Source organism: Centruroides vittatus, unplaced genomic scaffold (assembly GCF_030686945.1).
Source record: "Centruroides vittatus isolate TY-2023 unplaced genomic scaffold, ASM3068694v2 contig_150, whole genome shotgun sequence".
NCBI classification, from domain to species: Eukaryota; Metazoa; Arthropoda; class Arachnida; order Scorpiones; family Buthidae; genus Centruroides; species Centruroides vittatus.
In genome coordinates this window covers 642,582-786,760 of record NW_027120928.1, presented here as the reverse complement: position 1 = coordinate 786,760, position 144,179 = coordinate 642,582, and the positions used below count along the sequence as shown (strand labels likewise).

Here is a 144,179-nt window from a genome sequence, read left to right as displayed (position 1 = left end):
TGAATTATTTAATTAATAAAGTGTCGGCGTGTGTTTTGCAAGACTCGAGTAATTCTTAAAAGGAAATTCCGGTTGAATACCGTTGACTTATATTAGTCACACGCCTTCGACTCTTGATTCATAAATTAAAAGAGATTTTTTAAAGTTCCTTCTTGAGAAAAAACACAAAGTTGTTTTTAGCCAACTTAATTTATAATTATTATTAAATCTTCTATAATATTTTCATGCTCTATTAATTAAAGGTGATCTTCATTAAGAAAATTTATGTTTAAAATGTTTCAAACGGTGTCAAATTTAATTGGAATTGTAAAAAAAAATAAATCGCGCGTTGTTTTAATTATATTTATATAAAATTTAAAGAAATATATATGTTTATTTTTGAGATGCTTTTGTAGCCGGCAATGTATATTATACTACATTAATATACATTGCAATAAGGTTAAGTTACTCGCTTTTAAAACATACTTAATCGATTTTGGGCTACCCTAATAATATTTAAGATTACTTTAAGCTAAAATTTAATAAATAATGCCGTGAACGGAGTATTGTAAATAGAATGCGGAAGCTTGGTGTAAACTTTTCCTTACTTTTTAAATGATTAACTGACTTTTATATTAAATAACGTTTTAAAAACTTGTGTAAAATTGTTTTCTGTGCCTAATATTTTAAAATTGAGAAACAATTTCATACATTTTGTAGAATTTAAGCAGTGGATAATTCGATACCTCTGCATAGTTTAAGAAGTGACGAGTGAACGACAGCAGCATTCTCAAATTACTCGGTAACTAAATAATACACTTAAATCCCCGGAAGAGTAATAAAAAAGTGCAACTTCCTTTTATACATATAATATATTAACACTTACTAAAGTTTAATTTACAAGTTATAACCGAGTATAAAAATCATTGAGAAAAATCACGAGAATATTTAACATAATCCTGTAATTATAGGATTTACAACTTGGATGTAAACGAATAGTGCACGATAAGCGATTGAATCTTTCAATAGAATTATCTTAATGCCTTCGATATCGTTGGTTTTTATCAGTCGAGAGGATGGGTAAGATGCCCTACATCACGTTCGTCTCTGGTCTCCCACCCGCTGTGACGTTGGCTTCAACGACCCATCTCTATCTGTTAGTGGGAGTGGAAGGTAGTTTATCTCGATGGTCATTCTCTCGACTAAGAAAATGTGATTGTGTAGGGACAGTACTTTCCACTCAATGTTTACTTGACCTGGGAAATTCGTATTTGTATGCATTACGAATAACTTTAGTACTTATCCTTCGTGGGAAAGAGATAGAAGTGTTTTAGATCGAAATTTTTTCCTCCTCCTCCTTTCCTGTTCTCGACTGATCAACGTCAGCCTAACCCACACCTGCTGTTATAATCTTAGTTTCGAGAGTTATTATAAGTTATTTACTTTAATCTTAAGTGGATAAAATTTATTGTCGAAGGTAAAATTGAATGTAAATCTTTATATTATGTCAGGAAGTAAACCTATATTTGCGCATTTTGTCTGAAAAAATTCAGGATTTCTAATCAAGTTATTTTATTTTTAAATAAAAACTTTGTATATAAATTTAGGCGAATATTTATGAATAAAATCGTTTAAATTCCGAATGTAGAGCTTTATTAACATTTAAAATTGAATTGAAATGTTAAAATATGTGATTTTATGTATTAAAATTCAAGAAGAATTAAAATATATTATTAATAAAAATTGAAATAAAGTTTTAAATAATTTCTTCTAGAACTCGATAAAAATAAAAAATATACAAAACGGATGTTATAAATAGGTCTAATTATAATAAGTCCTTGTCAAGGTTACAAGTAGGGGACATTGTCCTAAATAACAATCGTATCGCATGTCCTCGATGTCTCTCTCCTTTATATATACCAGTTTTTAAACAACCTCTTTTACAGTAATATATCTTCGACTACTTCCAATCTTGTTTTCAAAATTATTATGCAAGAATTTCGGCTTTTCCCCCACTTCCGTCTTATCAATTGATAATCAACTTACTAACCTCTTAATTATTTACCAGATATACGGTTAGCTCTTCGAGTTCCTGTTTCGTAACCTTGTACCATTTACAGGATTTCCGATTTTCCGTCCATCTTGTCGCATATTTCTCTGCGAATCCAACGAAAATCAATTTTCTAACATTTTAACGGAGAGTTTTTAGTAAAATTCCTTAAACTGGATATTTGCATGAAGCCTAAAATTACGTGTATCGGCTTATAAATTGGTAGAAAAATCACCTTAAAAATGTTATTTTTAATTGTTAAAGATTACAACTTTATATCAAAGGATTTAATTTACAAAAAATTCCCCGAGGTGAATGACTTCTCGATTGTAGGCTACTGCATCGCTTAGACGAATATAAGTTTCATTTTTATAATTTAATTGTTATTATTTAATTAAATACACCAACTGATTGTTAAAATGACGATTATTTCGCTTATGGTACTGTACTGTACGTACCTGTACATAAACATCGACGGCCGACGTAACTTCCTCAATAATCCTACTTAATTGATTAAATGGTTACAAATTTTACTCATTTTCTAGTAATGTTATTGAATAAACTGTATGCAAAAATATTATTGCTAAGGCGTGCCATGACCGAAATTGGTTTGCCAATTTCAAACCGCCCACTCGTGTTTATTCTATTCGATGTGACGTCAAGGAATTCTATGACATACGAGGAAAATATTTCCTAATATAAATATGGAAATTTTAATGTTAAAAAATAGTTAAATTGAAACTTTTAGCACGGTGCAGGGTCCACGCAAGCCTTAAAATTAGGTTAAGTTGGACTGAGTAAATCATTCACTATATCGAGAGTTCTCCAAGTGTATAGCGTACGGAATTGTCACCGTATCGAGACTCCTCTGTATTTAATTACGGTGTAGCTACTATAGAAAATTAATTGTTTTCATTTGAATATGTGTATTCGATGACTAAGCACACGCGGGTGTAAGCTCTTGTCACGTAAACAAATGAATCTATTTTATATTATTTGTAAGCATTATTTAATGTATTTTGCAAATTTTTGTACGGTGCAGTCTCAATACCGCCAACTCTCCGAGTAAATCGTTCACTATCGTGGATCAACAAATTATTCACTGTATGAATTTTTATGATACTCCGTAGTATCTTAATTATTAAAATTATCCAACCAATTGAATTTTTTTAAATATTTATTACTATTATCATCATTATTATTATTATTACAAGACGTATATAACAATGTATAAAACACAAAGATTTCACGCTTTGTTAAATATATTCAATTATTTTTATCACAAAGGGATTGAAAACAATAAATAGAAAAATATATTCAAAGATAATATATAATCATCTGTATTCGTATCAGAATGTATTCCTCGGGTGTTATTTTCTTACACAACAATACAAAGCACCTGTTTCTGTCACACAAGTGTCAGCGTGTCCAATCGATTGTTACGCGTGAACTATTGTGTGTGACAAAACACGTGTTATACAAGGGTGCTCCTTGCTGTGAATTGATTGGCTAGTTGAACAGGTTTAACTTTTAACTGTGGGAAAAATCAAGAAGGGATACTTTCGTGAGAAGGGCACATACACACCTACAAACGAGTATCCTGTCAAAGCGGGTATCAAATATTTCATTTTATAACCATTATTTCTAAAGAATATAACTCTTATCGGAATTAAACGTTTGTGTATATCAATATTTTATCAGTAAAAAGTACAATTATTTACAACAGGCGGATTTAAAGATAATACTATTATTAAATATAGAGATAATTGAGAAAAAGATTATGTGTATACAATATTTGTATCCTATAAATATCCTTCTTGTTTGATCCAATTAAAGTCTAGTTTTTAATATTCAAAACACAAGTTAAAATTTCATTAATTATTAATTTATGGCCATTGTTTAAAGAATAGTTTGGATAACGTGACTGATACTATATACATTTTAATTGTTTCTTATGTATCCTCTCCTCGTTATTCTCGTGTATTAGAACGTATCAGTAAAATAATAGTAAAACGTGAGTAAAGTAACGAAATAAGTTGAATCTTTTTTAAAAAAATTGTCAATTGAAAGCTTTATTGTATTGTTTTATTGTGTGATTGTCTTTACTTTCAATGTCCTTTTCATCGTTCCTATTTTTATTCTTTATAAAATGGCTTGTTTATGAATCTAAATGAATAGGTCTGTAAGTTATGGCTTAAAAATAACGTTATAATGTGTTACCTTTTTAATTTTTAGCTTAATAAATCAATAAAAAATAAAAAATGATGAATTTACAAGTTATTTATTTAAAAATTTATTAACGTTCTTTCCATTCGTGTTAATTAAATATTAAAGGATATTAAGGCACGAATTTGCTTTGAAAAACAATAATAATAACTCATCCACCTTCATATTTCTCTATCGAAGGTTTTCGAGAAATCTGTAGGACGAAAGAATTTAATTATAATTTAAATTTAAATAGAATAGACACGTACGTTATAAACGTTTAAGTATGGTAAGGACGGTATATAATCATACCATATGGTATTTTATAATTGATAATAAGCTTCTAAAACGAATAGATGTGGGTTAAATTATAGGAAACGAGATAATGATACATTAGAATGTGCCACATAGGGTCTTAAAATGCAAATAAAAGTACGACATTAATATTTTATGATGTAAATTCTTGGTTTTAAGCGCATTAATTTAATCGTAGATTAAGAAATTCATACGATATTCCGCACCAGTGCTCTTTGCACATTAAAGGCCCATGTTGTAAGATCACGCATCACCGAGGATTGCGGGTGGGCTAAATCACGTGAATCGATCATCCGCACATGACCCCCGCTTTTTTCCTCCGCATCGAATATTTAGCCCGTTTAGTTATTAGGTGATACGATCCCTTTAGGGAGTCGCAGTAACGTTAATAGTAGACTAATTTTCTTTACCCATTACCAATATACCATTAATCATATCGGTAAACCCTTATCTCCATTGACTGCGTGCTTTCTTACGCTACCATTTATCACAAACAGGGGAGTGCGTGGCAACTCGCAACAACGGTATGTGGACACATTAAGGCAGATTCCACGCGTAAGACCTTTACTATAACCACACCTGACTATGATAATAATTGTCAATGCATTTCTCTAGGCAGAAAAAGAATTTCTTTCCACGAACAATCTTAAGAATTGGATTCTTAGAAAAGTTTGAAAATATCAAACTACTTCGATTTGCGAAATTCGTCCATCTTCGTACGTCTTTCTCGCTTTAAAGGATGTTAAAATTTTGTTTTAAGTGTAAAGTACCGTCGCCTTTTATTAATCGATGTAATATAATGTAATTATTTTATCTAAGTGATATCGAACAAATGGCTGTAATTAATCATCCTAGTTTAGTTAATATTTTATGTAGCCTAATTGCCAAGTAAAAGTCAATGCTTTGCGTAAAAATACATAAATAAATAATTAATTTTATGTATTTAAGCATACGAAAGAATGTATAAAGATGTTTAAATATATAATAGAGCCGTAAAAGTATACATCTCGATTAAAAACAGTCACATAATGTTTATTGTAATTATATATTACATTAAATTAACTAATATAATTTTTAAACATATATTAATTACGTAAATTATTGAATTAAAGCGAATACAATGCGTTATACGAGCGATGTAATTATTATATTCGAGTATTATACCATTAATTATAATCGGGTAAATGTTATTATACATAGAATTTCTCTTCCATTTAATTAAATATGTTCAATTTAGAATATTAAAATAGATTTTGAATGTAAAATATTTATAGGAAATTTTCAGAAAGCAGATTACTTTCTGTATAACCGTAGAATTTATTAAGGAATTTAAGACGGCGTAAGAGGAAAAAGTCTATTAAACCTTTTAAGTAATTTTGTAAATAGATGGTTATAGAAAAATGCGCAATGAATATTCGCGAATGGAAAGGTGTGAGAGAAGAGTGGATAAAGTGATTAAAAAAATATTTCCACAACGTTCCTACATCATTTCCGAGCCATTCTCCAAATTTACAGTCGCCATCATTTGTCAAAAGCTACCTGTAATCTAGCTGCAATGATATTTTGTTAATGGCGACTGACAACCAGTTTTCCGCTACCAAACCGGATTAAAATAAATACATTCTTTTCCAAATTTTATAACTAAAAGCATTCAAAAATAATTCGCCAATAATAATAATTTTTAAATTTGCGAAATAAAATTCTAGACTTTTTCGAGATTATAACTTACGCCTGTGGGTATTGATATAATAATCAATCAACGATAACGAAGACTCGTATCCGAGTGTAATTATATATCGCTATCATTAATTGCAATTATTTTTTCCTAGATAACGTATTTTGTATAGTAAATTGATTTTAAAGAAATGTAAAATAAGCCACAATTATCGGCATACGTATCGTACTTTAGGAAATAACCGTTTTTTTCTCTCGATTTGCATTACGTCTTCTTACTCGACTGCAATTTTAACGCTCGATACGTTATATATTTCTCTAAATTAATAAACGTATAAGAACAGAAAATGGTGCCGTATTTAAATATATTATTTTAATTACGATTAGACGTAACATTAAATAAAATTGCGTATACTCTTACGCATTACATAATGTTAATTACAGCGTGTTTACACGATTATTAAGTAAATGCGGTGGTATATTATAATTAGTAATATACGCAACGATAAAACTTTTAAGTTAATTACAAACGATTTAAATAATAATTGATTAATAATTTGAAGAAAAAAGAATTAAAGTTAAAAAAAGCAAAAATGAATGCTTAACTCGCGGCAATAATAAGTTTATTAAAAAATGAAATTTAAATAAATAAACTTGTTATAAAGTTGTAATTAAATACGAAAAGAGAATTTACTTTACGCTTTGACATTTAAACAATTCTTTAAAACGACGATAATGAATAATAATAAAGAGAATCGTTTCTGTCAAGATAAAAAGACGATGATGAATGGCATTAAACGTAAAATAATAAAGAATTTTATTCAATATTTTGTTTTAAACTGGCTGAAAATTTTGTTAAACGGTCAAAATTCTAATGGATTACGTAACCTTTTATCGTTATTATCGCCGGGACGTTAGTTTGAAAGACGTTGATTTATGATACTTCAGTTCATTTTCTATTCTTTTTAAAGCGAGCGTAATGCTTTAAATTTCTTAATTCTTTATTATATATTTAAGTTTTAATAGCAATTACATATTCGATCCATTCCGTGTCAATCGGCAACGACAATCGGCAAATTTTAATATTACAAACATCAATTTTACTGGCAAAGATTCATTTAACGAGTAATTAAAACTGTTTAGAAGTATGTTATATCGTTAACTGTAGAAGAATTTTAAAAACTCACTTTTTTAAACCGTTAGTACATTAAAATTACCTATGTACTAACTAAAATACATTTTTAATGTATTTATATTTAAGAAAATTGTATCTTAAACTAAGTATATATCATCTTCGTCTCGTCACCTTCCTCTTAATCCAGTGACGATGCCTGTGAAAATATACTGGTTGCAACGCATAGGCGTTAGTAACCTCGACGTAATTAACACCTCAAAAACATTTTTAAAAAAGTGTTGCGCTAAGGCCCGGTAAGTGTATTTTTCTTTCTGAAATATCACTTAAGCTACGCGTAGCATTTCCCCATACTTAAGTGTGGGATTTTATATAAAGTACCCGTAGATTCGTGCAAATTTAACGCAGAAAGAAGAAAAATGTAATATTTACAAATTTTTCGAGCCATTTATTTCAGTTTATATCGTCATTTTTAATTAGGTATATTTATATTTAATTACGAAATAATATATTTTCTATGGAGATAATTAGCAGGATAATTTAGAAAGATGACGCTTTTTAATCTAAATATCTAAATTTATGCAAATATTAGGCCTATCGTAAAAATCATAATTATCATCCTGTTATCGTCATACAAAAGGAGGTTATATCGTCTCGTAACAACTGTGAAGTAATGCAGTATACAACTTAATAATTATAATAATTATATTATTATTATTATTATTAAAATAGCCAATTTTTGCAGTTATAAAATTTACCAATTTGGCCCAATTATGAAAATTTTGGACAGAATAGAAAATTTCTAGAAAACTTTTTTACATCTTGGCAGTATTTATTGGCCAATTTTAGCAGTTCGTCGCAAAATTAAGCAATGTTTCTTAATCTAATTTTATCGTTTTGAAAGCACAAAGCATACTTTCGCGCACAGTTTTGAAACCTTTGAAAATAGTAAGACATCGCGCGTAAATTGCTGCTTTTTAACTGCAAAAAGTGGCAAAGTTTTTAAAAGTTCCTAAAATGTCCGACAACTTTTATATAAAGAAAGACTGGAAAACTGTCGAATTTTCTTAAAAAATACTCTGGTTTGTAATTAGAAATGAAGCAAATTCGCAATCATATACGTGGAATACGAAATTCCAAAGAAATTTTGCAATTTTACTCGGTGTTCTTAATAAAATTTGGTAGATATTTGAAAAATTAAGCCTTATTTTTCAATCTAGCCGTATGACTTTTGAAATTTTTTCCTAGAAACTTATTTTGAAATGGTTTGATCGTAGAAAAATTGATAAAGTTGAAAAATTTGCGTAGTGACTTCCTAAGAAGCCCGACAATTGTTTGCAAATAAAAAGATTTAGAAAAAACAACTGTTTTATTTTCCGAGAAACACTTTCCACGTTTTACGTAAAAGGAAGGGGGAAAAACACTAGCGAACTTCACAATTTCGGCATTGTATTATTAAAAACAAAGAAAAAAGGGGGGATTTAGCGGTTCAAAGTACTTAAACTTAGACAAACAAAGAGAGTAACAACTTTTCTTAAAAACTAAGATACTTCTACTAAATACAATCGTGTTTGACCTTATGGAATGCGAAAAACTTAAAAGAAAGAAAGAAAAGACATTTCTCATACAGATAAAGCACGGACTCGATGGTTATTGTAGGTGGTACTTGTGTCACGATTAAGCCATCTTTCGGATCTTAGTAACAATTATATCTGCGCTGCAACTCGGACTATTTCCTGGTCACATAAGAAGTATTTTCACGTTCCTGTCAACATAAAAACACATCTGGTTTATTCGGTAGAAATTAAAATAATAGACAGAATTCGTTTCTATTGTATTTTTTACCATTTAAATTAATAAAATCTCCGATTTTTCGTGTTAAATCCCTCCTCGACTTTCGCACACAAGTTAAGTTAATATAAAAGAATTCCCACGCTCGTTGAAGAAAGTATATTATAAGTTGAATTGTACGACTAAATATATGACAGCTGCTCGTCTTTTTAGGGTGGAAAAAAGTAACTTAAAGTATTCTTATTGCCTAACAACCAAAATTTAAAGTAGCTCTTGGTATAAAAAGATGCTAATTGATAAATTGATCGAATCGTAAACTCGAAAGAAAGAAACTTTTTTGCCTTAGGGGGACTTTAGCCTTAAGCCAGTAGTTTTAGTGCGCTTTTTTATAAGTTTCTTGACGGGAAACGAGTGTGGGAAAAAAGATTACAACCTCCGAACTACGTTTCTCAACCATATTAAAGCATTCCATAGAAAACAATGCTTCAATTTCTACTAGCAAAAATCTGGAGATCAAAAGAACCTATTGTTTATCATTATTGTAATGCTACTATTTTGTAATTGGATAGTCATTATTGCATCGAGAATCACGGCCTAAAGTTACGCCAAATATATAACTATAATGCATAAATTTTGCCATTAGCGCAGTTAACTACGCTTTGGGCGTTGCACATTATCTACTATAATCGTCTTTTATGCCAATGATATTCCAACTTTAATGCTACTTAATATATAAATTATTATAGAAAAATTTATAATCTTTTAAATTTATTTAAATTACGCTTTAATTCTGTAATTTTCCTTTCTTTTGTCCAAGAAAAGTAACAGCATTTCTTCCTTCCGTCTCAATTTTTATTAAAAATAATGAATTAAATTATATATTTTTTAAAACTCGTATGAATAATAATAATAATAATTTGCCGGATGTTATAACCGTGTTTATTTTTATAAATGAAACGACGTAAAAAGTAAAAAATTCGTGTCAAAAAGCATTGCAACCCTCGTAGAAAGAGAAGAAAGTACTAAAATGTAAATGGGAACGGAAGCCAGGTTCATTTCCTTAACAATACTCCCTTTCAAAAGACACTTTCAAAAGACATTTTTGGCCAAAACAATTACTTTATACGAATTGGTCTGTTGATTTTTCCTATTTAACACGAAATCGCCGAAAGGTTAAGACTTTATCATTAATTATAACCCACATCGAAAGCCGACTATAACTTGCCTATTTACTAAATTTGGTAACATCCTTTATAGATTACTCATATTAATGAGTAATCTGCACGTAACAGTAATTTTAACTCCGCTTCTAGTGTATGATAATCTAATAAATAAACACCTTGTTTTCTATATTATGGCACTTAAATTTTAAAATCGATTAATTCAAAATTCATCCGAACACTTTAACTTAATTGTTTAATGGATTTACAACGTTTTAAATGGTAATTTAGAGCATTTCGAAGCACCGTAAATGCCGATTATAGGGAATTTTTCAACTTGTGCACGTCAAATTTCGTGAAATTTCTGGCTCTTACATCACACCGCATCAAATTTTCAAATTTATCACATACTTAAACTGGTTTCTTGATATATATCAAGGCGAGAAGTATAGATTCGAGTTAATCACGATGCGGCAAGATTAGTATATATTATAAAGATTATATCGAGGCGAAATTATTATTATATTACGAGATAAGAAAATACGTAGAAAATTTTCTTTTTCTTTCTACATTTTGGAATGTTATGCATATATATTCTCACTTGTGCCATGCACCTGTACGACGGAACTCTTACAAACCGCGTGTCCCCTGCTGTGTCGAAGGAGTTGACACCCACGTATGTTGGTTTGTAATGTGACCCCGAAGTCGCCGACCCCGACTCTCTGGTGGTCTGCTCCGAGTGCACTCTAACCTGCCGGGACACCGTAAATATTTTTGTTGACAACCCGTTAAATGTCGCTATCAAAGGAGTAGACACGAGCACTTCTTCAAAACGATATCCCACAGTGTTTAAATTTCCTCGAGAACAAATATAAACCTCAAATAAACTTAACAATATGAAGATATATTGGAAGAAAAGATGTTGTTGACTGAAATTATGATTTAAATTTTCTTGTTAAAAATTTATATCCAATGCGAATTACACAATAAAGAAAACGAGAGGGGGTACTTCGGGATCTTAACCAATCCCAGGCGTTTTAAAATTAACAACCGAAACGTCACACGCTCTTCTTTTGAATAAAAATTCAAATTTAATTGATATTTTATGTGTTACATTAAGATAATTACGAAATTATCCCATTGATTACGAAGAAGTTTTGAAAAAAATGGCGCGTTGCAACTAGCTTTTATTTACTTGTTGTTTGCATTATTTGGCATAATAAGGGTCATAATAAAGAGAAGATTAACGAGTCTTAACTTTAAAAATATAAAAAGACTTTTTATAAAAAAGTAATAGTAATTTAGGAGCATTTTATCAGCACACTTAATACATTTCTTTCAATAATAATCGTGTTTGTTTTCACAATGGCTGGCCCGAAAAATAAAATATTCCTATTAGTATAATCAATACCTAAGTAAGAGACTATTGGCCATTTTTCTTTTTCCCCCCTCTTAAATCTATTTGTGAAGTTGTAAGTGCGACGACCTTTATTCGACTACAGGGAAAAAATACATTGTCGACATCATCGCTCGTATCAAGGGTCATAAGATCAAACGGAGCCGACACCTGTACACACAGGTGGTCATCCGAGGTGAGAAAGGTGCATCGACTTTGTGGAAGGAAGACGAAAAAAGAACTTTTCACCACAGGAAGTACAGAACTATAATCTTCAACAGGACATATCCGTTCACACCTTTCTGCATTTTTCCGAGTTGCTGCCATTCAGACGGTATACTGACTAAGATTACCCATTGTGTTTACGTGTTGCCGCAAGACACGCTTCGACCACAAACAAACCACACTGGACAATGACCGAGGATAAAAATGTCTGGACTAAGCTAAATAAAAATCCATCCGTCTTCTACGTTTATTTGCTTATATTTTTTATACAATATAAATTATATAAGTGCGTTATTATCGTACATCAAAAATGCCGAAGATAAAATTGGACTAATCTTTAAGCCATTTTTTAAAATATTCCAAACGCTTCGAGGATTAAAAAACTTCAGTTTCGTGTAATTTAAAAACACTTTTTGGAGTTAGCAAAAGAAATTTTTGACAGTTTCGTAGTTAAATATGATTTTTAAAAATCCAATTCACTGGCAGAAATATTTTTTATTTTTATTATAATAAAATTTAGTAAAAATTGTTTTCAAAAATATATATAATTATCTACTGGAGTAGCGCGAGTATATTGACGAAGGGACGGAAAGAGGACCAGACGTGTCACAAATAATCATTAAGATATTATAATCAAATTGATAAAACTACACCAAATAAATCATTATACGTATCTATTTAGTTTATAAAAATGCCGAAATTACTTTATAATCCATCAGCAATTATTATAAACGTAGATTAATATGATGATTAATAATACACACGAAGCAAAGACGGATGCCAAATTGACAAAAGAGTCACAAATACTTCATCCACGTCACGTTTAATTAACCATTATTGTTTTAAAAAGCGTGTCTAAAGCGACTCATCGATCACTCCGAGTTTATCATGCAAATCACGTGTTACCAATGGCATACCAAAAGTAGCATAACTTACGATTAATCTTCGATACACCGAAGCTACACTTATTATATTGAACGTTAACATTCTTATTAATAAAATGACATAACATGTAACGTTCGTGACATTAAATAATTTACTAATTAAGCAGACAGAATATTTACGAGCGTGGATATAAGGGAAAGGGGAATAGTCCTCTATCACGCATTCTTCTTAACAATTGCGCTTTTTATGTAATTATTTTTGAAGTTAATTGCTGTTTACTTATATAAAAATCTGTATTTGGATTCGTTAATTGTTTTTTCGAGTCGAAAAAGCGTCGTTGTTGATTGAATACGTTATAAACAGACTTAAGTGCAAGATTTACGGCTTGTGTGAGTCATTACGCTTACCTGCGGGGCACAAGTGCTATGCGAGAAAGCCAGAATTACAGAATTTAGAAAGAGGTTTTATATTTTATTTTTTAAATTATATTTTACGCCTTTCTGTGTAAATGTATATTGTTTAATTAAAGCGCATTCAACCCAACAGTCGGGAATTCGATTAATATTTATTTAACTGCTTAATTACGTTTAACTTGTACAAGACGAAAGCGTGTAGCGTTCGGTAAATAAAGTTTTATAATACGTTAGATAAAGATTCATTTTAAACAAAAATTTATATATAAAGAAACTTTTTAAGTAGAATATAACATATAATATCCGGTTTTCTAGCCGATAAGGAAGAAGCATCGAGCGTGTCGAATTTAAATGCATAATTAAAGTCTCACGCAGAATGTAAACTACAAGAAGAAATAAATAATTTTATTCTAAAAGTAATACATTTTACGCTTACATTTCTATTTAAATTTAAAATTTGGAAAGTTATTTATTAACCGACTTTAAAATACACCTTTTTTTCAGTATATAACGTCGCAATCTGTCTATTAAACTACGGTTTATACGATGCACCTCATTAAATACCATTAATTATTTAAATAAATTACTCAAGAATTAATATTCTTGATAGTGAAAAACATTACTTTTATTGTATAGAAGTGACGAGAAGTGAGTAAAATGGGTTTTTTTTTCTTGTTAGAATTGAATAAATGAAGAGGGGAATACTTTATATGTACACAATTGCGAGTGGCTATTGGTGGAACGATTGGTACACCTTTTGGCTACGTGTTCCTACCGTGACCAGCGAGTTAGCGAGTCGAAGAATTAATGAAAAGTGGGGAGAATAAGGGGAGGAGATGATTTCTGTACGTGTTGGAAGAGCCAGTCACGTTCCAACATCTGCAGTAGCTCCACCTAAACATGCCAACTCGTGTGTTAGAGATGGCCCTACGAAAGTCTCTAAGCTTATCTACTTGTCACAATCTAAAATTTAGTTGATTGGCTAAATTAATATGTGCATTTCTCATTTTAAAACCGTAAAGATACACAAAAAATCATGTTTAACTCGTAATTAATTTATTAATCGATAAATTAATACGTTTAATGTTGCGAAGATGCAGACAAAAAATCTCGAATTGTGTCTTGTTAAAGTCATTCAACTTATTCGTTTATATTAGTAAATTATCCACGAGTTATATGGCGGAAAAAAGAGAATCGTGGTAATCATTAAAGCACCATTTGACCAAATACGATTACTTCTCTTTCCCCCTTAAACAGGGGGATAGTAATTGTGTCAAGTTTTCCTTCGTCGATGGCTCCCGGCGTAGAAGAAATATTAAGAACTAACCGAAGCACCCTTATAACGAAAAAACACAACTCAAAAAACACCAACGGACCACTTGTCTTATTGTATTCTTTTCTTTAGTAATTGGATCATTTTACTCGGAACACATTTTGCTCGAAGTTAGAAGGATGTTTAGATAAAAACAAGCACACTTTGATGTCTCAAAACCGACACCTGTGTGTGTGTATGTATGTGTATGTGTGTGTGTGCGCGAGAGAGAGAGAGAGAGAGAGAGAGAGAGAGAATCCTGTTGCAGAGGGCAATGATCCGGTTGGTTATACCAAGCATGGAAGAACTTCTGTTGCCGTTGCTACAAGACAGGGCAAAGAAGTCAAGCTAAATTGCAAATCTTATCTCTGACATTGATCTGGCGCAAGGGAGGGATACGCCAGCCATTTTGACGTATACTCGGCTAGTCTATTCTGTTTGATGTGTTGTAAATGTTGCCACACTTGTCGGCAAAGCAATATGTAATTCGGATGTCATATGCATAAATATAAGCTTCATAAATTGAACATTGTTCGTGTGTTCTGCACGGCTTATTAATTCAAAATTCTCTAATATATTTATATAAATATAAAAGAAGGAAATTTAATTTTCTAGTTTTTTTCCCATATCACGTTTCTTATTAATATTCTGTTATTTTTTTATTATATTAAAATGTGTGATAAACAATTACATAAAAAGTCATTTTTATATAATTTAACGTTAAAAGTAGTTTTTAAACATTATTATAGATTAATAAATGAGTGTACTTAACTGTACTAAGAACATCAAGTGCTCCTTCTCTTAGTACGGCGCTTAATTAAGCGCGTTCGAAGTGCGCTAGCTTTTTCGATCAAGAACAATTTTAATTATTTTCCCCAAATTTTTACCAAAAGATTATTATAGAATTTTAAGCTTTTTAAGGTTAAATTTTTATGCAAGAAAGTTTAAAAAATATATCTTTTTTTATTAAATAAATAAAAGACAATTTTATTTAACTTCACCTCATTAATATATTTAGTAACGTATTAAAGGGTTTAATTCGTAGGTAAGGAAGTTAATCATAAAATTTTATAAACTATTATTATCTTAAACAATAGTTTTAATTGTAATAAAATACGTAAAAAAGTTTATAAGCAATAAAATAAGGAATCGAGAAAGTATATTAATGCTTTAAAGTGGTTTTATTCGATCGACTTTTGTGTCCATCAAAAGAAAAAATTTTACGAGTTTTATTATTATCTATTTAATAACGAGGATATACAATTAATAATTTACTTTAATATTATAATAAATATTAACAATGTAATACATAATTTAACAATAAAGTTAACTAAAAGCAAAAAGAATTAACCCGACAATTACCTTTTTTTGACGATCGAATTGAATTAAATTTATTTATTTGATATTTTTTTTAAATAAATAATTATAATTAAATTCGATAACATCAATTTTAAAGGTACTTTCACCCCTTCGACGTATCGATTAGTAGTAATTTACGTTACTCGAATGCCTAAGTTTAAATAGTTTAGGGCTTTAATTCGCGGGTAAATTTGAATTATTTCTTTCGTTTTCTTAAGGAATGACATCACGAGAACATATTTCAACTTTAATTATTTCTCTAAAACCAAAATTAAAAAGAAGATAAAAGCATTTTTAAAGTAAGAAAAATACAAGGCATTAAGTGTCATTGTCACGAAATTCTAGAAAGGACGAGAAGAAAAATAAAGAAAACGAGCTTTTAATAAATAGCCTATTAAAATGATCTTACAATTTAATTCTTTCTCTACTTTTATTGACTTTTTTAATAGAAACTAATTATTTTAAAGTGCGTTGTGAATAAATCTCGCACACACAAAGTTACAATAGCTAGCGGGGCTCGAGTTTTATTACTTAAGAAAAAAGTGTTTTATTTTTAACTTAAATTTTTTCTACATTTCAAATTAAACACAGATCAAAGAAGAAGAAGTCCACACATAAATCACTTATATAAATTGTGAATTCTTGGCGATAATAATTCTATTAAACAACGTCGATAGGAAGATAATCGCGAACGATAGACCGACATTTCCTCAGAATGGTAAATTAAAACAATTTATGACTCTACTTTTAACTTTACTATCGTGTTATCTAAAGAAGGAGATGTTATTGTTCGTCTCGAGAATAATTTCTCGTGACAGCACCGGAGATGAGCAGATATCTTAACAACAACTGTACAGTACATTACACGTTTTAATTTTAACGATTATCGTTACATCGGTGCGAATTAACTTCCCCGTTAAATGATATATTATATAAGACTACGTAGGTTAAGTAAATTATTTAACGTTTGTTTTTATTTACGGGCGCATCGCGCCGAGGTCATTATCGAAGTCGCGGCCGATGTCGGCTAAACTAAATTCTGTTTGCGTAAGCATCATTTAGTAAAAATTTCGCTGACTCTTACAAGAAAGCGAGACAAACTTTGTGCAGACGGCGCACCGCTTGATAAATGGAAGTCTGTACAGACTGACTGTCTTTGCGGGTGACATCGTACGTCTTTATAGAGATGACATCGCAAAGTGGCTCCCTAAGAAGGTATTTAAGAAGTCTCCGAGATGGTAATCTATTTTAAAAATCCCTCGACATTAATAAGCTCGGAGAAAAAACAAAAATATTATTCATTTATCATCGGTCGACGTACACAACGCGAGCGTAGGTGAGAAGACACGTCGGCCGTCGAAGAATCCGATAAAATCCATCTTTAAATTGATTCTTCTTAATTACCTCTATTATTATTTTTTTATTAATCGATCAACATTTTTGACGCCCGATTCTATTTTCGCCGGTGTCGAAGAGGCGAGGACAGAAACTGTCACGGAGGGGAGGGATATCACGCGTTGATTCTACATGCAATGGGCATAGTCTCTCATTGCAAAACTGCAATTGGGGGACATATAAGCGAGTTAATAACGCGCTTATCCTGTCAGATATAAATGATATATCGTAACACTACGCTATTATATATTTAGTATGATAATTCAACATCCTTTAACATCGTTAATGGAACTAATGGGTTTTGCAGTTACAACGGGATTATATATTTAATATTTTATAAAAAAATTTAATAAAATTAATTGAAATTTATAGCATTTTTTAAACATTTTTCTAAATAAAATATATTTTTTTAAAATAAAGAATGTTACAGCGAATTAATATTAAACTTGTATTAACGAATATTTCTTTACGTTTGGTTTATTTGAATAATTTAACAAAAATAATTCTTCTAAATCAAATACTTTAATATAATTTTAGTTAATTGCGCTTGTAATTCGATCAAAGTTTCTACGGAGAACGAAGCAACAAAAGAAATGAATAAGAAAGCGGGGAAGATAAATGTGACGAAGAAGAAGAAGAAAGAAAGAAAATGGTTTCGACAAAGTTTAAAATCAATTTCGACACCCACGAGTCCGTTTAGTAACCCGTGACCCAAAATACACGCAGAACAACTGCAGATCCAGTCCGTGGCTGGGAAACGAGTCATTTATCAGTCGGATCCACCATAAATCACCCCTCGGCTACAAAGTTACTGCCGCCCAGAGCTTTCCAATCATAGCCGCCGACATTTATACTTCTCCCGGGTTCGGACCAACCTTAAAGTTAACGATTTCCTTCTCCGCGCCGGTAGACTACGTGTTCAAAAAGTACCGAATGCCAACGTGTCCCGTTATACGGTGGACGACTCCCTTCCATTACGATAGCATTATATCGTATCCCACACGGTTCGATATACCATCCTCAAATCCATAAATAAGTTTCCAGGCTCTGTAGAGAGAGAGTCTTTCTAAGAAATCCTACGATTTATTAAAGGAGATTTAATTTTCAGACGATTTTATCGCCAAAATCCGAAGGGAACGGCTAATAAACGATTAATTAGAGGTAGAGACGAGGATTACACAATTTTAAATCGATTGTATGCCAAAACTTTCTAGGCAAAATCGTTTGAAAGTCGCGAATAGCCGGAGACGATTGCCAGGCAGAGTCTACGGGGGTAGATAATGCGTAACATTCGTGTCTTAAATTACAGATAAGTTTCTTATATAGGTCCTACGGACGTGTTCCATTCGCGAATAAATTAGTCGAAGAATTCTTTAAGATATTTAAATATTTAAGAACGTCGTGACATCCGCAATTACTTTAAAAGAAAATTAATCATCGCGTATTCCAGGCATATTATCGATGCTAAACCGAGCCTAGAATTGCGACGATGCTTAGCGACGTTAATTAATTGAAGAATAAATTCTTTTTTCAAATTTAAACCGTATATTTTACATAAATAAATAAATATACAAGGTTTGTTTATTTACGATTTGACGAGATTACCACCGTATTTCATTACATTTATCGGGAAGTTACGTATAAATCTCTATAATTTTCGTGAAAATTTTATGAAAAAGAATGGACTTACAGTCGGACGTACAGAAAATTATTAAGCTCCATTTATTTACAATCGAAACATTTAACAAAAACAAAAAAAAAACAAAAAAAATAGGCTAAAAATATTTAAATTACGCTATAAATGTTTAGTTTATAATTAACGGATAATTATGAAATTTTAATTTTTACGAGCGAGGAGAAAAGCGCGGATTCTAATTTCCCAACCTTTTTTAATTGACAATTCCTTCCCATTATCTAGATATGCGAATTGAGATTTCGTGTAGACGGCGATCGACTGTTTGAATAGTTAATTAGTAACTGGCTTTAATGTTTATTATTATTATTTTTTATATCGAAATTTAATGTAACGCGACATCAAAATGACAAATCGATAAGAAAAAAAATCTGAAGAATTTAAGAATTAATCTTAAGGACAAATGAAATTAACCTTTTGGTACCGAAACGTCCGGCAAGATTACATCGAAACGTAATTGTAATTTGTTGTCTCAAATGTACAGGCCTACAATTAATATAAAATACGATTTAAATAATTCGTTTAAATTTGCGTATTTATAGAAATTTTTATTCTGAAAAATGTTTTAGGGGGTGGTCGAGTGTGTTTGTAGATTTCCGATCCGTCAAAGGAAATGTTTGTACCAATAAATAATAATGTGGCAAAACGATAAAAGTGTACCAAATTATAGCGTAAAACGTACAAATTCTCGTTCCCGCAAATTATTTCGTAAGGTATGCGAACTCTCGTACCGGTAGATTGTGCCACAAATAGCCTATGCAAATTGTATGATAAAATATACAAATTCTTCTACCGTTAACACGTCGGAGTGTGCGAAATCTCGTAAGTTATGCCGTAAAGTGGAGAAATTCTTGTACCGGTAAATTGTATCGCGAAGTGTGTACCGATAAAGTACATTATAAAGCGCACGTAGGAAATTTTTATACGGAATAAAATTATCTTTGCACCGACAAATAATATAGAATTTCCTGCTAACAAACCGTAAACCATTTACTGCCGCATATTTAAGCGCCGGTAAATTAGATCCCGAAAGCGTGCGGCAAATTTTTGTATCTTAAATTTTTGTAGCACGTGCGAACTTTTATACCCGTAAGTTATATTATACCGTAAAGCTTATAAGAAATTTTCATACAAGTATACAATCTGTACTAATAAATAACGACGTAAAGCGCAAATTTCTATACCAAATGTACCAATTCTTACGTAACTTAGCGTATAAATTTTTGTATTAATATGCAAATTTCTGTAGCAGTAATACGAAACGACGAAGGATACGGATCCGTGGCAGCTGGAAGAGACCGAGTGACACAGACAGATAGCGTTAAACCGAGAGCGGACGTAGTACGAAGAGACGACGACCTCGGGTGTTTTGCACTATCGTAAATCAGACAACACCTAGACTAAGATCGCGTCTAGTTAACTCGTTAGCCCGTAACGTGGCCAGACCAACCCTTTCCTCGATTGATTTATGTATATCGAGTCTTTTCCTCGTATCTCCCAGTTATTCGTTAAATCCCGCTCTAATCAACCGCACGGAATTTAATTAGTGGTCGTGCACTACCGATTACTTCACCCCTTCTCGCTCTTATCCGGTCGTCTTCTAGTAGAAGCGACGCGATATAAAGACGGAGGAGAAGAATGCCAAAGTCGTATAATGTTCGTTTATAATTGCCGGAGACCACCGTTAGAGCGAGACTAATTAAAGTTGTTCTAATTATACAACTTCGGTTGCCGAGCGATGCTTGACGAATTTTCTAAAGGCTACGACGATTCGAATTTTTCTTAGGAACCATTTTTGTTGCGCGGATAACAAAGAAAATATATTAGTTACCGAGGTGGCGAGTAGGTCGGGGACGGAAGAGAACACGGGTGGTGACCACACGGAAAGACTTTAGTCATTTAAAAGATGCGAAATGCGATCTCGAGCTTCCCTAGGGGGACACGCCATTTGTACAACACAAAGAATGTCTCCGCGTCTCTTAAAATTAAATGGCTTTTTCTGTTTTTAAAACTTTCTATAAATAAAGTCCCTGGCTTTAAGATAATTTTTCGTTAATTTTACGCGTACGAACTGGATTGAACAGCCCCAAATTATCTCGACTATTCCTTCGCTCGTACGTTGACTATAAGTATACTTACAGACCTATTCTTTAATCCGAAATGCGGGGTGTCCCGAAAGTCAATTAGCCTCCGTAAAGACTAAATTGCCGCGTTATTCAAACACTCAAATACTTCGTAAGCTACAAAAACGCGCCTTCGACAGCGGTGTTCCGGCGGTTAAACGACTTTAGGCCACTTTACTGTTGTTTTCCGTATCGCACCTTCCACATTCTTTTATTTTCTTGTTCGTGAAATTTAATCATCCTTCGGATATTCGTAATTTATTCAAAGTAGTTTTATACCGAGTACGAATTCAGGATTCATTTCTACGCTCGCTAGACGTTTAAACTCTTAAAAAACATATTATAATTAAATTTTAACGATTGGCGCGATGATATTTATGCGACTTACAACTTCAAAGAGCGATGACATTTAGCCTATTCGTTAGTCCCCATTCGAATCATTTTAAAAAATAACTATTAAAATAGAAAATATACGAGAGATAATTGAAATTGTTTTAGAAGTCTTATTTAGATTCTAAAGAGGCGAATTACATAAAAATATGCGCAGAGTGTACAGAGTAATCGCCGTCGAGTTAGTGTTGTGCCATACTGGATTTGTGAAGACCGACGACGGATATTTCCCGAGTGAAAGAGCGCGTCGGTGGACTAATCTCGCTTTATCACGCCAGACGCGCCATTATTTCGCTCATTAGACGAACAAAGTGGCCAGTCTTCCCTCCTAATTTCCCACACGGTCTCGACCGCACTCTTCCCGTCGCGGTTGCCGAGAGCAGCCACGCCGATGTATCGATACTCGGTACCTAGTGTGACGCACCCACTTAATCCGGTTTAATTTTGAATGGAAACTAAATTAATTAACCGTTTATCGGTTTTCCGGTTAGATTACGTCCTCGGAGGATGTGACGTAACCCGACAAATCAGAATTTCAATTGCCGACGAATAACGCGACGTGGTACTCGGGGGATGGGCGATACGGGACGTCAAACGCGTACTTATCCGACTGTACGTAGACTAGACTATTATTAAGGAACCGCCAGAAACGGAAGTAGGCAATGGCGAATTTCTATGCTAATAGAACGAGTGGGAGTCGTTCCGTGAATGAACCGTGTGGACGCACCTTACGCGCTCGAGTAGTGGGTTATTTTCCTAAATAAGGCATTTTGTCGAGTGCGGAATTGGACGGGGCATAAAAATGCACGCTCGGTTAAATCGGAGAGAACGGCGCGGGAATCGTTCGTAAGTGATTATTTCGGTGTGTACGGTCGGTACACCTAACGACGGCGAAGCAGTCAATGAAACGTAAACGATTTTACGCAATTCCCATCAGCGTCGGTCGCGGCTCGGACAGGTTTTGGCTTAGATTGCCGCGACCGGAATTCGAGGGGGGCGAGGTGCAGGTGCCGGGACCTTGCGCGACTGTAGCCCCGGGGTGGTTCCCTGCCGACGTGATGCGAATGCGCCTCACTCGCGACACCTGCACGTCTTCCTCGGGCAGCACGTAGCTCGGGCATTCTCAAAACTTATTCTTAACTGTGGACCAGCCGTTAAAAGGGGACGTATCGATTAGTCGTAAACGGAAATTCCATTCGGGACCGTCGAAACCGCCAGAGTATAAACAAAAGAATTTGTCTTTCTTTTTTTACATATATATATAAACGTATACAAATGGAATAATAAAGAGCTTGGATGATGTCCAAACGAGATCTGGTTAGATGGGTGACCTCGACCAGACACCCGAGAATGTGTCCCGCTGTCGTTTGGCTCCCAAAACCCGACGGGCGAGTTCGGTTCCGATACTTTTTCATCGCCATCTGGCGCGAGAAAACTTCACCAAAATTAAAATATTCTTCGAATTTTAATGTCGGAGGGGGCGAAGATGGACTACCGAAGGTGTAGCGTTGATTGCGACGAAGGCGTATCCCCAGTCGGTCGCTCGGCAACGAGGAGCGGCAGGTTCATCGACCGGATTTGTCTTCAATTCTGGGTGTTCTCCCTCTCACCGGTTAAGAGCGAGGGGCTCCCGTCCCACCCCGAAGTATACGAGTAAATTATCTCCGATAATAAATCAAAAATTAATCGAGGGATCAAAATCTTCATCCATCATCGCTCCGGTACGAGACGTCTAATAAAGAAATCCCTAAAACTCATCCGAGAAATTTACTTCTGATAAAAATTCCCGCTGGAAGGAGCCAAGAAAACAGTTCGATGCCCAAAAATGCTGGCTCGAAGACGACGAGAGACAAGGTGCCGCCATCTGGCGAGTAATTTGGTCTTTTCGCTCGATTTGCCTCGGGGGATCGGTCCGATGCATTCCAGAGATCTCTCTTTCCCATACTTTAGGAAATAACTTTAGGCGATTACGTACGATAAATGCTATTGTCGAGGATTAAAATACGCATTTATATATAAACACTAACCATCTATCTATATATATATAAAACAGAAGATGCGCGTTAATGGTGATACCCCCTCGAATTCTACCGGTATAGAAATATTGGAATGGATCTAGACGGGTAATTAAGGAAATTCCGGCGTCGAAACGGGGTTCACCGACCTTCGCTCCTTGTTCCGCATACCAGGACTAGGCCTAACACCGGTTGTGACCGATATCCCCGGCACAGACGTCGGAAAAACACAAAGAAACGACTGCCGTCCGTCATTGTCTCACGCTCTCGACGTTCCATTTACTTGTACCAGAAGATGCCCAAGATCTGCAATTTTTTACATAACCCTAGTGGCTCACACCCTCCCCATTAAACCGTAGAGGTGCCAAAGAAGGGTCACACTCGTCGTTGCCGGCGGCCGGTAAACACCGTCGATATTAATATTAAAGGGGCTCGATCTCGCATTGCCACGCGGAGAAGATTAATAGAAAAACAAAGCCCGACAAGAATTTAGGTCGTAGAATGATTGTTTCTGCCAAACAATAGAAATCTCGTACGTACGACTCTGGAAATAAATCAAACGATCTTTCTACAACAATAACGACGACAAAACAAAAGGGCTGCGAAAACGACACCCCACCGTCACACCGAATTATTCCCCGATGCAAACTAAAATTTAAAGGGAGGAGTTTCTTTTCCTTTTTTAAATGTTAATTCTAAATCTAGAAATGGGTTGTCGAGTACCGCGCGTGTACGCGTACGCTTCCGAACGTAAACGGAACGGATAACGACGCTCTCCGCACTCGTATCCCATCTATAGTATAGTTTTACGGTCGTTTTTCCACCGTAATTTCGGAATAAGAGCGGGTAACAAAATTCGATAGCGTGTTTAACCTAGAAAGGGGACTCGCGGGGTTTCCCCCCCGAAATACGAGACAAATTACGTATATAATCGACGATTTCGTAGTCACGTTTCGCCACTTTACTGCGACAGAAAGTGTATAGCGGCGACGGCATCTCGGATACAATATAAACGACGACCCCGAAGCGGCTTCCGACGAGGTGTCGACAAACCCCGTTGCTCTAGAATCTAGACATTAGAACGAATTAAATTGGTGTCAAAACATTTCTAAATTATAGGGGAAAAATGCTACTTTTTTAATTCCAAAAGCCGAAAGATTTTCCGGCAAAGACGAAAGGTACCGCTAAGTAGAGGAAGAGGAACTTTCTGGTACGGCATTGGTAACGCTCGTTACATCGACTAAATCGAGGCATTATAATTGACGAAAGAAGCCGATTCCGAAGAATTCCGTTATTGAAATTATTCTAGTTAAGTTAAGTAGTCGATACCTTTCGATGTCCCGATGCGTTTATATATAACCCCGCGTCTGTGGTTGTAACGTTTTAGATTTTCCGAGCTAAATTTAGCCATCGTATCAACACTCGAACCAACTCGAGCTTAGATCGGAAAGTAACCTTTCGACGTTAAAAAGTGTAGAATAAACTTTTAGAGAGAATTTTTCGTACGTGTCGAAGATGTTTACAATTCGAGAACGACACGCCGATTCGACCGACTCCCGCTACAAATTAGCCAAGATACCTTTGGAAACTGTTTAATTACGTCACGTATACTCGTATAAATTAAATAATTATAGACCTCTCGCCTATTATTTATATTAGAGACCGATTCGACGCGTCCTTATCCGGAATCCCACCTCGCCCCGCTACCGGGCGGGATGCCGGGTAAAGACGCCAACCGCTAACGACATTCTTTAAAATCATGGTATCGATTAGCTACCGCTATTAATCGGTTAACCGATTAAAGAAAAGGCCCGCTTCTTACACGATTGGCGTAACGGGCCCAGTAGGGCCAATCGGTCGGAGTTTCGGTGTTTAGTAGGCTTACGTCGACTTCTCCGTCGTCGAGGGTCGTTTTAGACGTTATTAAAAAAATGGCGTCGATTAAGTATAGAATCGGTACTAATTCTAAATTAAATTCGGACGGGCCGGGTGCCAATCTCGGACGGCCGAAGTTTTAAATAAACGGGCGAGATATAAACGTATCCGACTTTCGGGTTCAAAAACATCATTTTCTTCTATCGAGTGACTTTCCCCTTTCTTTTTCGGCTTTGAATCGCGAGACGGGGAAATTAATTTCGCGTAGATATAATTAGAATTACTTTCGCTTCCTTAAAAACGAAGTATAGAAATATTTTGCCACGTAATATTCATTCCGCTCGGTTTAATACTAGTTAGCGTAATAAAAAAATGCACGCAAATAATCATTTTCCAGAGTTTAAAATAGTCGAATAAATATATTTTATGACTATTTCTCGGCATATAAAACGAGGAATACTACACGAAATAATTTTATAAGACTTAAAATAATCGGAAACACTTATAAATCGATTATTATATAGAAAATAATATCCTAATTGTAACGAAACAGAAGTTTGTTTATATCGCATTTTATTTTGTTGTTTCCAACGCTTTCGACACGCCGAAAACTTTCTCGATCTCGTCCCAAAATTTCTGTCCGGTTAATAACAACGTTCTAAATAAAGATCGACGATTTTTTCTGTAGGAAATTCTCTTTACGTCGTTTAATCGAGCGTCGAATTTACATCTCGCTTCCGGTCTTTATTATTTATTTCTACGGACGGGTTGTCGTCGTCGTTACTTTTTCTCCGAATTCCCTCCGCCTCTTAAAAATATGTACTTTTTATATCGAGCAATTTCGCACCGAAAACCGATTTCTCGTTTTTGTAATTGCGACGTATCCGTACGTTAAGCCGGCTTAAAAGTATTTTTTGCGTTAAGTTAGAAAAGAAGAATGGCCCACCCGCGGGCCACGAATTTCTCGCGGTACACCGCGCATTTAAAAAAATGCTCGTTTTTGTCTACATTTTTACGTAAAACCGCAAAACTCGGTCGCTTTGCCGGGCAGTAAGAGCTTTTATTTACAGTTATATTTATTTTCTATTTTGTTTCGGTTATTCCGAATTATGTTAAATCTCGACTGCCATTTCGGTACTTCGTTCGCGCGACGAATCGAGTCGCGTCCCCGTAATTTAGGGTTTAAAAAGCGACTACAATATCGAATAATACTGTACCATATTTTAAATCCGGACGGTAATCGAAGTATTGTCGTTTGTAAGCGTGTTCGATACGCGAATTAAGTGTGGGAGACCGGGGCTAGTTGTCGCGGTGCGAATATCGCCTATATAATCGAAACCGAACGGTCGGGTCATCTAGGAGTAGATTCGTTTACCGCTCGCCTACGTCGTCACAAAATTCGAATAATGTCCGTCGCATCGTTTTCCCTTAATTAGCGGTTAAAAGATTTACGGCCGGTCGCCTAAATTTTGATGCGTCGTGTTTCGTGCCGTTTGAAAACTTGCAATTAGTTAAAGGTGAGTAACCACTGTATTTCCTATTAGATGGGTCCTTAATATATATATATATATATACATACAGTCATACCTCGGTACTCGAACGTTTCGGAGCCCGAACAAATCGGTACTCGACCAAAAATTTCGAAAAAAAAATGCCCCTGTTCCCGAACAAAATTTTGGTACTCGAACGGGAAAGCCCGCCAAGTCGACGTCGACGTCGACGCCACGGCGGCGGCGTCAGTTACGAGACAGTCCAGTTAGGCCTAAATTTATTTAAATTATTTAATTAAAATTCCAATTATTAAATTTAGCGAGAGATGGCGCTTAACGCCTTACTCTAGTACCGAATTATCTTAAATTATTAATATTACTATAGCCATTTGCTAGCCCGATAATACGGCAGTTGTTGGTCTTTACGAGACGGTCATTGTTTGGCACGCGCATTAACTTACGCTGTGCTATATTTTTTGAATTAGCATCCTTTTCTTTTGATTTATTAGCCCTTAAACACGGGTCCCAAGAAGAATAAAAGTGAAAGTGGTCGAGTGAAAAGGAAAACAGTGAGAACAACAATCGAACTGAAAAAAGAAATCATTGCTAAACACGAAAATGGAGGCGTGTTTCGGATCTCGCTGTCAAATATTCTATGGCTAAGTCGACGATATCGACTATTTTAAAGAATAAAGAAACAATAAAAAACATACTAGCGAATCAACTGGGGATTGGAACGCATTAATCTATTTTACATTATTTGTAATGGGAAAAATGATTTGGAGTTCGAACATATTGGTACTCGAACCTCTTTCTGGAACGGATTATGTTCGAATACCAAGGTACCACTGTATATACATTATGAGCAATCGAATTTTCTATTTTGAAATTAGGGTTAATGTTACCTATGGTTCCAAGATGGCGGCTCATCTATGATTCCAGCAAATAGAAGATGGGAAACAGTGGGGACGCACGTTCTAACCTAACCTAACCTATTTTAATAAATGACCATAATGATTACCAACAAAATTATTAGAATAGGTTAGGTTAGGTTAGGTTAGGTTTTTGTTTTTACTCTTTCCGCCCTGTGGTACTAAGAGGGCCTCTTTTAGAAGGCCCATTATGGGTTCGGCCAGGCCCACAATGGGGCGGCCGGGTGGTGAGGGACGGGGACCGACATATCCGGACGGACCACCCCCAAAAAATTCCTGGGGATTTTTCGACCCGTCCGGATTCGATCCCGGGTCCCCCAGGGCGGCAGGCTGCTAACCTTGACCGCTCGGCCATCCGGCCGCTGGTTAGGTTAGGTTAGGTTAGAACGTGCGTCCCCGCTGTTTCCTCGTTGGAATCGCACGAGCCGCCATCTCGGAATCATAGGTAACATTAACCGATACGAGAAACTATGAACCGATTTGTTAAGAAAGTTCATTTGGGGCAAATTGTCACACATCGAACGGGGCAACTCGTCACTGTGACAACTTACCCCGTTTTGTGTACAATCTTTTTATTAAAAGAGAAGGAAAGCGGTTGACGATTTTTTTATCACCGTACATTATAGTCAAGGCCGGATTTACATAAGGGCATTTGGGGCCTGTGCCCGGGGCCACCACAAAACTGAAAAAAAAATTATGTTTAAACATAATTTTTTTTCTATTACCGCGACAGCCTAGTGTGGCCTAATCACGAGGGCAACAGGCAGAGAAAACCAAACCCGGGAAAAAACCTACGAAACATCGGAAAATTTCGGGAAAAATTTCACATAGGTATTTTTCAGTTAAATTAAAATAATTAGTTTTACACAATAAAATATACGTATGTTTACAATAACCTTATTTTTAAATGAAATGTACAACTTCCTAGTTCAAATCTAGTTGAAAGTACAGTATTTTGTGTAAATTTTCTAAATCATCAAATTTGCCTACTCTTAAAGGGGGGACCCCCACCGAATTTGTGCCCAGGGCCCCCGGATTGGTAAATCCGGCCCCGATTATAGTTTTAAAATTGGAAAAGAAAAAACATTACTCCAATTAGTTTGTTCTTCCCTTTATCCAGATGGTACGAAATTATAAAAGGAAAACCGATAGAAATGCCCCGCCCGAAGACGGTTTACTAAGAGCTGCCAAAGCAGATAAAAATGACGTTCGGCCGATTTCCATTAGGAAAGCTGCGGAGGAATACAATATCCATTACAGAACTTTAGCAAGAAAATAACCGACGAAAAACTCGATTGTGGAAGCTGTACGGTTCAAATGGGTTGTAAAAAGAGCAGACGAGTCTTTACCAGTGACGAGGAGTTGGAAAAAGCTTCCGATATTTATTTTGGGGGTTAATGCGAACCTAGGTACACAAAATGGCGGCACTTCCGGTCGCCGTCTCGATTACGAGTCTCGGTGGCAAATATTTATGCGAATTTGGCCCGGCGGAATATTAGTTACTAAATCCCAATTCTAAATTTTTGATATTTAAACAAATAAAAATTATTTTGAAAAAACACCTTTACTTACATTAACACGCTTCTTTTCCCTTTTTTCCGACGCTCGTTTTCTACAATACTCGATTCCGTTTGACCCGTCTGTTTTCGTTTTTTCTTAGTGTTTTTATCGCTCTTCACCGCAACATCGCCTTTCTCGCGTGTTTCTTTTTTTACTTTTTTCTTATTAGTAGAAACAGGAGCGGCAGGAACAGTCTCGGGTTCTTTCCATTCGGGATTTCTTCCAGTTCCAGGAAATATCTTTCTTAAATGTTTTAAGAATATATAAAATCTTTCGCCGGGTTTTTTGGATGGCCAATTTAAAAACTTCTCGTACATAAATGCGTACGTGTAAGAGTCGGAAAGATCTTCAGTATAATGTTTTGGTAAGTTTTTTTTTAATTTGTTAAATAACCCCAGAGTCTTTCAATATTTCGTGCGCGATCGCCAGTTATTGGTTTGACAAAGTTTTCGAGTATAAACGAGTGTATTCGAGTCCTTGAAATTTTGCCGCATTTACCTTTCGAATGTTCCTTCAAATACCGAAGTATTGCTTCTACACGTTTGGCATAGCATCGCGCAAGATTCTCGGTCAATTCGATAGATTATTTTACATAAATTAGAACACTTTTTACACACATCCCGTACACGCTGTATTTCTAAAGTTACCGCTAATTTAAAACCTTTATCAATTCTGGTATCGATATCTAATTCGGAAAAGTCAGATTCGAACAATTGGAAAAATGAACGAGAAGCGCGTTCGGCCCAAAAATCTTCGGAATTAATATTAAAAGATTCCATTTTTAACGAAATAATATTAATAAATACCTATAATGTAACGATACAGTTTTTAAATAACTCAAATCGAGTATTAACACAAAATTTACTATACGCCTACCGTGTCGGTTCACCGGGGACGTGGCTATTATTAATTTGCGTAACGCCACACAATCCTTCGCAGCGCCCTCTACTTCTTACGTCATTTGGTCGTTACGTTGGAAATTGTCGGAAGTGCCGCCATTTTATATACCTAGGTTCGCGTTAACCGTATTGGGTTAACGCCAAAACGAGTACGTAAATTAGCGTACGGCTATGCGACAGCGCTTAACAAACCGTTTCCTTAAATCTGGAACGATACCCTAATGGCAGGCCCCGATGGGTTTACGGGATTCCTAAAGAGATCGATACGATCACCCCGAGCCACCGGTCAATCTAGAGCCACAAGTTTCGACGCGGATGCCGGTGGCGTGCCGCGACATTTGACGATAGGGAAGCCGCGTTTCTGCGAGAAGCCGACTTCCGGGGGCAATCGGTTAATTGCGCGTCGGCGACGATCTGGGTTCCATTCGTATCGTTTGTTCGATAAGCCGGTAAAACCCGTAGACTTCTCTAAATGTATTTTTGATAACACAATTGCATTCCGAATCGCTATAAGGGCTAAAATTAAAAATAAAATATTATTTTATTTCACTAAGTAAGTTTGTGTGGTGGATGTACAGTACACACTCGTACCTGGTACAAAATATTCTTCAATTGTATTAATACACTTTTAAAGAAAATTATAATTAAATATAGTTTTGTAAAGTACACGTTTTTTTACATTTCCTTATAGATGGGACGTACGAAATGGTAATATCGCCGGTTTAACATCGAAATCCGGAAGTAATATAAGATGGGAGAGCGGAATAAATATATCAAATATTTTAATGGATTTTTTAAAACTCCCGTCAACTATACAAAACTATGGTAAAAACATCGTACCAGTAAATTTTTATCGCTGGGTTCAGTTATAAATCTACTGGCGAAGGCGGCTGACAGCCTAGGACCGGTCTCGGATAGAATTGGAAGCGTTAGGGTGTGTCCTATCTGGCAGCTTCCAGCGACTGCGGGCGTGAACGCGCTTCCGAGCGGAGCGGACAAACCGGTTCGAGCAAATGCGCGCGTCCGGAGTAGCGACCACCAGATGACGCTTCTACACGCGCTTCCAGGAAGCGGCTACCGAGCGAGTTTGATCGCCGCTTCCACTGCTTTGTAGACGATTTGCGACTTTGTAGACGAATGAAAACAGAATGACAAATAAATTGTGTATATGTGTTGTTTGTACTTTAATTAATAATCTTTTACGTAATTTAGTAATTTCTGATTTTGTAAATGTAACGTTTTAAAAATAAAACTTTTTTTAACTTATTATTCCGTGAGCATTCTTTATATTTGTTGTGTATCTAGTTAGTGATAACAATTACCTATCAAATTTACCGTTTTAATGCTCGCCATACTTTCCGTAGCGAGCATTCGACCAAGTCGTCTCGCCGCCATTTTGTAAACGACACGCGTCCACTCTGGACAGAAGTCGCTCGCGAGTTGGACGCGCGTACAAAGATTCTTTCCGCCCGCGGTCGCTGGACGTAGCCTTCCTTATATGTGTGTAGCTTCCACCGGCTGAACCGGGTAAGGTTGGTGCTCTGCAAAGCGCATGCGCAATGAGTATAATGTGGCTGTTTGGAAGCTGACAATACGGCGCTTCCATTCGGCCACTAATATTGGAATAGCAATCTTATCAATTTTTTTCCACGTGTAGTATAGAAATTTGTAGTAAGATACGTAATGCGGTTATAATAAAATATTAATTTTAATTATATGAAAATAATCGCAAAATATGTATTTATTTTTTAGAAAATACAAGGAAAGCGGCGCTTCCACCGCTTCCAACGAGGCACGCCACTGGTGGATGCCTTTTTCACAAATTTAGGAAATTTATTTGAGCGCCCCAATGACATTTACAAAGTGGATCAAACTGGAATAACTACGGTGCAACGTCCCGATCGTGTTGCTAGAAGACTTTGGAGACCACTTTCTGCAAAATTCTCCAGGTTCTATTGGAACAGCAAACCCTTCCGGCTGGATGAAAGTAGAGCAATTTCTAATATTTTTGAAGCATCTCGTTGAAACTACTGAATGTACAAAAGAAAGGCCTATACTGTTATTGCTTGATAACCACGAGTCTCACCTCTCAATTCCCGGATTAAATTTCTCAAAAGTTGGTCGTTATTTTATCTTTTTCCAAACACTGCAGCCACAAGCTCCAGCCTCTAGACCGGCCCCTTAAAAAAATTTATTAACTCTGCACGTGCTTCGTGGATGAAGACTAATTCAGGGAAAACTATCACCATTTATGACATTCCCGGTATTGTCTCTTTAGCACTTTCATTAACAGTTGTGCCAAATAATATGCGTAATATCGGGAATTTATCCATTCGACAGAGATATTTTCACCGATCGAGACTTTCTTCCAAGCTAGTCGCAGATCGTCAAGATCCGAACAGCTCTGCATCTGCAGAAGAAAACATTTTCATAGAACGATCAAATAACACAGAAGATTCGGCAACTCGTACAGATTCATTTATAATAAATAAATTACTAACCAATACATGTGCAGAAACTCCAAATCCGAACATACCTTCGATTTTTGGTCTATCTGGTACTCCACCAAATGCGAAAATCTTAGTAGCTGCTAAGCCCCAGTCGTGTTCGGTAATTTCTCCGGAGGTTATTCCGCCACTAACAAAGGCAGGAGGAAGAAAGGGTAACCGTCAAAACAGAAGAAAATGTAAGTCTGCTATATTGACAGACAAGTTGGAGGCAGTGCCGTAACTAGGGCGGTGCCGGCGGTGCCCAGGCACAGGGCGTAGACCTTGGGGGGTGGCAGAAATGACCTGGACCAAGTTTTGGGACGTAGTTACAGATGCTCGCACCGGGCGCATAAAAGGCTAGTTACGGCGCTGGTTGGAGGCACGAAAAAATTCGAAAACCGCAGAGGTTAAAAGAAAAGCGTCTTCGAGACACAAGGCTGCCTCTAGTAAAACAAAGAAAACACCCGCTGCTAAGACTGACTCATCAGAAGAGGAAGAAGAGACCTGTTTGGTTTGTGGTGAGAGTTATAGCCGATCCAAGGAAAAATGGATTCAGTGCACCAGATGTAAAAATTGGTCTCGCGAGCCACGTACGGATGTAAATCCATTGTGTTTGTCACAACTGTGACTCTGAAGACGATATGTAAAGATTTGAGTTAATTGTCTTTCGCAGAATAAATAATAATAAATCAGTAGTCTATTTTCTTTATAGAATTGATACATGTAAATGTCATATTAAGTATAATTTAACATAATCAAACTTAACATAATAAACTCGTGAATTGCGAGACTTAGGCTACCTGTCACCTGTGATAACGTACCCCTACACGGGGTATGTTGTCACGGGTGACAGTTTTATAAAAAAATTAATAACTACGACAAAAAATTATTGAATGTTCATATATTTATTATAAACCAAATCAAAAGTTATGTATACGTATACATTTTCACTTAAACCTAAATAAATTGATATTATAGACCCTAAAACTAGAAATGACTAAAAACTGTGACAACTAGCCCCGGTCTCCCCTATAAAAGACCCTCGTCCGTGGTTGCTAAAATTGGCGCCGATTAAGGTGCCCTAATCGGATTGTCTGAGATTTCGAGTGCAATTGTGTGAATATTAAATTTGTACAGTAATATTTCAGCTTTATACTAATTTTTACTTTTGTAGCCAGTAGGCCTGGTACTGGCATTTAGTTATTTTGTGAATTTTAGCGCGGGATTTCTTTTGACAGTTTGGCCTTGCAAATTTTCATTTATACTTACGAGGGCATCTTCGATGCGACACGACTCGATGGTATACTACCACTACAAAATTGACAACCACTATTCTAAACTATGAATATTCTAATATTTGAAAAATTTTCGATTGCACGAACGAAAATCGAAATTACAATTACATGTAGTTTAAATATAAATGGAATAAAATTACCCGAATACGCAAACAATTGTTTAATAGTCTTCATATTTCACTCATCTTAGAATGTAGGCTAATTTAATATTGTGAGTTCGTCCGTTATATGCGCATCCAATGCCTATATTCCAAGAATGAACGTAGATCATTTCTCCTTTTAGGATTTGCTCTTTAATCCATAAAGTAACTTCTTGCCAAGTACATAACGAAGACTAAATTTTTTGCCTCAAATTTATTCAATAGTTAATCAAATATTTCTTTTAATGATGATCGTCAGTACATCATCTAATATATAAATGAGGATGTTTGTTTGTTTGTTCGCTATATGCTCCTAAGCCGTTTCACCAATTGCTACGAAACTCGGTAGTTACCTTTACATACTTCTAACTTAGATAATGTCGTACACCATAGCAACACCCTAAATATTTATTCGATTTCTGTAAGTCAATTAATTTTTATCTACATTCAATTTGCTTCTTTACACGTAGCGCCACGTATTGGCAAAAAGTTTAACAAAATCATAAACTAAATATAATTCTTACAAAGAAGATATACATGTTTTTTAAAATTATATTACATTCACTTAATTACTGCGACAGGTAGCATTGCCACTCGGATTTTTTCATTTCCGAACTATATTTTCTTAATAAATGCCCTCCAGTAGCCGAATGATAAAACAACAGAACACTGGTAATTAGTTTGTGCATGGCGAACATCCCGGTCACGTGGGGGTTTCCGGGTTTCATTCGCGTTAGTAATGCCTAAATTGAGGCCAGCTTCGCATGTTTTCCCGGGACGCATCCCCTCGGCAGATGGCTCACGTGTTGCGTTGCCATAATCAAATAAACTCAACCAATTGTAACGAATGATTATTTATTGCTACGTCGTCACAATGTCGGGCTACAACTTTTCGTCACAATGTTCTCAATTCTTTTAGTGATGTCTTGCCCCGCAATCATACTTTTCCTGTTAGCAATAGTCTTCTAACTCATCTAACTCCGTTCAGGGGAAACTTTTGAATCGAAGTAACGTAAGCTTTTCATATTTGGTCTCGATTTTCATCTATCTAACTCTTTTCACGAGATTAAGGAAGGACAGACAAGGGACAGTGGAAATTTGTAGGTCTATAGTTTTTCAAACCCCAACTCAATAATTTTTCTATAATTGGCTGTGAATGGCACAATTCCTTAGAGTTAACATTAGGAAAAAATATATCTTAAAACATTTAAAACATCTTATTTTCAATTGGTGTCTGACCAATGAAATCGTGCCATTTTGTACCATCCGAGTATGGCGGTAAACGTCACAATGGTAGGCTAAAATAACTAAATTTTTTACTTTAACAAATATTAAAACGATAACCATATATCGTACTTGATTTATATAACAACAAAGGTTATCTTACTTAAGGGTTTATCACACCGAGTGACCAATCTTACACATTTTAAAAGTTCTTTACTCCTCCATCGACGCAACTTAAATAATTTTTAAATGTGTTAAATTGATCGCGCGGTTCGTTTGAGGCTGTACTATAGATTACCACCTATGGAATTTCGGGACTTCGAGTATATACCTGAACTGAGGGGACCGAGACGAGTTCGACGGTACCCTGCTTTTGGACCGGAGACGAAAAATAAGAAAGTTATGATATTTACGATTTCTTGCCTTTCGCAATGCATTCTACGCCATTTTAGTTTTCCACTAGGTGGCGTTCGACCGTTCGTGCTCGCGACGACTTCCCGGAGGGGAGCCGCCCAGTGTTTAACGTCACTAGTTATTGATTCACTGTAGTTCTGCGGCGAGCGACTCCCGATCATCGCAATCGCCGGAAAAAAGTGTGACGATTTTATTTTTCGTCTCCGGTCCAAGAGTAGGGTATCGTCGAACTCGTCTCGGTCCCCTCGGTTCAGAAATATACGCAAAGTCCCGAAATTCCATAGGTGGTAATCTATATAATCCCCGGTTTGATAAACCCTTAAGAGAACCTTTGTAGTTAGTATATTTATAGTACAGTATTTGATTTATATAATGTAAAAGTGTTAGAATTAGTGATTGCATTACCGATAAATTAAGAAAATTATACCCCGGTAATTAATTTTTTTACTGGTATTTCGGTATAAAAACCTCTTAACCCGATACTAATTTTCCTAAAGTTTCCACGAAAAATACCCGTGGAAAAAAGATTTCCCTTTTCTCTCACCCATATCATAGCGAGAAAACAGTGCGGGTGGTGACGGTTCATTCAATTTGTAATTTAAGGTTACTAAAAGGAATTTTCTTGTCTGTTTATAACTCGATTCCCTGTATTATACTCCAAAAACGGGTCTTGTTTTTGCTTTCGAGATAGCCGAGATGCAAAAAGAAACTTCTTACCAATTCTTGATTTACAAGTTAAAATAGTTCATAAAGGAAAACGCGACTTATATCGTGAGTAATGTTCTTTTCAGTTTCTTTACAAACATGATCAATGTTTTCATAATGGAGCGATAATCGTAATTAAACTGGATGATGCGCAAGACTCTAGAAGCTTGTTTCACCACAGTGTGCTTTATTGACGCTGGAGTCAATTCGTGAAATTCGGGTATCGGAATCTTTATTGCTAGATTAATTGGAACAGAAACAAAACAACGCATTAATAAAAATATAACGATAGTTATAGATAAAAGAAAAATAGAAAATACCATTTTCCCTAATACAGTATGTTTCGCGTTTATTGTAGTAATGGGTAAAAATTCGCCATGGGATTATTTCAATGGCACAAGACAGATGCTGGAGTGTGCAAATTGTGCTTTAAAACAATCAAAGTAGTTGGAGGAAGTACTAGCGGACTGTTTATATAAGTTTATATCGTGACCTCGTGCGACGTCACGATATAAACTTATTGAAAAGAAAATCTGAAGACAGCCGGAAACACTGCACAAAGTAAGTCTAAAAAATAACTGCGTTTTTCAAGGAAGAAAATGACGACAGTATAACCTCGTATGGCTTCGGTTGAAAAACTGCCATTCTCCAAATTATGCACATGGAAAGACCTATGACGACTTTCCTCTGCAAGCGAATATACGAATCTTCCTAAACCTCCCCATTCAATTAAAAAGACGATCACCGAATTCGGAAAAAAAATCTGAATGAGATTATTAAAGACTAGCGGATAAGCCCGGCGTTGCTCGGGCAAAAAGCAACGATAGCGAAGATTATTACATTATAGCCAATCTTACCCGTTTTCACGGAATGCAAGAATTAGGTCCCCGTGTTTCCAGACTAATTACAGAAGTTTTAGATGGGTCTAAAAATATGTTCCATTTCCCGCAAAACGCAAAATACCGCATCCGCGCCTATAAATCTTGCACGCCGCTTTCTCTTAACACTTCCATTGTTAAGGGATACACTTCTTTCGTCCCCACGTGGTACCCTATTAAAACGCAGTTAAAAACAAAATACCGCATCTAAAATAGTACAGTAGAAGCCGAATTCTATCTGTGTACCAAATTTCAACTCCTAACCGTTTGGGCTCTGCGCTTATCATCATCAACCCATCTCGATTATATATCTCGGAGAGAAAAGTTGGAGGAAAATGCTTCAGTATATCTTCTGACAAATGGACATCACTTAACAACCGTCGATATACTGTGTATGAATGTTAATCTCAATGCAAGTAACAAATTTTGGAATCTAGTTTGATTCCCCCCACGTGGATCTGTGTGCGCTGAAAAATGCGTTGAACTTTTAAATGCCAGATTGAAAGAATTCATTGTCGATTGTAACAACCTAATTTCAATTGTCACGGTGGAGCTGCAGTGATAAGGAAAGTGTCAAGATTAGTCAATGTAAACAGCGAGTGCGCATTCCTCACGGCGTACACTTAGCAGTAGCGAAATTTCTTTTAAAAAAAGGCCGTGTTAAAGAAAACAGTACTGAACCCGTACATTCGGAACTGGATAATGAAGATTCCGAAATCTCATTGAATCTGATAATGGCAGATTTGAAGTGATACAGGAAAGTCCTGATGACACCGAGTTTCGCAGGGATGTTTTCCAAGATGAAACTTTGAATCTTTTAATTAAGAAAATACGAAATGGAGTCAAAACGTTTCGAAAACCACCACTCAAAAATGGCATTCTCCAGAAGCAAATTATAGATAAATTAGGAAAAGAATTATCTTTACTATTAGAGCCGCCGCAAACTACAGGAAGCAAGAGCTAGCGTACTATCGGTCGCGCTCCTAAGCCCCGCCTTTTTTCCCACGATGCTACGGGCCATTTTTGCTAGGTAAGCTACTCGAGCACGAAACAGCCGCAAACCACACAACGTTTGCTGGCGTAACTAGCCACGTGACGTGGAATCCAGATGTGGATTGGCTATAGAACAAAGATTTTATTATAACCTATCTGTCAGTTTTCGTTCCGAACTTTGAAACAGAATGGGAAAAATATGCCTATTAGTTAAGCCTAACTAGGCTTAAGCCTATTTATAAATAACTATTTTAATATACAACGTTTATACCATTTTCTTTTCAATACCGAATGTATTAATCGTGTAATTTACGTACATCGATAAAATTCTATTATTTCTTTTTCGACGTGTGGCACGTTTGTGTAGTCATCCATTTTCCGCCGCTCTCTCTTGCTAGCGTAATGCTCTCGTTGTCGAATTCTGTGAACAGCGAGAGTACTCTCGTATCGCCGCTCTAGCGAAGGAAAAACCACGCCAGCGAGAAGAGAGGGGCGGAGCCTTTGACGTCATCGGTTGTGCTAGGGCACGTTTGCTAGCATTTTTCTCTCGCAAAGTGCTAGTTTGCGGCGGCTCTTAGACTGAAAAACACGTGGGAACAGTACGTCGACCATGCTGGAACGTTTTCCGGAAGTCCGAAATTCTGCCAGAAAAAGTCTAATTGATATCGGTCAGATATGACATTTTCCGAAGATGAACTTGAATTGCTGTCTAATATATTACAGTTATTACAACCAATAAAAATAGCAGTCGGGTCATTGTTTGCGAAAACACAAATTTGTACGCTGCAGATCTAACGTTAGAATTTCCGATAGAAGTATCAAAGCGGGATTTCTTTCTGTGTAACGAACTAAACAAAGAAGTTATTTTTCACGTGAAAGAAAGACGAACTATTTACTCCGATATTTTCATGTATCTACATAACCCAGAGAAATTGAACAAATAGAAGTCACACGAAATATCCAATAATGTTAACAAAAATATAATTTTGAACGGGTCGTAGGAGATAATCAAGCACTTATCAGAAAATGAATACAAGACCTGCAAATGTCACCGAAATTAGTTCAGACTCAGATTCTAGTGAGAGGTGTTCATCGCTTACATCGTCACCAACTTGTCACGTGGAGACGAGAACAAAGTGCATAATAGAGAAGTCAAATTTAACAACGAAAGAGAAATTGGACTTATTCATTAAACATAAAACGAGCGTAGACACCGATAACAGTAATATAAGTAAATTTAAGTGTAAAAGATATAGTTAAGAAAGAAATGAATTATCTCGTAGAGCAAAAAATACAAGGAACGTATCACGAAAAGGTTGTCAATGCTCTAATGACAGTACGTCCAACTAATATTGATTCCGAGAGAGCTTTCTCTAATGCAGCTCTTAAAAACATAATTGTATTATGTTTTTAAGAGCCTACTTTCAAACTAAAGAAAGACATAATTTTCAATTGTTTTTTTTTTATAAAAAACCATCAAAAAGCCCATTACTGTCGGGAGCTGGATACTTGTTTATCGTAAGCTTTCTATATTGTATACATTAATTTTAGTAATTTAGTGTTTAAATTTATTGATTATTAATTTATAGTTAAAACTTACAGCCATTGTAACCCTGCCGAAGAGGGGCGTGATAGCCCGAAACACTGTTGTAAATGAAAGTATGTGTACACGAGGTTCAATAAAGAAAGTCTGTTTTCTACAAGAACTTTTACTCAATTTTGCATAAACACCTAACACCAGTTTAACAGTCCTATTAATAATTAATGTCTAAGTTGACAAATATATTAAGAATCGAAACAAGGACAATAAGGCAATAATAATTAACGGAAAAAGGCTTTCTTAAGCTTCGGGTCCATTCGAGAGCTGACAATGATACTAAGTCTTGAAGCCTCTTGGGATTCGTGTCCACTTCGGGATTTTTTACTCATTAGTTCTTCTGAGACTGATTCCACCATTAACTCTGATTGACAATGATAAAATGGACCGACAACATAGTGCAGCTATTATTATTATGCACAGTTTTAAAATGCAAATTCAGTACTCGAGTGTGTTGGATGAGTAATGGATAAATTGTGATAAAAACTGTAGCTTGTCATTCATTAATCAATGCATTGCATATAAAAAATACTCAACGGTTTAGTCGGCGGAGCAAATTGAATTCTTAATACGTTTAACTGGCCTTCAAATAGTTAAGCAAAACACTAGATACAATTCCTATAAAAGACAGTAATGGTGACTAAAATTTTTGGCATCAGACAAGTGAAAGCTTTCAGACACATACTTTCTTAAATATTTATTATTATAGATATGATGTTCTAAAGGAGGTTCGTGTAATAATTTTCATTACATATTTCATACAGCTCCCAATGACAGTGGATAAAACCGTGAAAATTGGTATTAATAACCGGTTACAAGTTTTTACCCGATCGACGTGCCGGGCCCGTGGAATTTTCTCGATTTTCTTCGCGTCTAACGTTCGAATAGAGGCCGGTCTTCCGTGGAAAGTTCTCTCGGGCATCTTCCCTTGGCAGATTGTACGTGTTGCCTTATTCCGTCGATCGATCCAATCGGTTATTATTCTACGTGTGATATATTTGATCGACGTGACAAAGAGAGCTTCAAATTGTAAGAGTTGCTGTCTAAGAGGAAGATCGATACGGATCCATTCGAGCGTCTTCAAATAGCGAGACAAAAGTTCCGAGGGTGCTCTCGGAATCCCGTCCGCCACTCGTTTATTCTCGAGACCCTCTCGGACGAACGTAAGTGTTTAGTAGTCACCACAAGGAGAGTTAAGAAATTAAAATAATAATCAAATTAATTTGAAAGCATTTCAAATATACTTAATTCTTTTTTATGAATGAGAATTGATGTTCATATTTACAATTCATTCGAAAATATTTGAGGATAAAAGGCATTACAAGTCAAATCTAAATAAAACTTTTTATAGTTTAGTAAATAAACTGAGACAATATATTTAATGCTGTCTTTGGAGAAAAAAATCATAATAGTTATAGGTTTAATTTGTTGTTAATTAATGTTTAATTTATATATAATAACTAGAATGAGAACAGAAGAAATTGTCAGAGAAATGAGCAATAATTGAGATTAAAATTAGTTAAAAATCTCGTCGGCTATAATTCATCACTTGTGCAAAATAAAACCGATACATTTTAAATATAGCAAATTTCAAATTTATAAAAATAAAAATTTTTATACTAAAATACAATGAATAAATGTCTCAAAGAAATAACATATAAACATTCCCATAAGTATGATTTGTTCAATACTTCTCATAGCCTAATATATGAGAACAAATTAATGTTAAAATATTTATAACTATTATTGAAAAATTTACCTAATTTCATATTTAACTCTTGAAAATGTAATTGAATGAGTTTGATGAATGTGTTTATAAATAAAAAATTACATCAAGCCATTTTATTTATATAAAAATATAAAGAGGAATGATGAATAATAATTCATATTTATTTCATAAATACTCTGGTGTTGTATGTTATCACCGACTGAACTGTCTTGTATCTTTGTTAATTTGAATGGGTTTGTAAATTACACTTTTATCTACTTTCTTTCTTTTTCCAGGATCAATGTTACCATCTCTCCTATGTTTTCTCTTGGAACTTTTTTGAGCATTGCCTCCTACATCTGATAATATGAATTAAGGAACAGCACAATTTTCAATAATTACTAATTAAACATACTGGAAAAATAAATAAAATTAATCAACAAGTCATTTATCATTCATTTATAATATTTAAAACAAAATAATAATAAATTTTGCCACGTTTTTTTCTGTAAACTATCATCATCAATTTTCAGTTTTTAGAAATGCAACTCTGAAAGGTTTAAAAATTGTTTTGTAAATAAAATATACAGCACATCTGAGAAAGATCTTCATCATTATAAACATTAACAGCAAAAATACTAACAGGTAAAATGAAATGCAGTTTGCTGCAAAAGAATGAAAACATCTAAGAATTTTTTTACAGTAACTTCAATGTAGCTATACGTGAGCTCTGTTAGTAGCACGAAGAATGCCGAGTCTGTACTCGATTTCCCTCCGAGTGTTTTTTAACATTTGCAGTGTAACAGTGAGGATTGTTAATTGTATCCTTTCCTTTAAAACAAATATATCAGAAACAGGTGTTTGATAAACCTTGTCTTTAACATAACTCCAAAAAAAGAAATCCAGTGGAGTTGTGTCGGGCAATCGCAGAGGCCAAGGTATGGATCCTCCACGACCAATCCGTCGTTCGGGAAACACTCCATTAAGTAATTCACATACAGAAAATGTCCAGTGAGGCAGAGCACCATCCTGCTGAAATAAAACATTTGGCTGCAAATGTTCCAATTGTGGAATAACGTAAAACTCAAGAAGATCCTGGTAAATATTAGTTAACAGTCCTCTCCACAAAGAAGAATGGACCGATTACGGCATCAAGTAAAAGTCCACACCAAACATTAAGTTTGGGACTGTCTCGTTCCTGTTCGACTGACGTGCGGGTTTTCGGAGCCCCATATTCTAGCGTTATGGCGACGAACCTTTCCAGACACACGGAATGTGGATTCATCAGAGAAGCACACTCTGTTTAGGTAATTTTCATTTTTTATCTTCTCCAGCAAAGTGCATGCAAAATAAAATCGGCATGGCTTATGTCGTTTCAAAGCATGTAGTAATTGCAGTTTATAAGATCTCGACCTTAATCATTTGTGGAGGACGCCACGAACAATGGATTTCGGTAATGCTAGTTCTCGCGCAGCACGTCTCACCGATTTCCTGGGACTCCAAGAGAATGATTCTCTGATTCGTTCGACACTTTCTTCTGATGTCAATGGTCGGCTATAATTTTTTGCATGCTCAACATTTCCTGTCTCTTTAAACTTCTCCATCCGTGCATAAATTAAAGGCACATTCGATGGATCTTTATGGTACATCCGGCAAAAATTTTTTTGCACGGTTATCAGTGATTTTATTCGGGCTAACCACAATACACACTGCGCTCTCTCCTGTGCAGTCGCCATTTTCTTTCCTCATCACAACTGGCAAGCAACCAGCGCCATCTACCTCAGGCAACTGATACCAGAAAAAACTCTTAAATTTCTTCATTCTTTTGCAGCAAACTGCATTTCATTTCACCCGTTAGTACTTTGTTATTAATGTTTAGAATGATAAAGATCTTTCTCGGACATGCTGATATATATTACTTCTAAATTTATCTATCTATTGCTAGTTCAAAATAAACAACATTCATTAATATAAAATTATGTTAAACATGCATTCTACTTTTAACATGCTACATGAAAACTGCAACTTCTGATTCAAATATAATTTAATTCAATATCATAAGACCAAACTACAAATATTATTATTATTGTAATAGTAATCATTAAATATATGATTGTCCAACTAACCTGACAATTATTTCAAATACCAAACAAACAGTAAAAGTTTTTATCGGGATAGAAGGCTAAATAGGTATTAAGCAAATGCCTCCTGCCAAATCGCTTAGTAATTATTTAGCCTTACAGCCCAATAAGAAATCCAGCTAATTTAAAATTTATTTTTGTATACTAGTACTTTTTTATATATTAACAGGACTTATTATACTGGAAACTATGGATGCCGATATTTAGTCTTACAGATCAGAAATAATGTTTTTTATTTAGTTCACCTGGTTCACAGGCGTTTAGCACATGGTGGCCTGCCGGCGGCTCCCGGAAGGGAGCCGCCGGCAGGCCACTACGTGCTAAACGTCACTAGTTATTGATTAACGGTAGTTCTTGAACAAAGTAAAAAGGGGAGAAACGCCTACTAAAGGCAATTTTAACGGCAAGCGACGCAACTCCCGATCGCGATAATGAGGCCGACTTAGCGGAGAGAGTGACGCGACTCCCTATCATCGCGCGATTGCTGGAAAAAAGTATGATAACTTTTTATTTTTCGTCTCCGGTCCAAAAGTAGGGTACCGTTGAACTTGTCTCAGTCCCCTGAGTTCAAATATATAATCAAAGTCCTGAAATTCCATAGGTGGTAATCTATAGTACACTCAAAAAGTACTAGTATACAAAAATAAATTTTAAATTACGAAAGAAAGGACACAATGGCATAATAATTAAGGAATCCAGCTTTTTGTTTGTCATATGACTTTTCATATATTTTTTTACATTTACCATTTTAAATTAATTCATTAACATAGATATAAACTTCATATTATAAAAAGAAAGTTGTTTCTCAACAGTTTCCATTTCCCAAAATTAACAGAAATCAACACTAATAATTTACTATTAACTTTTCTCCATAAAGACAGGGAAGACCTGCTTTCACTTACATTCCTTCAGGAATGTAAACTCTTCCAGGTCTTTCCCCATCTTCATGGCAGATAAAACTATCTGAAGGATGTGAATCCCTCCTGCCTAATACTATTAAAAATGTTGATTACAAATTAAATTGAAGGTACTTAGACTAACTGGGCAAGGCACCTAGACAACATTTTAACATATAACTATACCTTTTAGTTTTTGTACTTAATTTGTTCTTTAATTACATACTTCAATTATTGAAAAATTATAATGTGAATCCAGTTTTAAATGAATTAATTCTTCTTTTTTTTATTTTAATATAAAAGTAAATCTGCTGATAATTCTGCTTTTACTTTCTACAATAACTAGATGTTAACACAGATGGGTATTTAGTCTTAAGTTATTCATATTGAATGTGTTGAAGACATCACATAGTACAAACTCATTCAGTAAATAGTTTGAAAAAATAAGTTTGTATTACATAATGACCAGAATACATTTGTATTATTTAAATATTGATGATAAAAGATTGAAATACCTTGATACCTTATAGCAGTAGCAGATTCAGAAATTTTTTTGAAGAGTTTGCAGAAAGAAAATAATTTTTACTTACAAAAGTTTTCATTGCCCAAGGCACCTGGATTTACTATGAAAAAAATCCCAGGAGGAGAGTGGCAATCTCATTAATCCAACACTGTTTCAATCCCATATATGTCAGATTACAGAGACTGTACTATAATTACACATTTTCTTTATTATCACTGAATTTTGCATTTTGTTTATATGAGAAAGTACTGAAAATGCAATGAATGCACTATAAACAAATGACTTTTTAATAACTTCTTAAGATCATTATCTAACTAAATATGTATGAACAAAGTATATATATTAGCAATTCCTTGAATTTGTATCATTTAATCATTTAAGAGATTTTAGCCTGATGATAACCACTAAAATTGGTCAAAAATATTTAAAGATGTATATGACTTGGTTAGATATGTAAGAATAATCCTGGACAATAACTGAATTTTTATTTTACCAGAGATTTTTTAAGTGGAAAATTAGATCCAATCTTACAAATGTATGTATGGTATTTGAAATTTACATGATGTAATTACTTTATATTTTTCTATATTATTTTCTTTTAAACTATTCTCTTTTCTTTAAATTAATATCTTAATATTTAAAAAATTAATAAACTTAAAATGATTATGAATTTTAAAATTATCACTATATGCCGAGCTTGGTCTATATATAATTACAAAAATAATAAAGGATACTCAAATCTACACAAGGTGGTACAGTAAATCCAAATGATTTGCATACTGCTTTCAAATCAAGAGTGTTTACATCATAAACAGCTTTCAGTTGATGAGAATCATAAGCACGAACATATGCTTTATATGCTTCTTTAGCAGTCATGTATAGATAATGATTCCTTGATATTAATTTTTCAAGCTGTAAAAATTAAAATATTCTTTAATTAAAAAAAAAAAAAAAAATATAGAGAATAAAAATAATCATTAATACATTATATTAAAAATAATCTTTTTTTGACATTATTAAGAAATGATACTACTAGATTTTAATCAGACTATACTATGGTTAATTAATTATTGGGTTGTTCAGAAAGTAATTTCGTTTTTTTTATTACTAGAGGAATTAGATATATTTTTACAAGCCAATTTTATTTTAAACCGCATTTTCATTATATACTTCGACAGCTGACATTTTAAGGCTTATTTGTAAAAAATTTTGTTTGATTCTGTACAATTGTTTTTTTTCAGTGACCTATCAAATATGGAAAATCGAAAGCATCGTTTTCTGCATATTTTGCTTTTTTATAACTAAAAAATCAAAATGATGTTCAAACAAGAAAAAAATTGTGGTACATGTTTGGAGAAGATGTGTTGAGAGAAAGACAGTGCCAAAACTGGTTTACAAAATTGCGTTCTGGCAATTTTAATATCGAAGATACACTACATTCTGGATGGCCATTTAAAGCCAACGAAAACAAAATAAAGGTACCAATCGAAGCAGTCTGCCGTATAACACGTGAAATCACTAAGAGATTAAATCTGTTAAATTGAACCGTTTATTGTTACTTAAAACGAATTGGTTTCGTTTCAAAGCTCGATATATGGGTTCCCCATGTTATTAACGAGAGATGCTCTCTATAATTGGATTTTAGAAAAATTTTTTTTTGAGCTTTTACCAGACAACGTAACAATTGATTTGAAATTGTACTGCCATGGAGTAAACAAATTGAGTAATATCGTCAAACAGAAAAGGCCAGAACTGATCAACAAACAAAGTGTAGTGTTTTACCATGATAATGCCAAATTTCACACAAGTTTGGTAACTTGTCAGAAACTGTTATAGATTAGATGGGACGTGTTATCACACCAACCATATTTGCCCGATTGGGCACACTCGGATTATTACTTGTTCCGGTCTATACAAATATTTTTTAACTGTAAGACATTTACTTGAAATGACAATGTCAAAAATCACTTGGATCAGTTTTTTGTAAATAACGATCAACATTTTTATGAATGTGAAATCATGCTACTACCAGAAACAATGACAAGAGGCATTTGACCAAAATGGTCAATATATAATTCAATAAAATATTTATTTATTATAAGAATATTGCGTTTATTTTTCTATGGAAAAAATGAAATTACTTTCCGAACAACTCAATATAAAGATATGTAATTTGGACTAAAGATAGAAATTAAGTTTCCTCTTGTATTAAATTTAATACTGTAACCAGAAATAAATAAATATAAAATAGTTTGGAACAGGTGTCTCTAACCTATAGTTTATAGACCAAACATGGCCTCAGATGCGTATCTGCATAGTTTGTTTTCAGTAGCATATTTTATTATGAACATTGAACTACACTGGTGTCCAAAATTAAACAAACAAATTTAGCACAATAAACCGAAACAGTTATCAGTTAAAATTCTGAGAAAAATAATATACAGTTTTGCAAGAACTATCATATCAATTGGAAGTGAAACATGTAATTACAAATCAAAATGAAAAAAGGAGTTCCATAAGCCTGTGATTCAACTGTTTTTCAATAGTGATTGTGGGCAGGGCAATCAAATTTTGATAAAATGGTACTGCATCATTTGTTTAGATGACAAACTTGGTGAAGGGAAATTGGCAGAGTTGAAGCAGGCCAGTCCCAATCGGAGATAACTGGATGGCAAGGTGTCCAGAAAAGTAGTATGCATGCTATGGAAACAATTCCAAGAAAATGGAACCATTACTAGAAGAGCAGGCCAAGGTCAACCAAAATCAACAACCCCCTCATGAAGACAGTCAACTGGCTTTAACTGTCCAATGCCACAAAGAAATGACAGACAGACATTTGCCCATGAGCTTGCTACTGTCACTGGAACATCAGTATTGAGGCAAACTGTAACAGATAGCTAACAGAGAAGGGCTTTATGCTAGATGAACAATGGTGTGGATCCCCTCAACCTTTCCCACAGGAAAACTCATCTTTCCTGGTGCTGTGAGCATTGTCTCTAGACACAGGACCAGTAGCTACTTGTTACATTTTCCAATGAGTTGAGATATAGTTTGAAAACGGATTCTCAATGCATTAACATCTGGAGAGAGTATGGTAGAACACCTATCAATCCTTCAACACTAGGAAAAACAACTGCAGTGGAAGAGAGAAAACTATGGTTGAAGCAGTCTCCTAGTAAGAAGAACATCATGTTGGCTGCATGCCCCCCCTGCACTTTGAGTGCAGTACTTTACTACTCAGGACTATAGAGACAAGGTTCTTGAGCTATATGAGAGTTTTTATTTTGCCCTAGTTCATTTTTATGAATGACAAAACTAGGCCACACATAGCTCAGATAATTATAGATTTTGTTAAAGAGGAAGATATTCACAAGATAAAATAACACATCAAAAGCACACCACGATAAATAAGACTTACGTCCACAACAAACCAAAAACGATGCATAACTCAACTATACAGCTTTTACTAATGTTTTCGAACCAACAGTTCTTCTTCAGGTGAAAAAAGCAGACAAAAGAAATAAAATTCGATGGAACAGTTCTTTTTGAAAGAGTTTCGAAATGGAATTTGGAGGAAACCCATGCAAGCGTCGTCATAGTTTGGGCATGCGCCTTCATCAGAAGTAGAAAATTCTGTCTTGTCATCCATCATATATAAGAGTTTGCCACGCTACTGATAAGGATAGCTCATCTTTACTGTTAATACACTTATTATCCTAGGCTGTTTTGCATATATAAATCGCTTCCATCCAGCACAAACGATGTGGCTGGTGCGTGGTGTGGATGATCTTTGCCTTCTTAAATAATGGAATGAGGCTTAAAGAACAAAGCAGACATCCTTCACAAGAGATTTATAACTGCTTTGGCACGTTACGCCACAAATCCGGGTATACAGCTATTATTTAAGGAGGCCAAGATCATCCACACCATTTGTGCTGGATGGAAGCAATTTATATACACAAAACAGCCTAGGATAATAAGTGTATTAACAGTAAAGATGAGCTATCCTTATCAGTACTGTGGCAAACTCTTATATATGATGGATGACAAGACGGAATTTTCTACTTCTGACGAAGAAGCACGCCCAAACTATGACGACGCTTGCATGGGTTTCCTCCAAATTCTATTTCGAAACTCTTTCAAAAAGAACTGTTCCATAGAGTTTTATTTCTTTTGTCCATTTTTTTCACCTGAAAAAGAACCGTTGGTTCGAAAACATTAGTGAAAGCTGTATAGTTGAGTTACACGCCGTTTTTGGTTTGTTGTGGACGTAAGTCTTATTCACAAGATGAAATTACCAGCTAGGTCTCAGAACCTAAACCTGATTGAACATGACTGGAAGCTTTAGTAAGAGCCGTTACTACACATCATTCCTAATAAGACCCACCACTAACTAAAATCCATACAGAGGAGTGAGATTTATTGTCTTAAAGCCTTTGTAAACAGCATGATAGCTCATTGAGAGTGTTGTATGTTGTCAGAAGTTGTCACACTCTCTATTAGCCTTTTCTTTCTGGAGAAGCTGCTATTTCATATTTGGCAAAACATTTAGCTCCCAAAGTTAATTTTTTGTTTTCATTTTGAACAACTAATTGATCTTGCATGGCTTGCAGTATCTGTGTACCAAAGTTCATCCCTATCCACCAAGTACTTGTACTTTTCCAGATATCCTACAATTTATGTTTGTTATCTTAAATTTGGACCTCAGTGTAATTTCAAAGCATTTAAATTAAAGAAAAATCAACTAGATTTAACAGACCTTTCTGAATTTTTGTAAAACAAAAACTTGTTTAAAGATGGGAGTTTGTTAAAAGTTTACAAATTTCTGCCAGAAGAGAATTTTCAGTCTTAAAAAGTTTTTACAAAGAATATTTTTATGTTTTTGCTTATATATACCTTTGCAAACAACCTTTTTGAAAATGAAATATATAAAGTCATAATGTCAAGTATCACCATATAATGAATATCTAAAGATTTTAATATTGGGTGCCACAGAATTTATCTTGTATTCTGATGACATTGTTTTGAAAAAGCTGTTGCAACTTTCACATTGATTTATGTCCATTGTTATTCAAAAACAAAATTAAAAAAAAAAGAAAAAAAACTTGAAAGTTCCCTGTTCTGAAAAAAAAAAAAATCAATCTAGAGTGAGCCTCAAACCCACAATTCATTTCTATGCAGATGCATTTCCAATCATGTTATCTCTTGTTTAGTTCAATATCACTATTTGGTGTATTCATAGACACTTGGCAGTGATATTGAACTAAACAAGAAAAAGAAGACACTGTTTCAACTCATACAATATGTTATCTCTGTTCAATCTTCACTTCAGACCAATTAATTTAGAAGATATAACCATACAAGTTATGTACCAAGCTGTGTGGTTACATCTAAATTAATTGGTCTAGAACAGCGTTTCTCAACCAGGGGGTCACGGTGATATTAAAGGGGGTTGCGAAACAATAATGAGAAAAAATCATTTATTATAAATTTTGTTATTTTTTCATCCGATGGTTATTTTTAAGTTTGTCAATTTTTCGCATGGGCTTCGTAGCTCGCAGACGAGAGGTCCCAAACCAACACCATATGTTTATAAGTTTAAAATTTATTATAAACTTATAAACATTTTACTTACAATAAGTACACATGTAAAGAAAAGAAATTAATGTGATGGTTGCATTTGTTTACATTTATAATTACAGTCAAAATTCAATTAGTAATAGTAAGGCTTACTGTTATTATTCCTTTGAGTGGGGGGGGTCGTGAAATATTAATTTTATTTATATTTACTATTTGGGTGGTTGTGGAGCTAAGAAGGTTGAGAATCGCTGATCCAGAAATAAAGATTGGACAGAGTTCAAGTAACAAAGTTATTTACATTTTTAGAGAAATTTCTTCACGTCTTGAAATGTAACTATATCAGATTTGTTTTCATTTGGACTGCTAAATATTTCTTTACATAGTGTTGGATAAGAATACTTTATGATCTCTGAGTGTGTATATATTTATATAAGATTATAAGTGTATATTTATATATGATGATATTCAAGACAGTAAAATTTACTAACAAAGAGGGAAAAAATTAAAAACATATACAAATATAGATAAAAGAGAAGTTTTCAACAAGTGTGCTGCTAACTTCTCATGGAGATGCCAAAAAATTTAAAAAATTAATTTTAAAATGTTTAATTATTCCTCTACTTTTTATTATTATTTGTATATTTTTTATATAAAAAAAATACAGATTTTCATTTATATATACAGTGTAAGAATATTTTTGGTGCAATGCTAGCTTGTTGGGTACTAAAAATTGTGTGTGTGTGGCATTAACTCAAAATAATTGAAAACAATTAGGGTAAAATTTACTTACTGAAAGTTGAACATTAGCTAATTTATTCCATGAAATCTCAAACTCTTTCAAAGGTATTTTAGCAAGTTTGAGATAACGAATAAATCCCAGTTCTTCTTCTCTTAAAATCAATAAAGCATTTCCAATGCCTCCTTCACCACGAGCTGTTCTTCCAACTCTATGTATATATTCCTTTAAAACAAAAAGTTACATATAATTTGTAATTTTAGTTAAATTTGCTATATTAATTGTAAATATAGACTGTTATTTTAAATTTATATTAACTACATTTTCATAATTCAAAAGCTTTATATTTACAACTAATGTTAACAAAATTGTCACTAATTTATACATTAACTTACTTTTGGATCATCTGGTGGATCATATTGAATGATCCAGTCTACTTTAGGAATATCAAGACCTCTAGCAGCTACATCAGTACAAAGTAGAATACCACTTTCAGCATTGCAAAATTGAAAGAATGTTGTTGTTCTTTTTGATTGTCCTTGCTTCCCCTACATATTAATAGTAAATAAAAATAATAAAGCAAAATTTTAATTATTAATGTTTTCAACATATATTTTACCAACCTTCCTCAGGTAGAGAAAGGTTGATAATTAAAATCAAAATAAATCTTCTTAAAACCTTATAACCGACGAGGGTATGCTCATAGTTTGTAAGCAAACGTTTTCGGATCCTCTCTGGGTCCATCCTCAAGCTATATTCTTTTTAACGAAGACCAGCTGTGTTCTGGATGAAAATTTGAATTATTGAACGAATCTAACATGAACCACGTGCCAACCAAATTCAAAAAATTCAAAAATTTTTAAAATGATTACGTAACGATTGCTTGTTACGTAGATGGCCAATGCAACATTTGAATAACAATTTTTTGCATGGGCTTCGTAGCTCGCAGACGAGAGGTCCCAAACTAACACCATAGATCACTTTGCCTCTTTACTCTGTCTTCTCCCTGTGTAGGAGGGCTTGCCACGCCAAAGATAATGTTATCTCGTCTCTAGAAATGATTGGTTGAGAGGAGTGGAAGGCCTTGTATATTTCCATATGTTCCATCCATCTAAGGTGGTCTGTGTGCAGCATGGTGACGAGGAGTTTGGCATTCGTAAAGTCCACCATAATTTCCGGATCTGAAGCATATATGGATAGTGAGGTGTTGGCTCTGCCATGCCTAATGTCCTAGAGATGAGGTAATGTTATCCTTTGGCGTGGCAAGCCCTCCTACAGAGGGAGGAGATGGAGTAAAGAGGCAAAGTGATCTATGGTGTTGGTTTGGGACCTCTCGTCTGGGAGCTACGAAGCCCATGCGAAAAATTGTTATTTAAATGTTGCATTGGCCATCTACATAACAAGCAATCGTTATGTAATCGTTTTAAAAATTTTTGAATTTTTTGAATTTGGTTGGCATGCGGTTCAGGTTAGATTTGGAATTCGATAATTCAAATTTTCATCCGGAATGCAGCTGGTCCTCGTTATAACCGTTCGTTAAAAAGAACATAGCTTGAGGATGGACCCAGAGAGGGATCCGAAAACGTTTGCTTACAAACTTTGAGCATACCCTCGCTGGTTATAAGGTTTTAAGATTCATTGGTATTACCTCAGTGTGTGTAGATTGTTTGTTAAAATCAAAATGTTACTGCAACTAATGGTTTTTTGAGTGTTTTAGTGCAATTTGACAATTCAGCATATATAAAAAGCTGGCATTATCCTGATAACCAAAAGATGAAATGTGGACAGTTGCTGCCAAATGTGTTCAGCAGAAATAAATAAATAACTATCTTACAGCATTACACTTAAAAGAATTTTATTAAATTCTTAAACGCTAGCACTTTCAATTAAGCATATTTGTCATCTTCAGGCAAAAGAGTTATGAATGAAACCATTTTAAAAATTTGAATATATAACATATAGAAGAATGAAATTTATAAACTAACATCACTCACTTCCTGGGTATTAATTACTATGTAAATTCTCAGTAGTAGACAGATACCATACATTTCATAAATTAGGAAGCCACACTGGGTGTCTGAATGGCTTTGTTTAAGTTACAATTTACGAAATTCCCTTGAAGTAAATAAAGGCATTCAAACACCCATATGGCTTCCTAATTTACAGAACATATGATATCTGCCTAGTGAAAATTTACACTAAAATTTATATACATGACATTTGAATACATATTTCAAAATTTCTGTATGTAAATTCAGAAATTTGAAACATATAATGAAGATCATATAAAAATTTGAATTAAACTTTGAAAACAGTAAAACTAATCCAGACTAAAATATTATTACTATTATAAAGTTAAATTAGTTTTGGCCAATTTCCATGTTACCCTAGGATTTCCTTTAGCATGATAAAAAGGCCTAGTAAAAGTTCAAAACTATGTTGCAAGATTCTTCTAGATGGGTGTAGTGCATTCACTATACACAAAATCTTCCTGGTATTCAAATAACCTACTAGCAAGTGTAAGTTCGCTGACCTGGTGGAGTTGGGGGACTTAAAATTCCACTTCTTGGATACCAGTGTATGTTCACCGACTTTTAGGGGGAATCGTTAATCCCTTGACAGGATGGTCTAGAGTCGTTCGCATGTGGGTGTGGCAGAGGAGACATAGATGACAAGTATCTCACAAAAACCCGTTTATTCAAACATGAAACAACTTACACTAGGTACAGAGTTCTTTAAACAATTGAAGGTTCAAAGGATCCAAGTCTCGAGGGTGTTTCCTAAAGTTGTTCGAAGGTAAGCCCCGAGGCAGCGCAGGTGAAGAGACTTGTAGGCTGATGTCAACAGACTTCTTGCTGGACACTCATTGGCGCACGCGTCTTGTGTCTTCCGAAGGCTCTCAGAGAGTCCCGTCCTGTCTTTTTTTAATCTGCCTTCTCAATCTCCGTTTTCTCTCCTTTTTCTACCTAATTGGTCCCATGTCTGTTTCTAAGCGAAAAATGACCTTTGTTCAAGTCACGAGAAAGGTTTGCTTTGAAGAATCTACTTGACACCATCTGTTAACTCTGGATGGAAAGTGTTAATGGAACTTTGAAACTTGCGCTCATATTTCCCCCCCATTGTTGTCTAGTCTGTGATGTTTTATAATTTTAACAACCAGACATGATGTTCCTTTTTGTCATTAACCTCTTTCCTTTCCAAAATTTCTATGTTCTAATTATTTGTATACGAGCACCTTGTCAAAGGCCCATCTCTACTGGAGGATGCTCATTTACAATTATTACGTTCTGTTTTACATCAATAGCATTTTTTTTTTGTCGCGGTTTCATACGACTAGCACAACTAATCCAATCTTTGATTGGTTTTTAACAATGACGGTTTTTCTTCCCTAGTTTCGTTTTAACAATTTTCTAATATAAATGTTTAATGTCAACCCGTTTTTGGGATCTCACACAAGTATTCTGGTGTTTCTAGCAAATAACTCCAATGTATGCAAACGTGGATACATTAACCCTAATTTTAAAAGAATTCTATGTATTCTTGAACATTTCTGTAAGGAATAAGTATCCATGTCATTACATAAGTCTTCTAAACGATAATTGGGTTTTTTATCAACAGAATAGCCATGCTTCCTGAATATCATATATATGCAAGGCATCAAGAAACTATGTCCAGATGTAGGATAGTTAGGCTCATGAATTTTGTCTCTTCCTTTGTAAATACAGTTTAAACTGGAAATAGTGACTTAAGACTCTAAAAATTAGATTGTCTAAGTTTAGCTATAGTGTACTCTGCCATTCTTGCCTGAAGATGACAAATAAGCTTCACTAAAAATGCTAGTGTTTAATTTAATAAAATTCTTTGAAATTTAACACCTAAGACGGTTTATTTACTTAATATCTTGATAATGTCAGATATTAAATGCTACTGCAATAAATATTTACAAACATTTATTTCTTTGGTAAGCTATTTTATCTGTTAAAAATAAGGATAATGATATTAAAAATAATTGAAATTATATATTACTGATTAATAAATAAACTTCAATGTCCAAAATGGTGATATGTATCTAGGAAAAATGTTGACACAAATAAAAACCACCTTTGTAATTCTAATAATGTATTTATTAAAATTAAGAATGTTTTTGATCAGTTTGATTGACCTTCAGTTAACAGCAACATTGAATAAAAGAATATAATTTAAAGAATAAAATTTAATGTTTGAAGTAAAATAGGAACAACAAATTTTAATGAATAAAATACATAATTAATTAAACAGAAGTTTCCATAAGAGTGAATACAATTTAACAATAGTACTATACATAAATGTTTGAATTAACATGTGAACAAGAAGTTTAAACAACATAAAATCAATAAGTGTATAAATAAAAATATAATAAAATCGTATTCTTTTACTTGATGTTGCTGTTAAGTGAAGGAGGTCAGTCAAACTGATCAAAAACATTCTTAATTTTAATAAATACATTGCTAAGATTACAAAGTAGTTTTTATTTGTATCAAACTTCAATGTGCATTTGTGTGAACAAGCTACAAGTGGAATAATGCACCGAATAGTTACTGCAGTGTGACCATTAGTATGCAAGCTTCCACAAATATTCCAGCTAGTGTTTTGTAAATTTATTTAACATAGAAGTTAATAGAATAAAAATTCAATATAAATGAACACTACACACTTTTCAACAGCTGAAAAAAAATAAGAATATTAGAAAAGACACATTATAGCATTCTACTATTATGTCATATGTATATCCCTTACACTGGTATTGTGTGTGTAAAATATATTTTATTGGAGATGTTGATTTTAGCTTGAATTTGTTTACTGTTATATCTGATATAAAATACATTCCATAAATTACATAAACAATAAATTTCTTATTAAAAAAACTTAAAAAGGATACTAGGTGTTCTATGTAGAGCCTGTTTCTCAAACTCCTCTTAACACAAGCTTTATAATAACATAATCATATATTTGTTATCTTAACAAAAGTATGAAAGTAGTGGAGCCTTGTTATATACTTTAAACTATAACCATGTTTTACTTCTAGTTTACTAGTAGCCTTCAGTATATTTCAGGATTGACTTATATGACAGGTACAAGTCTAAAGCAAAATTTTCAGATGGAAACCTTGAGAATGATCTATACATACATACAAGAAAGGCTTCAGCCATACACTAGGTGTTTAGCTGGCAGAAAAGAGGGGAAGAAAGAGGGAGAAGAGATAGATAGTGGAGAAAGGTAAGATTCCTCTGAATGGAATACGTATGGCTACAGTACCTTCTATGTTTGATGTTGGTGTGCAGTTTTTTGGCTGCAAGGCTGTAGTCCCCCAACAGGTCTAAAAGAAAACCTGAGTGTAACGAACACCAATGATTCAGTGCTGCCACAAATAGCTAAGTGTAGGAGTTAGTGCCAGGTGGCTGTTAGTAGGAAGACTTATAACTACTTAATACTAATGAAACCGAATGTGAGTGCAAATCTTAATACTATTTAACAGCTAGACAGACAATGTGAAAAATAAACAAACACAGCAAAAAACTAGATGAGACAAACAGACAGACGAAAGACAAACAAGCAAGACTCCAAATTTTTTTATTATTTTTTAATTAATTAATTAATTTATTTATTATTATTATTATTTTTTAAACATTAATTTACTCACTAACTAAACTAACCTACCATAATCTAGGATGAACCTAATCAAACCCTAATCTATTTTAACCTAACCTAGCATAACTAGGGATTGCAATCCAGCAGTGTTTTGAATCCAGCTGGATTTTTGCTGGATTGAAATCATTCCAGCTGGATCCAGCGCGGATCCAGCATGGATGTATTTTTGGTGCAATAAAGTGTTATCTATCTATCTATCATCATCTATCTATCCTGCAATTTATGTTTTTTTAATGAAATAAAACATTTAAAAAAAATACTTTAAAAGCTTTTATTATTTAGACTGGTTACTATAAATCAGTAAAACTTCTTACACATTTAGATAGTAAAATTAACTTTGGTTCGGTTTAACATTTGAGATAGAGATAATTAACTTTAAATGTTTAGTTAGATTATAATTATAATGTAATCTTTAAGTTAAATAATAGCAAAGGTAGTTCTACTGATTAATTTATATTAATATATTATAATAATGTAAGGATGGATAATCAGTGGCTAAGTGGCTATCAGTCTTACCAGTTTTCATATATATAGGCTCTACATATTAGTCTGTAGTTATTTATAGGTATGTAAAACTATGTACTAGAAGTAGAGTAAGTTAAATAAACTACACCTTTACCAATCCAGCAAAATGTAATAAAATAATAAACGTTTTCAATCGTTTTTAACGATCTTCCTCGGTTACAAAAAAAAATAGAACATTAAATGTAAAACATAAAATGTGTTAGGAATAAATATGAAAATTAACGGAAAACGCCGAAACGGACAAAATATAGATAAATAAACAAAATAAATAGCGGAAAAAAATATATACAGGGTGTTTTTTTTAACTGACGGTACTCAGAAACATCTGTAGAGCAATCTAGCAGCCGGACTGTCGCCAAATTTGGGAGAGTGACTAAGGACGACATGGAAAAGAGATTCCGCGAAGAAAAAAAACGTAGTACCAAAATTTGCCGGTAGAGGAGGATTTGGCACTTTGTAGCAAAAAAGCTACCAGCACTTTACTGAAGAAAAGATCATCAATCGCTTTTTTCCACTTGCATGGCCGCCTCGCTGCCCGGATCTAACCCCATGTTACTTTTTCCTGTGGGGTTACTTAAAGTCCAAGGTCTATTTTGGCAGTGTCCCAAACTTGATGACTTTGAAGGACAACATTTCTAGAACTGTGATGAACATTCCTGCAAACATGTTACGCTCAGCCATAGAGAACACGGTGTTCAGGATGCAATGAGTTGTCCAGCAGGACGGTGATCACATTGAAGAAGGGAGAAGGTTATTTGCTGATTAATTAAACTTTCGTTATTACACTGAAATCTCTGTCTGATTATTCATTCGTGTGTTTGTTAATTGCAGCTGGATTTTATGCAGATTCTTAGCTGTTTTGCTACAACAGTGCCAAATCCACCCCTACTGGAAAATTTGGCGACAGTCCGGCTGTTAGATTGCTCTACAGATGTCTCTGAGTACCGTCAGTTTAAAAAAAAATCACCCTGTATATAAGATCCAATGAAACCAGCATTGTCCGTTAATAACATTAATTAATGTAAAAGGATCTCCACATGGTAGACAATAAGTCCGTATCTCTATGGTTTATACAACCAGTTGTCATGTGCGCCTTGCAGATTTCCAATCTCTCAAGATGTTTGACCGTTTGCCTATTCGTCGTCGTTTTTATAATTGCCACTTGATCCCATTGGACGTTAACATCCTTCTGTCTTGCATATGATGCCAGCGCAGTGTTGTCAAGGTTCTTACTGATTGTATATTTGTGCTCTTGAGCCTTTGTTTTAAACTGCGCATCATTGCACCCACATAAACAACCTTGGAATTGAAACGTTGGTTGTGTAAAGGCACCGAATATATACCCGTTGTTGAATTCCGATCCTCTTTCTTTTTATCGCTTCTTAAAAGTTTGAAAACAGTGGGATTACGTCGGTATACAATACGAAAATTATCAGACCTGGCAGTACATCTATGTATCTTGTTTTACAAAAATGGAATGTAATTAAGTACTATTCTTTCTATATTTATTCCAAACACATTTTATGTTCTATAGTTAATGTTGTATTTTTTTGTAACTGAGGAAGATCGTTAAAAGTGATTGAATACATTATTATTTTATTAAATTTTGCTGGATTGATTAAGGTATAGTTTATTTATAAGTAATTTAATTATTAGTGTTAGTAAAGTAGTGAGTATGTAATTAGTAGCAGTCTAGTAGTTAGTAAAGCGGGAACGCGACGACTTAGACTTTTGCGCAATTATTTAGAAAGTTAATTGAGTATTTGTGGATCCGCAGCACTGGATCCAGCAGGCCGAAGAATACGCTGGATCCAGCAATTGCAATCCCTAAGCATAACCTAACCAGAAATCAAGCTGAGTCCCTAATCTAACTTGCAACTAGAACCAACTTATACTAATTAAATTTAGACTAAAAAAGAAGATGGAAAATAAGAATTAAAATACAAAGTTCAACAGCAGCTATATATCGACAGTTGAAACAAAGCAAGGGAAAGCTAATTGCCATCCATGCCCCAGAGTGAGTGCTCTTAAGACCCCCACAATGGGATATGAAAGTGAGTAGATGATGGAACATTGTACACGTGTGAATGAGTTGTTGCAGATTGCAAGGCCAGTTGTACCCTTCAAGAATAGCAGCTCTCATTAAACTATCCCTAATGTGATTGTACCTATTCCAGCAAAAACTAAATAAAGTAATGTTTGGTCCTCCTGAATACCACAATTGCATTGTGGATTGTCCACAAGGTTAAATCTATGCAAGTATTGCTTAAAGTTGCCATGTCCCATAAGTAGCTAAGTGAGGATGTAACTAGGGTAAAAATGGCAAACAGTCGCAGTAGTGTCAACTCAGGGGATGAAAGTGTAGGTGAGCCTACCAGTGGTGTCATGATCCTAGCTGTCTTGCCAGAGAATGAAGTTTTGCTTCTTGACGTGATTGTTGATGTATGAGGTAGAAATGTAACTGAAAGTACTAGTGACTGAAGACTTTGCAGCTTGTTTGGCAAGACAGTCAGCAATCTTGTTACCGAAAACTCCCGCATGACACAAGACCCATTGGAAATCTATTATAATGTTGTTGTCTAAGCGTCTTAAGATGTGGTGTATGAGATGGATGAGTTTAAAGCAGCTATCAGAGTACTCCCATACACACTCGTTCAACCTTTATCTCCAGTACTGCTTAAATTTCGGAAAACAAATGTTTTCAGCCTCACCTGCGGTCTGCTTCAGGTTAAATGAAAACAGGATTCCAATCTTAGAACGATTTTTGAAACAAATTTCAAACATTGAGTTTTAAAATAAATTCGAACATATGCATGTGCTATGGAGCGTCGGTGATTTCTTGCTCTTCGCATATGTAGTGCCAGGCATATGAAAACACATTGCCATCTTTACAGTTTATACATCTCCCTCTCTGGCTGGCCCTGTATATTTTAAGGGCTTTGAGGGCCCTGATGTGGTCAGTGTGAAAGGCTCTTTTTATCAGTCTGGCATTGGATAGGTGTGGTGTACCTCTGGGTCAGTGGTGTAACAAGCATGGTCTACGTCATACTTGTGCTCCCTGACTCTTTGTTGGATGGAACGTTTAGTGGAGCCGATGTACACCATTTCTCACCTAAACCTGTCATCTCTCACCGGGATACTGCATACTCCCAGAGCCCTGAGATTGTCCTGTTTGTCTTTTGTATTGCACAATAACGTACAGTAACACCCCACTTAACGCTGATTCGATATAACGCGGTCTGCTTGAAGCCTAGAAAAAAAGCTCAAAATTTACAGATTTTAATTATCGCGACATTTCATTGATTCGTACATAATACAATTATTTACGAAAACGAACCAATCAGCAAAAGGTGGCAAAAAGGTGTACTTTCTTTAAATCTATGTTTGTGCAATTTTGGAAAAAATATAACATCATGGATGCCATAGGAAATATCGACTTTGTTTGACAAGAATTAACTGATAAATGTGTGAACACAATGTGGAAGAAGTTATGGCCGAAAGTATCCAAGAATTCTCAACAAGGAGAGCCCATTGCTGCATCGTTAAGTCGACCAAATTGTCAACCTAATCGATACAGCAGGACTAGGAGATGTAGACGAGCAGGATATTGAGGAGTTACTGCAGATTTCTGTTGAGAGCCTTACCAACGACGACATTCAAGAACTGGCTGAAGAAGAAATTCATGTAGACCTGGAAAATAGAAATTCCGAAAACGAAGAACCCAAAAAATTTCTCTACAGATTTCTTTATTAAAAGTTTGGTAATGATAACCAAAATTGTTGATCAAATTGTAGCAAATGATCCAGATTTTGAAAGGAGTGCAAAAGCAAAATGAGGAGTTTTGGATGTGATCTTCTGCTACTGACATTTGCTTAAAGAAAGAAAAATGCGACAAATGAAACTTCTCGACTTTATTGCAAAATTAAAAAAAAAAACATCAAATAAAAAAAAACAACGGATTTCAGAAAAGTCAGGACCTTCGTCACAAAAAATAAACTTTACATTTCTGTGTTATTTAACATATATTGTTATGCAAATTAATATTAAAAAAAATTAAAGTAAAATGTTTATTTTTGGTCACGTGTTCACCTATCCCTATTTACTCTATGTTAAAATGACCTCGTTTAACACTGTTTCGCTTAGCACTCTGTTGTCTAGAAACATATCCCCAGCGTTAAGCGAGGTCTTATTGTATATATATAGTAGGGGACCAAGTATGTTAATTTGGTGCCAGTTTTGGTTGCAATTTCTTTATACTAAGTTTGAAATTACTGGTTGTACTCAACTGTAGTGCGTCTTCTGGCAGGGTCTTTATTCTGATCTTCGTTGTGAGCCCTTTGAGTATTGGGGGTACCTTGTGCATCACGTGGTCTTGAATAGGCCTCGTATTAGTTCTTTTTTTGTAACCATGTGCCATCTCGATGCGTGCTAGATTCTGTAGTTCAATTGCTGTGTCCCTCCAACAGGAAGGGTGAGTATAAGCTCGCCTAACTAATGCCCTGAATGCTGCTATTTTATAAGATTAAGGGTCGGTTGAGTTTGCTGGTATAAACCATGGGACATAACCTGGTTTATAATATATATAGGTATTGACCACTCCCCCATGAGCCAGATGTTGATGTCTAGGAAATGGGCATTGGTGGTGGTTAACTGGTCGAGTTTAAGAGTCAGTCCGTATGGATTGTCATTCATGCAACTTAAAAAATCATTGACGTTCAGTTCTGTTTTCCATAGGATAAATACATCGTCTATATATCTCCTATATATAATTATATTGACTTATACTCGAGTATGATTCTTTGTTCTAGTCTGCGTAATACTAACTCACATAAGTTGCCAGACAGTGAGCTGCCTGTGGGTACTCGACATTTTTATAGGTAGGTCCTGTTGTAAAACTGGAATACGGAGTTGTATCACACAAAATGTGCTAGCTCTAAGACCTGTTTGCAATGTGTTGGCATTCTGCATTTGGCTAATAGGAGATCCCTCAGAGTGCAGAAGCATGGTTGTAACTTTATCAAGGGGTATAACGAAATAAAGTCAAAGGGTGCGTTCTTTTATTCCTCCGCGTAACTCCACGCGAGCGACATCCGTTTAAAAATTCCTGTCAAACGAGTTTCTAAATTCTGGTGGGAGTGCGCGCCGTCGAACGGCAAAAACGGCCGTTTGTAGCAGTAGTTTAGGTCGAAAGCAAAATGGCGTCCTCCATGGCTCAGATAGTTTCGTTTCGGGGTCCATTATGTGGTTTTATGAATGAAAATTTAGAAGTTGTGAAAGCGCAAGTTAGTGCACGCGGTGATGTAAGTGTCTTTTCGAATGGTAGCTGGCATTCTAATTTTTTTTCGTGGCTATTTTGAATGCTCTTTCAACAAATAATCCATTTTATGGTTAAATTTTACAACTGGGACCCTTCTTTTGCCTTTAAAAGCTCATATTTTAGAATTATAGATTCCTCCATCACCATACTATCGATAGTGAGAGCGCCGCCATCTTTTTTTCTTTCACCGTCGTTCCTAAATGCCTACAAACAGCAGCGCACTCCTGTAGTAGCGGCGACGCGGAACGACCGCTATTAAAGAACGCACCCAAACACTGTGATATGGGCCCAATCCATTAGCTGCGCTTTCCTTAATAGCTCTAATAGTTCTGCGGGGTTCTTGATGTTTAGATTGTAATCCCTCAGACGGTTTGATGCAATGTTGTGGACCGCTTTTTCAAAGAGTTTTGTCAGAGACCTGGCTTTGTCAAGAATGGGTCTAAGAGAAGGTGGTGGCTTATGTGTTTTTGCAAAGGCGAATAACCTAGGTGTGTCCAGTGAGGCCACCACCACCCCTTTCAATTTTAGATCCCTGGCAAGAAGTGTTTTCGTAAAGCATGTGACCTGAGCCTGTAGTTTGTATATGTATCTTTCGTCAACCAGTTCACAGTCCGTGTTGGTGATGTATTGTTGCATCAGATTTCTGTAGGTGGTTTCTTTCAGGAGTACTAATGCTCTGCTCTTGTCAGCTTTCAATATGATGATGTGTTCCTTCGTCAACCATTTTTTGGTTTTTTGTAAAAGTTGTCAAAAACCTTTATCCTGGGTTTTGTTGTTGGAACAGACTTTGAAAGTGGCTCTCCATCTGTAGTACTCTTTGTGAATGTCATTCATGCCCACAATTAGCCTTTCAACGTGCGGCATGCACTAAGGTGTTAATTAGATAGTGCGGTGGAAAAATGTCATTCCAGCATGCTAATGGGAATATGGGTATATATTCGTTGATCAGTCTGTGCTTTTTTATTTCCTCAAATGCATTGACCTGTTTGTTTGCTTCCTCTAGTGCCAATATGTTCTGTTCAAATAGAACATTTTCCTCGTTAATTAGTTTATTGAGCTTAGAATACACACACTTTCTTATTGCTCTAATTGCTTTTCTCAAACATAATAGGGCCTCACATCCTTTTAGGAGATGAATGCGGTATATTGTCATAGGAAAGACCCTGTTCCATCCATTCGCCATTCTAACAGGAAATCCAATTTCGCTCTAGTCCTAGTTAGGTCTAGCATCAGTTTTTTGTATATTTTAGCTGGCATAGCTTTGTAAATCACAATATCTTATAACTTGAATACTGATGTTATGAACACTCACATACACACTTGTTGAACCTTTATTGGATTTCCTGTTAGAATGGCAGAGGAACAGGGCCTTTCCTATGACAATATACCTTAGTCATCTCCTAAAAGAATGTTAGTCCTAGTTTGACAACAGGACCTACCTACAAAAATGTGGGGCAGCCCTCTGTCTGGCAACTCTATGCCCATTTCCTAGACATCAACATCTGGCTCATGGGGGAGTGGTCAATACCTATATATATTATAAACCAGGTTATGTCCCATGGTTTATACCAGCAAACTCAACCGACCCTTAATCTTATAAAATAGCATCATTCAGGGCATTAGTTAGGCGAGCTTATACTCACCCTTCCTGTTGGAGGGACACAGCAATTGAACTACAGAATCTAGCACGCATCGAGATGGCACATGGTTACAAAAAAAGAACTAATACGAGGCCTATTCAAGACCACGTGATGCACAAGGTACCCCCAATACTCAAAGGGCTCACAACGAAGATCAGAATAAAGACCCTGCCAGAAGACGCACTACAGTTGAGTACAACCAGTAATTTCAAACTTAGTATAAAGAAATTGCAACCAAAACTGGCACCAAATTAACATACTTGGTCCCCTACTATATATATACAATAAGACCTCGCTTAACGCTGGGGATATGTTTCTAGACAACAGAGTGCTAAGCGAAACAGTGTTAAACGAGGTCATTTTAACATAGAGTAAATAGGGATAGGTGAACACGTGACCAAAAATAAACATTTTACTTTAATTTTTTTTAATATTAATTTGCATAACAATATATGTTAAATAACACAGAAATGTAAAGTTTATTTTTTGTGACGAAGGTCCTGACTTTTCTGAAATCCGTTGTTTTTTTTTATTTGATGTTTTTTTTTTTAATTTTGCAATAAAGTCGAGAAGTTTCATTTGTCGCATTTTTCTTTCTTTAAGCAAATGTCAGTAGCAGAAGATCACATCCAAAACTCCTCATTTTGCTTTTGCACTCCTTTCAAAATCTGGATCATTTGCTACAATTTGATCAACAATTTTGGTTATCATTACCAAACTTTTAATAAAGAAATCTGTAGAGAAATTTTTTGGGTTCTTCGTTTTCGGAATTTCTATTTTCCAGGTCTACATGAATTTCTTCTTCAGCCAGTTCTTGAATGTCGTCGTTGGTAAGGCTCTCAACAGAAATCTGCAGTAACTCCTCAATATCCTGCTCGTCTACATCTCCTAGTCCTGCTGTATCGATTAGGTTGACAATTTGGTCGACTTAACGATGCAGCAATGGGCTCTCCTTGTTGAGAATTCTTGGATACTTTCGGCCATAACTTCTTCCACATTGTGTTCACACATTTATCAGTTAATTCTTGTCAAACAAAGTCGATATTTCCTATGGCATCCATGATGTTATATTTTTTCCAAAATTGCACAAACATAGATTTAAAGAAAGTACACCTTTTTGCCACCTTTTGCTGATTGGTTCGTTTTCGTAAATAATTGTATTATGTACGAATCAATGAAATGTCGCGATAATTAAAATCTGTAAATTTTGAGCTTTTTTTCTAGGCTTCAAGCAGACCGCGTTATATCGAATCAGCGTTAAGTGGGGTGTTACTGTACGTTATTGTGCAATACAAAAGACAAACAGGACAATCTCAGGGCTCTGGGAGTATGCAGTATCCCGGTGAGAGATGACAGGTTTAGGTGAGAAATGGTGTACATCGGCTCCACTAAACGTTCCATCCAACAAAGAGTCAGGGAGCACAAGTATGACGTAGACCATGCTTGTTACACCACTGACCCAGAGGTACACCACACCTATCCAATGCCAGACTGATAAAAAGAGCCTTTCACACTGACCACATCAGGGCCCTCAAAGCCCTTAAAATATACAGGGCCAGCCAGAGAGGGAGATGTATAAACTGTAAAGATGGCAATGTGTTTTCATATGCCTGGCACTACATATGCGAAGAGCAAGAAATCACCGACGCTCCATAGCACATGCATATGTTCGAATTTATTTTAAAACTCAATGTTTGAAATTTGTTTCAAAAATCGTTCTAAGATTGGAATCCTGTTTTCATTTAACCTGAAGCAGACCGCAGGTGAGGCTGAAAACATTTGTTTTCCGAAATTTAAGCAGTACTGGAGATAAAGGTTCAACAAGTGTGTGCGGAAGTGTTCATAACACTAGTATTCAGGTTAGAAGATATTGTGACTATCAGATTTTGCAATCCTGTGTAAAGCTACCCTACCGTCAGAACAAATGCAATAGCGTAAGTAGTGTCTTTTGTCCTTCCTATGCTTAATGTGAATTAAGCTCGTATAAATAGCTAAAGTTTCCATCTGTGCTATTGAGCAGAGTAGACGGAAGCAAGCATTGTGAAGCTTGCGGCCTAAGTTGGAGTAAACTAAAAAAGCAGCATCCACCTATCTTGGAACTGTCAATGTAAATCCTAAACATGGGATGATCACCTGGATCTTCAAAGTAAACATCAGGGGTGGTAATCATAAGTTGGGAGGATATTTTTGTTGATGCTGAATTTTTTGATATCATTGAGCAAGGTCAAACTGGGGAGAAATTTACCTATTCTAATCATTTCGTTGACATCCGAGTCGCTATAATCTCACCAGGGTAAGGTAACGAGATTTTCCTGCCAAATAATGCATTTAATTTCTAAGTTGATAGGGGTCAACCCTGACATTACCAAAAGGGCACTAGTGGGTGTGGTCCTATAAGCTTTAGAAATGCAGAAAGCTGCAATCCTTTGAACAAATAATGGTTTTTTTTTTTTTTTATGGTTATGGACTTTGGCAACCACTTGGCCTCAGACCTGTATGGCATAGAGGTGTGAGATTCAGTATTTTAATTGACTTTTTAAGTAATTTTAACTTAATTCCATAACGCAATCGTTAAAATAACATCGCTTGAAAAACAGAGTGAATGACACACTTCCCATTAAAAAAGGTTAGAGAATTCTAACAACAAACTGTAAAATGATAACAACCTGCTGTTAGAGAAGGAGAAAGTTGACTGACAAATGAGTCAATAGCTGCAATTGGTCAACATCATACTGTCATCAACGGTAACCCTTCACCTCACACCTGCAGGTTCAACAGTAAACAATCAATCACATGACTATTTTCCCAGGCGAGATCAGATAAAAGGGAAACTGGAACTCCAGTCAGAGTGGACTTTATCTGACGCCATATACGGCAACCTCTCCCAAGGTTCCCTTCCCTGCATATATAAGGCAAGTAGACATAGCCTCCCCGGACCCGTTTGATGCTGACACCACCATAGAAGAGGACCCAAGGCTTGACATGCCTCCACTCAAGAAGTCTCTCATCTTGGCCCCCTCAACAGACCTTTCTAAGAAGATCCTGCTCTCTATCTCCATATGAAGTCTGACACGACCAGATATGCCCCAAGGTTGACAAATTGGTCATCTATCCGAGGTATTTTGTTAGAACAATTGTAAACTCTCTCTTGTCAAGAAATTAGGCACACACTTGCAGCATAGGAAATAGACTAGTTGCAATCGCCTCTAGTAATATTAGATAATATCTGCCTGTAATCACTATATTTAGTTATGTATGTGTATTCTCTATGTATCCTAGCTTAGATATATGTGGGATTTGGGCAAGAAGTAAAAAGAAGAGAGTTGGAACAGCGCAAGAAAAGAATGAGATGATGGTTAAAGAAGGTGCAAAAAAAGCACAAAAGATGTTACAATTGTAGAACATTTGAGACGATTGGAAGATTATTATTGGTTTTGAGACGATTGAAAGATTATTATTTCTAGTTCTCTAGTTCTGTCAATATTCCTACAAATTTTGGGGTCTTGTTTGGGATTTGAATGAACTTCATACGAGAACTTTTATAAAGGCAATAATGGAAGCCACAACAATATGGCAGAGTTGATGACGCTATGGTGAACGACAAAGGACTACGACTGACTGTCATATCTAAGGACAATACGATGATGGATGTGAAACATTTTGTGTGTGCTGATTTAAAAATTAAACTAGAACAACAAAAATTGAAAACAATGGGTAGCAAGAGAGAGTTGATGCAAAGATTAGAGGCGGAACTTTTGCTTGAGAATGCCAGGGACAATGATGTGAAAAGCGATGACGATGCTGACAAAAGTGAGGTGGAAGATAGTGATAGTATGAGACATAGAAGTGAGTACTCTGAGCCGATGTTTATCTTTAGAGACATTGATGAATCCCTTGAAACGTTCAGTGGTGATGACGGAAAGAATGTCATTAAGTGGATCGCTAATTTTGAAGACATGGTGGAAATGTGTAACTGGAATAACATGCAGAAGATAGTTTATGCAAAATGACTACTCAGAGGGTCAGCAAGAATGTATGTAAACTATTAACAGTGTAATAAATCATGGAGAGCATTAAAAGAAGCACTTTGTGCTGAGTTTTCTCCAAAACTGAACAATAGGAACATTCACAAGCAACTTTCGACGGACGTGAAGTATCAGAGTGAAACCTATCAGAAGTGTACAGTACATGTCAGATGATTGAGGACGAATCAGTGATACAATATATGATTAATGGAATTCAGGATGATGAAGTAAAACAGTGCTTTATGGTGCTACTATCAAAGAATTTCATAAATTCAGCTGTGAATTTATGAAAATATGAAATCAAGTCGTAAGCTAAATGCTAAAATGACAGTGGGATCTAAGAAGAACGTGAGATCAAGCCTAATAATTCTTATAGAGATGAAAAATGTTGTTATAACTGTGGTGGGAAAAACCATGTGAGCAAGAGTTGACTGGAGAAAGAAAAAGGAATGAAATGTTTTAGCTGTAACAATTTTAGCCACATTTCATCCCAATGTCCTCAAAATGTTGAAAAGAGAAGTTATGAAGTAAAGGTAAAAGAATTGAAATGACAGCCCGTAAAAGAAGTCAAAATAGAGGACATGAGCTTCACAGCACTTATAGATTCAGGAAGTGATATAAATTTGATGAGAACTGATGATTATGTAAAGTTGGGCACACCAAAACTAACTCATAATTCATTAGAATTTCATGAAGTAAGTGAGTGAAAGAGTTCTACACTGGTAAGTTTTTGGTCTGTAGTAAGTGTTGACGAAGACCAATTTTCAGTCCCCATACATGTGGTTCCTAGTTCATTCCTTGCTTATTAGTTATCGTTGGGAGCAAACTTTCTGAAACAAGTTCATATCAATTTAAAAGGAGGTTTTGTTGAGAAAATTATTAAACCAAAAGATGCAGAAGTAAACATTTTAGACATTTATGATATTGATGTTGGTAGTGTTGGTTTGTGCCATATCAATGATGCAAAATATAGAAGAGAGCTTCTAAATCTAGTAAATAACTACAAAGCAGCCAGAGAACAAGAAGCAGGAATCAAAATTAACATTATCTCTAAAAATGACACTCCAGTTTGTCAACGTCCAAGACGGCTATCTGCTCTTAAGAAGACTGAAGTTAATAAGGAGATGGAAGAATAGTTACACGAAACATCTGAACAACCCACAGATGATGAAGGAAAAGTAGAAGAAGCACAAGGAATAATGAAACTTTATGACCAGTTAAAAGCAGAAATAACTACACACACGAAACCATTCATGGTGTGATAACAAAACATCGACAAAAAACGGAACCTGATGCAGAGTCCTTCTGGGCTCTGCATCAGGTTCTCAACTGTTCCTAGATGGATATTCGATTAATGAATGCCGTTTAAATAACAGTTCGATCATAAGTTCGAAACAATTTACAAAAACCTAGATCGTGCTGTGAATCAACTCTTGCCAGGCCAATGACAAAACCATCTCCTCTTTAAAATACACACACATGGTTGTGATGGAGGATTTAAAAATGTGCATAGCTGCTAACCATTTGAGGTGTTCACTGGGAAGCACAGCGAGTAGGAGATTGGCCTGGGTAAAGTTGGCTACTATGTCTGGATCTGTTACATAAGTAGCGAGGGCTGTGACGAATATCCACCTAATGTTCTTGTATTCTGATGCCCATGGACTGTTTAGTAGAGCCTATATATATCTCAGGTCCCTATCGCATCTATTATCCTTTAAAGGGACACTATAGACTCTGGGGCATTTGCTGGGGTTAGGAGTGTCCCTCCCATTACATAAGATGTTAAAAATAATAGGGCACCTTCTGAAAGCAATTCATACCTGGCGTTTCCTGGCAACCTTGGTGTATACAGATCTTAGATACGGGTTAAAGGTGATGGAAATGCATTCTATGTCTTCTGGTTGGTTATCAATTGGCTAGTCTACCTCCTGTGCATTTTCCAAATGAATATATTGATAACATTGTTTCAGCTTATGTATATCTTTGTGAAAACCATGTTCTGCAGTTATGTGTTCTATAGACGCTAGTTCGGTATCACAAGCCTGGGTGTTAGAAGAATGTGTAGAGGTTCTTCTGATTAAGGCTTTAAAGGCCACAGTCTTGTATGAAACCGCATCGAAGGACCCTACCAGAATGTATGTATGACAACATAGATCCTGGCTTATAATACACCAAAATGTGGATGCCCGAGCTTTCCACTGTAATATTTACATCTAGGAAGTGAACTTCAGTAGGGTCGAATTGTTCTATTTCCAGTGTCAACCGATAGGGATTATTGTTAAAAGAATTGACCAAGGCAAGGTTATATCCAGTACAGTTTTCCAAAAAAATAATGATATCATCAATATACCTCCTATATAATCAGATGTTGGGAAGGAATTGAGGGAGGACCTTGTTCTCTAACTGTCACACACAGGTCCCCTGAAACTGGGCGGCCCAAGGGGACCCCCTATGTTGTATGTAGATATCGCCATTAAATTGGAACGCCGAGTTATAGCAAATTAAATGTGCAATTTCTAGCACTTGGTTGTGTAATGCGTGATCTCTGACAATACGAAATAAGATGACCCTGAGCACAGAGAAAACAGGAGGGAGCTCAATGGAGGAGTAGAGGGACTTAAATTCCAACACCATGATGTAACGAAGGGAGGTGACTTCTTTCAATTTTGTTATAAGCTCTACCCAGCAGAGCTTATAACACAATTGGATGGTGTAAAAGTATCCCTCCAAGTGAGGAGTGAGAAGGGTGTGCATGGCCTTCTCTAAGCTTGCATGTAGACACTCTTACAAAACCAAGTGCTAGAAGATAGGTAATCACAAAGGGCCGATGCAGACATCTACTTTAGCGGACAACAAGAAAGCGTGGATCCGTTCAACTAATGAAGTGTTCAACCAGTCAGACGAGGACATCAAGGATGATGTCAGCTGTCAGGATGGCTGAATGTGGGATTTAGGCAAGTAAAAAGACAAGTTGGTGAGAGTTGGAACGGAATAAGAAAAGAATGAGATGACGGTTAAAGAAGGTGCAAAAAAGGACAAAAGACATTACGATGACAGAAAATCATTGTTCTATCAATAAGATGGTTTTGAGATGATTGGAAGATTATTGTTATTTTTATTGTTACACATATATATATGTATATATATGTATGTAGGAATATATATATATATATATATATCACTCCACTACTTGCCCTCCTAAGCCATCCAATGACACTGAGATCAGGTTCCACCAACTTGTGCCGATTAAGCGGTATTTAGAGAATTCCCTTTGCCCCCAGCATATCTCAGAGGAGTGCTGGCTGTATTGCACCCCTGTAAATAAGCTTAGTGATGTTAGGGCCAAGGCCCCATGTGTTCCTAGCAATACTAATGAGGGCATTGGCCATCTTTTTAGCTTTGTCTGTGATGTATTTGATGTGGGATGTGAAGTTAAGTCTCTCATCAAGAATAACACCTAAATATTTAATTTCCGTTGTTTGCTTTATTCTGTAAACATCTATTTGAAAGGTAAACTTTCTGATGAGTGGTGCATTCCTACCAACTATCATGCTTTTGAATTTGTCTGTGTTAACGGGTTGCCTATGCTTAATACTCCATTGGTGAATGTTATTGAGAATGTCATTGTATATGACCTGTAAGCATTCACTGTTCCTGTGTGAAGCAAGGATGATTGTGTCATCCACATAGCCCTGTATGCTGCAGCCAGGAGGCAGGGTGTCATTTAAGTGCAGGAGAGTTATAGACTATGTTCCAGAGACCAGGACCAGACCTGTATCCCTGAAAAGAGCCTAGAGTGATAGGTATGACTATGTTATTTTGTGTTATTATAAACACCTGCACTCCTGTTGCTAAGATAGGACTGAAGAAGTTTGTAAAGATTTTGAGGACAATGATGAGCATGTAATGTGTGCAAGATAGAAGGCTACCAGGCATGATCAAAGGCATCTCTAAAGTCAATAGTGATTGTTGCTGTATGCTGATTATTAAGCTTACCCTTGTGGATGTAATTAACAACCTGATAGATGGCATCTACAGTACCTTTGTTTTTAGAGAAGCCGAACTGATTCTGGTGCTGGACTCTACACTTGTGTAGATTTATACACTGACATATACAAGTAAAAACTATGAATTAAAATTTTAAATTTAAATAATTGTGTTCATAATATTTCTATAATTTTTCAACAGACTAATTATACATACATATATGATTTTATTTCATTACATAAAAATTTTTTTTTAGCTATTTTTACTATTACTTACGTGAATAGATGAGACAGGAAGATCAATGTAATTTAAAAGATCATGATGAAATCTCACAGACATACAAGAACTGAAAAATACCATCATCTTTTTTTTCCTATTTTTTCTCAGAAATGTGAAGAGAAGAAGAAATCTCTTATCTGATGGACAAACTACATAACCCTAAAAAATACAGAAGAAATAATTGTTAATGAAAAAATTTCATACTTAAAAAATAAAAATCTAAAATTCAAAACATTTTAGTAATTTTAAATATTTGAAATTAAAATAACTTCAAAATAACTTATTTTAACAAACAGCAAGAAATTTTGTTCTGAAAAATACGAGTATTAATAATGGAATATTATATTAAATTATGAATAAAAATTCTGTTTATTGGTCTAATAGTAAAATATGGTTTAGAGTTTTCTTTTTTAACCTGTGGGTTTCATATTTATTAAGCTCTTGATTATGCTTGTTAGGTATCCATGCTCCCCAGTGATTTATTTTATATAATTTAGCTCATTTATTCTGTCCATTATGTTAGAGGTGTTAAGGTCTTTTTGACTAAGGCTGTAATTTTGAAACTGTACAGGTCCCAAGATTTAGATGGGATGAACACCAAGCAGTAAGTATATTTTCTATAGGTCTTGATGAAGATATGGCCATCCTGTTCAACTCGAAACTGAAGGCCATACTAGCTATTATTGTCGTTTTGTAAAAATCTCTGTATAAGTTTTTTGCACAAATTATAAGTGTATCATTGACTTATTGTGTGTATGATACAATTTGGTTTTCATATGCTAGAAATATGTTGTCTTCTAGGTCACAAATTGCCAGTTCACAGATGCTGCCTGATATGGGGGTGCCTATGGGTACGCCCATCTTGCAGGTAAGACTCTTCTTCAAATAGGAAGAAGGATGAAGGACAAACAAGATGCATTAGATCAAGGATGTGAGAAAGATGTTTTTGAGGATCTTGGATGTGCTGGAACATTGAACAGAAAGTCCCATAGTTTGCAAAAATATGGTTTATACATGATCAATGGTATAGAGACTAGAAGTCACACATTAACCAAAATGATTGTGATGTATTTATTCATCATTAATCAAAAAGATCTTACCAAGTAATACCAACAAGGTTTTAGAATATGTTACACTACACTTTGATGATAGGTGTTAATGTTGCTGGTTATGAATTTTCAAAAGATCTCTATTTTTATTGTAAATGAGTTAGACTTATCCACTACTGGTCAAAGATGTGTTCCAGATTTATGGGTTTTGCAACGACAAAAATTTGAGAGATGGATGGAGAAGGAGATGTTGATCTTGTGAATACATAATTTGTGTTATTGTTCCATACTGTTGCAACATGAAGATATATTTGTAGCAAGAAGTAGTAATCAAGTGTTTTCTATTGAGAGCTTTAAAAATTATGAACAAAATAAAATATTTTTGAAGTTTTTAGGTGTAATAGTATGTGCTAGGAACATCAGAATGAGAAGTGAAATATGAGATATATGGCAACCCTACTGTGGATGTGCAAATCACTGACTGACAACTAAAAATTCAAAAAACATTCTTTTTTGGAAACATATATCATGCTTTTTTCCCTACTTATTTTACGGGTTTTGTAACATATACATCCAGGTGTTAGTTATCACAAATGATAAAAGGAGTATGTATGTACTGAAGAATACATATGATAAAAACATATTAGAACACATCTAACATAAAGCAAATATGAGAGTACTTACAGAACAACCTAATATTTTCTAATATCTATATATAATAGAACAATGAATATAAATAATTTATATCTTCAATTAAAATTTAGAATTGAATCTTATATTAATATTTAGTGTTATATGTTAAGTAAGACATCATGATAAATTTACAGATAACATGATAAGTTAGAAAAATTTATTGTATTGTGAGATTCTGAAGACAGGGAATAAATTTATTAACAGTCATAACATGTAACCCCTGGCTTCTCACAATACTATATAATACTAGCTGACCCGGCCACATGTTGTTGTGGCTCAAAATGTATCTATTATAAATGTATAACACTTCCCCCGTGGGGGGAATTTCAAAAAATCCCTTCTTAGTGTACATTCTCTTGACATACCCTATTAAAACGCAATCAAAAACGCATCTAAAATAGTATAATAAAAGCCGAGTTCTTCACAGTAAGCCTTAATCCTGTCACTTTTCCCGCTGGGGAATATCAAAAAAATCCCTTTTTAGTGTATATTCTGTTGACGCAATTAAAAACGCAAAAAACCGCATGTAAAATAGTATAATAGAAGCCGAGTTCTTCGCGATAAGCTTTAATCCCGTCCATCTCCCCCCAGTATGGAGAATTTCGACATGTATATTATATAGAAACGCGTGCGTATTCGAATGCAACGTTGTGTCAAAATTTCAAAAGAATCGGTAGGAACAAACGAACGTTATATTTTATTTATATAGATAGATAGAAAATGATCTGCTTCAGTCCATTCTCACAGAAAAGCAAACTTAGGTCGTCGGAAGGTAGCGCCATCTGTTGGACATAAAAGCCTTAATTCATATATAAATATATTTTTTGAAAGGGGGAAATGGTGTAGGGGTATGAAAAATAGATAGTAGCCGATTCTCAGACCTACTGAGTATGCATACAAAATTTGGTAAAAATCGGTAAAGCCGTTTCGGAGGAGTACGGTAACAAAAATTGCGACATGACAATTTTATATATAAGATGATCCTTATTATGATTATTTAATATATGGGAATTTAACACAAACTGTTTTTTAATCTCTTTTTCCCATTTATAAGGTGAAATATTTCATGCAATGAGTACCAACCAATATTCACAAAAACAAAATATTCTAATAACAAGTGTGTCAAGACTGAAATTTCCATATGATAATTAGATTATGATTCCACTAATAGGACTTATAATGTAGATATAAAGTTAACTGAACTAAACTAGTTTTGTTTATGTTGTGTTCACTTCTATCAAATCTAGTTAGTTACTTTTACATCATTGAATAAAATAATATAATCAACATTTTCATTTTATTTCACCTAGAACTATTGTTTGAAAGGTAAATAGTATTTTAATGTTATTCATGGAACCTGAAAAGAAAGACTAGTTTATGCTAGGAGGAATTACAAATTTTGATTATAACAGAAAAATCTGTCACTACTTGTAAGATTTTGATTTATCAGAGCTTTTCACTAATAACATACACTAATAAACCAAATAATCAAAATATAGAGCCAAACAAACTTCTTTCTTTTCTTCCAAAACACACTACGTTTAAATTAATAATTTATTTATTTGTGATTATTAAATTTATCAAGAGACAGCAGCCCAACTGCATACTCTAGTTAAATCACTTTATAACTAATTATTAAAATTAGCCTTTAATATAGCCTGATAGTTTGACTTTGAGTGAAAAATCAGATTATAGATTGAATGTTTACATATGTAATCAACATATATTTTGATTATTTATATACCAATTTATTAATAATAATTATAATGATTACTTGTTCTAGGCCTTCAACAGTTGCACTTTCTTTGTTTTCTTCAATACCAACATATAGTGGTTCATTATTCATGGCCACATGAATTAAATCTTCTGTTTTCTTAGTTAGAGTGGCACTGAACAGCATTGTCTGTCTTCGTTCTATGAAATTTTATAAACAGTTATATCAAAAATGCTTAAAGAAGTTTAGTGTGTATTTTTTTTAAAGCTAGTAGTATTAACTATAAACTTGTGAAATAAGTATTAGTATTCAAGTAAACTAACTCAGCAAAATGTAATTCAAAACACAACACCTTATGTTGCTGAGAAAATTTAATAAAAAAAATGCAACAAATGTTTTCAGCCAAATCTACTGGCCATCATCAGGTAAAACAAATTCAAATATAAACAAATAAAACAAAATTTAAATACAAATAAATTAACAAAGAAAATAAGCATATACATGTATAAAAATAAAAACATAAAATAAAAATTATTATAAATAACAAATAATTATAAAGTTATATTTTAATATTGTGTACAAAATACGAAAAGTGAAAAATCAAGGCATAAATTGAGTGCTCTCCAATTTTTTAATTAGGTATTTCCAGGCTGATGGTAATCCTTCAGCATTTGTAGCATTAATGCACGTATCATGCAATCTGCCTTTATAGATTTCTATCTTTTCGGCGCTTATCAACAAAGTGGGGGAATGCACTGGTTTAATAATATTTGCTTCAATCCACTTCACCACCAATCCCTCAGCTTGTGCCAGCTGCGATAGTATTGTGACATTTGATCCTTTACTGACATTGTACGTATGTTCTCTCAATCTGACTCCCAAATTTCTATCAGTGACACCAATATAATTTTTCTTGATGTCTAGTTCTAAGTTTTCATATGGAATCTTTTATACTCCTGCTCTTTTTTCTTTATCAACTTTGTCTTTGTTATTCCTTAATATTTTATACAAATTGGGAGCTCTCTTGAAAATTAACATGGATTTTTTTTGGTCTGAAATTTCTTTCATGATGGGTTTTTTACTTCTATCATAAGTGAATTTTGTGATTTTACAAAGTTCACTTATGATATTATTATTAAACCAGTGCATTCCCCCACTTTGTTGATAAGCGCCGAAAAGATAGAAATCTATAAAGGCAGATTGCATGATACGTGCATTAATGCTAGAGATGCTGAAGGATTATCATCAGCCTGGAAATACCTAATTAAAAAATTGGAGAGCACTCAATTTATGCCTTGATTTTTTACTTTTCGTATTTTGTACACAATATTAAAATATAACTTTATAATTATTTGTTATTTATAATAATTTTTATTTTATGTTTTTATTTTTATACATGTATATGCTTATTTTCTTTGTTAATTTATTTGTATTTAAATTTTGTTCCATTTGTTTATATTCGAATTTGTTTTACCTGATGATGGCCAGTAGATTTGGCTGAAAATGTTTGTTGCCTTTTTTTTATTAAATTTTCTCAGCAACATAAGGTGTTGTGTCTTAAATAAGTATTAGTATGTTATTTTAAAACATTAATATGTAGAGAAATATATATGCTACGTATTTTTAAAAAATTTGAAAATTTTATTTAAAAAAAAAATAATAATAATAATACTTACTAGGTAAAATTTTCACAATTTGTTTCATTTCTTCTTCAAAACCAATATCCAGTATCCTATCAGCTTCATCAATAATTAGACATTGAAGATTTTTATATAAAAACTGAGTATTCTAAAACAATTAATTACTATTAGTAAAGTAAGAAAATCAAATATTTTTTGTTATAAAAACTCTAACATATGTATGTTATTAATCCAGAAATGTCATTTTTCTCTTGATTAAACCCCAAGTTGTAAAGCGTGAGAAACATATTGAAGTACTGCACTATACAGGGTGGTAGTGGTGGTAGTTTAGAGATTTTAGTTAGAGTTTAACTAAAATTCTGTCTTAATTAATGACTTGAAACTGTGTCGCACTTGATTCTTTTTGACTACGAACACAATATAGTGCTTCTCCCTGTTATTTAGTTGATCAACTAAATAACAGGGAGAAGAAAAGCCAAGTGATCGTCGAAAGCACTATATTGTGTTCGTAGTCAACTAAAATTCTATCTCTTCAAACTGTCTAGAGTCAGACAGCACTTTCTATTCCTAGGTTCACAGAAACATTTTTTAAAATAAAATTATAAATATTATTGAATAGTAAGTGTGGAAAAGTGATAATGGAGCTCACAATTCTAGAACTTATCAGCCAAAGGATAATTAGAAAATTTTGAATTGGAGAGATGGTTAGTTTGAACCAAAGATGGTAGTCAAAATTGTTGATTCCTACAATGACATTAAATCAGATGTGAATGGCAATGTAATAACCAAATTGGAAGATACTGAATTGGGTTAACTATGCAAACAATAATTATTTCAAGTGTAGTTATAACCCAAAATATAGTCAATCCGTGATTTTGATAATTTGAAAATGTACAAGTAACTAAGTTATTTCTTTCAATTTTTACCCATTCCTCTTCTGTTGCATGTGATTTCATTTTACATAACCCAGGCCTCAGAATACCATTTTCCCTCCAAAAAAGTGAGAAAAGTGAGTTGAAATACAGAAATAGTGAGTGCAATAGTGTCAAAACAAAGTGAAAACACGGAAGGAAAACTCAGCAAAATAGCAGTAAACGTTTTTTTTTCTTTTTATTCTGTTATGGTTAAATACACTTTAAAAATTTTGGTATATACTATAATACAGTAGCCACTAGTTATATCGTGGATTCGAATAGATCGTGCTGTTTTGGTCCTCCAAATTTTTAAAGCACTCGTGTCAATAAATTTTAAATTACCAATTGCCATTGAATTTCTATTTGCAACGAAATACAGTATTCTATTTCTACCATTGTCCTTGAAACTGCCACTGAAGACGAAACAATAAATTTGTCAAGATCTAAATATGCAAAACAGGTGGCTATATCAATTGTCATTTGTTTCCTTTTGATATTAAATATTGTTTATTTATTAGTTTTAAGTACCGTCTCATTTACAAGTTTCTGTGAAATTTCAAATTCACTCCATAATGTGTAAGGAAAAGATTTCTTTAATTCTGAACGGAAACTTTTTATACAGTAGTAACTTTATTTTGCTTTTTACAGAATTTTTAGTCTGTAATTTTATAAGTTTTGATGGTTCTATTATTTTAGTTCTATTATATGTTCCACATTTATTTTTTAACATTTTCAATTACAGCATTTATAGTTTTATTGAAAAACAAATTACATAAATTTTTAATAAGCAATTTATTGTAATATATAGTACCGTATAAAAAAATCGTAACTATACATATATAGTTATGATCCATATCGCGTTAAAAAAATCCTAACTGATATTTTGCTTTTATATCGACAGTATTTGTTTTTAATGTCATTGTTAAAGAAACAATGCTAAATGGACGTTGGTGGTATCAATGTTTATGTAAACGTCAATTAATACAATATAACCAAGAATAAAGTTCAATATTGAAAAACTAAGCTCATTTTATGCCAAAAACACTTGCTCATGAAAGAATAGAGAATAGAGATTGCATAGCATGTATAATCTGTTTAATATAGGCCCAGAATTTTTAGTACTCGGTTATATCGTGGTATTTTTTTGTTTCCCAACAAGTGTGATATAACAAGGAGCTACTGTATTTCCAATAAACCATGAATACTCAAAAAGTCTTTAACATCTGTAAATAATCAGTAACAAAAAGTGATGTTCTTTCATTCTGATTATTCTGGATGTTTTCAGCTTCCTTGTTTTTTGGTTCATCTTGCTTTTGAACACTTAACACTGACAAGCATTACATGTGCTGCCCGTACGTCTTTCATGTTCTTGCTGTTAATGGCCTTCTCCAGTTTTCTTTGTTTGCTGCTTTTAACAAAACTTGGCCTGTCGCATGTATTTCACTTTCTTCTGGTTTAAGCACTCTTTCCGACATTGATGCTCTATCGGGAGGAAGTGTCCGGCACGAAATTGAAAATTCCCGTTCGACGTCGGCATTGCCACGAGAGAGGGTCAATGCTGATTTCACTAATTTGGCTACACTGGGACATCTACCATGATCAGAAACTGTTCATTTTTTAGTGCTTCGAAACACACAAATATTGATTTCAAAATAAATTAATAAATCTGAAATAAACAGATTTCAAATAGTATACGTAAAATAATGTTTTATTAATGATTTCATAAATAACAAGGAACTTTTTCCTGCAGTTGAATAAAAAGCAACAACCTTACAGCATTGTTAACCTTTTGGGAAGCGTGTGAAAATTTTTCCTGCAAGCAATCACGTGTTTTACTTTTTACAACACTTAAAATTTACCAAAAATAAAAATAAAATTAAAAAATTAGATGTGTAAATATGAATTTACATTTTTGTTTACCTTTTTAGTCTCAATTAATGCACACTTATAATCGGCATAAGAGAAGAGATTAAAAAATGGATATTCCACAAATAAAGTAATCACACCTTTTATTAAAATAATACTTACTACATGGAATAATTATACTTGTAGTCAATTTAAACATACATTTAGGAATATATAGATGTGATTAAACATTAAGAATATGCTATGAAATCATTAAAATAACTTTATTCTATTTAATTCACATTTAAAGATAAATAAAGTAAAAATATTCTTGTAAACAACAACTCCATAACCCAATTGTTAATTAAAACCAAATGATCTGCCAAATTATTGGGCTATAACAAAAATAATTAAATGGTCAGAAAGGAAATAATTTGTCTAGAGGTAAGAGGAAATGTAGATCGAAATGCAACTCTGAAGAACTAGATTTTGGCTAATAATGACAATTTGGAATGAGTACATAACTTTACTCAATATTGGCTTCTGAATTTGTAGTGAGAGGGATTTTTTTAAGTGCACGAAAGACTTTTTACACACACAAAAGGAATTTTTGTTTCCTGTAACCTTACAATACTAAGCAGAAATTGCAATTTAGAGTTCCGCTCAGGGCCGAGTATTTTCTTCCAGAAAATTCTAGTCCGATAGTTCAATAATTTGGCAGATCGTTTGGCTTTAAAATTATTTTTGATTGGTCTCACATCTTAATTAAGCATGTGGAAATGACCAAAAAAGTGAGAAAATGACCCGAAAGGTCAGAAAAGAGAGTACAAGTGAGAAAAGCGAGTGACTCCGAGGCCCGATAACCTTGAAAAACATTTTCAAGATGAACCAAAAGGTCCCACCTAATTCTCTATTCACGACTTCCTATGTAATAACATTAACTAAATTATTATATGTCCAATACTTTTGGAATGAAAAGGGTTCAAAAGACTTTTGACTCATCCTATATTTAAACCTTTTATCCAACAATTCTCTTACATCATAAATTTGCATAATTTTTGTATTATGCTTCACAAGTCTAATTTTTATAATACAGCTCGTACGACAGCTTCATGAATTATTTTAAACTAATTTAAGTATTTTTTGTTCAAAATTTAAATAAATAAATAATAAAAATGCAATAACCTAAAAATGAAATATATGTACATTGTTAATAACATTTTAATATGAAAAAATTACCTGTAAATGATCTAATAATCTGCCAGGAGTTGCAACCAATATATTTACACCTTTTACCAATTTCGTTGCTTCTGATTGTCTGTTAGTGCCACCCATCACAAGGCCATATGTATGCTGATGATATTTAAGAACCTCTTGAAGTACTCCATAGGTCTGCATTGAAAGTTCTCTAGTTGGAGAAATTATTATCACACAAGTTCCATTTCTTGGTTTAAATTTCAATTTATAAACCAATTCAACAGCAGGAATTAAAAATGCAAGTGTTTTTCCACTTCCAGTTTTGGCTGCTGCTACCATATCTCTAATAAGGAAAAGATAAATTAACAATAGTTTAAGATATCAATATTATAATTATTTTATTTAATGCAACATAATACTACTAAATTAAGACTTCAAAAGTTAATAAATTAACTTTTGAAGTCTTTCTTATATTAATCAAAACTAATGATGAATGCACAAAATCAGAAAATGCTTCTTTGGTAATAAAATTAACTTCAATAACCTTAATCAACACATTGACTGCCACATACCTTTGAGAGAAATGCTCTCTAATGCTATTCTCAATTAGCTGTATGCAATACTCAATTTAAAAAATTTATTCTTCAATGAAACTTGTAAAAAAAACAAGCTTATTTTTGTGAAAAGGAACCAATGAAACATAACTCATAGGGTCTAGTTGACACATGAAACAAATAATTCTTTGAATAGACTAAATAATGCTAACTCAATCTACTCAAATAAAACTAAACATATAAATTACACACTTTTAAAACCATAAAATTCCAATAACTTTAATAGACAAACATTTTTGATCCAAGATCATCTTGAGGTCCTGTAAGATTCCAATTATGATATGTGAAAATGAACAATGATATATTACAAAAACAGAGGAAAAAAATTTTAAAATTTTCATGATATTTTACAACTAAAGTATTCTTTTAACATATAAAAGAAGTATTTTAACAGTCCATTTGGCAGAATGTTAAGTAAAGATTAAGTGCAGATAATATAACAACATATTACAAAATGGAAATAATTACAAATAAAGTTTTTGTAGTGTGATGCATTCAAAGTTTTTTATCCTATAAAATTATCTTGTGCACAAACACATTCGTTACATAATGGTTGTCGACCACTGGTATTATTTTATATCCCAGTTGATTATGTGTCATCATAAAAGGCTTGCCAGGTGTATGATATGTTCTTTTCTTCCTTGAAGTTAATACATACAAACGGCTGTGTGTAAAAAGGTGTATAAGAGTCTGTGCTGTAAATTAACGCAGTCTTAGAAGAGTGTTAAGTACATACACATTTTGTTTCAGATTTGAAAATCTCAAGTGTTTCAAGCATTCTAATATGCTCTATTTGATAGGTTTTTCTAATGAGGGTGGCATTTTCGATACTACCATGTACTGTACAGTATATTGTTCTCAGAAGCAAATATGGCAAGGACTGTGGTGTAATTATTGTTATTTATCTCATTATTACATTTTGCTAGTCTCTTATAGAGGGATTGTTTTCTTAATCCTATGTACTCAAAATCTTTATAGAATTTGTCATCCCTCACAAGAACTTTGTATACCCCACAGTAATCTATCTTTGTTGACTGCATCCTTTCAATTCCAAAATAGTTTGTAAACCATGGGATCATGCCTGTATACTTAACTGGCCTCTCGTTTAGTAGCTAATGTTTTGTATAATGTGTTCGTATCCCTGTCATAATCAATTAAGATGCACTTTAAGTTATTGGAGTGTGTTAGTTCCTTTTTTAATTGACATATTAGAGATTATAGTGTGTGTCTTCAATGTGCTTGTTTCTGTAGGCCAGGGCTAATCACAAATTAGTTCTTTTTTGTAACCATGATTCATTGGAATCTATTCTAAGTGTTGAAGTTCTTTTAATGTGTCATCTAAATGTGTGTGACGAATGAATGCTCTAATTGTAAGGGTTCTGAAAGCCACTATTTTAGAAATGAACAAATTAAGAGAGTTTGCTGGAATAAATAACGGCGTGTGACTCAGTTTGTAGTAAATGTTAGTATAGATGTGGTTGTTTTAAAAATGGATGTAGAGATCTAAAATATGACATTCAGTGTTACTTGCCTCATCTAATTAGAGGGTGAGCCCATAAGAGTTATCATTCATATGCTGCAAGAATCTATTAATGGCAGGTTTGTCTTTCCAGATTATCAAAATATCATCTCATATCTTTTGTAAGTGATTATCATCAGAAGGAACATCTGTAAAACTCTCTTTTCTAATAGGTATACAACCATTTTGCAAAGGTCACCAGGAGGAGGCTTCCCATACGAACTCGTCTCTTTTGTATGTATGTGTTGTTGTTAAACTGGAAGAATGAAGAGTAACACAATAAATGTGCCAGTTCTAGAATTTGTTGGTGGTATTTAGGTTCACTATATTTCTGTAATAACCAATTTCTAAGAACACAGAAGCATGATTGTAGTTTAATAGATGTGTATAAAGATGCAAAGTTGAGAAGTGTTATATGAGCATTATTACATAGATTGATGTATTTCAATATTTGAACCAGCTCTATAGAATTAGTCACAGTGAACTTACAATTCTTTAAATGGACAGTGAGATTATTGTTTATTGAATTTTCTAACAGGTGTGTAGGCAATCATGAATTGTCAACTATGGGTCTCAAGTTATAGCTGGCTTATGAATTTCAGCAAATGTGAACAGTTTTGGAATGTCTGGGAATGCGGCCATAGCCCAGACCATATATATTTAACCTCTTAGCAAGAGCTGTCCCTGTAACTCTGATGACTCTTGTTTGTAGCTTGTCCATGTATCCTTCATCTATTGGATCACTTTCTGCATCAATGACATATTGGTCTGGAAGTGTTTTGCAAGTATGCTTTTTTTTAGCACTACCAAAGGTTTGCACTTATCTGCTTTTAAAAGAGTGATGTGATTGTTACTCATCCATTTTTTGCTTTGTTTTAAAATCCCACCAATCCTTTTATGATGACACATTATCAACTAGGATGTAAAGTGATACCAGTGGTCGACAACCATTATGTAACGAACGTGTTTGTGCACAAGATAATTTTATAGGATAAAAAACTTTGCATCACATTACAAAAAATTTTATTTGTAATTATTTCCATTTTGTAATATGCTATTATATTATCTGCACTCAATATTTACTTAACATTCTGCTAAATGGACTGTTGTTAGATATCAACGTTAAAATACTTCTTTTGTATGTTAAAAGAATACTTTAGTTGTAAAATATCACAAAAATTTTAAAATTTTTTTCCTCTGTTTTTGTTATACATTATTGTTCATTTTCTCATTTCACAATTGGAATATTACAGGACCTGATGATGATCTTGGATCAAAAATGTTTATCTATTAAAATTATTTACTGGAATTTTAAGGTTTCAAAAGTGTGTAATTTATTGTTTATACAAACCCAGTTTTGAATAGAATTTAAAAAAAAATTCAACATAATTAGACATTATAACAACAAAATGCATGGCATAGATCAGTGATTCTTAACAAGCGGTCCGTGGCCCCTGGGGTCCGTAAGAAGTTTGCCGGGAGCCTCCAAATTATGCAAAATTTCCTTCAGAATACAATAAAAAGAAAATTGATGTATAACCGAATATCATATTGAAAAGTGAAATAAGAAAGATAAAGTTTTCCTATTTAGTTCTTTTTAATTTATTTATTATTTCTTTCTACATACAGTACAGAAGAAATAAGTGCAAATATGCTACTTATACTGCAGTATTTACTTCTTTTATCCCAAAATAATTCTAAGACACTATTAATGCTTGGAATTTTAAAAATAATTAGGAAAAATAGTAGGCTTTGAAAATTTAAATATTTTTGCAAAAGATATGCAAAATCTTTACCACAAGTTGTGGGTGTTTTAGTTTTAGTTTAGTTTTAGCATCAACTGTGGATCGATTTATTGACATGTTTCTTATTTTATTTTTTGTTAAAAATTAATGAGTTTTCGTGTTTAATTGTGAAGTTTGAATGTTATTTAAATAGATAATGAAATAATAAAGTTATGATTTACATTTATTATATAAAAAATAAAGCAATAATAATAAATCAATTTATTAAAGTAAAACACAAACTTACTGGAACCGGTAAATAAACTGTACAACACCTTTAAAATTTCCAGTATAAAGTTTAATAGTGTAATAATGTTTTCGGCTGCGTTGATCACCTTCGTCAGTTAATCGAATAACAAAATCGAACCAAATTCGAATTTACAAAAAACCGTGAGTGCGCACGGACGGGACTATGCTATATATAATAACGGAAAACTAACAAAAAAACGCCAGAGGTAACAAACAAAGGAACTTAATAAAAACATACAAGGCGTAGTTTTTTTCGTGCCGAAGCGTAAGATCCTGCATTATGTTATTCAACAAGGGACTTCCAGGCCGAAGATAGGCCATCCACATCTCTGTGGTTGATGCAAAGTGTAGATAGTTGTGCCCTATGTATCTCTATTTTCTCTATGTGTTTGACTGTCTGCCTAGATCTAGTGGCTTTTATGATGGCGACCTTATCCCAGTGTATCGTTATATCCTGTTGTCTAGCAAATGCCGCTAAGACTGTGCTGTCAATGCTTCGATTTACCGACTGTTTATGTTCGTTTATTCTCTGTTTCGGGTTACGCAAAGTGGCGCCTACATATACAAGGTCAGAGTTAAAACGATGGTCCTTTATCGGTATCGAGTACACCTTGGTTAATTCATTAGCGTTATCTTTCCTCTTATCGTTTCTCAAAAGCCGGTAAATCGTTGGGTTGCGCTTGTAAATTACACAAAGGTTCCTCTTTCTGGCCACCTTTTTAACAACTTTATTAAGAAAGGGCATATCGTTTATAACAACCGTTTTCTGTAGATCCCTGTTGTTGGGCTGTTGAATACTTTTCTGCACCTTAGTAATTAGTTGATCAATGACACCCCTTTGGTATCCATGCTGTGCAGCCACCTTTCGTATGTACTCCAATTCCTCCATAGTGTTGTGGATATTCGAGCAGTGCGTGTAGGGTCATTTCACCCAAAAATGAAACCCCGCTAATTTAAAATGCCCAGGGTCTATGGAGTTTACTAGAGATGATGATGGGCTGGTACACTGGTTTACGGTAGATGCTCGTCCGTATCTCCCCTTCTTTGCAGATGATCGTCAAGTCCATGAAATTAACATTAAACTCACTATTTTGATCCAATTCTAACGTCAGACCATACGGGTTGCGGTTGACTAAATCCATAAACTGATGGATGTTGTGATCATTATCCCAGAGGATGAAAATGTCATCCACATACCTGGTATATATCAAAATGTCCTTCTGGAATAAGGGTAAGATATCATGTTCTAGTTTGCATAGCACCATCTCACAAAGGGGAGTCATTGATCGACTAATTACTAAGGTGCAGAAAAGTATTCAACAGCCCAACAACAGGGATCTACAGAAAACGGTTGTTATAAACGATATGCCCTTTCTTAATAAAGTTGTTAAAAAGGTGGCCAGAAAGAGGAACCTTTGTGTAATTTACAAGCGCAACCCAACGATTTACCGGCTTTTGAGAAACGATAAGAGGAAAGATAACGCTAATGAATTAACCAAGGTGTACTCGATACCGATAAAGGACCATCGTTTTAACTCTGACCTTGTATATGTAGGCGCCACTTTGCGTAACCCGAAACAGAGAATAAACGAACATAAACAGTCGGTAAATCGAAGCATTGACAGCACAGTCTTAGCGGCATTTGCTAGACAACAGGATATAACGATACACTGGGATAAGGTCGCCATCATAAAAGCCACTAGATCTAGGCAGACAGTCAAACACATAGAGAAAATAGAGATACATAGGGCACAACTATCTACACTTTGCATCAACCACAGAGATGTGGATGGCCTATCCTCGGCCTGGAAGTCCCTTGTTGAATAACATAATGCAGGATCTTACGCTTCGGCACGAAAAAAACTACGCCTTGTATGTTTTTATTAAGTTCCTTTGTTTGTTACCTCTGGCGTTTTTTTGTTAGTTTTCCGTTATTATATATAGCATAGTCCTGTCTGTGCGCACTCACGGTTTTTTGTAAATTCGAATTTGGTTCTATTTTATTATTCGATTAACTGACGAAGGCTGATCAACACAGCCGAAAACATTATTACACTATTAAACTTTATACTGGAAATTTTAAAGGTGTTGTACAGTTTAAAATCAATTTATTATAGATAATTTAACAAATATAAATTATTATTAAAAAACTGGGTTCACAAAAAAAATTATGAAATATTTGGTGGGCTGCAAGTATAAAAAGGTTAAGAACCACTGAACTAGAGAATACTTTATTGCCGAAATTCAAGAAAGAAGTCATTCTTTACTCTAGATACATTGATGACATATTCATTCTATGGAGAAATAATCTCAACGTTCTAGCTTTCTTAAATATCATCAATAATAACTACTATGGTTTAAAGTTGTGACAGGACCAAGAAAGCTTTACTAATGTCCATTTCCTTGACATTAATATCATATGCAAAGGAGGTGAAATATGGACTAACATCTACCAAAAACCAGGCCTAAATAACAACATCATACCAAATAATTCAACAGATCCTAGACACTTTAAATATGCAGCTTTCCGAGTGTGGATCAAACGAGCCTTTACTCATTGTACAAGTATACTTGATACTTACAAGGAATTGGAGTACATTATCCAAATAGCACAACAGAATGGTTACCAAAAGAATCTTATAAAAAACTCATCGCAAATTTTCAAAATAAAACTAACCAGCCTCCCTTAATTAACAATAAACGCATGACGGTAATCAACTATCATCCCTTCTTAAGAAAAATGATGAATGATATTGCGAACATCAATAATTTACGGATCATATATCGTCGTAATCCCACAGTGTACAAGTTACTGAGAAATGATAAAAAGAATGACAACCAGATTGCTACCTTGGGCATTTACTCCATACCTATCAAAGACTGTCGTTTTGATTCAGATAATGTTTATGTAGGTGCTACTTTGAGAAGCTTGGAACAAAAAATCAAAGAACATAAATACTCCATTAGAAAAAACTGTGAGGCTCTGGATAGGTCCGAACCTCACTGAAATTCGCGTTAAAATAATTTATTTTTAAAAAAAAATTATTTTTTTTAGAGGAAAAAAAAAATAGAAGTTAGAAATAGTTTTTCTTAAGGAAAATGACGCGAACTGTTAAACAATAGAACAATGGGGAAACGTAGATCGTCTATCTCCGAGTGGGAATCGAATTAAACTTCGATTTTGACCTCTCCCGCGCCCCCGAAAGGTTTCGAATTGTCACCAGGTGACGAGAAGAGACCAATCGGAAAGCGGAATCGGAGGAAAACAGATAAAACCTGAGAATTCAAGGATGCGAGGGCTTCTTCTCCCGAAAGTTCCAAGTGACGGATCTATTGTTGTGTGTGTGTCTGGTGCCCATCTTCGTCTCCGTCTCCCGACCTCGGATTGACATCTTTCCATCAACGGAAGTCGACCGCATCGTCCTGGAGTCGCGGAGTCGTCGAGGGAACTGGCCATTCGTGACCTAGGGACACTCCTTCAAAATGAGACTATATTCGAAAGGAGAGGAAGACCAGAGGCTGCTGCCGACCTAGAACTTCCAAGATCGCGGAAATCTTGTAAGCTTCTTTCGTGTCAAATAAACGGTTTCTTGTAACCGTAGAGTCTGTCTCAGTGCCGATCGCCCACATACGACCCTTCGCGACCGCTCGACCTTCTTGACATAGTCGGCACCCTGTCGGCAAACTCACAAAACAACAATAGCACCGTTTTAGCATCTTACGCCAACCAACAGGAAGTTAACACGTTGACTGCCACGTGACTTTTCAGGATTCTGTTGTAAAATGCCAACTTAATTTAATTATATTATATTATTAAAAACTCTAATCAGAGTACATAGTAATAATCAAAAAGCATATAGAATGTGTTTTTCTTAAAATAAAGGTATTACGAATTATCTCGTAGTTGGCTTATGTAACAGAAAGCTTTTTGCTAAAGCCAAACTACGAGTTAATTCGTGCACAGACACGATTCGTCCTGTCACTTCGCTACAGCCAATCGGAGATATGCGTCTAAATTCATTAGTAATAAATCGGATATAGAGGCGAGCACATCACATTTACGTCTTTTTTGAGTGTGTTATTTTTTATTTATTTTTATAATCAAATTATAAATATCCCAATATGGATAAGAAAAGACCACTGACTAAAAAACAACTTGATTACTACACTAATCTAAGTGATTCAGAATCTGACAAAATTTTTGGTGAGGATGGTAACGACAGTAGCGATTATGTACCATCTGAGGATTCAAGTGAGGACAGTGATTATGACGTCGTCTCCGAACCTAAAGATGAGACTATTCTCGAACCTGAAGGCAATGACGATGCGTCTCAAGCAACCACATCAAATCCAAACGATAATTTGTGGACAGAAACTCAACAAAATCCTGAACTATTTATTTTCCAAGAAAATGTTGGTTTGAAATTGGATACGACAAACCTTACAGTGCAAATGCTGGTAAATCTATTTTTTTCGGAAGAATTTCTTGCATTACTGGTCGAACAAACCAATTTGTATGCTGCACAAGAAATTGCAAAACATAAAGAAATAAAAAAATCTAAAAGGGTATCACAGTGGAAAGACGTCAGCACTGCAGAAATGAAAGTTTTTATTGGACTTGTATTACAAATGGGTCCTTGTTCTTTTCCTTCAATAGAACATTACTGGAGCACAAACGAATTGTATAATATAATGTTTTGGCGATCACATATGAGTCGAAATAAATTCCAATTGTTACTGCGTTATTTTCATTTAGTTGATAGCTCAATACCATCTTCTGACAGATTATATAAGGTAAGACCTATACTAAACCATTTCAATAATATTATGCACCAAAACTATGTGCCTGATAAAAATATGTGTATCGATGAATCAATGATGTTGTGGCGTGGAAGATTGCATTTTCGCCAGTACATAAAAAATAAAAAACACAAATACGGTGTCAAACTGTATGAACTATGTGAATCCGATGGTATTGTTATGAAAATATCAATTTACAGCGGAAAATCTGAAGGAATTGACAGTAATTTAGGCCACACTACTGATGTTGTCTTACACTTACTTGAAGACTATCTTGATAAGGGATATACCGTATACATGGATAATTTTTATAATTCTGTTGCTCTTACGAAATTACTGACTACACAAAAAACTTGTGTGTGTGGAACTCTGCGAAATAACAGAAAGGGGAATCCCAAAGATGTGGTAAATCGAAAACTGAAAAAGGGGGAGTTTATTTGGCAGCGAAATGGTCCTGTTACTGTATGTAAATGGAAAGATAAACGAGAAGTCCTTACCATTTCAAACATGCATGTTGTTGAAATGGTAGAGGTGTTCAATCGCAATGGAAAATGTTCGATGAAACCGAATATAATTCGAGATTATAATCATGGAATGTCTGGCATTGACCGATCAGATCAAATGCTATCGTACTACACAGCTCTAAGAAAGACTATTAGATGGCCCAAAAAGGTTGCATTACATATTATAGAAATATATATACATAATGCGCACAAACTCTTTCAAAAAGCTACTTCTTCTAAAATAAAACTTATAAAGTTTAGAGAAGCATTTGTCAAAGCGTTGATTGGAGAAGAGGTTCAACCAGTTTCAAAAAAAATTAAATTGCAAGAGCTTCACTATTTAGAGAGTATCCCACCTACTCAGAAAAAACAACATCCGACAAAGCCATGTCGAATTTGTACCAAAGCTAAAAAATGCCGAGAAACGCGTTATTTCTGTCCAATCTGTCTTAGAGAAGCCAGCCCTTTGCATAGAAGATTGTTTTAAAAATTATCACAAACAATAAAAATATCGTTATTTACAGAAAAAATATATTTCCTTTGACCATACATACATAGATGGGTCTAATCTACTTTCTGTCCTTTCACACGCTGTACGAGGCAATAACAAATTCCACACGGCAAAGTCGACCTTTCTTTTGAGGCTCCCATTCGCCGCCAGTATGTAAAACAGTTAACAACGTCCTCCAGTGGTAGCACATCGATTTAATAATTACAATTAATAAAAATATAAAAATTTGCCAGGACAAATAGTATTATTTACAGAAAAAATATATTTCCTTTGACCATACATACATAGATGGGTCTAATCTACTTTCTGTCCTTTCACACGCTGTACGAGGCAATAACAAATTCCACACGGCGAAGTCGACCTTTCTTTTGAGGCTCCCATTCACCACCAATATGTAAAACATTGTACACCCATGCGCACTTATTTTTTTTCGTAATTTTAATTTATTATGTTCTACTTCTGTAATGTTCTTTTTACTTTATCGTTTAACTGACGAAGATCATTAAAGATGATCGAAAACATTTTTACAATATTCACTTATTTGCTGGAGTGTTTAAAAAGGTGGTAATTTGTATAAAATTATATTTTTACTAACAGAAAATAAAATCTTTCAGACTGCTCTTATTAATAAAAAAACAAACATTTTCTATATTAAAAAAAAAAACTAAAGGAACACACTGAGACAAAAGGGGGCTCTGCCTCAGGCCCCATACAAGCTCTCAACAGTCCAGAACATGGATCATTTGTGTGTCCTCATCTCAAGTGAGCAAGAAGTGATTAGCAACCAGGTTTTGGAAACACATGACCTTACTTTATGGCAGCACTGAATTTATTTGTTTCTTATACTAAGCATTCCATTAGAAAACATTCGGAAATTTTGGAACAAAGATGTTCACATCTTTTCAGCTAGACCACCTACTGTATCTTTGGGAAGAAGTGAAAGTAATATGACTAGTATTTACTGATTATTCAATAGAAGAATAAAATTGATGATATAAAAATGGAAGCCAAAATGTACATAAAATAAAATTCTGTAATAATGAATTTTAACTTCCCAAGTAAGCAAGTTACATAGAATTCTTAAGAATTGAATACTATTTAATAACCTGGTTGATCTTGTTACTTTTTTTTTGTGGTTTTAGGCCCTTTTTCACTCAAAGAGAGCATAAAAAGGCCCCAATCTTGTTACTTTGAAAGCATGATGCAGAGATCTTGAAGTGGTATTAGAAAATGTCATAACAACAAATCATTAGAAAGAACAATTAATTAAAAATGCTTGAATGCATTAATAAAAATTGAATATAATTTTTTAAAATAATTTTGTTCCTTGATGACTTCTCATTTTGTACACATAATCTTTTATCATTAGATAACATATACACCTTATTGCTGAAAATCATTTTACTGTTTTAAACAAACATTATCAATTGTATAAATAAATATATAAAAAACAACGTTTAACAAGAATTACTCTGTTTCCGTTTATTCGTCCATCGTTCGCTCCAGATGACAGTCCAATTTCACAATCACGGAGGCGACCTTTCCTTAGAGGCTACTGCCTCCGGAATAAAATGCAAAACAGTCAACTAGCGTCCTCTGGGCTATCACCACTTTCACAAATTACAATTTAAGTAAAAAATATAAAAAACATGGCCGACGGTAATACATTTAATTGTATAAATAAATATATAAAAAACAACGTTTAACAAGAATTACTCTGTTTCCGTTTATTCGTCCGTCGTTCGCTCCAGATGACAGTCCAATTTCACAATCACGGAGGCGACCTTTCCTTAGAGGCTACTGCCTCCGAATAAAATGTATTACCGTCGGCCATGTTTTTTATATTTTTTACTTAAATTGTAATTTGTGAAAGTGGCGATAGCCCAGAGGACACTAGTTGACTGTTTTGCATTTTATTCCGGAGGCAGTAGCCTCTAAGGAAAGGTCGCCTCCGTGATTGTGAAATTGGACTGTCATCTGGAGCGAACGACAGACGAATAAACGGAAACAGAGTAATTCTTGTTAAACGTTGTTTTTTATATATTTATTTATACAATTAAATGTATTACCGTCGGCCATGTTTTTTATATTTTTTACTTAAAAACATTATCAACCTGATCAACAGGCCATTATCAGGTTATCAATTGTTCTATATTCAAACAAATATGCAATAACAAAGTCAAATTTAAAACAGTGCTAACATTTCGTTAAAGAATCAAAATGTATAAAAATATAACTAATCCATTAAATACATAAAACTCAATGAATCAAAATAATAGAGTAGAATAAAATAAAATAAAATAAAATAAAAATACAAATATAATAACAACATAAAATTACATCGACCACGTGCTATGCATCAGATTCTAGGAGCCATTCCTGATCATATATTTCCATGCCGAGGGTAATACTATGGCATCTTTGTAATTTAAACATTTTCCAATGAGGCTGGATCTATAAATTTCACACCTTTCCAAATTCATTACCAGAGTTGGTGAACGCACTGGTGTAACAATCCTAGCCTCAGTCCATTCAACTACCGAACCATCCATTTGCACCACTCTGGATAGTGCTGTAGAATAGTGTCCCTTGCGTATGTCATACATGTGCTCCTTAAACCTTTTGTTGAGGTTTCTGGCAGTGACACCCACATACTCTTTGTTCAATCCTAACTGATCATTTTTATATAATATCTTGTATACTCCAGATTGTTGTTCCTTCTTGATCATTCCCAAGCAAGTTATAAACTGTGGGAGCCCTTTTGTATAGTAATCTTGTGTTCTTGTAATCTGCAATTTCTTTCATAATATTTGACATGTTTCTGTTGTATGTGAACTTAGTCACATTGTTGTTCATAGCTTTCTTTGTTTTCTTTTTGCTAGGATCCATGTAAGAACTTATTAATCCTTCAATGACTTTTGCACCAAAATCCAACATTTTAGCCACGGCCCTAATCCTATCCAACTCTTGCAACCTGTCATACACGTTAAAGCAATAATGGAATACCCTTCTAACTAGAGCTCTAAACACTGAAAATTTACCAGTATGTGAATCTTGGAGGTTGAAGAAATGTATAATGGGTCGTGAGTGGGCTTGATGTACACCTTCATGCTTAAGTAACCATTATTGAATGAAATGTCAATGTCTAAAAAATGCACTTCTGTAGTACTAAGTTGCTCCAATTTAAGTTTTAAATCATTTGTTGAAATTTTATCTCATTCAAAAAATGTTGTACAGTGTGGAACCTCGCTTAATGAGCATAATTCGTTCTTACTCGTAATGCAAAACACTCGTTAAGCAAAACAATTTTTCCCATACAAATTAATGTAAAATACTGTAATGCGTTCCACACCAAAAAAATGCTCAAATGTTTTATGTATAATGTTTATTCAAAAAAATTGTACAATATACATTAAGGAGCATAAATCATCATCATCTTTTCTTCTAGTGCAAAATGAATCATCATGGAATTCAATTTGCAGAAGCAAAAAAAAAATAAATAAATAAAACACAGCTAATATGTTTGATAAACACTCCAAGCGATATGCCAAATTCTTGGGTTATGCAAAGGCTATAATTAAATATTAGAAATTAATTAATTTGACTAGAGATAGGCAGTTATGTTTCCATCTCAAACTGAATTTAATAATTATAAATAGTTAATTTTTAATTCAGACATTTCTAAAATTTAATTTGGAATTAATCATTAAATTTAATGACCCAAAAATCTGGCATATCGTTTGGCATGTTTATTATATAATGGGCTATGGTTGTTCATGTTTATAAGTAATACGTGTGAACGCAAGTTTAGAAAAATATGTGATCGTGAGCGACAGTAAGATGCTAGCGGAACAAGTGCTACACAGACTGATGGAGCATGCCGCGTGCGCACAATTTGGGACTTCCCCTCTCCTCTTCACTCGTTATGCAAAACATCGCTCATTAAGCGAGGCAAATTTTTACAATTTGTTTTGTTCGTTATGCGAAATACTCATTGTGTGAGGTGCTCGTCAAGCGAGGTTCCACTGTATTCTTTTATCATTCCTCCATAAAATGAACACATCATTCATATATCTTTTGTATATGATTATGTCTTCCCTAAAATTCTTAATAGTGGTCTGTTCTAATCTGCATAACACTAATTTGCAGAGTAAGTCGGACATCAGGCTGCCCATCGGAACCCCTTTCCTTTGTTTATAGATTCTGCCCTCAAAGCTGAAGAATGATTGAAAACATATCAGGTTTGCAAGTAGCTCCATGTCTTTAGGAAATGCTGACACACTTAGGTTCAATCTGCACAGGGTGTCAATTAACGTATGATAACAAGAATCCAATTTTATGGATGGATACAGATTTTCAAAGTCCATGACTGATCCAATCTCCTCATCCATTAAAGATAGGGTTTAGAGTTCGTTTATTAAGTTTTCTGGGTTCTTCGTAATAAAACGATCATTCCCAATCTGTTCCGATAAATATCTATGCAGGTGTTTCTCCAGTTTATATGTCAGCCCTTTACATTTCTCAAGTACTGGTCTGATCTTTTTTGCAACTTTTATGTGTTTTTGCAAAGCTGAATAATCTGAGTATACTTGGGCCTGTGATATGCAATCTTTTGAGAAAAGGGAAGAGTGAGGTAATGGGTGATCTCTCCAACTTCCGTGACTTGCATAGTTGATAAAGTGGACAGAAAAGTCACAAAGTTGGAGAGATCACCCATTACCTCACTCTTAGTACATAGTTGATAAAGCACTTAGCACATACAGTAGAGAGTCGTTAATCTGAACCCCGGTAATCCGAATCGCCAGTTATCCAAACGATTTTCAGTCGGACTGTGTCGTGCTGAATCGAACGATTTTGATACTAGATTTACTTCTAAAGTATAATTTTCATGTTTTTATATTCTTCAATATATTTATTTTGTTTGTACAAAATAAAGAAATAATTTTTAACGATACAACAGCTTTGATTATTATAAAAATTTTCGTTAGGCTTAAAATCGACGAAAATTCAACACAAAGCGACACCCAACGGAGAAGAATTTGAACATCGGACAGGTTAATATATTTTTTCGTACATAATCGGTTATCCGAACAAATCACTAATTCGAACAACCCCTGTCCCCAATTGATTCGGATTAACGACTCTCTACTGTATTTGATAAAGTGGACAGGAAAGTCACAATTATCAACTATGTTGTGAGCAACCCTTCCACACTCAGTCTTCTCTATATAATCTTCCAATGCTTATTTTTGTCGGCCCTTGTTAATATTAATTCATTATCTGCTAACCATCGTCTTGTGAGTTTTATACTTTTCATTTCCAATTGATGTGCTCTGTGTCCCCTGTTTTTTAAGGGTTGTTTTCCATCTGAAATAATCTTTGTTTATTTTATCCAAACCAATGAGACCTCTTTCTATTTTGACTATGGTGTTCTGCCAGTCTGCAGTGTTATCAGAGCATAATTAGGGCCTTTCTCCAGAAGTTTTCCAATATCAGGCAGGAGATGGATCTGGTCCCATAATATATATGGTGTTGGCTTTATCCTTCTACCTTTCTTATTTATTTGCTTGGCACATATCCCCTCTAGCTTCCTCTTGTATTTCTTCTTTAAATGCAATTGCACCTGATCCATTAATTTGATCACATTCAAGTTAATATCTACAAGAGTATTCGGGTCTTCTGAAAATATTTCAGTTTTTAGCTTGATGAGCTCAATTAGGGCACTATATTTTAAATCCCTGGTATACTTGAGTGACTTATTTAAACATATTTTTTGAATTCTTCTGGTATCTTGATTCGAAAGATCGACATTGGATAAACCCCATTCGGTCTGCATTCATTCAGGAACTCTAACTTGGAATTAATCTTCACTATCTTAACAGATAGCTTCCTATATTTCTTATAAAACTTGGCCGGCGACACCATTTAGACACTTCAACATGGCCTGTTGATGAAATTGAAAACGTTCATTTAAAACAGTAAAATGATTCTCAGCAATAAGGTGTATGTTATATAATATTGAATGAGTCTGAGTATATGTTGAAGTGTAATCTTTTACCCCTTTTTCCACCAAATATGATCAGTTATCCAGAACTGTCCCATCCTGATTTCAGTAATTGAAACTCTAATGCATTTTGTATTATTTTTCTGTGAATAAATAGTTTGCTCTCTGGCATCATAGTGTCTGAAATAAGACTGAGAAATGAGCTAACTACTTAATATTTACATGTGCAGGTATTTACCATGATTATGATTGTTTCTAATGATAAAAACAAAACCATTGTTTCTATGATTTAAATTATGTGGTAGTTGGCAGTCAATGTGTTAAGTAAATATGTATTTACTCATTTCTTTTTTTTTAAATACCTTCTCTGAACAAATTTTGGCTGTCACAGTACTCCAGTTTCAAGATAATCAATATGAATGTAACTTTAAAGTTATTATAAATATAATTTAAATACTTGTACATGTAAAATAAAAATTAAAATTAATTTGAATCAACAAGAAGTTATGTAATTTAAATTCTAAATCAGCATTTCTCAACCTTTTTTGACTTGCATACCTCCTGGCAGCCCATTTTTTTAAGTTTTATTTTCTATGTTCGTCAAACAGTGACACCTTGGTCAAGTATACAGTGCTGTACAATTACACGTAAAAAAAATTGTTTTTAATTGAAAATTGTGAGGAAGGATAAATATGGCACTTGATGCTTAGTTTTAAATAAAAATATAATTATATATTTTTTCTAAACTAAGCATCAAGTGCCGCAACATCGCCAAAGGCCTCTGTGAGATCTGGAAATCCCCCTGAACGTAAAATTATAATAATTGTTCCCTATATTGAATTGAGAACTTTCCTATTATAAACATCCTCGCTAGAAAAGGTCCTGGCCGTATAACTGTCAACTATCCGTTGTTCTTACGCTGAGTACAGATCATCTTGCAACTTAAGTTTATAGTTAGCACCCGAATTCGCCATATTGTTTCCAATCCCGGGAACACCCGTGACCTAATCACATTCACGTGACCAACTTTCCCAGCAAAAAGCTATATAAGAGGCTTCCTTCCCCCCGAAGGGGAGTCGATCGTCAACCGGTAGATAGAGGGTGTGCCGAAGATAATTAACGTCTCTTGCTTAAAAATAAGTCACGTCTCTGAATCCGAGGGAATTTACATCTCTTGTGCGAAACTGTGGATATCCTACCGATTTGGTATACGGGTACGACGCTATAGAACATTGGATTGTCTAAGAGGTATGGAATCCATCTATGTGAACTCTCTCTCTCTCCTCGAGTGGTAGGAATATATAGCTTTTTATATATGTCACCCCTTTAATGTCAGATTTTTATAACGTATTTTTTTTCATTAAATCGTTGTTATCCTGTTACATGGTGTCTTGTTTGCTCGAATATTTGCTTATTGCCTTACCACGACTCCACCTTCCCTCCTACGCTCGACCGGATGAAAAGTAGTCCCGTCCCTACGGGATCCCTACCGACAAATAAGCCATCTCTGACTCGTGGGCAAGTCCCTCCGACTTGTTAGCTGAAATTAGACAGAGGTCTGACCTCGTCGCCTCGTCGTTCCCACTCGGTACCCACACCTCAATTCAGAACCTGAATATTCTTATAGTATATCCATCATTATTAATTTTTTTCACGTACAGCTAAACTATCACCTGGTTGGAAATCACTGTTCTAAATGATTAAAATGAAAATCATAAATAATACTATTTTTAAATTTTATTATAACAAATATTTTAAGATTTTAGAAGTACTTTGAAAGTATTTATTAAAAAAAAAAGGTTAAAAGAATGTATCAAAAATTCTAAAGTACATAGAAATTTGCCAAAATTTTAGTTTATGTATTAAAAAAATTAAAAGTTATATCATGCATTAGTTATAAAAACTGAAGACAGGCAAAAACAATAATGTCCAAAATACATCTCTAAGTAACAAAGCATGTTATACATGTTTTGTTACTTAAAGAGAAAGAAAAGAAAAAAGGAAAAAAGAAAAAGAAAAGAGAAAGAAAAAGTGAATAAAAGTTCTGCTTTAAAAACTTTATTCTGACAGTCTAACCAAGAAACAGAATGGTCAAAGAAAGTATAAAATACAATAATCGAAGTCCAGTAAGCCAATAATTTTCTTTCATTCTTTATTTTAATTTTCTAATTTCTACTCAAATTTTCTCTTTAAAATTATATATCTATACAATAAACTTCAACAGATTATAGTTTTAAAAATTAACAATAAAACATAATAATAAACAGAACTGTCATCAAGACCATTTTCAAAAATCAATTAATTTAAAATTTTTACATTTGATACCTTCTATCAAAACACTTAATAATTTGGATATTTTCAACTATAAATTATTTTAATTATTTATCTAATTAATCACAGTATCTTATCTATTATAATATGCTATTTATTTTGCAATTATGTATTTTCTGTAAGATTTACATTGTGTTACATTAAAAACTTCAGTGTTCTTTCACTGATGAAATTTGTTCTTCCAATTGCCTTTAAAAATTTCATCTATATTTTTTTCTTACAAAACTTCTAATTTTTGCATTGCATGGCTGATGTGGGGATTCGAATTAATCGGCAAAACAAAAGATTTTAAATTTTCTTATTTTATTCATTTTCTTGGGTTTTGTACAAATTTCGACATCAGAAACCAAATTCAGAATCAAAATTCAAAAGTTCTCTAGAATATGACTATATTTCCTCTCCTCTCGAAACTCAAAACTGAGTCAGGGGGGAACTACGGACAAAATTTGCTAACTGGCGAGAAAAGTGACGTGACAAGGAGAAATAAAAGGAGGGAGTGCGAGGTCAGAGGGGTCGTTCGTGGTTCCCGCTTCTAACCGAACTCGAAAGCCTACGAGTCCCTCCGACGTCACTCCGCCACCAACGAGTCAAATCTCGATGCCGTCCGCCACTCCATCCAATCCACCGACGATCTCTTGACGAGGTATGACGACCAATATTACATAAGCTCTCTCTCGGGTTAGTAAACCCCCGTATTAGTATGTAAGACCTATTGATGTTAGCATTTGTAATTGTTCTCTCTTGTTTAGTAATAAATTTTGTTTGTTGTTTAACGAGTGTCATTTGTTTGAATATCGCCTCTGTCTTATCGACGAGCCCACTCTCCTCCTCCACTCGACCTGACAAGCAATTAACTCCAGACCAGACTGCCATCCTTGACTGTGGGCAGGTTTTACCGACCTGTAAGCCGAATCAAAGGAGGTACGACTCCCGTCTACCTCCCGGTATTCCCACACTAACATCATAGTGAAAGTAATTAGAAATTTCTTTCACTATAATATATTAGGTATTTTTCTCAATACTTTTAATCTTAATCACATGTTACAAGATATAAAGAATATAGTGAACCAGTAATTTTACAGATATATGTATATAATTAATAGTATTAATTTCATACTACACGATCAGAAAGTTTTGAGAAACATTAGCTTTTTAAGCAATCACAATCTGCCAATTACAAATTGCTAAATAATTAGTTCCGTAATAATTATGAAATTGTAAAATTAGAACATTGAATTACTTAAGTAATTGGCTTAGCAAGCTAAAGTTTCCTATATGAATGACTGACAGCAGTGGTTGTAAAATTTATCATTAACAAGTAAAATATTTATGAAACAATTAAAATCAAAATTCAAGCAAACGATCACACTATAAATAGTAATTTTTTTATATTCAAAACTCAAACATTGCTGTTTATGGCGTGATTGTTTGCTTAATAATTAAAATATTTGCATTCAAAGATAAATAAAAGTTTGTTTGAACTTACTTTCCTTCCAATAAATTTGGAATTGTTAGTGCTTGAATTTCTGTCATATTTACAAAACCCATATCTTTAATTCCTTTAAGAGTATTTTCACTGACTTTATCTTTTAAAGATTCAAAAGATGCATCTCCAAGAAATTTCTTAGGTTCTTCTACATTTAAGTTTTCAGTTTCATCTGTAAAATCAATTTTTAAAAAAGAACATTTTTGTAAATAATGTACTATTATGTTTTATACTATTCATGAATCTGTAGTGTATATTTCATTGATATATTCAAAACCCCCATTTCTTAGTATCCAGATAATGCCAGATCACAAGTCTGTCATCAAGCCAGAGATTCAACATGCCTTGACCAGCTAGGTCACTTGATCTGTAGAGGTCATCAAATAGAACATGTGTAAATGGATATTTCATATCAATGAAATGTTGCACATGAGCATCAAGAGAACTAATCTAAAACATTGCTAACTTGTGTGCAAGCATGGATCTTGGTAGAACATTCATTAAGATTGTATGACATTTGTGTAACAGAAGAACCAACATGTTAGTGCCTGTCTTGGAGGGTTTGATCTTTTGATCAATAACCAGTGGTCACATGTTCTTCCAGCATACCAAAAGCCAAATAAATATCTGCAAGTTTAGTGGAGATTGCCTTTTCATGACCATGTGTGTATTTTAAAAATATCTGCTAGTTCTTAGAAGGAAAAACTTCTAAGAACTATTGCATCCTCATATTAACCATCAAATATTTATCACAGTGATTTGTAATAAAATGAAACTTGTGTACACTACCTATAACTAAGGTATACCATAATTTATAAAATCATTGGTGAATCATCTTACTTTTAAAATGATGTAATTAAAAAAAGAATAGAACAAAAGCAAATTTCATTTATACATATGTAATCATTAACTATAGTTTAACTTCTTATTTTTTAAAAAATGAAGTATTTCAAACTTTACAGGCACAACCGCAGATGTGAATGACACTGTTGGGACCTTAACAGAACTGTAAAGCTTGTCCACAGGAGAAAAAAGTCAAAGAAATCATATTTCCACATGCGATCCTTTACGAGATATAGTCCCCCAAAATCAGTCTACTTCTAGGGCATGATTGGGAGTCACACTGCACACTGCTAAGACTATCACATCGAACTATTCAGCCCAGGTGACCGTGCCGGCTTCGAGTAGCCCACTCGACTGTTCGCAGAGTATTTGACGTTATAGTTTTGCGAGGGATGCGGGGGATCTTCTCCAAACAAGCGACGAGGTGCAAGCAACATTCTACGTAGTTTTCCTACATACAATATGCTTGTTATAATAGCTAGCCTATTTTACATGCTCGCCTCGACCGACACAAAGCACGGAGAATATGCCGTAGTATCGGTTCTAGATAAACACTTTTTTGGTCGGTACAAGTTAACACATTTATTATTTACATCAGAAGCTCCGGCAACCAGAGCCGTAACTGGGGTATGGCCAACATGGCCCCCGCCATAGGCGCCGATTTAATAAAGGCGCCAACGAGAAGGTTTTGGAATAATATGTATTCGAAATTAATAACACAAAAAAAACGTCTATATTTTTATTTATATAGTATTTATGATCTGTAATTTCTACAAATATATATTTCAAAAATAAACCACCATTTTTATTTTTATTTAATAACAAAAATTAAAAAGGCGCCATTTTTATTCTTTGCCATAGACGTCCAAAATCCTAGTTACGGCACTGCCGGCGACTATGCCTAAAATATAACTCGCTTGCAAACATGACGTCCACAAGCAAAACGGCAACCAGAACTGTCACCGTCAGGGTTTTACATTTGAAAACGAATATCTCGAAAAGGTCACACATCAGACATTTTATTCTTTACCAATAAATATCATTAGAATGTCTGGCCACCGTGCTAGGCTGTCTGTTAAACATGCAATAGAGCTAGTGGAACTGAGTTGAGTGCCACTTGTACGCAGGCAAAGAAAACTGCTTCGGGAAAACACGCGCGTCTTTGGGTTGGATACGTACCGAAACGCAGTGCTTGTTATCTTCCTGTGATAATGAACCACAGCTTTCTGCCACACAAAACTTCAAAAAATAACTTGTATGGTCGGTTGTAGTGTTACCTATATTACTGCGCCGACAGGTACAAAGTTTTATTCGTTCCCGAATGAACAATACCCTGAGAAGAAAGAGAAATGGCTGGCTGCAATTTAATTCCTGAGGTTAATTATATGATGAAGATGTGTTGCATTCTAACCAATCTCCTGTTATAAAACCTTAGTTGGCTCTATTTTAAAATTAGTTCTCTAATGTAAAGTTTAGTAATTATCTTTTTTCTTTTATATTATTCTGTTAATCTGATAGATATTAATTGGCATATGATGTGATATTTGAATTTAAGAAATCTGTGAAAGAAAGGAGTAAGAAGCAAAATTGGTATTTTGAGGAAATGAAAGTAAAAGTTTTCCCTGTTAATACAATACTATTAGCTACTGCTAAGGTCCTCATTGAAGCTCCTTTACATATATAGTTAGTTACAAATTTCATTATTTACCATGCAATGGATATATATTTTACTTCTTCCACACCATCCTTTAAATTGTACAAAATTAAGAGTATAATAAATATCAGAATATTAATACTACTCAGTCCTAGTGATCTACAGTCACTTCTCGAGTTACGACCACCTCGACTTACGACTATTTGCACTTACGACGAAAAACTTTCATAAAAAAATTTTTAAAATGTATCAATTTTTTATAGTTTTCGTCAAATATATATCATATACATATATATATATCTTGCATGCTTCTGACGATTGATTGCATCATCTTTAGTTTTGTTGTATCCTTCGCATGCACTTGTGTAAGATGGCTAACTGTTTAGTTGTAAGTACAGTCACTTCTCGACTTATGTCCAAAGTTGCAGAACCGAACCCCGTCGTAAGTCTAGAAGCGACTGTATCGACTACTTGCAGGCAGAACTTTGACCGTAAACTGCCGAATGTACGTATATGTTATGGACAGTGATTAATCGGGCATTATGAATAATGACCAAAAAGGGCGCGCAGTGTGATAAATATTGATTCATTTATCAAATTGACCGGTCATTATGAATATTGTTACCATCTAGTCGGGCAAAGTGATAATAATACATTGAGGAGTGATCATCCGACATAAGCTAGCCAATCGGCACTCAGTCGCGTGTGTGTATCGTTTTTAGTATGGAATTTTAAATTTGATTAAAAAAACTCCACTTATTTCATTTAGAAATATTTATTTTTTGTGAATTATTTCAAAGTACTATTAACTGATATTCTTCCGGTAACTTAGAAGTAACTTCCATTTTTGACTCTCACTTTTTCTATCATTAACAAATACCGATCTTGTAAAAATTTAATTGGTTTCACCTTTTTCTGCTATTAACTCGTTTAATTGGTTGTTCGTGTCACTTAATGCTTCCTCCACGATCGTTACTTTTGTCAAAGAAAAAAGATTAACTACTGGTCACATAAATTTAAAATTTGGTACTAAATGCAATACGCATATGTCGGATGATCACTCCTCAACGTATTATTATCACTTTACCCGACTAGGTGGTAGCAGTATTCATAATGACTGATCAATTTGATAAATTATTGAAATTTATTACAATGCCCGATTTTGTTGGTCATTCTTCATAATGCCCGTATTAATCACTTTGTCCATAACATATATATTATATATTATTTAAATATATACTTATAAATAATATATAAATTTATAATTTATCAAATTTCTATTAATTAAAATATATTTAGTGTTACATGTAACATACAAAATTCATATATTGCAAGAATGCTATTATTCCTCAACAACAATCAAATGAACAAAATGTCAAAACAAAAGTAACAAATACGAAGTACTAAACTTTAAAATTATCACATTGAAAAATCACTGGCAAGATCATCATCATCAGAATCTTCCTCACTAGAATGTTTTGGTACGGTTGAAGCAGATGATGGTTTCCAAGTGTAACATTTTATCGTCGTTGCTTTTAAGTAGCTCCTTTGCTAATAACAGTGCTTCACAGAAATCGGTAAGAACTCGATTTTGTAGTTTAGTTTTTATTAAATTTAATCGCAAAAAAAAAAAATACGTTCAACTGCCAAACGAGGAAGCAATAAAAACATCTCTTTACTGCCAAAGTAAAGTAAAAAAAAATAGAAATATAGAATAAAAATGAATTTTTTGAAAGGTACTAAATTGAAAGGAAAGATATTAGGATTTCATAAATAGTACTAGGAAAATGGTGTTGGTATCTTGGTACTGGAACAAGTAAAAAGGTACTAAATTAGTACAAAAGTACTAGGCGGAACAACACCGGTGCCGGCTTTGCAGCCCCGATTCTGTTACCCGGCGTCGCCGCTAGAGGTGCTTCGATCTAGTTTCGTCATTTCTTCCACTAGCTCTACAGGCTTAGCAGAGCACGCGACACGACTCCCCACGGCACCCGAAAGCGGGCCGGTTTCGGGGAGCTACATCTTGCCGAGAATCAAATATAGAGGTACAATTCTTTTGACTCTTTTCTCCCACGGACATGCTCTACAGCTCTGTTAAGGTCACAACAATGTCATTCAATCTGCAATCTTACCATTTTATGAACGAACTAACTTCATAAAGATCGGGAACTTTGAATAGTTACAAGTTTTCAGCAATGTAGAACTATCATTCAAAACAGTAATGAATACTCTCCAAAGTAAAACGATAAATAATAATAAAACGAACCTATCAAGAGCAAAGTCTTCGATCAATAACAATTTTCACTTTAACGTTCAGAATTAAATACAATTACAATGTGAATCTGTCTCCGTAAACCATATAATCCGGTAGACATATCTCACAGCAAATTCCGGTTAGCAAATTGTTTTTATTTACGACAAACTTACATACGCATTTCGGGTCGGTATAATGCGATCGCAACCCCTCTTCGGCGCTAGTTCGTATAAACGTATGCGAATATTATCATCTGCCGGTTAACGTGTTAAACGGCGTTAACGTACGCGAGTATAATATTATCTGCCGGTTATGTATTTAGCCGTAATATTGTAATACAATGTTTACAATTTGTGTTTTTTAGGATACTAGTTTGGGATGGGGAAAGTTTGCTCTCCCAACCACTAATTTAAACATAATTTTTGTAATTTACATAGAGGCGAATTGTAGGTGTTTTTATACCAGTTTTTAAGGTTTATCATTGTCACGTTCTAATATATTTCGTTTTATACGAACTAGCACCGAAGAGGGGTCGCGATCACATCATACCAACCCGAAATGCACACGTAAGTCTATCGTAAATAAAAACAATTTGCGGTTAATGTTACCTATGGTTCCAAGATGGTGGCTCGTCTGATTCCAGCAAACAGAGGAAGGGAAACAGTGGGGACGCACGTTCTAACCTAAACTAACCTATTCTAATAAATTACCATAATTATTACCAACAAAATTATTAGAATAGGTTAGGTTAGAATGTGCGTCCCTACTGTTTTCCTTCCTCTATTTGCTGGAATTAGAGACGAGCCGCCATCTTGGAACCATAGGTAACATTAACCAAATTTGCTAACCAGAATTTGCCGTGAGATACGTCTACAAGATTATATGGTTTACAGAGACGGATTCACATTGTGATACCATACATCAAGCCGATTATATACTAAATACAATTACTTCTAATTCATATACAATCGAAAAACACGTGGTCACTAACTCGATACAATATATTTTATACGTTAATTATTTACATGAAATAGACATTTATGATTTTACCTTTCCCTTCTTTACCTTCCGTCTCTTCAATACTATTCGTTTTACTTTGTTCTCTGATTTTCTTCTGTTTTTTCTTAAATTTTTTGATTTTGGCTTGATCGTGTAGCCCCATTTTGAACTAAAGCGTGTCACCACTCACGCATCGCCTAGCGAGCGGTTCTAGACCAAATTCAGTTCTTTTAAAATACGCCAAATATCGTAAAATTCAATATTAAGAAATCTTTCCCTTTTATTATTAATTCTTATTTAGAAATTACTCAAAACTCTAATAAAATAATTATTTATCTTCAATTATTACAACTCTTCAATAAAAAATATAATGACACGAATAAATATATTTTCTCGTTATAATAAAAATTTCGTTTATGAGACCCAAGAATTTATAAATTTTTTAACAGCGTTGTCAAATATATAAATTTTGCTTGTCACGAGTGTTCGGCAGACTCAACAGTTCTCACTGAGCAAAGATACGGTAGCGGTAACCGCTGCGATCCACCTTGCAAAGCAATGTCGATTAATTAAATGACCTTTTGACTTCTTTTCGTAATCAAAAGGTCTTATTTACTACACCCACGGAACAAACTTTCATCGGTTCTCCAATATCCGCACGAATTAATTCTTCTATTTCTCGAGTGACTGTTTCACTTTTACTGAAGGGCAATCTTTGAGCTTTTCTCATCACAAATATTATCCTCACATTTATTAGTTACCTCAATTTCCATTTGTTTCAATGGCACTCGCTACACGTACAGTACCTACTCCCAGTCAAGTTGAAATTTGCTCTTCCATTTTCTTAGAAACTATATTATATTTTTAAATTTTGTTATCAACTTTTACCGCATTTTTATTATTTAAATAAGTAATTGAAGCTCCCATCCTCTTTTTTTTTTTCTCTAGCAGAGCTATTAATTATCTTCCTTATATCTCTAGTTAGAGGAGGAAGGTCATCCATTATAAATATCCTAGACCCCTTTAATTTAAATGCCGCTCTTCTAATCTTACATTTATCACCATAGTCCGAAAAACTACAATAAATCAACCTAGTTCTATCCTTCTGTTGTTGACCGCTCTAAACTAACATGACCAACACTTAATTTATTTCGAAAAACCTCCAATACTTTATCTCTAACCCGCGAGTCATCATTTTCCGACTCGGGTAACCCGCCTTAAAAACACTCAAACCGCTCCTGATTTAATGTAAACTCTCCAGGTCCATTCCATCGACCGATAAAACCTTGCCCGTATCGTAGGCAAATTTTTTCTCTAAATCCTCGAGTCTACCTTCTAAATTAACGATAGCTTCGTCCAAATTTTCTACCCAGGTAAGCTTCTGTCGAGTTTAGCAATCGTTCCTTCCGATTAGTATTCTGCTTCAAATTTAGTTGAATTAATAACGATATCCCATCCTTAATATCCAGTTCTCCCCGAAGTAACTCCAAAATCCTCGTCTCCTGCAATGGGTCAGGGTGAGAAATCTTAGATCTACCGTCCGACTGACTTACTGGTGAATAGGTCTTCTTTTAGACACGACGAATAATACCAATAATCTCACCCGAAAAAATTATTAATTATAATACGCCCAAAAGCGCGCTGCCCGATATTTCTATTAATTTTCAGAAAACAAAAGGATCGGTGTTTCGTAATGGAGGAAAACTTCATTTTTATTAACAATGTAAAAATTAATTTTCTTCTTCATTTTAAATATTTGGGGTTGAATTTTTTCTCCTCTGGAGTTTCTAATTATCATTTGGATTACATAAAGATATAGACGAGCTGTCTTTTGGCACCACGGACAAAAATGAGGATGAACAGTATTACTGTACAGTAATGTTTGAACTTTCTGGTGCTACGTTAAAGTCTAAATTGACATATTCGATTTCGGTTTGCAGTTTATTGAGAAAATTGAGAAGATGCTATTAATATATTTTAAAAGATTAGTTAAGCGCGAACGTTCGGTGCCCGGTTCTGTTGCAAGATTGGAATTAGACAGACCCTGGCTTGAAAATATTTTGTTGTTTTGGTCTAGGATTATTGATCTTACTCGTGGCGATCTTCGTTACCGTGTTAATGATTTTTTATTGAAGAAAGCAAATCCAAGTAACAGAAATTGGGTATTATCAATTAAAACATTTTTGACAATTTAGGCCATCGTTTTGTATTCTCGAATCATTCACAGCTACGGGTGAGAATTTATTTGTGTGATATAATACAACGAGATGTGATCGATTATGGAATCGAACCATAATTTATGTTTCGGTTCGGCGACGTAATATTTATGAAAGAAGTACAGGACCACCTATGAAAAGTTTGTTAACGCAATTACGTCTTAATATATACCGGATTATGTTTAGTGATCAGTATATAGATATTTCTGAGGAGCATTCTTGCCCGTATTGTATTACGATCACGATTGTATATTAACACATATTTTAGCGTCGTGCCCAGTTTTATATTTGTTAAAGAGAGAGACTCTCACTGACGATCTTTTAAAGAATTATTTGTGATAGAAATATGTCGAAGATAATGTTATATAAATTGTATAACTTTTTCGTTAAATCCCTCTATTACTCCCGTTAAGTGTATTGCTTAAGTACAAAATTAAGAGACCATTCGATGGCAGCTTATTTATTAATTTTGTTTTATTTTTCCCTCTTGTATGGGAGTACTTGTACTCGTATCAATAACAAATAAATAAATAAATAGAATAAAATAAAATATTAAAATGTTGCGTAAAGATATTACAACAGAAAGTTGCAGTCCCGTAGCCAAGAGTAAATCATCGAAAGACTCGAGGGCAAGCTGAAAAACTAACTGGTGTTTTTCTTTTTTCAGCCGGCACTAGGCCCATTAGCTGTAGTTTAAATGCATAAATAAGTAACGGTTGTCCAAGTTTACGTGACGGAAACAAAACCGTAGAATGTATTGTACTGTATTTATTGCATACGGACATTATTAAGCCGAGAGGATTAGCCACTTAATACTGCTTCTATTTTCTTATTTCTAGAATTAACATCAAAAGTAAGTTATTTTTATAAAACTGCTAAAATTAATCCCGAATGTTTCCAGAAAGATTTATTTCATTACTTAAATTTCAAAAAATTCTATAATTAAGAATTACAAATCATAAACAAACATTATAATTTATTGTATATATAGCTTATATTAGAACAAATTTTAAAGACAAAATTTTCAAAAATGTAAATAAAATGTAATCCAATTATCGATACATTTTACACCGATATCAGAAAAACAATGAAAAAGAAAATAACTCTATTTGTTTTTAAGATACATTTCGGTGTCGGGGGTTCTTTTTCGAAAGCTGTGTTCTACGAGAGTCGTGTGCGCTTTGCAATAAGGGCAGATGTTGTCCCAATCCATCAAATACAAAATACTCGGATGAATTTCACACGACTTTTTCAATCTTCCCCTTTCTAACATTCCACAAAATGTACATAGAATGATTCCTTTCGGTCTTTCGCACACGCAAACCTATAAAAACACAAGCAAATTAGCACGATCTTCACTTAATAAACAGTTTTTAAATACAATATATATAATACAGTATATACAGTATATTTAATTTTTGACTATCTGTTCTATGGACACCAAGAAAGTTTTCCCTCGTGCAAATCGTCAGTCGGGCAAGACCTACAAAACGGATGGGTGAGTGGTGAGGGATATATCCGGGACAGACCATCCGTAAAAAATCCTAGAGTCGCTCGTCCATATTCGATCCCGGGTCTTCCAGAGCAGCCATCAGCCATCCCGCCATTCTATTTGGAATTTAAAAGATGTTCACCTTCTAATGAAACGCCCCACTATATAGCTCTACTCAACTATAATCAAACACACTAATAACGTCCTCTCTTTCAGAAAAATTTGTCCCTTATTTTCAATTTTTTTTGTCTGGTAAATCTAGGTCTAAGCCAGCATTACCGGCTGAAACTATTGAGATCAATTCATACGCCGGTGTAACGCATTAAAGTATCCAGACTGTTAATAAAAAGCGGCTTTAAACATTTTATTTTCTGTTAGTAAAAATAACATTAATTTTATACGGGTAGCAACAAGGGCGTACCCAGCGAGGGGCAGGGAGGGGCAGCTGCCCCTCTCTAGAAGAAAAATTAAAGTGTAGTAATTGACACACAGCACAGACGTATCAATTCAGTATCGGTTTGAATTAGGGTTTCTCAAACGGGATCACGGGATCCCGGCTGTTTTTTTAACCCGGGAAATTCTTCTCGTCCCGAGAAATCCCGCAATTTCTTATTTTGTTGTTAAGGTTGAAGAAATTTTGTAAATATAAAGTATAATTAACTCACAAACTGTCAGAATACATTTGTATTTATTAATTTTAAACCTACTTATTAGTTTTTTTAATTTTTGCTGGTTATGGCACGTCACAAATGGTCAATAATCAACGCGTAGCTTATTTGTGACAGGACTCGGAAAATTCTTTACTTGTCAGAACCTCGAATAATTGCGCCGACGCTGTCTCAATTTTGACTCTGACAGGTTGTGCAAATCGAGCGAGGATAGAAACGAGTACGAAGTCTGCGAGTATGAACTTTTTCTTTATAAACCCGGTTATTAAAGCTAAACGAACTGCCGAATTACATTGTACTGGCTATAAGCTCGATGTTTCTATTAAAGCAGCCCAGGTAGGCAAATCGACAATACTAGAGAGCGAAAGAAGTACTACAATCTCGAAAACGAACTAGAAATCTGCTAGGTTACGGGTGAAAAAACACGTAACATCCGTCTTCTCTTAAATGCATTAAAGACGATTCTACCCGCATCCATCGAGTTGGAAGGAGCATTTTCGGTAGCGGGATTTTTCATTATTAAAATAATAACCAGATCGAGTGATGGGAGTATCTACCAGCTTTGGTTTTCAAAATCTTATAAAAGATCTACAATAATATTTTGTATTATGTTTTATTTAAAAAACAAAAATTACCTTCTGAGTTAGAACTTTGATCTAAGTTCATTTTTCTTCAAATTTTCGACTCTATTCAAAGGCATTTCTTTTTGTAAGCAGTTTTCAACAAACTTTAATAAATTGTTTCTATTTGTGAAAATTTCTACGTCATTCAAAGGTAATTTTAATGTATATTTTACACAGCATTATTAATATTGTGATTTTGGAGGTTGCGGAACGTATTAAATTACTTTTAAAAATGACAAATAATTATATCGTTCGATTTCGAGATATCTTTTGTATTTTAGAAATAATTAATTCTATCCCGGGACAAGCGAGAGACCGGGAGATGAAAAACTAGTTGAATAATGAATGTGACTAGATTAGAGCCTAGAGACATCTGCCGTGAAATCTTAGAACTATTTCGCTGTTCGCCGCTATTCTCGAACTCAAAGAAACTACGAGTTGCCCCCTCTAGTTCAGATCCTGGGTACGCCGCTGGGTAGGAACCATTGGGTCCCTCAGTTCTCTCTGGACTGGGGAAAAATTTCTAGCTCTCTTCTCTCAACGGTCCTTTGTACCGCTGATAATAAGAAAAAGAATAATCAGACGCCGGGCACGACGGTTCATCTTACAAAAAAGAGAGAATATTATATCAGTTGCGATGGTAGCGATTGAAAATTAATTGCATTAGTAAAATATACCACATTGGCAATTAGAAAAGTGTTTGACTATTACGTATAAATAATACTGAAGGTTTATATTTAATGTCATTAAGAGTAATTTGTTACGTGTGTCGTTCACAAACTGGTGCGTCAACGTGACACTACACTGATCCTTAAACAGCATCATATTTTATTATTTAAACGTTTGCGGCCATCTCCAGAATCTAAGGAAACTGGAATGTTGGAATTATAGAACATTTCTTATATATCGAACACATTTAAATTCGTAAATTACAGCGTTCTGCGTTTATACGTTAAATTTTAAAAATCCCTACGGGTGTACAATAGATTACCACCTATGGAATTTCGGGACTTTGAGTATATATTTGAACTCGGAGGACCGAGACGAGTTCAACGATACCCTACTTTTGGGCCGGAGGCAAAAAACAAGAAAGTTATCATACTTTTTTCGGCGATCGCGCGATGGTCGGGAATTGCGTCGCTCTCTCCGCTAAGCCTATGGCGTCACAGGCAGTCCGGCAAGTCGGCCATATATACCTTCAACAAAGGCAGATGTTGATCCACGAGCCCACTGATCGTCTACAGTTCGAGTTAAGTCCTTTTTGCACACCCTCGCGCCCGTCGACCTCGGGGGGCTACGGCTCCTCAGTCTCGCTATCGCTCGCGGTCGGCTAGTACTACGAGCCGATCGCCCTATCGCGATCGGGAGTCGCGATGCTTGAACAAAAGGAAAAACAAGGAACTGGCATTCGACTGTTCGTGCTCCCGACGGACTCCCCCCGGGAGGGGAGCCGCCGATCGTTTAACATCACTAGTTATTGATTCACGCTAGTTCTCGAACAAAAGAAAAAAAAGTGGCATTCGGCTTCCGTGCAATTTCTTTTTTTTAATTTGTTTGCAGACTTTACCGCGAGATGGCAGCACTAGCAACTATGATGCCGTCTACACGAAAGCATTAAAAAAGTATGATAACTTAAAAATATGATAACTTTTTTATTTTTCGTCTCCGGTCCAAAAGTAGGGTATCGTTGAACTCGTCTCGGTCCCCTCAGTTCAGATATATACTCAAAGTCCCGAAATTCCATAGGTGGTAATCTATAGTATCCCCGTCCCTACAAATAATAACAAAAATGGAAAAATAAATACATAATACAAATATGTAACTACTGTATGACGTAAACAACATGACTAAATATTTGCGTGTTCTCCCGAAGTCATCTTACCCCAGGGTTATTCGTACAGTTGCATATCTCGATAGAAAGGCTTATAGTCTTGGAGTAAAATGTACCATGCTAGATACGGTACTTCCATGCCATTGGGAAGCAGTTTACGTCTTTCTAATTCATATATTGGTGGTTTCTGGAGTGCTTTTAACAAGTTGCTTTCTCAATATGAGATTGATTTCCCACAGTCCGAGGAGTCTCTCTCCCTCTCGGACTGTGGACTGTTCTCCAGTATCGAGGATAACTGCAGCGCAATGCTGTACGTTTCTTTTTTCTATTGTATTCGTGTTCCTTTACTCTCGTGGAAGGTTGTATTCTATGCAGCGGCTAACGCTGTTCCGGTCTCCGAGCGTGATAGGAATTTCTTAGTTCTCGGAATGGTGTTTAGATCTATTGGATCTTTCGTATTGATAATGATGTTATATATACTGGGGTTGCACTCGTATATTAAAGACACGTTAAAAGAGTTAAACCGAATAAGAGGTAGCTAAACAACGTGGCTACACACACGCCAGCGGCGTTTCGCGACAGAAAACCGCAAGTTGAAAGCGCCTACAAGATACTCGACCAGTGGTGGTCACCCATAACGGACACCTAGATAAAACGTACAAAGAAAAGAAAAATAAAGGAGAGGCCAGTTGATACACAAGCGCGAGTTAAAATTTAAAAACAATTGTAAATATTTTTTATATCTTTTATACTTTAAAGTAATTCGTATGCTACAATGTAAAATATTTTAAAAAATTCTACCCTGCATTAATTTGCTGTTTTATTTTTGAAAACCAACATTTATTGTTCCGATTTGACTTAAAGTTCTTGTTTCATAATTTTCATTCCTTTATAATCAATTAACATTTTTCAAGGCCCCAGAAGGTCGGGTCCTTCTATGTAAATTTAACTGTTCGCCCGACACTTTTGCGCGTTATTCCGGCATAAACAGGTTAGCTAAGTTTGAATACGAACTTACAAAATGTGTCATCGCGAAATATTTGAAGCATTCATCTTTTAGAACTTAATACTGAAGAATTTCATGTGAATATAATTAATAATTATTAACTTTTTAAAAAAACATCACTATAAATACTAGAAATTTGATTACTTTTCGGGCATTCGAAGCCTTAGTAGCATGTTCCATTTCCTCGTTTAAATACTCGTATCGTACGCCGTCTAGCCAAGTTCTTATTTTTTTTAGAATATTCTATTTTATACTCCGATCACAATTTAAATGGACAAATACACGAATTTATCATTTTACAACTAGTATTAATTAATTATTTAATGATACCAATATTCATTGACTACCAATAATAATTTTCAATGGGTAAACCAATCAGAAATTTTAAAAAATTTACCTTTGGATAATTAGAAAATAACAGGAAGCTTAGTTGATTAACATTTTACTTATTTGAGTCTTTGCTTTTGAATACTTTAAAAAATTACCAATTCTTGAAAATTTCTTTGAAGGTAATTAATCTATAAAGAATCTATGTTTATATTCAAAATACAGTTGCACATCATATCAATACTACCGTAATGGTAATGTAATTTTTCCCTGTTTTGACTCTTTGCTTTTTAAAAAGACTAGTAATGTAATCAACACATTTTCTCCTTTATCTTCACCTTCTCCCGTGTTTACTTGAGGTCGGCATTTCCTTCTCTAATACGTTTCTTCCATTTCTCCCTATCGAGGGCTTCTTCTCTCTTAAGTCCCCTCTGGTTCGAGTCTTCTTCCACTTTGTCTTTCCGGCGCATCTTTGGTCTTCCTCTTTTCCTCTTTCCTTTTACTACCAGTTTTCCATCTTCTTTCCGACGTAATTGTCGCTTCTTCGCTCTACGTGACCAAACCGTCTTAGCCTACATTCTTGCTTCTTTTTGCTCGAGGGGCCCGCCTTAACGGAATCTTTAATAAAATCGTTCCTTATTGTATTCTTCCTCGGTACTCCACACATCCGTCTCGACATTCTCGTCTCCGCCATCTCCGTCTTTCTTTCTTGGGCTCTTGTTATTATTGCCCGTGTCTCCGCTCCGTATAACATTGCGAGTCTAACAACTGATTTATACAATTTTTCTTTCGGATTGCGGCTAACTTTCTTGTCACATAACGCGCCGCTCGGCTTCCTCCGGTTCGTCCGTCCGCATCGAATTCTATGCCGCACCTCCGAGTTCGATCCTCCTCCCGTCTCGACAAATGTCCCGAGATATTTAAAACTCGGAACAAAAGAGAGCGGCACGTTTCGGATTTTAATATTACGCTCGTCTCTACCGTTCGGAGTCGTATAAGTTGTTTTAGTTCTGCTAATCTTCGTGCCCCTTTCTTCCAAAACTTTCCTCCAATCTTCCAGTTTCTTCTCTGTCTTGGTTTGGGAAAGTTCACACGGCACAATATCATCCGCAAACGGCGCGAAGTGCGAGGCTCCGTGGAGCATACTCCGCGGAGCCTCGCACTTCGCTTCACCCACCGACGCGTCCATTATCGGGTCAAACAAATAAGGGCTAAGGACCGATCCCCGATGTAAACCGACATTAACCAAGAACCCTTCTGTTGTGCCCACATTACTCTTAACTCGGGTCTCTGCTCCCTCGTACATATCCTTGGCGAGCCTAACATATTTTTCTGGAACATTCTTTTCTCTCAAACATCTTCATACCTCTTGCCTCGGTACCCTATCGTACGCCTTTTCTAATCTACGAACACCATGCGCAAATCTTTCCGCGTTTCCCTGTGCCTTTCCATCGGCTGTTTTAGAGCAAAGATAGCATCAGTCGTACTCTTTTCCGACCAAAAGCCAAACTGTTCCTCTCCAATCTCAGATTCCTGCCTAATCTTTCTTTCTACAATTTTCTCCCAAATCTTCATAGTATGGGACAATAGCTTTATACCTCTGTAATTTCCGCAATTCTGTACGTCCCCTTTACCTTTAAAGATCGGCACCAGAATGCTCTTCTTCCATTCATCTGGGATCTTCTCCCGCTGCCAGAGTTTCTTCATAAGGTCTCAGAAAATATCAATTTCCTCCTTACCCGAACCTCTTTGAGCCTCAACCGGTATCCGATCGGTGCCTATTGCTTTCCCCATCTTCATTTTCCTAAGCACACTTTCCGTTTCTTCTCTGCTGATATCTTGCACCACTCTTTCATTTGCCTATCCATTCTCTTATAAAGTACTGGGGTTTTCTTCATTCAATAAATTCCGAAAATATACTTTCCATCTTTGCTCGACCCTTTCGTAATCTTGTAATACCACTCCTTTATCATCTTTAATCAGTTTAATAGAGGTAAAATCTTTTGATGCCTTATCTCTTGCTTTGGCAATTTTCATCAACTGCCTTTCTCCGCCTTTCCTTTCGAAAACTTTATAAGCCTCTTCTAAAGCCTTTGCTTTCGCGATAGCCACCGCCTTTTTAGTCATTTTATTTGCCAAATGGAAAGTTTCTTTATCTTCGGGCCTTCCCATCAAATCCCACATTTTCTTTGCCTCTTTTGTTTAACTGCGGATTGTACCTCAGCATTCCACCAAAGTTCCTTTCCTTCTGGCTATCTCTTTCCTGAAGTTTTTCCAAAACTTCTTCTCCAACTTTCAAAATGCAATTACTATTCAGCAACCACCATGTTTGTACAGTACATCATCCGGGAGCTGGATTTCCTTTAACACTTTTACCTTAAACTCTTTCCTTAATTCCTCCTCTTTTAATCTCCACCATTTGATCCTTTGTTCAATCTGGCTAACACAATTCTTACAATGGCCCATAAGAAAGTCACAATCCGCCAGGAGAACTATACGTTGTGCAGTAATACACAACGTAGAGTATTTCTCCAATTAACACCTTACTGTTTCTCACTTCACTCAGATGTCTCTTGCGGTACAAGAAAAATCAGTCTGGTTGGATCTACCTTCACTCGTGTATGTAACCAGTTGGTTCGCTTTCTTCTCAAAGTTAATTAGCTCAAGGTCAAAAGCCACAGCACGATCGACTAGTCTTTCTCCCTCTCCATTCCTTTCTCCCACACGCCACCTCCCAAGAACTCTCCTTTCTGCATTTTCTCTTTCAAACACGACCATTTAAATCGCTCCCACAAATTAATCTCGCGTTCATAGGAATACACATTATAACTTGGTCAAGATCTGTCCAAAAGTTTGTCTTTTCTTCTTCTCCACTACCTGGTTGAGTGCCCACACTACTTCTGTAGTGCACACACAATCGTAATGAAAATTCCACCAACGTCCAACTTAACGCTCATAATTCTATCACATCTTCGTTTAACCTCACAGACTCTGTCTTTTAGAACTTTATCAATTACAATGCTAACTCCATTCCTTCCTCCTTTATTCGCTCCACTCACAAACAGCTCGTACCCTTCAGCAAGTTCTTTAGCTTTATTTCCTTTCCATCTTGTCTCTCGCGGGCACAAGACGTTCACTCTCCTTCTTTGCACACGATCAACCAACTCTCTACTCTTCCCATTTAACGTTCCGATGTTTAAAGTACCTATTATTATTATACTTGTCTTCCTCTTCTCTTTCTGGACTGACTTCTTTATCCCAACCCGTTTTTGGTTCGGTAGCCCCAGCTCATTTTACATAGTTTTCGGGCGACACGACTGCGCATCTCTTCGGGGGGACACAATTATAACTTACTTGTAGTCTAGCTGACATTCCATGTAGTTTTGGCATAGGTTTTACGGCCGGATGCCCTTCCTGACGCCAACCCTATTTGTTATAAGGATATATATATATATATATAATTTGTTTTAATATTCAAACCACAGCGGTTATCGAACTCCGTTCTATTGAAATTCGAATTCTATTCGAATTTAGAAACCACACGATTAAATGTTTAAATTCGAACCGCGTGAAACAACACATTTTATAATTACATATTTAAAGTTAATTAAAAGCTTATAATCGTCGACAGCGTTTAAATTCGTTTATTTGTTAAACGAATAATGAAAGGACTATTTCATTATTTATTTCAAGCATATTTATACACTCGAATCATTTATTTAAATTGATAATTAATCTACCTCCATTTTCGTCAAAAAATTTGCCTTAAATATCGATGTTTCGGGCATATATTTCGTTCTTATCAAAACACTCGGAGGAATTTTTTTCACTCTTCTTTCTAAGCGCTAGGAAAGCATTTTATTTTTATGCCAATGGGTTTGACCTATCCATAAGGGTCCACCAATTGGTCGGTGAGAGATTAAACCGAACACATTCGAGAAAAATTCCATGAAAAATTTTTGAGATTCTGATCTTGGCTCGAGCTGTGGCTAGTCGGGTTCTCAAAGCGGCCGGCTGACGCTTTTTAACGCTCGTTATCGGGCTTAACTATTTAGCTAAATTGTCGATTGGTAAATAGTTGCAAACCCGGCTCGATTAGCGCTGCCAGATGTTTTTTAAAACAGGATATGAAATTAAAAAACATTTTTCTGGTACAACTAGCAAGTTGCCTAATTTGAACCGTAACGAGTTGCTTTCGTTGTATCTGTCCACTGTAGGACGCGATTTGTCTCATTGCTGCGAGTAGTCGAAAATTTGTTGAAAAAGTTGTTTTCCGTTTTTAAAATTCCGAAAGAGTATGTGAAATCAACTGGAAATGCATTGCGAATGGCTGTTGCAGCTAATATAAATTGGACTTACGGTTTTGAATGTGTGTAGTAGGACGGACGGTGTTCCTAAAGCTAAAATAAGATGCTATTCGTAACAAGATTCGGTGCGCGCTTCTAATTGACAATACAGCTAAGTAAGCAAACCAATAGTATAGTTTGTTTCGTACGAAACGAAGTAAACTATGGTTTGCTTACTTAGCTACTTGTCATTTAGAAGCGCATCGTGTCTGCAGTGTCTCAACTGGATACACATTCGTCGTACTGAGGTAAAAAAACCGAGTAAACAAAAATACTGTACTACTGCTCTACCTGCGCTTTGAGGTGGGTTCTTTCTGGTAGTCTACATCTCTACATTATATCACAGGGAGGTTTATATGTTATATAGGTTATAGGTTATCAAATGTTATAAACTAAAGTTAAAGTATAAATTAAGTATTGGTTTTGCAGCCCTACCAAAAATGTAATTATCTCTAATGGGCCACAAACGTATTTTCAGTTATTAGTTTATCACGAATTTCTTTTTATTCTGCCACTTTAGTTTAATGTTTAAGTTTCTTCATCTTTCTTTCTTTTTTTCGTTACATTTTTTAACGTTTTGAACAATTTTTTAATTCTTAGGATGAAGATTTAATTTCATCGGATTTTGGAAGCGATCCAACGCAGAAAACCTGTGTCCAATTTAACGGACGATGTCAACAGTTTAGAGTATTTGTAATCTTACTTTTATTAAATAATTTTTTCGTCGCGGTAAATATACGACGAGGAGGTACGTACAGTACATTACTTTGCCTTATTTCCGTATATGTTTACTTTTCGCAATGTTTTATGTTTGTGTGCCAAAGAAATATTAAAAACCGATGTAATTTAAGCAACTTTCTTCTATAAGATATAGTAGAATTCTAAATATACTTTTAATTATACAAGTGGAAATTTTGCGTCTTAGAGAGCCCCAAAATTTACTCTTTTGTGTAAAAAAGTATATAAAATGTAATATTAAAGTTTCTTTAAACACTAGTGAAGATCAATTTTTATTTTTATCTGTTTTATTAATTGGGCTGCAATTTGAAAAAATTGTGGACTTATAAATTTCCATTGTAGTCCGTCCGTCTTTAGATAGATGAAAGACGAGACCAGAAATAGAAAACTTAGAGGTTTGTTCGTTTGGTTAAGTTATGGCAACCCAACGCTTGAGCGATCTGTCTAGGGGGAATGTCTTCCCGGAAGGTCTTTATAAAGGAAATTGGTCCTTATTTAGGCGTTACAGACGCGGAGAAAACCCGGAAAACTTCATGTGGCCAGCCCATCCGAGCGAGGCATAAATCCACGACTGAACTCCCAGTGTTCAGGAAGGCCCATATTAACTATATATACATATATATTAAGTATATTAACTATGTCATGTTATTTCAAGTCAAAAATTTTTCCCTGAAAGATAGATGACCGGCACCACTCCACTCCATTGATTAACGGAAAAGTATGATGTACTGTACATGCGGGGCAAGACACCACTAATTTGAGGTGGAAAGCATATATTTTAAATTTGCAGCCGGGCATTGTGACGATGTCACAATAAATAATTGCGTGTTTAATTTGTGTAGGGGAAAGTGGTGCAAGATGGGGCCAAGGGGAAAGACGGGGACGTCTGTTTATTCGCGGTTAACGCGCTCTCATCTAGCTGTTATTTGGGGAACTAAATGTCAACCTCAAAAAGAATCGCGGGACGAGAGAAAGTCCGAATCGCTCTCTTGGTTTGGAAGTAAGAACGTTTTCCATGTTTTAGCAATACTTCGTCTAATTTTACGCCCGCTACAAAGTTTCTACAAAGTAGGTATCGTTGTGAACTTTTACATTACCTTTTAGACGAAGATATTATGGTACTCGAAATAACCTTTAAGACTGTAATTGTTTAGTTTTGAAATAAAGTTGACCCGTGTTTGCAGTCGGTACGAAAAGTGCACGTCGGGGCGAGACGGGATACCCCGTCTCGCCCAAGGTTGACCACGAATACGGCCAATGAATCGAGAAGTATTTTCGGTGGCAGACATTATCGCTGCAGAGACGAGAATCGGGCCCCTGCAGCAGCAGGACGCATCAGAATGCTCGTTTTGGGACAACCAAAACCATAAAAACGGAGGTATGCCTAATCTAAGCGAAGAAACGGTCACCGATTACACCACTACAAGTAGGCCTACTCTCAGTTTTTACTCGAGTCTCTTCCATAGAAATAATGCCAATTCCACACGTTGGAACCAAGAAATAAATCGAAAATAGCGGAAGGAGAGGGAAAACAGCTACCCTAACAGATAGACCGTACAAGCAGCAGCCGATGGAACAACAAAAACAATCGACAACAGTTTCGACACCCCCAAGAAAACGTCTTTGTTTACCGAAAGAAATTTCGTAAAATCAAAAGTTACAGGCATCGGCAAGGGTAGGCCTAACAAGAAACAAAAGACAAATGACAGAATGCCTCTATTGTGGATGGTTGTAATCTGCATCTACAGAGAGTTAGGCTAAATGTAGTCGTTGTGATAAATGGGCACACTGTTCTTGTGCCAGTATTAAAGAAAGTGACAGTTTAACCATTTAATTTGTCCGTCTTGTATATAAAAATAATATCTCCATCTTGCCCCACCTTTACATGTAATCTTAAAATATTAAATTTTCTTGTTTTTAAAAAACGTTTTTCAAAAATTAAATTATATGTTTCTTCTTTCTTTCTTTGATGCCTAGCTAGCATTTGGTTGGGGGTGTCCGCGCAACCAGTACGCTGCTGTGGGTGCCACAGGAAGTCGAGCCTTCTCCCCAATGCTCCTCCACTGCCTTCGATTCATGGCTGCTGCTTTCGCCTGCTTCAGATCAAGCCGTTGGTCCTTGAGGTCCTTTTCAATTTGTTTGGTCCACGTTTTCTTGGGTGTGGTGAGTTGGATTTTCCACAGGGTAGGTCGCCGTCGAAAGAGCAGTTGGTGAGGTATTCGGTTAGTATCCAATTCGGCACACATGGCCAAACCATCTCAGCCAGATGCCTACAGCTGGTTGCTGTAAGCATCTGGTCCGGATGGCGTTGTTGGTAATGCGATCCCAAAGGGAGATACCGAGAATCTGTCTCAAGCATCTCATTTGACAGGTCTCAAGTTTGGCCAAATCTGTCTTAAACAGGGTCCAAGTTTCTAATCCATAGAGAAGGATTGGCATGACCAGTGTACGAAACAGGCGGATCTTGGTCATCATGGAGATGTTATTCTTTTTCCATGCACACCATTCGAGTGAGGCAAATGCATGGGATGCCTGTTCAATTCGGGCGTGGGTTTCTTTTGACGATGCCAGTTTCCTCTCCCGGATCAGTGACTCAAGGTATTTGAACTCTTGCACCTGCTCAATCTGGACTCTATTGAGGTAAACTATATATTATATATTATAAAATGTTGTATATTTAGGCGGTTAAGTTTTATACATTATCGTAATGTATAAAACTTAACATTATCGTTCTCATCAAAGTGGTTGCCATCTTATGACTTTTCAAACCTTAAAGTCCTCATTTTGCCCCACGTTCCCCTATTTCTATGGATTTTGAAGATAAATGAAGCGTCATATTCATGACTAGTCAGGGCTCAACAGCTCACTCAGCCAGTGACCGAGCAGTTAACGTGCCAGCCTACCGCTCTGGGAATCCAGAAACGAATCTGGCCGGAAAAAATTTTCAGGAATTTTTCGGAGATGGTCCTTCCCGAATATATCGGGTCTTCCCTCACCAGTGGTCTAGTGGATAAAACCACTAAACACAGGTGGTTCGCGCTTCGCCAACGGGTTTCTTCAGGTTTGTAACACTTAAATGGGCCATTTTCCTATAAAAGACCTCCGGGAGGCATTCCTCTTGGCAGCTGTCGAAGGGAATGGCGATCACTCATGTGTCGCATTGTCGTATGCAAATAATACCAATTGTCCCTCACCATTCGGTCTTTCCATTGTGCGCCTGATTGAACATACAATGAACTTAATGAAAATCCACTCGTAGGGCCTACGTAGCAAACAGATTCATGTAAATATTTTAAATATTAAATGTTGATTATTAGATAAAATACATTTTAATTTATTCTAACTTTTTATCTTTTAGCGATTATAAAAGTATTCTATATACCGGTATTTAGTTTTTCGATGTGATATTTATTTGTACATTTATTCTTAAGGTTATTTGAAAGCTAAAAATTAAAATTATTCAAATTTTCAGAAACCACAATTGGAAACAAACATAAACTTCACGAATTTCGGTTCTAATGCACTAAATTTGCTTTATCTTTAGGATTTCTTAATTCATAAATTAAACAAATATTTAATTAATATTGTCTGTCGTTTGTCTGTTTATAAATTCACTAAATTTAAAAATTAGTTTCCTATTTATGCCCCTAAATTCAAGAAAACATATGTAATTAAAAATGTATAGTATACAAAAACACTCACCCCATATACGGGTCTTAGTTAATGGATTACAGCAACCTTGGTTATCATAACATATAACCTTTCTCTTTATACATAGAGGCTCAAAAGTTGGCTAACCGTTGTAAATATATTGTTGTCTTATTTGAATATGAATGACTCCCGATGTGTTGAAGTCAGAAAGAACTAAATCAAATTATTCAATATATTGAAAGTTCACTATATCGAGTGTAATTACAGTACAGCTAATCTTATAATATAATCGAGATGGATTGATGATAACAATAATAATAATAATAATAATAATAAAGCAAAGATTAATTAAAGAATACCAAAGTAGGTTAAACGCTATTCTCAGAACACAGTTAAAGCAATAAACACATATGTCTTCCCAGTACTCACATATTCTTTTGGAGTTATATTGATACATTGGACTCACACAGATCTCGAGCAACTCCAAAAGAAAACAAGAACAACACTTACTAAGCATAAACAACATCATCCTAAATCTGCAATAGAGAGATTAACCCTTCCACGTAAAGATGGCGGACGTGGCCTGATCGACATAATAAACCTTTACTACAAACAAATACGGACACTGCGAGAGTTTTCCTACGAAAAACAAAAAACATCACAACATAAAGCAGTAACTTTAGCAGATTCAAATAACACACCATTAAATTTACACTCACAAACATATAAAAAGCATAGATACCATTAAGCAGTCGTGGGTTGAAATGGCAGGCATCCCTACGACCTGGCCCAGGATTTCGTTGACAAAACTGCGTCAAACGGCTGGTTAGCTCGGGGATGCCTCTTTGGGGAGACGGAAGGATTCGTGATCGCCATACGGGATCGGGTCATAAATACTAAAAACTACAGAAAACACATACTCAAAAATACAACACTCGCAAACGACACATGCAGAAAATGTCACATCATGCCAGAAACTAGAACACATCACTTCTGGTTGCAAGCCGCTGACACAGAAAGATTATTTACATAGACATAATCAAGTAGCAAATATTCATCAAGAGCTTGCAAAGATTAAATTAGACACAAATTAGTAGCTATCCACGAACCATACTACAAATACATTCCACAGACGGTATTGGAAAACAACACGCACAAAATGTACTACGACAGAGCCATAATCACAGATAAGTGTGATAAGACAGTGTGATGTCCGGTCTATTGTGATAAAACAATTTATCACAATAGACCAGACATCACACTCATTGACAAACAAATAAAATCACATACATTATAGATATATCTGTTGCAAACACTCACAATGTACAAAACACAAGAACTGAGAAAATCAGCAAGTACACAAAACTCGCCTAGGAAATAAGGCATATGTAGAGAGGATGGATAGGATGCTTATTGTACTGTACCTGTTGTTCTCTCCTGTACAAGTGTCACATCACACAACCACACACCACACAAAAGCCTGGGAACATTACAATTGAATTTTAACGTTACATAGGGGTATAATTTCTTGTTACTTTGAGATTTTATCTATGTAACTTATATATAAAATTTGTTTATATTTTGCAATTTTTTTATATACAGCGAATTTTCAAAGAACGAGCTAAATCATTCACTATAAACACAAAAAATAGCAGGCGATAAACAGAATTATTCGCTATATCGGGCGGTCACTATATCACGAATCTTTTATACTCTATTTAACAGGGGTGGGCAAGCAAGAGTTTAGTGGGAGCCAAAATGTAGGTTTTGCAAAATGCACGGGAGCCGCTGTTCTGTACTGTGGTGGCGGATAGTACGGTAAGGCGAGCGATTTTATTATATAATATAAATATAATATAAAACAAATATCGAATTTTTTAATAAACATATTTTCACAGAATTATAAAAATAAAACTGTAAAAAAAATGATAAAAAACAGAAACGAACGCTTTCGGCAAGAGCCGCATTGGCCCACGTCTGCCTATTATATACAAACTTCTAAAAAATTGTTCAAACCGAGACCCATCTTTTTCGATATACAAATTACGACAAACGCAATACCAAAACACAGTTAAGCGACGTTTAGTCCATCCTCTATAAATAATTTACTTTTCAACATTTATAAAAATATTCAATTTATCTAAAACTAAAGCTTTAAAGATTTTAATGTGGAAATAAAAATTGATCTCGTCTTTCGCTACTTGTTCGAATTATTTTGCTATTGACACCGCTATCTGTTTTACGATTATCGAGGTGACTCCTTCTACTGTCGACAGAAGACATAAAATGCGTTCCACCGAAAAATTCAACAACGCTTTTTTCTTTTCTCCTTTCTTCTTAAAGTTTATTACATACGTTAGGATTTGGAAACGGGGTGGCACGTTTCGTGGTTAAATGTATGGTAACATCGATGGCTTAATCTTATATAAAAGACAGAAATGTTACAAAAGTGACACGGCAAATGAGTTTCCACTTTCTGCTCACTCGCAGATTAGATAAACCGCATAATAGAACAATAAAAGTCGAATATATAACCCGAATGATTAAAGGGGAAAAATGATTCCTTTTAATTTTTATGTAAATTTTAATCGTGAATGGTTTATTAAACGTGTAAATTGTTAAAACACGGTTAAACCAGTATCTTTAGGTGAATATTTTTAAGTTATATATATATATATATATATTTTTTTTTTTTTAAGAATGTGGTATATTCTAAAATATTCACAAATGTGGATTTAGATGCGCAATTTTTAATTTGATAATTTATTTATTCAAACATTTATTCGTTTATTAATTTAAGAAATAAAAAATATAGCCTATTAATCGGTTTGTCGGTATTTAAAATCAGAAAATTTATAAAAAATTCGATTTGTTTACTCTTAAAAATCAAAAATTTTATTTCGCTTATTTAAATGGAATAAAATAAATTAAAACATCAAACGGATTTGTATTTCTAGACAATAATTATACAATCGCGAATTATCTAAAACAGTTTAAGTATTATTTTTCAACATTTATTAAAGGATTTAGATTTTCTTTTTTTAAAATTCTATTATCGATCCTTATACAATATTTTCAATTTTGTACGAAATCTTCGATGTTCCCCCCACGAAAGTTATTGCGTCGCTCGAGAGTAAACATAAAAGAAGGAAGAAATAGTTAGATGAAATACTGCTAAAAGGTGTCTACTAACGATCTTAAAATATTTTATTGGATCATTGAACAAACTCGAACCCCTTCGGACCATTTTTGTGAAAAAATTCAAGCATCTACGCATAGATATTGATTCAATGCGATAGCGCTTTTTAAAATTTTAGATATTATCTTTAATTAAATTTAATGCGAAATACTTTGTTATACAAATCTTATTTTTTTATTAGTTAAAACTTCGTGTGTATGTATATAGGGCTTATATATAGAATATTTAAATATTCTTTTAAAAATTCTGATATAAGATTTTAAAATATGGTTTTTTGTGGTATTAGTCGTACTTTTTAAAATATAATATTTAAATATATGGCTGTATTTCCGGATAAATTTTATTTTAGATTCGTAACTTTTTAGTGAAATTTATAATTTAAAGAAAGTCGAGAAATAATTTTTTATTTTAACGGGAGTACTGCGGTTTCGGTACATTGTTACTGATGTTTTGCTTTTAAATCTTGCGATCGATCTATGTACTGTCAGTTTAGCGCACGATACGAGTATATTCGCTATTGAAATTGGCACCGAACACGCTAGTTCGGGTTTATAATTTTACATACGTGTGATTTCTCGATGATAATGTAGTTTACGATGCAAAAGACGTCTGCGTAGTAGTAATTCGCAGATACCTAAGGATTCTCTACTTAATATTTATAGAGAAGATATTAGTGAGTATTTACGAGAGTGACGCTATTCCAGACAGCGCTATAGCCAGGTTTCATTATATATAGATTTGCTAAACAGCTGGGAATAGGGAAGGCACAGTGGGGTTAAAAAACTAGTGTGGATGCGTCATCATTTTTTGTGTACAAATGGAAAAAGGAGTGAAAAGAAAAAAGAGAGGAAGGTCGAGGTATTTCTTTTGACTATTTGACTGTCATGACCTGGAATTTCCATCTCATCACGTTATTTTCTATCCAATTCTGCAAAAAATAATAAATAATTTTGTTCAAAAAATTAAAATTTAATAAAATTACAATCTTCAATCTTTACCAAGCAAGACTAGGACATTTTAAAGTTATTTTTAAATGTCTTTTTAAAGGGGAAAAAAGGATTAGTTGACAAAAATATAAAAATTTACAAGGATTTTTCTGTCAAAAATGTAAAAAAATAATGATAAATGTAGTACTCGCTTTTATTTCTGTTGACAATAATTGAGTATATTTGCATTTAAGTCTTGTCAAGATTTTTTCCAATTAAAAAGGATTAAATAAAAACAAACAAAAAATGTACTGGTAAAAGTAAAGAATTGTTCAAAAAAAGCTCTCCTTATTTTAATTAATGTCAATTTGAAAATATCATAAATTTAATGTTTGATTTTAAAGAATTAAACTCATACCAGGAAATTAATAACACATAAACAATTTGCAGGATCGCAAGTTCGACGTGGATCAAATTCATCAGGATTTCAATTTTTTAACTTTATTATAAATAATAATCCTACCTTAAATAAAGGTAGGATTATTATTTATTATTGTTATTTAATGGAAGGAAAAGGCTTCTAATGTTTTATAGCTTAGGATCTCAATCAGTCTAAATCTGGCCTTTTAAGAAATGAAGAGAAGAATGGAGGAGATTGTTGAGAACCTATAAGTCTAAGGATCAGTAATAGAGAATTTCTTAAGCTTTTATCACATTTTTTGATTTCAAGTTTACTTGTAAAATAAAGCATACTTGTTGGAAGAAAATTATGTAAAACTTGTAGATACCCTCTGAGAACTGAGCTAAATCATTCACTATACACTGTGTATAGAATAACATGGACCAACAAAATTGTTTACTACATCGAAAGTTGTAGCTTAGAGGCTCACTCTTAGCTATGACTCGAATCTTCTTTATATTGAGTCTGTATAACACGAGTCTGACCTTGAAAAAGCCAGATTTAGACTCAAGATGAAGATGAAGACAGAGGAAGGGAGAGAAAGAAAGTACTCCCGATTCTCAAAATTTAGATATTTATGAAAAAATATGTATTACGAAAGCATCTTTTACAAATGGCAAAAGATTTTTTCGCCATTTATAAAGGGTGTTTTAATATAAAGCAAAGTATCTTTTGATAAGTAGTGAGAAATCTGTTTTTATTCGTTTCATTAATTTTATGTACTGTACTCTATATAGCTTTATGCTTTTCAAAGAGGAGTGAGGTTCCACTTTTAGCTTAATTGATTTGGATCCCATCTCATAGGCCCCTAACAAAATATGTGGAAAGGCTTTGGCTTAACGAATTTTAATTTTCTTTACTCGTATCTTCATCGACTGCAGTTGCGATTGATGCAGATATGAGTAAACAAGTCCTATGAAGATTTTTCGTGTCCAACATTTCAAAAATTTTACATCCATTTTACTCGTAAACAAATTTTGACACGAAAAGTTAAAGTGCAAATCTTTGCCTTTTAAATCGTTCCTTAATTGTCTCGCTTATTAAAAAAGTTTATTAAGTGTCTTGTATTGAGTCACAGATTCGGGATGTAAAAACCCTTCTTGAAGTTCAGGGCTCGCCACTGTCGAGTAGATAAAACCACTGAGCACCTCATCAATGGCCTGGCCACGTGGAGTTTTTCCGGTTTTCTTCACACTTATAACACCTAAATAGGGGTCAGTTTCACGAAATCATCCTCCTAAGCGGATGGCCAACGTCGTGCATCAACAAACAAATAAACAAGTTTACCTAACATAGATTTTTTTAGTACGTCTTATCGCGTATTTATAATAAAAGTTCATTCACGTCAAATTCATTTTTATATTTTCTACGATACGTAACAATATTTAAATAAATTGATTTGATAATGATAAATTCACAAAGATCTTTCGTTTTAAGGATAAGCGTGGAATCTATTTCTGAAGATAGTCGTGAAGATTTTGTTTTAATATTTAATTAAAAACAAGTAAGAAACAAGAAAATATTTTCTTGTTTCTTACTTGTTTTCAAGTTTTTAAATTTAAATTTATTTTTTATATAATATTTTTTGTACGGGTTTTATACCTCTATATTGCGAGAGGGGAAAGCAACTACGCTTGTCCTTCGCTGCGTTATCTTGTTTAAGTTTTAAAAACAAAATTAAATTAAATATTTTATTTGAGATTTTAAGAATTTATGTTCTTAGAATTAAAATTAAAAAACTAGGAAAAATAAAAAATAAAAAATATTTTATTTACCGGCTGTTACACATAACAGAGGGAAAGTACAGCCATTGGCCAAAAAATATCCCCCCCAGGTTTTTACAATTTTGGACTCATGGGACCTTGAAACATCCAGAAATTCAAAGTTGGAGGTATTTTCTGTATGTATAGATGTTACTGTGTGGGAGACCGATTTTATCCACTTACTTTGAAGCTTAATAATTCCCGCTCCTTTTGTCGAAATTTTCTGAGATTTTGCAAGGAGATTCGTGTATTAGAGGCATTAAAGCTAGTAAATTTTGGTAGTTAATGGTCAAGTGGGTGGGGAGATAGAGAAGGTCGTGGTCGTATCTCGAATGGGGTAGAACTTGACGATTTTACTCGTTATTACATTTACAATTTTTTAAAATCCATATTTATCCTCAAGTTAAGCTTTTTGTCATTTTGTAATAATTAATAATATAAAAAGATTTCTAAATAAAATCTCATAACAGATGGCACCACACGCAATTTTAATTTTTTTGCTAGAAAAGTTATGCGATTCGTTGCTGGATTTTTTATATCTGTTATCAGATAAAAATAATTCAACTTTACTCGAAAGTAATATATATTTTATACAGATAACTTCCTATATTTATTTATTAATTAATCTAAATAAATAATTATAAGTCTGCACAAATGATTACATTAAGTATTAATTAATCCAGATTTAAGTAGTGTTTATCTTTAATTATTAATGAACTCTTGAATAAATAAAAATCGTTTAAATTATTTCATTTATTTACATTTATTCCGAAACAGTTAATCTAATTACTTGTTATATTTATCGCTTTTATATATTTATAAAGACTTTTAAATTTTTAACAGTCAAACTTCGATTTAGCGCATCATTTATTTGCATCTGAAATTGCCACTAAATCGAGGATGGCGTTATATCGAAATACTTCAAATAATATAATGTAAAAAGTATATAATTCTCGTTGTGTTTTTTAAAGTGTGATACGCGTACCCCCTCTCAGGGATAGACGAAAGGTCTTCGAGGGGTACGTAGCAACTTTCACCGATGTACAGTATCTCTGACGCATAGAATCTTTATTAAGAAAAATACTGTAGAACGAATTATTTTTAAAATATATACTGAATATTTTCTATAAATTACATATTTTGTATGAATTTTACAAGTATTACTCAAGTTGTAATAAGAACTGCATTTGGGTAGTTTACAAAAGATTTTTTGACAAAGGGTACTCGGCACTTACAACACGAATGTCAACACTTTGAGAAACACTGCTACATAGTAATGAGGTTTTTACACAAATTAAGAGAATTTGAAAGTGAATGATTTGATACTTGTACTTTGCATTTAATAATTTACGTATATCGAAAGGTTCTTTATTATTTACGAGAAAGATCTGTTCACAATCTGTTAGTCCTTTACAAAGGTGGTGTTATCTCGAGGTTTGACTATATAGCATTGAGATAAATCAAAAGCGAGCAAACCCTTCTTACTCGTGCTTTTTTAGAGCTACTCCAATAGCAGTGTCTTCCGCTCGGACTCACGAGATAATATAACAACAAGAATGATATACCGGTATTTTTATCCAAATAAAGATAAAATTTTTTAAAAATATACACAAATACAAAAACAAATAGTTAAAATAAATAAATGCGTGAAGTTTTTGTTAAAAAAGTTCCGTCTTACGAGCTTTTTCGCATTCCTTTTTTGAGGCGCACCTCTACTTGATACCACCGAGATAATTTACAATATTCATCAAAATAAGAGGTTCGAGTAAATTTCGCATCAATAATTATTCAATTTTTTACAGTTAATTTACATAAATGTCTTTAAAATCTCTGCTTTAAACTCCACTCTCAATATTCATCTAAGGCAGGGATGAGCAACCCGCGGCCCTCGGGCCGCATGCGGCCCGCAGTAATATTTTTTGCGGCCCGCGTGGCATAAAATATGAATAAATATATCAATTTCCCAATTTTCCAAGTATTCCAATTTCCCAAATATATCATTTTCCCAATATGATATATTCAACAAAAATTCAAACGTTATTTTCTACAACTTATATTCGTGAAAAGTTTTTTCGCAATGAATTTAGTAAAAATTAAAACAAGAAACCGGCTAACAGACACATCGAAACTAATTTAAAACTAGCGGTGACTAATATTTAACCAAATATTTCCGATATATTACGTTTAAATCGGTGCCAGAAGCAATATTAAGTATGCATATGATAATTTATAATTATATATGAATAAAGAATTGTGATTTACCGACAGTTCCCCCCTCTTTTCTCTCGTGTGCGGCCCGCGTCGGTTCAAAAGTTTTGAAATGCGGCTCTTACGTAGAAAAAGGTTGCCCATCTCTGATCTAAGGCATTAAACAATACGATCAACCCAACCTATTATTCACTAAATAACTTTCAATTAAAACTTAATGATTTTTTTTTTTCAGACAAAATCTCAGTATTAATGTGGAATAAACTTAACATATCTCAAATTAGACGAACCTGTATTTTCAAATTTCTTCTCTACGCAACGATGTATACGTATATACCTATGTATACTTATGTATAAGCATACACCCGGTCGTGTGAATATCTCAAACAAGGATATTTATCAAAGAAGTTATAATTTGGGCATTGAAAAAGAAAATGGCTGATTTTGAATCATTTTTGCAAAGTTTGTAGGAATAAAGTAACTTATTCGGCTAAGATAGCGATTCAGCCTTTACAATTGACTTTTGAACCACTCCGTATATTAATTAATATGTCAACGAAATTAAAAAAATTATATTTTCGAAAGTTTATTCATAAACTTTAATTGGAAAAAATTGAAGTACAGCCATTAAAGAATATGCTGGGAATTTAAGAAAAAAAGATATAAAAATCAATTTTCCTGCGCCATTAGAGTTAATTGTCTTCATTTCATCAACTTTATTTAATGATAATGACTTCATTATAATCAATAAAGATCATATTTTTTCACGAGTAGAACAAAGACAAATTCTTGTCTACTTATTATCAAGACATTAATCTGTTTAGAACATTTTTTTAAATATAATGTATAATTATTTTAAAAAACTTGGTTAGACGATAACGTTCTAACTAAAATTAAAGACAATTAGTGACTGGGACATACATTTTTGCTCATTAATGTCTTCTCGTTGATTGAAATCAAGAATTAAACAGTGGATATCAATGGTGGATTTACGGGTAATAATATCAAAAATAATTAATAATTTACAGAAAATACAACAAAAATGATTACTTGTTTAAGAAATGGCCAAAAGGTTACTTAGCCGAGATGCATCGTTAATATTATTTTAAAAGCGTTTAAAACCGATTTGGAACGGTTATGTGATTTAATAAAGCGACTGAATAACGAACAGTATCAATAATAATATTATTATTACAGGAATGACAATAAAGGACCGTTGACCAGACATATTTTAAGAAATGTCTTTCGGGCCACTCTGTATTTTGTATAGGATAATCTATATATATATGTACGGTGCGAATGTGTTTTCATTGATTATTTTGATTTAAAAATTCATATTTTAATATAATTTTAAAACTTTCAAATTAAATTGACAGGGAAATTAATTAATAATTTACTAGAAAAGTTTTTTTAAAAAAATAATAAATACAATAAGAAAATGAAATAATTTGGCACATGTTTATTTGTGAGTTTGAAATACTGTGACAGAAAGTTATAAATGTAATTAATTTAAAATAAATTAGTAGAAAGTTGGAAAAGATTTTGAATTAAATTATTATTAGTGTTTTTTTAATTTAATTACTTTCAGTGCTTTTACTCGTAAGTGGATTTAATGTTTTAGTTTAATAAACTAATTTTCTCAGTATTAATGTGGAATAAACTTATAATGTGGAATAAATTATTTCATTATTTTAATGAAATAATTAAATATATAGGAGTATTTACGATTTTCCCCTCTCATTTTAGTATTTTAAACTATGAAAAACGTAACTTAAATATTTTTTATTTTATTTGTTAGTAAAATATTAATATTAGGTAATATCCCTACATAAAAGCCATAAAATTATCTAAAAATTTAAAATTCTGGAAGCAAAACGGAACATCAAACGAGGAAAATTAAGAATAAAAATGTTGTCGCGCCAAATAATAAATGATAAATATCTAAATTGACATGTTTTTGTATTTTATTAAGACAAAAGTATTTCTTTTTTTCTGATAAAAGTTACGTTAGAAGACCTGATAAAATTTTACTGATAAAATAGGATACGAAAGAAAGGAAATTAGGATAAAAATGGTCCTTATAAATATCTAAACCATTGCCCTTTAGTACTTTATCAGATCAAAAAATATCATTCTTGTTCTGATAAAATACTAAAAACGCGTCGATTTAGATGTCCCGATAAAATTTTACAGATAAAATAATGCTTTAAAAAAATAATACCAAAACTCACTACTGTGGCAATTTTGGTACTGCGAGCAACAAACAGTTTACATGTACAATACATTAATACTATGTAGAGATCTTAGCGCTGTTCAATGTGGTCACCATTTTGAAGGTGTGTTCAACGGACGATCGTAACTGATCCTCTGTGTTGCTTCTCATAGGCAGCACGATACACCCAACTCCCGTGGCACCCGCGGGTGCCATGGGAGTTGGGTGTATCGTGCTGCCTATTGGAACCTGCAATATTATTCACCGACTGTTCGAAACTATCTGTAGTAATATCTTCGACGACCTGTGAAGTGATAGGTTTGTGTCCTCGATGGTCTCGAACTCCCGGAAGTCCCGTTTTCTTTAATCGAGTGATCATTTTCCCAAGAGCTGTGCAGTCGATGGTCCTCGACGGCAACATTTCTGAAGTGCAGTTTTCTGACAAAGTAATATTCTTTGTAGCTGATAAGAATAACAATTTAACACTTTCGGCCACTTCTAAACCCAGAACTTGGATGCAACCCGTGTGCTTATGTAAAAGAAACTGCTTTTTATTCGCTTTCATCGCCAAAACTGATAAGTTTTTGGTGCTAATTTTTCTCTTTTTTTACGGAAATGTTTTTCTGTATGTCCCGAAATGCCATTATACCAGATTTGGTTGCATTTGGATTGCTAAAGATCTGTCTAGACAGAGTTGAATAAGAGTACTTTAATTATGATCACCCAGTACATATGAGGTACAAACAAGTAAATTTTCTGTGAAAATATATTAAAGACTATTGCTTTAACAGATCCATAAGATATGAACCCATTAGATGGAAGAGTGACAGACGAATCTTTTTAAATTCTCCTCTCTATTCCCTTTATGAATCTAAATTTTAAGGTTTAAGATTCAGTGAGACCCAAAATTTAATCTTTTGTATAAAAAAAGCAGATTGAAGTTAAAGTTTTCTTTGAAAAGCAATGGAAATATTGGTTCTGGTTTTATTTTTAAAAATTTTATTCTTGCATTTTTAGGATTTTCGGAAAAGTAACCCTTGTGATGTATCCGGACTCATTTCGTCTACCTCGTTCCTCGATTAAAATTAAAAATTACCTAATTGTTGATAAAATAATAGTGTTAAATTATAGAAAAATGCATTATTTTTCTATACTTGTAGCCTATTTTTTATTACTAGTCCTAAATAATTAAATAATAATAGAAATACGTTAATAAAAAAACAGCGAGATGATACCAATTTATGAATTTTCATGCGCTGTTATCTCACGTACAATACAATACATTTATTGTGACTTATAATTAATTTACAATTATCTAAATTCTTTTTTTTTTTAATAATAACTTCTAATATTAAAGTAGAATTTAACGTATTCATTAGTATATAAATTATTAATTAAGACCAGAGTTTGTAAATCTTCTAATTACACAGGAGTACGCATTACAGTAGACTCCTGTGCTACAGTAGATCCCCCCGCTTTGACGATTGTATAAAATGACATGTTTAAATGCCGTACGTTTACACATCTCTTTGTGATATTATATATTTAAAACAATATGTAGAAAGATAATTTATGGGTTAAACTGTGGGAAATACGACGTCTCGCTTTACGACGAGGAAATCAATTAGGATATCGAAGCTTTAATCATCTTTTCATTTCAAAATCACGTGACTTCCTGTCTTGACCGGAAGTTCGTATATATTTAATCAAGGGTTCCGGCTCCTAAGCTTTTCGTATTTGGTCTGGATTTTAGTGCTGTACATCATACTTCTCTTGACAACAGATTTAGATGACCGGCATGACTCGATTGACGAAGGACAGACAGACAGACAGAAAGAACGTATCGGTCTGCAATTTGAAAATTGCAGGCTAAATAGTGTACCGCAGAGTGTATTACAGTATCGTTTAATTCAGAGATCTGCGATGGTGATACGTGAGAAAGAGATATATTACACCTTCGTTCCATAATCGGATTTTGAAGGATTGTGATCAACAGGATGTCTGAGAAGAAATAGGGGGATCAAATGAATAGCATTGAATGGTAAATTGCGAAAAAATAGGAAACGGAAAACACTGATTAGTTTGACCCAACAAGATGTGAGAACAGGAAGGAGATAATGATTTAAGATAGTGTTATATGTTAATAAATGATGAAAATAAACACGTATCATAAAGTATTATAAATAAATTGTTCCAAATCAATGGTTCTTAACTTGAGGTGCACGCGCCCCTGGGATTGCGAGACCAATGTTTTGAGGAATAAAATACATTATAAAAAATATAATTAACCTTTTTACGTTAAGAACTAAATTATTTTAAAACATAGTCTTAATTACAATACAGTAATATTAAATTTACATACAATTAGGCATTTAGTTTTGTTGTATATCTTAATCTAGATCAGTCTATATCAATGAATGAACACAAGTGAATTTTCTTTCTTAATAACGTTAGGATAAAATATACTTTATCTGCTTAAATACAAAAACCAATTTTTCATCAGTGTGGAGTTGTGAAAGTAAATTTTAAAAATTCAAGGGGTGAGAGCAGTGTAAAGGCTAATTGCTCGCATTGTTCTAAACTCATGTAATTAAGATTCTTCATTTTCTATGTATTTTCTCAAATATCTGTCTAATTATAGAGCTATCAAATTAGCAATTAATTAACAACTATTCTCTCGAACAATCCGTTGTTTTATTAATATTTTCTTTATAAATGAATCGGAAATTATTACCGGAAACACATTTATTCGTTAAAAATATCAATAAATTAATAAAAACACTTTCTTTAATTATAATTAATTGGGTATAAAATTAATTATAAATAGTCTAATAATCTACGTTACTTAATAACATGAGATTTATACAAAGTGGATTTGTATACAGTATTAATTAACATATTCTTAAATTAGGTTAGAATATTTATAATAAATATTTTTATTCGTTCCATATAAAAATTTAACAAAAAGATCAATTTAAAATATGAAAATATAATTAATAATTCTTTTATCAAACACTTCACTAGCGTATCATCACTTGTAGCATAATAAGAACTCTCGAATTAAATTTATTATCGAATTATTTATTAAATACTCTATTTAATTACATTAAAAATTTTAGACAATCATCTTTATTTTGTTGTAAATATGGTAGATACAAAAAGAAAAGTTCTTGTTGAGTTTCTCTTATGGGGTTCATCAATAAAGAGAGAGATTGATGATTTATTCATCATTTCCTTCTGCTAGATAAGTACATGGAACAACTATGTTGTTTTATTTGAAGATAAACATTCAATTACCATACATTATTATTTCGCCAAGTTTTTCGAAGGATAAATCTACCAAAGTCGCAGCCATTCTTTTGCCTGAAGCGTTACATTAGTAACACTCATGCACGGGTTGAACACTGTACTGTACATAACCATTTAAACTAAATAATAAATAAAAGGTAAAAATTATTTAAGTTAAGAAAAGTTTATTACTTATTATTATTTGTAGATTGATACAAAAGTATAATGGAGAAGTAAGTATTGACAATCTGTTAATTAATTGTATAAAATATTTAATAATATATAATAATTATTATTATTAAAAGTAAAGAAAGTTTCTTGAATATTTAAAAAGAATAATGATTTCTTTAATATGAATACATATTCGTTATCGATTGAACTATTTTTAGAATTTTAAAATTTGATTCTCTTAGAGTAAAAAATAAAGAACTAAAAGATACTAAAAGGGCCTTGACCCATCTGTATCTTGATCTTAATGATAAATATTTTTATTGTTTTACTTTTTTTACAAATTTTATTACTGTGATCATGTGCCAACTCCCACATGTCTCCTTTCAGTTCTTTCATCTGACATAAACCCTACCCCTTAGACTGACTCGTGTCTACTCTTTCGCTGCGCGGACTGTAGTAAACTTTAATTGCTTTTTCCGTACTGAGAAGATAATAATAATGCGATTTCCCGATTTAAATATGGAAATGCGCGACATTTTGTTATAGAAATTCAAATTCTGTAATATATGAGTATTAGAACTTGTGAAATGTGGAATAAAAATGCAGTTAGTCTATTTGTGCCTGCAAGATAGGCAATTGTGTTTCATTTTGCCCATTCTTTCTACATTTGCACATACGCTTTATGCATAACTTCGTGGCTTCCAGATTAGATGCCCATCGAGCATTTGTAAGACAAGAAGGATACCGGCTTCGCTCATCTGAGTATGAAGGATTTGAAACACCAATTTTAATATCCGTGAGCAATCTTTTGTAGGATAGCATACGCTGCCTTTATACCACTATTTCTGACGTATTATCGCATGTATGTAGGGTCCTACAAGGTACTAAAGGTTACTTTCGAAAATTGTTTCTTTGCTATGACATTAAAATCGCTAATTACCATCGTCTTTACATTTGCACTAATAAAGTTTCATTCGATTATAATATTCGATTATAATACCTCCTTCTTCCTGCATAACTTCTTCGTCAATTTATATAAAGCGCGGCGACACGACGAAGGCATTCCTAGGAAGTTCTAACTGTGTGCAGTCAAGTATTATATTTCTAGAAAATGGCCATTTGCACGGGGATTTTTTCAAGTAATGAGGAGGGTTTCTTAAACGTTCCTACGAGCCGTCAATGTCCCTCACACTACTATTTGAAGTGGCCAACAGTCATAAGAAATTGAGCCCTAGACTAGCACTCCACAACAGTAAAGACGAGATTGAAGCATTCAACAGTGGACACCCGCACACAAAACATGGTGGTCGTCCGTTCCCAAACAGAATTGGGATTCGTCACTAAAGGCGATATATGCCGTCAACCCGTAGCAGTCCAAGCTTCTCTGTTCAAAGTTCACAATGTTAAGGTGATAATGGCAGGACAGGACGCATTGCTGTCGTCGTATATGCAAATTTTTCCTGTTTTAGTTACCTGTCAATGGTACGGGAAGAAATAAGATTCCGTACAACAGAAACGAAGGGTGTACTATAGATTACTCCCTATGGAATTTCAGAACTTTGATTATATATTGAAACTCAGGGGACCGAGACGAGTTCAACGGTACCCTATTTTTGGACCGGAGACGAAAAATAAAAAAGTTATCTTACTTTTTCACTTACCATACTTTTTTAATGCACTCACGAAGACGGCACCATAGTTGCTAGTACTGCCATCTTGCGGTAAAGTCTGCAAACCGTGACGTCGGACTACGGTCATCTCTCGGAGGGTTAAACACGCGATACGAGAGCGGAGAGAGCGACGCGACTTCCGATCATCGCGCGATCGCCATTTCGGTTATGGCAGCGAACACGGCGGCCCGACTGACCTCTCGTATGGGCGCCACCACACGCCGCCATGTGCTAAAGTAGTGATCGATTCACGGTAGTTCTTGAACGAAGTAAAAAAAGGGGGAAACGTCTACTAAAGGCAATTTTAACGGCAAGCGACGGGGCTCCCGATCGCGATAGCGAGGCCGACTTAGCGGAGAGCGACGCGACTCCCTATCATCGCGCGATCGCCAAAAAGGTATAATAACTTTTTTATTTTTCGTCTCCGGTCCAAAAGTAGGGTATCGTCGAACTCGTCTCGGTCCCCTGAGTTCAGGTATATACTCAAAGTCCTGAAATTCCATAGGTAGTAATCTATAGTACACCCGAAACGAAAAACAAAGAAATATTCTCTAAAGAAATAAATGATTTTACAAAATAATTTTAAATTCATAATCTAAAATTACAAAATGATAATGACTATTTCAGATCACAATTCCGTTATAATCTTTTAAATGCAAGATTTTGTAAACGACTTGGTCAAAATTTAGTAACGGAAAATTAAATATAAAAGTTTCCAAATTAATATTTCAGGTTACCTATTTTATATTTTTTTCATTCTGTATGAAACCAGAGAGAGACAAATGTCGATAGAATCGCCTCCTGTGAGTGGTCTGACACTTGTGATGAAATGAAGAGCATATTGCATATTGGAGTTTATCCCTCGATGTGCGAATTAAATAAGAAGAAACTCTTCATCTCCGGACGAAAATCCTCTTCTTTATTCTCTGTTTGTATACATCCTGGCTCACCAATGGCCGAGTGGATATTATCACTGAACACTGATAGTTGGTCGTGGATTTGCGCCCGACCAACGTTGAGTTTCGCGGATTTTCTTCTCGTGCATAACACATAAATAGGGCCAGTTTCCCATAGAAAATCCTCTCGGGAAGCGACTGACATCTGAAAGATCGCCCATGTGTTGTGTGGACGTATCCCATCAAACCAAACTAAACTATACATAGTGAAAATAAATCGTGGTGATAATCATAAATTAGATAACTTTTCAGTCATTTAAAAAATTGAATAGTTGGAGTCGTTAGGTAAAACACTGCATAAATATCTCTTTCGATTATTGATTCCATTATATCAATTTCTGTTTAAATCTAACTTCTGTTTCTGTTCTCAACTTTGTAGTTTCGATTTTAAGTAAAGAAATTGTAAATTTACAGAGTCCGATATATTTAACAGAGAACTCTCAGTATTTATTAACAAACTATTTTAATGAACCCGGTGTGCTTTGTAAATAATCAAAATCTGATATTAAGGAATTTCTCTCGTCTCTCTCGGGCTCGCCAGGGCCTGAGAGAGACGAGAGAAATTTCTTATTGACTTGAATAAAATTAATAAAAGTAAGATTTTAACCACTCTTTTAAAACTCTTTTCGCTCTGAATGTATTTTTAAATTAAAAATTACATTTCAAATAATATATTCTGTTACAGTAGATTCCGCTTAATTGCGCCATATAAGGAAAATAGACCATTTGGCACTCATCAATAAGCTATTCCCGTTATAGCCTACTTCTGAAGTACTGTAAAAAACAGGTTTAATAATTCAAGTTTAATAATATATAAAATAAAAAGAGATATTTACTAAAAAATGAATGAATTAATTAATAACAGAATGTTTATTGTTGCAATCTTTGGAAAACACCAGAAGTAAAAGTGAGCAAGCACGCCGCACTTGCCCATAACAACGCGTCGTATCTTTATATTCAAATTTTCAAATAAATGATGATAAACAAACGTATAAATTTTATTAGCCCGATATATTCCCTAAGATTCATATAGCCCAAAAAACATAGCATATAGCACTTTTCATCCTCGAATAGCCCAAACTGGATTTAAGTAGCCCAACTTGGCAACCAGTAATTCTACATGGTAAGCAGCTAAGTAAGCAAACCAATGATACGATCCGTTACATACGAAACGGATCGCTTAGCAGCAACAGTTTCTTCGAGAATCTTCCCGTTGCCTTGGATAAACGAAATAGATCGAGCAGACACCAAAAACGCTTTGTTTCTGTTTCCACCTAACTTCGTTTAGGCCTTGCAAATATGAGAAGAATATCTGTAGAATATTATTTTCTATTTAAAACCCATTCTATAGGGCAATATGTAGCAACTAGAGGCATGCCTCTATAGTTTACCGTCCAATTGTAAAGTAGGCCAAATGCAACAAAAATTTACATTGAACACATTGATTTGTTTCTGTTCTCTGAGTTTTGGTTCATTTCAAGCAGATAAATCTAACATTATCCAAAAACTGATGGATGAAACAAGAATAAAACTTAAATTTTATGCTATATCCGGATAGAGTGTATCCACCGTTATTTATATAGAACTGACTATAGATGCTACACATTTATGAGCACGAGCATTTTGTTTCTTAGCCACTGCCTGAATAATGGGTAATGTTACCAGATCTAATAATTTATCTGCCAGATTTCAAGTCAGTTGGGAACGGTGGCCTCTGATAAACTTGTCAATTCCACTTGTCAACTGCAGAACTGAATTACATTAATAAATACAATTGAAGAGAAACACAACAAGAAGCGTCCTAAAAGTTTTTCGAACCACGGGTCACGTAAAAACATACTGCGACACTATATTTGAGGTTAAGTGCCACAAAGTAATGCACAAAAGGTTAAAAGCGTCACTATTACTTGTATTTATTATTACGGTCAATCCCTAGTGTACACCAATTAACGTCTACGTACAGTATACATAGGGTATTCTGTAAATTAAAGTATTTTTTCTTGTTACTTTAAATCTAAATCTATAATTTTTAGCTTTAAAGGTAAGATTTTTTAACTAAATTTCGTGAAATTTTAGTGAAATAATTGTTAATACTTCTTTCCTCTGTTCAGTATTTATGCAATATAAACACCGAAGGACTTGGATAAAGCTGGTATTATTTATTGCCTTTGTAACTCAAAAAAAATCAGCGACATTTTTAATAGGGTTCTAGATGCATTTGATAAAAGATTCATTTAGAAATTCAATAAGAAAATTACAATGCATTCATTAAGAAAAATAAATTGATATTGTCAATGAATAAATTTTATTCATTGACAATATCAAGATCTTTGGGGATTTTGTCTTTAAAATTATTTACTCGAGACAAATAGTACGAAGTGAATTTCTGATCTTCGATAAATGGCGAAAATGGGCGAAGATTACCTGATAATGGCAAGTATAAAACGGAAATTAAAGAGTTAATCACCGTCTAAATTTTCAAGAAGTGGTCGTAAATTTTTAATTTAGAATTTTGCATTTGAAATGAGTAATGTTCAAAATAACCAATCGGGTTGACAAAACACAACGTTTATATTGACGAAACAAACATACAAAGTAAATGCAACATAACGTTTACATATAGGTATCCACAATACACTAATCTAAGGCCGCGACTCCACTAGCCGTAAAACAGCCGTAAAACCCCTCGCCGTAAAAGCTTTTAATCACGTGACCTATTTGCGTTTGCGCTCGGATTGCGGTGGAGGTCCGGCTAGCGAAGCTTTTTACGGCGACAG

At 34.3% G+C, this 144,179-nt stretch overlaps 1 protein-coding gene across 2 annotated transcripts; it reads right to left on the bottom strand.

Moving 5' to 3' along the window:
• Nucleotides 1–41,872: 41,872 nt before the first annotated feature.
• Nucleotides 41,873–115,666, bottom strand: pit (pitchoune). 2 transcript variants are annotated; one of them, XM_067262620.1, is made up of 11 exons: nucleotides 115,632–115,666; nucleotides 107,703–107,861; nucleotides 101,902–102,073; nucleotides 82,143–82,443; nucleotides 78,181–78,292; nucleotides 76,565–76,704; nucleotides 73,046–73,207; nucleotides 51,983–52,135; nucleotides 51,642–51,812; nucleotides 46,006–46,183; nucleotides 41,873–42,070 (listed from the first exon to the last, which is right to left on the bottom strand). In XM_067262620.1, exons 2-11 carry the CDS (start codon nucleotides 107,812–107,814, stop codon nucleotides 41,925–41,927), a joined length of 1,647 nt encoding a protein of 548 aa, XP_067118721.1. In that variant the 5' UTR covers nucleotides 107,815–107,861; nucleotides 115,632–115,666; the 3' UTR covers nucleotides 41,873–41,924. The 2 variants fall into 2 exon arrangements, with proteins under 2 accessions (XP_067118721.1, XP_067118722.1); XM_067262621.1 differs by lacking the exon at nucleotides 115,632–115,666 and having other exon boundaries at nucleotides 107,703–107,925.
• Between the last annotated feature and the right edge of the window lie 28,513 nt (nucleotides 115,667–144,179).

What these genes read in the sequence shown, in the direction of transcription:
- pit (XM_067262620.1), bottom strand. Translation starts at nt 107,814, where the DNA reads ATGGGGCTACACGATCAAGCCAAAATCAAAAAATTTAAGAAAAAACAG. An exon ending in GGAAGGTAAAGAAGGGAAAG is followed by an intron (nt 102,074 to 107,702) that starts GTAAAATCATAA and finishes TTGATTTTACAG; the next exon opens with ATGAAACTGAAAACTTAAAT. An exon ending in AATTGTGAAAATTTTACCTA is followed by an intron (nt 76,705 to 78,180) that starts GTAAGTATTATT and finishes AAAATTTCATAG; the next exon opens with AACGAAGACAGACAATGCTG.